Here is a 106185-nt window from a genome sequence, read left to right on the forward strand (position 1 = left end):
TGAGTGGTGTAAGCTATTGCTAATTTTGCAACTGTTAGCAAACCTTGATTACTGGGCTGATTATATGTTACTGGACTATGTTATTTGGATTATCCCTTAACTGAAAGACATTGATGACTGACTATCTAATCCTTGTATGATGTGGAAGGTTTGATGGACTCTGATAACTCTATTTCCAAGAAAGTAAAAGCCTATTTAAACTGCAGTGTCTCTGTATGCTGGTTTGTGTGTTCTCCAACACAACTCTCACAACGCTTCACTGAAGGTACTCGCTCTCCCAATGGGGAGCTTACCTAACAAGAGCCACAAAGTCCAATGGCAAAGATACAAGTCTGCAAGTTCACACAGATGAAGTTCAAAGTTCAGACACATTCCAAAGTCCGCACACAGGAGTCAAGGCAAGGTTCCAGGCCAATATGCAAAAAGAAACCTATAGTACAATTACGTGGTCCAACAAATCACAGGTCTCTTTCAATACAGCAGTGCACAATCTGGGCTCTGGTAGAGAAGGAAGTTCATCCTCATCCACCCTGACTGTAATCCTTCTCTACCCCAAACTTCTGACTGGCTGTCTGAGCTCTAAAGCTACAGCTGCATCTCTCTCCCTTCCTTTCCAGCCAGGTGTTAATTTGGTAGTTCCCCTGATTCTCCATTTAAGGTTCCTGGTCTCTCTTCTTTCTTTAGCTCATTTACTCCCAACTCAGAGATCTTGGCATCTTCCTGATGCTCCTTCACAACCCTTCTAAAGTTTCCAGAGTTGATTCCTCCTTGTGGTCCAAGCTGGAGTCCAGGGAAGCCATTCAACCTATAATTAAATCTTTTCCCCTTTTTCATTGGTTATCCATCTGAAAAAAATAACATGAGTTTCTTTGCTGAATCAGAACTATCTTCACTGTTTCTTGTGCCCCACCCTATTCTTTATTGAAAGGACTATAGTCAATTTTTGATTTGGTTAATCTTAAAGTAAATATTCTATTATTCCATAAGTACTCCACAATTTGACTGATGTGTAACTTTGGTATTAACTCATAATGTTGTCTAAAAAAAAAAAGACGCCAGTGATGATTTCATTTGAAACATCTAAAATTTGTAAACATTGATACTATCTCAGTTTAAGATACTGAGCATGGAAAAGCCATGGTGGTGCAATGGTTAGAGTGCAAGATGCAGGCTACTTCTGTTGACTACAAGGATGACTTTAATTTGGCAGTTAAAATCTCACCAGGCTCAAGGTTAACTCAGCCTTCTACCCTTCCGAGCAGGGGTTGGTTGCTGCCAGTCCGCACCAGTTCTCATGAACCGGTTGGTCACCGGATCCGGAAGCAAGCCTGCCCCGCCCTGTATACCCATCCCAGCCAGCTGGTATTTTGTCCCTTCTGTCTCCCCATTGCTCAGAGAAGCAACTTCAGATAGGTCCTTTGCTAGCAGGCAGATTCTAGGACACCTGCCACCACCAAAGGACCTTCCCAGAGTTGCTTTTCTGAACAACGGGGAGACAGAGGGAACAAAATACCATCTGTTTTCCCCGTGCTCAGAAAAGCAACTTCAGGAAGGTCCTTTGGTGGCGGCAGGTGTCCAAGAACCTGCCTGCTAGCAAAGGACTGAACCAGGCTTCCGCGCAAAGTACCACCCATCGCCCCATGCTCAGAAAGCAAGTCCGGCCCAACCTCATAAAGTGACAAGGATAGATCTGTGTTTAAAGATAGGAGTATTAATCACCACTGAGGCCTGTCGTTCAAAGAAGCGGGTGGAGGAAGCAATCACTCCTTGTTCCAGGTCAGTTTAGCTGCAGTTCAGAGGTGAGTTTCAGCCTGTTCCAACTGGTACGCTATGCCTCATTCATTCGTTCGGGCAGCAGAGAACGAAAGGAAATCCCATAGCCGAGGACAAAGGAGTCTGCAGCCTCCTTCATTCAAACGTTCAGGCAGCTGGGATGGGGGGGGGGGCTTTCTCGCACGCCTTCTTTCTCTGAAGCCATGCTGGATTCAGCAAACTGGGCAGTGCGTGCCCTTGGGCTTGTTCAGCAGCCGAAGAACAGGAGGTGAGGTTTCGGCTGCTGCACCAGCCCACGGGCACGTGCTGCCCTCTTCTCTCTTATAGCCATCTGGTTAAAAAGGAGGAGGTGTCTCCGCTGGTCCGGAGTCCATCCGGGAAGATGAGGATTGCGAGGGGGATCCCCCCCCCCGTGAATGGGCTCTGGCCAGCTGCCGGAAGACTCTCTGTCTCACTTTGGGATATCACTGGGTTAGTGAGATGGAAAGGGAAGCTGCTCATGAGCATGATCTCCTCATGGCTGATGTGTTGTGCTGCTGCAACAGTGCAACACAGTCATTTGCCCCTGAGGCTGTGCCCGGCTCTTGGGGCACCCACTTGCAAGAAAGCAGCCACCTGGCAACCCCAAAACAATAACCCACCCCAATAATAAGGCCCAAGCAATATTTTGGGGGTCAAAAGACAATAAGATCCCATTTTATTTTTTGGGAAACATAGTAGTCAGTGAGAATGAGTCAGCATAAAAATGCAGGTAGAATGTTTGGCAATGTTTCTTTTTCATTTTGTATTTATTTTGTACTTTTTTCTAAATATTACTTTGCATTCATTTTTTATCTTTCTTATTTAAAATCCCAATAAAGTTATTTTTTAAAAAAAATGGCGAAGAGCAAAGTGAGCCTCTTCCCAATTCTTTATTGCAAACCTAATTGAGGTTATCTGAGACACGCCAATCCTCTAGAACAGCTATAGCAGTTGTCAAGATAACATTTTTATCTGAGATTTTACAACTCCTATTTGAAGCCAAAGATGCTTATGATATCCTTTTTCTTCTTGGGTTAAACACTGAAATGAAAATTGTGAGATTTGTAGTGCAGGAATAGTAGATTGAGAGATGTTTAAGCGGATTGTTTGAAGAGATAGAAAGAATTACATTGATTTGCTTTGGCTTTTCAGTACACCAATGTACTGTTATAGATTTTCTCTGTATATTGGAGTAATCACATTCTCAAAATCACATCTTCAGAGGGATTTCTGTGACCTAACAAGTGGGCAATAATGTCAAAGGTAATGTTGGTTGATGTAGGTAATGTAATTCTCAAAAGTTTAAGTTTCTGTTGTTGTTTTTTTCTATGTGTAAGGTCAAGGTAAGAATAAAGAAGATTGCAACGGAAGAGAAAGAAAATAGCACTTGCTATGGGACATTAACTGCAACTCTCACAATAACCATGTACAGACTTTAGACAAACAACATTGCCTAAAATCACAAGGGAGTAGAGGATAAGGTTATCATTTGCAAAATGACTATATTCCACTTCTGTTTCTTTGGCAGTGTCACACTTGAATAAGGACATCTGGGAGAAAAAGAGTAAAAAAAAAATCTGTACTTTGAAAGATTACTCATAATTCACCTTAGGCCACCACCATCTCATTTAGCCAAGTCAAGGAAACAATTCTTTTTTATCATTTACTCTTGCAAAACCTTCTTCCCAGCCAACATTTCCCTTTAGGTCTAATCAAAGCCAGTTTTTGGGGAAACCTGATAGCTATATTTTCTTGACCATGTACTTGAAAAGATGGGATGATGGCTCAGGTCTCCTGGCATTGAAATGTATTTCCTCCTCCTCCTCCTCCTCCTCCTCCTCCTCCTCCTCCTCCTCCTCCTCCTCCTCCTCCTCCTCCACTCTCTCTCTCCCTCCCTACCTCCCTCCCTCCCTCCCTTCCTTCCTTCCTTCCTACCTACCTACCTACCAATGAGAATTTGAAATCAATCTCCCTCCAGCCCTTTAAAGTTTCAAGGACCTATTCCATCTCAAGAGCTAAAATGATACTTGGCGGATTTACTTCATTTTTACTCAGCATTGACAGCATACAGGATTTCAAAAATGTTGTTAAAATTAGAAAGTAGGTGCCTCTTTCCTCTTTGAAGAAAGTACAATGCAGCTGGAGAGAAAGGTGATAGAATGCAGCGTACATTATTCTGCTCCCTTTGCTGTCACATTTAGAGATTGATACAGAGACAGGTTTACAGCATTAGAAGGGACCTTGTAGTCCAACCCCCCCTCTCCCAAACCAAGCATACTTATAAAGCCCTTCATGGTATTGGACCTGGGTACTTGTGAGACCGCCTACTGCCAATTACCTCCAATAGACCGATTAGATCTCACAGATTAGGCCTCCTCTGAATTCCATCTACTGGCCAATGTCGACTGGCGACCACCCGGAGGAGGGCCTTCTCTGTGGCTGCTCCGGCCCTTTGGAACGAGCTCCCCGTGGAGATTCTGACCCTCACCACCCTCCAGGCCTTCCGCAAAGCCCTTAAAACCTGGCTGTTCCGACAGGCCTGGGGCTAATGAGTTTTTTGTCCCACCTCGAATGGTATGGTTGTTGAGTGTTTTAAATTGTGGTATTGTTTTGTTCGTGCTCTTTTTCTTATTTGTACCCCCCCCCCTGACTTCGTTGTGAGCCGCCCTGAGTCCCCTCCGGGGAATAGGGCGGCATAGAAATATAATAAACTCAACTCAACTCAACTCATACCCTACACTATTTTTTTTCAAGTTTTATTTCTTTTATTTATATTCCATTTCCACCGAACAGTTTAAGATCTGGGTTTTATACAATCAAAATCCACATGCTTATTATAATATTCATCACAATGGTATTAATAATATATCAGTACAATTAAAATAGTACATAGCATCTTCATCATCAAATTCTCTCCACATTAACATATGTGTGTGTGTGTGTGTGTGTGTGTGTGTATGTGTGTGTGTTTGTGTGTGTGTGTGTGTAACAAACTGCCCCCAGAGATCCGGACCCTACCCACTCTCATGGCCTTCTGAAAGGCTATTAAGACCTGTCTATTCCAGCCCCGATTAGATTGGGTGTATATTGTGGTCTTTTTTAATCTATGTTTCTGTGTTTTTAACTTTTTTATTTTTTAAATGTATTGTTGTAAGCCGCCCGGAGTCCTTCGGGATTGGGCAGCCTATAAATTAATTAAACATCAACATCAAACACACACACAAACACACATACACACACATTGTGTCACAACCCCTGGTATGCCCAAATATGGGAGGAAGCATACTGCTTCCTTTCTCTTTGCTCATCACAAGAGACCATCCAGACAGAAAGCAATTTTTTACTGTTGCCTTTGTTACATTTGTGTTGCATTTGTGCTGATAAATAAATAAAGGGAGACTAGTATAGATCTATTTCAAACTATTTAGCTCTCAGAAGCTAGCCATACTCTTACTGGGATTCGAACCTGTGCTGTATTACATATTAGGTAGTTGTATTAGCCACTAGGCCACAGGCTCTCCTCCTTTATCAGCTAAGCCAGGGAAACATACATAAATACATACATATCTCCTCCTTTCTAACTTCTGTTTCTATTGTCCAACCATTGGTAAAATACATCCCCCGTCTATTCAGTTTCTTCTATATTTTTAACAATGAGCATTAGGTTGATAGATCGAAGAGTATAATTTAAAACTAGCTAAACTTAGCTAAATTTAGTGACAATAGGTATAGTTAAATAAAAATTGATAATGATAGTACTGTATACAATGGCTAGTGCTATGATATGCTATGTGCTATGCCAGAGTTTCTGAGCCAACATTTTGGTTGCTAAGCAGGACCGTTGTTAAGTGATATTGACATTATATAACACTTTTAATTAAGCGGGTACCTTGTATAAACATAACTTTGAGTTTCAAATAATACTGATTTCGTTGTTGTCTTAGGTGACATCTGTGAAAAAAATTCAGGTGCTCAGGCATGAAAATATGCCACTCAAACACTATACTTTTCTGCTCACACTGAAAAAAAAATAGAGGGAACATTGCCCCTAGACCCCTTAAATGTGGTGTGCCACAGGGTTTGGTCTTGTCCCCCCTCCTATTTAACATCTAAATGAAGCCGCTGAGTGAGATCATTCGACAGCATGGGGTTAAATACCATCAATATGCAGATGATACGCAATTGTATCTCTCTGTACTGTGCCAGCTCAATGTAGCGGCGGATGTGATGTGCCGATGCCTGGAAGCTGTCAGGATCTGGATGGGAGTGAACAAACTTGCACTCAATCCTGACAAGACTGAGTGGCTGTGGATACTGCCCCCGAAGGACAGTCCAGATAGTCCATCCTTAATCCTGCGGGGTGAGAACTTACACCCCTCAGAGAGGGCCCGCAAATTGGGAGTCCTCCTGGATCCACAGCTGACATTGGAACACCATCTGTCGGCTGTGACCAGGGTGGCCTTTGCCCAGGTTCACCTGGTAAATCAGTTGTGGCCCTATCTGGATCGGGAGGCACTTCAAATGGTCACTCAGGCCCTTGTCACCTCAAGGCTGGACTACTGTAATGCGCTCTACATGGGGCTGCCCCTGAATAGTGTTAGGAGACTGCAACTAGTACAGAATGCAGCCACACGAGTGATACTGGGTGTACCTTGGTACACCCATGTTACACCTATCCTCCGCAAGCTGCACTGGCTCCCTATTGGTCTCCGGACGCAATTCAAGGTGCTGGTTATTACCTTTAAAGCCCTACATGGCTTACAACCAGAGTACCTGTGAGACCTCCTACTGCCACATACCTCCCAGTGGCCGGTGAAATCCCACAGGGTGGGCCTCCTTCAGATGCCGTCAGCCAGACAATGTCGGCTGGCAGCTCCCCGGAGGAAGGCCTTCTCTGTGGCTGCTCCGACCCTTTGGAATGAGTTATCCCCAGAGATCCAGACCTTGCCCACACTCATGGCCTTCCGAAAAGCTGTTAAAACCTGGCTATTCCGGCAGGCCTGGGCTGTTGACCTCACTATAAGGTCCAGCCCCGATCAGATTGAGTGCATGTGTGATGTTTTTAAATTGTTTTTCCTTTATTTTTTTCTTTATTAATTCTTTTTTCTTTTGCTTTGTAAGCCGCCAGGAGTCCTTCGGGATTGGGTGGCCTATAAATTTTATAAATAAATAAATAAATAAATAAATAAATAAATAAATAAATAAATAAATAAATAAATAAATAAATAAATAAATAAATAAATAAATAAATAAATAAATAAATAAAGTCCAAGTTTCAAGAGGCAAAATCCAAAGTATGATGATCAAAGTCTAATAGCAAAATCAATGTTTCAATTCACAGCAAAAATTACACTTGGGCAATAAAGAACTGTTCTGTTCTGTTCTGTTCTGTTCTGTTCTGTTCTATTCTATTCTATTCCATTCCATTCCATTCCATTCCATTCCATTCTTCTATATTCTATTCTATATTCTATATTCTATTCTACATTCTATATCCTATTCTACATTCTATTCTACATTCTATTCCACTCTACTCTACTCTACTCTACTCTACTCTACTCTACTCTACTCTACTCTACTCTACTCTACTCTACTCCTATTCCTATTCCTATTCCTATTCCTATTCCCATTCCATTCCATTCCATTCCATTCCATTCTTCTATATTCTATTCTACATTCTACATTCTACATTCTACATTCTACATTCTACATTCTACATTCTACATTCTACATTCTACATTCTACATTCTACATTCTACATTCTACATTCTACATTCTAGTCTAGTCTAGTCTAGTCTATTCCATTTCATTCCATTCTTCTATATTCTATTCTACATTCTACATTCTATTCTATTCCATTCCATTCCATTCCATTCTGTTGAAAATAATTAATTTGTACTCAAATTCATTTTGTTTTACTGTTGAGTGAACAAGTTGTTTAATAAGCATGTTGTAGTCATCATAATCCCCAGTTTATTATAATATATTTTCTTGAACCTATGGGATGTCACATTTTGATAGGCCTATGTCATTCAGCATCTAGGTAACCTTCAGGTTGATATCTTGCAAATTGAAGGGCATTCAGTAACTGCCTCATGGACAAAGAATGGGATAGATGTATTCCAAAAGAAGGCACCAGGTGTCAATCCACTCAAAATAATTGCACTGCATGGACTACAAATCCCTCCTAGATAAATGTGGATCAGGTTCTGATTTCTGAAGGAAACAAACACCATTTTAGAAGAAGCCACGAGGAGAAATTCCTGAGGTAGGGCCCAAGGAGCAGAGAGAGAAAACCAACAGACAGGATGTCTGCAGAGACCAGAAGAGACCGGATTACAGCCCAGCAAAGAATTTCTAAGAAGAAAAAACGGGAACAATGATGGCGTTTCATCTGTGGTGATAAGACTCCTTTAAAAAAAGTCTGTTTACAACAAAGAAAAACAACAGATGGATAAGTTGCTGTTGCAAAATTTAGCTACTGTAATAGCAGAGACAAATGGTTAATAGATACTGGGGCCAATCCAGTGGTGGGTTCCTACCAGTTCGCACAAGTTCGGTAGAACTAATTCGTCAAATCTACCGAACCTGTTAGAAGAGGTTCCACCAGAGGACCCAGAAAGCAGGTCACACCTACAGAAGAGGTTCCAAATTTTTTTGAAACCCACCACTGGGCCAATCAAACAATTGTTAATAATTCAAAACTGTTTTTTGGAATGTGTCAAGCTGGAGGAGATGCAGTAGCTTTGACAAATGGCCAGAAAGCTAAACTCATAGGAAAAGGCAATGTGCTGATTACATATCTGGAGGAAAAGTTTAGTAACATATTATGTGTGCCTGAAATGGAGCATAATTTATATTGGGGTAAAGCCAGGTTGACTGCCAATTATTTAATCAAATGGGCCCATTTTTTTTTTAAAAAAAATGGAATGAATAGCCCTCAGGAGGCTTAAAGAGTGCTCCTGGGTGGGGGCAATAACGAGCAAAAATGGTCCATTTTTTTCCAAAAAAAGGGCATTGATAACCTTTAGGAAGCTTACAGAGTGCTCCTGAGGCATGGAGAGACACAACTGAGGAAAAATCAGCCCATTTCTTTGCTCATTTCTGCCCTCTCCAGCCCCCAGATTCTGGGGCCAAAAATCTCTCTGAAAGCCTCCTACAAGATATGCATGGCCATCTTGGTGAAGGAGGCGGGGTTTTGGGTGGCAAAAATGCTGTATTCAGTGTATAAGATGCACCCAGATTTTCAGCCTTTTTTTTTTTGAGGGAAAAAGAAGTGTCTTATACTCTGAAAAATATGGTATATATTTATACACACACTCACACAAAGAGAGAGAGAGATACATAACGAACGACCCACTGAAATTATTCCAATGGTGATAATATTCTCCAGTCATCAAAACTGTAAACAAATGACATTAGAAAAAAGAAAATATAAAAAAGGACTGCCCCATGGGCACTGGGGAGTAGAAGGCAAGAACACACAAGTCTTGTGATTTCAAATGCCACAAATTAAGTTGTGTTGCTGGAACTCTACATGGCAATTGAGACCTTTTTCAGTACATACAATAATCACTACATACAATAAGAATCAGGGGTAAGAGTCAGGCTTCAGCTTTCCTCTTGACAGCAATATTGAGGCTGTTGTATGCAGAGTAACATGGGAAGCTGCTGCTGGAGGAAGGTCCACACTTTGAGAGCATTTAATGTACACAATGCTCTTCATTCTTCTATTTCCACTCTTCAGAGTGGAGTCTCTGCCGTGTCACCCAGGAGAAGCCATATCTGTTCCAAATGAATGGTACCAGCAAGGGGACTTTGTCATCGGTGGGATGGTATCCATGGCTAACTACCAATTCAACGAAGTTTCATTTGGGCAGCATCCATCTCAGGAGTATTTTGGACATCCAGAGTAAGCTATTCTTAACATTCAACCTTTGTGTTATCTCTATGTAGGAATTTGCAATGAATAAAGAGAAAAGTAGATTATTTTATTTCACAATGAGAACATTCTGTTATGTGTTTTCAGGGATATTAGCTACAGTTTGATTCAATCTGCAACAATGGAAATCACAAGTTCAGTGGAGGAGAGTTTAGAATAGAGTTGGATTGGTCATTCTCCAATTGTGCATGCATATGGGGTAAAGCATCTCTCTCGGGTTCCAGGAAAAATAATCAGGAAATATTTAATGATATTTGTAAATTTTTCCCGTTTTCAGCGTGCTAACAAAATTTTACCAACATGTCCTTTCCTTGGTCTTTGCTGTGAATGAGATCAATGAGAATCCAGAAATCTTGTCCAATGTCACTCTTGGCTTCTACATTCACGATAGCTACTACAATGCCATCATGACCTATCGGACCACGATGGATCTGCTCTTCAGATCAGACAGATTAGTCCCCAACTATAAATGTGACACCAGGAGAAATCTCATCTCTATCATAGGAGGCCTCAGCTTTGGAACTTCCTCCTATATCACAGATCTCGTGAAGTTTTACAAGATTCCACAGGTAGGATTTTTGGAAACACAGGCATTAAAATTCCCTCCTCCTTTCATTTTTTTCCAAACTGGGGCTATTAAAAAATGGTACAACCGCACAATCTGACTAAATTTGTTGGAAAATATGAAGAAAAAAGATGCTGATATATTTCCATAATATTTGTTTCTTTTAGCTCACATATGGATCATTTACTCCAGAAGATGCTTATAGCACAGAGGTTCCCTTCTATTACTCCATGGTCCCAAATGAGTCTTCACAGTACATTGGGATAATCCGACTGCTTCAACATTTTGGGTGGATTTGGGTTGGGCTCATTGCTATTGATAACCCTGAAGGAGAACATTTTCTGCAGATCATGGAGTCCCTTTTTTCCCAGCATGGTATCTGCTCTGCATATATGGAAAGAGTTCCATATTTAACATACTGGGGTAAATTTTTTGAGATGATTAATAAAGTGCAAAATATTTACAAACACATAATAGATGAGAAGATCAACACCTTTGTCACCTGTGGAGAATCTTTGACCATTGCATGGGTAACAAATTTAATTTTTTACTTTGATCCTGGACACAAGCAGAGTTCCTTGGGAAAGGTGTGGATCATGACTGCCCAGATGGATTATTTATTAACAGGAATGAATAAAAAATGGGATCGGCAGTTCTTTGATGGTTCCATTTGCTTTACAATTCACTCCAAAGAAATTCCAGGATTCAAGGAATTCTTGAAGTTCCTAAAACCTCCTTGGATTCCAGGAGATGGTTTTTTCCCACTTTTCTGGGAACAAGTCTTTGATTGTTCATTACCATCCTCTTCTTTGGCCGAAGTGGACAATCACATATGCACCGGAAAGGAGAAGCTATGGGACATTCCTGGGGCTCTTTTTGAGGTGGAGATGTCTGGGCACAGCTATAGTGTCTATAATGCTGTCTACGTATTGGCTCAAGCTTTACATGCTCTCTTCTCACTTCGATCTAATCACAGGCATTTTTTGAGGCATAAATTGTCAGAATATGAAGAATCACAGCCATGGCAGGTGATTTGTGTATTAGTAAATAGTAATTAGTAAATAGTAATTTGTATTAGTAAAATATAACTTGTACTAGTAAATAGTAAAGTACAACATTAGGGTACATGATTCAGACTGGGAAGTGGCAACTACCATACCAAAATGGGTTTGAACATTTGTCTATTAATTATATTTACTTGCCTCCCTCTATTTGCATCCCTGTAATTGTGGGAAGTGGCACAAGTAAAAGATAGCTGATATGATGGACTATGGTGAAGGGGAAATTTCAGTAGCTTGTCATTGAATCAAAGGTTTTACAGAAATCTATATAAATTGCATCTATTGCTTTACCCTGGTCTGGTTGTGTATTTTTATGGCTTTTTAGTAATTTTATATTTTACTGAAGATAACTGAGGAATGCTGGTTCCCTGAACCAATTATCCTTCAGTACTTATCATGTCCTTAGCAGCTGGATAACTGTGAAAATATTGGACAATAAAAAATGGGTGGAAACAAATTTGGAAATTGCTTCTTCAGTTTTTCATATGTCTCTTCCTAGGCAACAGGAGGGACTGGGTTCAAAAAGATATGGAAGGGCTACAATACACCTTATATTTCATTTGACTATTGTTCAAACTGAAATATCAGAACTTGATGTTCCCAGATGAAAAAGATAGCAAAGAGGTTCTCAAGAGGTTGGAGAAATGGACTTTGCATATTTGCAGAGTTTCTCCATCAAAAGAATAGTACAACTATGATGAAATTACTCATACATTTCTATTGCTTTATTGTCCTCTTTTATTATTCTGAATCATATAGCTCCACCAATTTCTCAGAGGCATGAAATTCAACAATTCCCTTGGAGAAACCCTGACTTTTTATGATCAAAAAAAGATGGAAGGTGGATTTGATATCGTAAACATAGTTGCCTTTCCCAATTCCACTTTCCAGAGACACAGGATTGGAAAAGTGGATCCTGATGCTGCAAAAGGAGAGGAATTAGTCATTAATGAAGACATGATGGTTTGGCATAGATCATTTAACCAGGTATGTTTTCAAAAGAGTTTTTATGACATTCTCTTGTGGATTCTTTTGACTTCGAAATTTAATGTTCTTCTTCCAGGAAAACGACGAGGAAGAGCCAAATGGGAAAAAAAATGACATTCAAATGGGGAAAACTAACTTCACTAAAGCCTGGCATATTATTAGAGTTCTCCCAAACAGTAAACTGAAAATGTGTCAGAAAATAAATGCATTTAAATGACTATATTTCCTTGGTTGAATGAAACTTTGATGTGATTTAAAGCAAATTTGCTACCACAAAAAGAGGGAGTCAAGCTATTCTCCAAAGTTATGAGTTATGAGTTATGAGTTATTAAAGTTTATATATAAGCACCCGAGGGCAGGACAAGAAATAATGGGTGAAAACTAATCAACGAGAGAAGCAACTTAGAACTAAGGAGAAATTTCCTGATTAATTAAAGAGTGGAACAACTTGAATCTAGATGTTTTGAATGCTCCAACACTGGAAGTTTTGCAGAAAAGATTGGATAACCATTTTTCTGAGCAGTCTAGGGTTTACTGGCTAAGCAAGGGGTTGGACTAGAAGACATCCAAGGTCCCTGCCAACTCTATTATTCCATTCCATTGCTTTCCATTCCATTCCATTCAATTCCATTCCATTCCATTCCATTCTATTCTATTCTATTCTATTCTAAACTTGATTGATTCAATCCATCACTTCATCAAATATGTGTTCAAACCTGGCATGGATTGACTCAAAATCTCTGGTCAAATGGATGGTTTGATTTAATAAAATATATGTTGAAATTCTGATATGGATTTAATTAAACAAAAACTGGAAATCCAGATCAATTGTGCTCACAAAATAAATCAGAAGGCAAATTGAAATTTATTTCATTGTTTTTGAAATAAATCATGAAATCCAATCAATTTCTTGTTTTACAGTCTTTAGATGGAACTTTTCTTTTTAATGTAACAGCATAATCTATGTTCGGTGTAACATCTGAATTTTCTTGAAAACAATAAATCTTCATCTTCCAACATTTTAATATTGATAAATAGGTGCACCCCATTTCTCTGTGTAATGAATATTGTTACCGTGGATATCAGAAAAGGAAAAAGGAAGGAAAAAAATTCTGCTGTTATGATTGTGTTCCCTGCCCAGAGGGAAAAATCTCCAAAGAGATGGGTAAGTTTACAAATCATTTGATTTTGTTGTTATACTGTCTATTTTGGGGAACCCTTTCAACTAATTAAATTGTCTGATTGTGCATGGATAAGAGTTTCCTTGGAAACTGAATGTGACAATGAAATCAAATTCATTAATACGTGAAAAATTATAGGTTCCCACAATAGAATTACACATGATGATGATTACCACTCAACAACAATCACAACAATGTTTCAATCAACCAATAAATCAATCAATGAATGAATCAATCAAATAAATAAATAAATCTTGGAACTGTTTCAGCTTTATAACCAAGCAACCATCATAATGGAGATTCATAAACATTGACAATTTAGAGAATATATGGACATGGACACACACAAACACACAAAATATTTCAGACATTTTTTTAAAAAGTATGAATAATAACAAATTGTATAAGCGATTGTACAATTTAAAAACTACATATAATACAATGACTATAGTCATTGTATTGGAGGGAGGGAGGGAAGGAGGGAAGGAGGGAGGGAGGGAAGGAGGGAGGGAGGAAGGAAGGATTTCAGAAGTGGTGTCTTGCAATTTAAATTGAAACATTTGGTATTACTATGAAAAACCTCCAGAGTGCACCAACATATTAAGGACACTCTTGAAATACCATAATGAAAACAATTTATGAAATTTGTGGAAGTGAATTAAAAAAATTAAATAAAATGGGATATATACTTTTCTTACAGAAACAGATAATATTATTTCTCATGCCTTTTTCCTTTTACATTTTTTTCTTTTCATGATGGCAGGCAAATGCAAAGTTGAAATCCTCTGTGAAACAGCAAGTTATGTGTCTGGGTCAGAGGTAGGGGGAGGAATAAAAAAGTTTGATTGCATGCAGAGCCACATTGCCTTTTCAAACAGACACACACACACACACACACACACACACACACACACACCTGGATAAAAGTATATAAGCCGAGCTTTACTGATTGCAAGTTTGAAGAGGCAACATGGCTCCACCTGCAATTAAAAGCTTGGATCAGAAGGCAGCAGGGGAATGGAGGGGGGTATGGCAGAGGAGCTGCTTTCAAGCCATTGGAAAATATATCCAATCCAAATTCTATGTTTGTGTTTGTTTGAGAGTGAGTGCGTGAGAGAGGGATCCAACTTCTCTCTGTGTGTGTGTCTGTTTGAGGGAGGAAGGAGGGGGAGGGAGAGAGTGAGGAGGGAGGGGGAGGGAGAGAGTGAGGAAGGAGGGGGAAGGAGAAGAAAAAGAATGAAGGAAAAATGAAGGAAAAAAAGAATGAAGGAGAAAAACAAATGCTGTTGCTTTAAATTGCAACTGAGCATGCCTGGCTGTGGAATTCTGGGAGTTGAAGTCCACAAGTCTAAAAAAAATTGAAACTCCTGTGTCAGTGCCTCACCAGCCATAAACCTCACCGCACATCACTGAATCTATCAATCATCTATAGTATCTATCTATCTATCTATCTATCTATCTATCTATCTATCTATCTATCTATCTATCTATCATCTATCTATCTATCTATCTATCTATCTATCTATCTATCTATCTATCTATATTATATACATTTATTGTATTCAAATATTATAAGAATTTGTTGAATACTTATGTACCATATTTTGAAATGAGGTGAATATGATTCAATATTCAATAAGTAGTGCTGATTTTGAATATGGAAATGATCACTTCAGATATTCACAAGACTTTATTGGGGCATTCTTATTATAGGAAAGCAAATAAAGATAAAATGGATTTTCATGTGGTTTGCAATTTTCCTTGTATATAATAAAATTAATATTTGACTTAATATCACAACACACAAAATATAGATAAGGACATGTTCAAATATATTTTCATACTGTAGATCCTATATTTGGTGCAAAGGCATAAACATCAGGGTGTGGATCCATTTGAAAATTAATTATCATTCTTATGAACCTGTGTTGATATTTTATTTTATTTTTAGACGCTGTTGCTTGCTTTCAATGTCCTGATGATCAATATGCAAACCAGAAGAAAGATGGATGCATCATGAAAACAATTAGCTTCTTGTCTTATGAAGAACCTTTAGGACTCATTTTAACCACTCTTGCCACTTTATTTTTCCTCACTACAATATGGGTGTTGGGAATATTTATTAAGCACAAAGACAGTCCTATTGTGAAAGCCAACAACCGAGATCTCACCTACACTCTCCTCATCTCCCTTCTGCTTTGCTTCTTCTGCTCTTTGCTCTTCATTGGACAACCTGGAAGAGTCACCTGTCTCCTCAGACAGTCTGCATTTGGACTCACCTTCTCATTGTCTATCTCTTGTGTGTTGGCCAAAACCATCCTTGTTTCTCTTGCCTTCAAGGCCACCAAGCCAGGATCTCGGTTGAGGACATGGGTGGGGAAAAGACTAGCTGTTTCTATTGTCCTTCTCTGCTCTCTATTCCAAGCAAGCATCTGTATTGTTTGGTTATCCACCTGTCCCCCATTCCCAGAATTAGATGTGCACTCAATCACTGAAAAAATGGTTCTCCAATGTAATGAGGGGTCAGTTGTTATGTTTTATTGTCTCCTGAGCTATATGGCCCTCCTTTCATTTGCCAGTTTCATTGTGGCTTTCCAGGCTCGTAAACTGCCCGACACCTTTAACGAAGCCAAGTGCATCACCTTCAGCATGTTGGCTTTCTGCAGTGTGTGGGTCTCCTTTGTGCCAACCTACCTGAGCACCAGAGGAAAAGCCATGGTGGCTGTGGAGATCTTTTCTATTTTGTGCTCTAGTGCAGTTCTTCTAGGATGTGTCTTCTTCCCCAAGTGCTATATTATTGTATTTAGGCCTGGTTTAAACAATAGGGAACAATTGATAAGAAAAAATGTTTGAATATCTTTTTCCATCAGGGGTATAGGGTCTCCTGCTTGAGCAGGGAGTTGGATGAGAAGACCTCCAAGGTCCCTTCTGACTCAATTATTCTGTGTTCAGTATTTTCTATTGACACCTCTAGTGCAAATGAAGACAAAACTTGGAATCTAGAAAAATTGAAAATGAGAATTTTGAATTCATTCACTCTATTACAGTGGTTCTCAACCTGTGGGTTAGGACCCCTTTGGGGGTCAAACAACCCATTCACAGGGGTCACCTAAGACCATTGAAAAACACATATTTTGAAAAAATATGGAAAACATAAAATAATCTTATGGTTGGGGGTCACCACAACATGAGGTACTGTATTAAAGGGTCGCGGCATTAGGAAGGTTGAGAAACTTTGCTCTATTATATCCCATTCAAGTGGATTTTTCCAATGTATTTATATTATTTTGTGATATTGAAAATGATCCAAATGTTAAGGCCGAAGAACTACTACATCCCGCAATTTCATACTGTTTATGAGTAACGAAATTAGGAGGAAAGGTTCTGGTTTTCAAATATGATTAGTTTATCATATTAAAAAATACAAAGGGAAAATCGAAACAAACAAGACGTAAACAAAACAAAACTGAAAAAGAAAGAAGTACATATATTTCATATGTGAATCAATAGTAATAAAAGCTTTACATAAACATTTTGTGGTATATTAAGAATTGCAGCTATTTGAACAAAGATTGTTTTTTTTAGCTTATCTGAAATAGAAAATTTTAAATTTAAATTCATGTCTTAATTTCCATGCAATTCATTTCATGGTGTACATTAACATAGGTTGGTGAATTTAGTACTTGAGAATATTAAAACTTTTATCATAGCAGAACACTTTAAAAAAAGGATCTCAATGGATGTTACAATTGTAAAAATTGTCCTAGGCTCTTTTAAGGGGAAAATATTTGTTCTTTCAAAGGGAAAAACCTTTGAGCTTTGGTTGTATAACTGGCGTGGATGGCCATGGATAAAGCAGATTATCTGGATCCATTTCACTTAGGAATCAGGCCCAGGTATTGGATAGAAACCACATTGGGTTCACTTTTGGGAGATCTCTGTCATTGGTGAAATGGTTTTTCTCAGGTTTCCATAATACACCTGTCAGCCTCAGCGTTCTCAGCGGCTCGGGGCTGTCATTCCATTGGTGGGGAGATTTGTGACTGGGGCATTTTATGACTTGGATTGCTGCTGTGCCACACGCATTTCCCTGCCACGTTATTAGCTTGAAGGACCTCCAGATCCTGCGGTGACTTTCATATGGAATGGCACAAGCACATGGAATGTAATGTAAACCAGCATGGTCTGTCACATCATTGGAGTATTTTGGGTTGCATTGCATGCATGTAGGAGTGGTTGGGCCACAGGAAAGCAGGGCACAGGAGGGTTTAAATGGTGGAGGAATTACAGGCTTGACTTTCATTTGCTCGTGTTTTGCACTGTGTGTTTGTTGGAAGTACCTGAAGAAGCTTATAAAGATCACATTTACCACGAACTGCCTGCTTAGTCGTCTTGTTTGTTTCCTTTGCCTGAACGGAAACTGACAACACTTATTGCAAACAGAATTCTGAGACAGGTTGATTCCTCGGAGAACAGTTTTATTGAGCCGAGGTGGCGCAGTGGTTAAATGCAGCACTGCAGGCTACTTCAGCTGACTGCAGTTCAGCAGTTCGCTGTTCAAATCTCACCGGCTCAGGGTTGACTCAGCCTTCCATCCTTCCGAGGTGGGTAAAATGAGGACCCGGATTGTTGGGGGCAATATGCTGACTCTGTAAACCGCTTAGAGAAGGCTGAAAGCCCTATGAAGCGGTATATAAGTCTAACTGCTATTGCTATTGCTATTGCTATTATTTGGAGATATCATCTTGGCACAGATTGGTGGAATTCCAACTCTGTGAATTCCCACATTTTCCACCTCATTAAAACTTGAAAGTTTCCTGTTCTCCCAAACAATAAGTCACATTGTCCAATCTGGGTGCTGGCTGGTTGCCTGGTCCTCTGGCCAACCAGCAGTTGGAATGTCTTGGCTCATAAGAAAACTATTTTGTTTTTGCTACAAAGCCCCAGTATCTCTAATAACCCCCCATGCACACAAACACACACACAAGAGCTCCAGGCTATGTTAAGCCTGAAGCCTTACGAAGAAAACTCGCTATAGAAAAAGCTACAGAAAATAAAATAGCCACAGCCAGACCAGCTTCAGGGTTGACGCTTGATGTTTTGGTGACTTTCAGTACTATGGATCATGGTGTCCAAGTGGAGCAGCTCAGAGAAATGGTGGGGGGTGACATGGTGTTGTGTAGGTTTTCCTCCTTTTTTTCAAGGTTAATTACAGCAGAGAGACCTAAAAGAGTTGAGGTCCTCTCCAAGTGGGGGGAAAAACCAAATGCACAGGTAAAGTATAGGTGGTACCTTGCTCAATAGTAGTAACTGTGAGTGGGATCTTGGAGTCCTAATGGACAACCATTTAAATAGGAACCATCAATGTACAGCAACTGCCAAAAAAAAAACCCAACACAATTCTAGGCTGCATAAACAGAGGGAAAGAATCAGGATGACATGAAGTGTTAATACCACTTTATAATGCCTTGGTAAGGCCACTCTTGGAATACGGCATTCAGTTTTGGTCACCATGGTGTAGAAAAGATGTGGAGACTCTAGAATGAGTGCAGAGAAGAGCAACAAAGGGGACTGGAGATTAAAACATATGAAGAACAGTTGCAGGAACTGGGTATGTCTAGTTTAATAGAAAGAAGGACTAGGGGAGACTTGACAGCAGTCTTCCAATATCTCAGGGGTTGCCACAAAGAAGAGCGAGTCAAACTATTTTCCAAGGCACCTGAAGGTAGAACAAGAAGCAATGGGTGGAAACTAATCAAGGAGAGAAACAACATAGAACTGAGAAGAATTGTTTAAATACATTTTTTCTCTTTTTTTGACCATGTTTTAAAGTTGAGAGGGTACATATACAGTACATAGCGCTTGGCCTTATTTTTTGGGACATCTAATTATTTTAGGGGTACAGCCAAGGTGGCGCAGTGGTTAGGGTGCAGTACTGCAGGCCACTTCAGCTGACTGTTATCTGCAGTTCAGTGGTTCTAATCTCACCGGCTCAAGGTTGACTCAGACTTCCATCCTTCCGAGGTGGGTGAAATGAGGACCCAGACTGTGGGGGCAATATGCTGACTCTGTAAACCGCTTAGAGAGGGGCTGAAAGCCCTATGAAGCGGTACATAAGTCTAACTGCTATTGCTATTGCTATTGCTGCAGGAGACGATGAGCGTGGTCACCTCATGGCTGCTGCTGTGTTGCGATATTATTGTGTAGGGCTTATTTTGGGGGAAAGTCTTATTTTAGTGCATGCGCTCAAAAGCTCAATTGGGCTTATTATCCAGGGAGGACTTATTTTCAAGGAAACAGGGTATACATATACATATACATGTATGTATATATACTATGTATATCTATCCATCTCTCTGTGTGTATGTGTGTAAAAACATATATGTGTGTGTGTGTATATGTATGCATATTAATGTACATGAACCTATACAATACATATGCACACAAACACAGAGATGTTGAGTTTAGTATCTCTTTGTGACATAGAGGGGAGGTTCAGAGGGGAACTTTAATTCATCTCATAGCTAAAATAATATTTTTATATTCATTGAAGTTTCACCGTAACAAACACTGGATATACTTAAACAAAGTGTATTTCTGGTGTAAAACGAATGATTACAAATATCGCTTCCCAGGGCATTTTGGGAATAGAATATTGTCACATTTGTAATATTTAGGCATTGTCACATTGTGACACAACTGATTAATTACATTAATCTGCAGAAGCTGATCCAAATTTATCTGGAAGAGATGTTTGCCTGAATCGTGACTGGAAAGGATCCCGATTATCTTCTTCATTCATGCTCTTCTGAACCAATTGTACAGAGAGGTGTTCTAACAGGGATGGGATTCAGCCGGTTCACATCGGTTCAGATGAACAGGTTGTTAAATTACAGCACCACCCTGCTATCAAATCCTGGGCACTATACTACACAGCAATGCAAAATGGGTAATGGAATATCTGCCACAATGGAATGAGAAAGTCAGTTTCAGTCTTTCTTCTCCCTGCTCCTCCTCCTTCCCTCATGCTGGCTGCTCCATTGCCCATTTCTCTATTGCAGTGCATCGTCCAGGATCCACTTTGGTAGCTGGGTGGTGGTGGTGGTAATTTAACAACTTGTTTTCCCAGGGTCAGATTGGCTGTCATGGGATGCTCCTCCCACATGTGCAATGGAGCTAGAGGATGGGAATGTCCCATGCCTTCCACAATAGAAAACCTGACCCTGGGTGAACCGGTTATTCAATTACTACTACTAGTCAAACAGGTATATTATTTGGAACCCTGACAACCCCCATTTCACCAATGCCAGAGATCATCCAAAAGTGCAGCCAATGTCATTTCTGCTCTCGTCTTTCTATAAATCTTGGTTGGGGGGTGGGTGGAGTGCTGGCTTTGTTTCAGTAAGTGGAGTGATTGAGTGTGTGGCTGGATCATGATTGGTAGATTGGTGATGATTGGTGCTGGCTGTGTGTCTGTTGTGGTTTTGTGTTGTAACGGCCTAGGTGGTGGGTGGAGCTTGTTTGTTGACTGGGGCTGGTTTCCAGATGTCTGGTAGGTAGGCCAATACAACTGCCTAATATGTAAAAGCAGCCCAGGTTCAAATCCCAATAAGGGTATGGCTAGCTGATGAGAGCTAAATAGCTTGAACTAAATCTATACTAGTCCCCCTTTATTTATTTATTAGCACAAATGCAACACACACACACACACACACACACACACACACACATATTTACACAAACATATATATGTACAAACGTATGTATGTATGTATGTATGCATGTATGTACATGTATGTATATACACATGTATGTATGCATATATGCATATATGTGTGTGAGGGTGTGTGTGTGTGTGTGTGTGTGTGTGTGTGTGTGTGTATATATGTATATATTTATATATGTTTTTTTTTATTTGTGCTGATAAATAAATAAAGGGAGACTAGTATAGATCTATTTCAAGCTATTTAGCTCTCATCAGCTAGCCATACCCTTACTGGGATTTGAACGTGGCATATATTACATACTAGGCAGACTTCTTAGCCATTAGGCCACAGGCTCTAATCCATTATCAGCGAAGCCAGGGTGAAAGGTATCTATTAGATTTTACAACCCCTGGTAAGCCCCAATTATGGGAGGAAGCCAACTGCCTCCATCATCTGTCAATCGGCTCGTCACAAGAGTCCATCACAACAGAAACCCAATATTTTTATTGTTGCCTTTGTTATATTTGTGTTTTTTTTATTTGTGCTGATAAATATATAACCAAAGATCTACATACTAACACCAGCGAAAACCTCAGAAAACATCTATATCTATATCATCTATATCTATATCTAGATATAAATCTATATCTAGATCTATATCTATGTGTATACATACGTATGTATGTGTGTGTGTGTGTGTGTGTGTGTGTGTGTGTGTGTGTATTATCTCATCTATGAAATGGTGATAATATTCTCCAGTCATCAAAACTATAAACAAATGAAGAAGACAGCAGAGAATAGAAAATATAGAGAAGGACTGCCCCATGGGCACTGGGGAGTAGAAAGCAAGAACACACAAGTCTTGTGATTTCAACTGCCCCAAATTAAGTTGTGTTGCTGGAACTCTACATGGCAATTGAGACCTTTTTCAGGATTATCACTATATGCAATAAGAATCAGGGCTAAGAGTCAGGCTTCAGCCTTGCTCTTGACAGCAATATTGAGGCTGTTGTATGCAGAGTAACATGGGAGGCTGCATGCTCCATACTTATAGAGCATTTAATGTGCAGAATGCTCTTCATTCTCCTATTTCCACTCTTCAGAATGGAGTCTCTGCCCTGTCACCCAGGAGAAGCCATACCTGTTCCAAATGAATGGTACCAGCAAGGGGACTTTGTCATCGGTGGGATGGTATCCATGGCTAACTATCAATTTAATGAAGTTTCATTTGAGCAGCATCCTTCTCAAGAGTATTTTGGACATCCAGAGTAAGCAATTCTTAGCATTCAACCTTTGTGTTCTCTCTATTTACAATGAATAAAGAGATTATTTTATTTCACAATGAGAACATTCTGTTATGTGGGGCAATGTGTTTTCAGGGATGTTGGCTACACTTTGATTCAATCTGCTACAATGGAAATCACAAGTTCAGTGGAGGAGAGTTTAGAATAGAGTTGGATTGGTCATTCTCCAATTGTGCATGCATATGGGGTAAAGCATCTCTCTGAAGTTCCAGGAAAAATAATCAGGAAATATTTAATGATATGTGTAAATTTATCACCTTTTCAGCGTGCTAACAAAATTTTACCAACATGTCCTTTCCTTGGTCTTTGCTGTGAAGGAGATCAATGAGAATCCAAAAATCTTGTCCAATGTCACTCTTGGCTTCTACATTCACGATAGCTACTACAATGCCATCATGACCTATCGGACCACGATGGATTTGCTCTTCAGATCAGAAAGATTAGTCCCCAATTATAAATGTGACACCAGGAGAAATCTCATCTCTATCATAGGAGGCCTCAGCTTTGGAACTTCCTCCTATATCACAGATCTCGTGAAGTTTTACAAGATTCCACAGGTAGAATTTTTGGAAACACGGGCATTAAAATTCCCTCCTCCTTTCATTTTTTTTCCTAACTGGGGCTATTAAAAACACACATATCGTACATCCACACACATATGTGCCGAGGTGGCGCAGTGGTTAAATGCAGCACTGCAGGCTACTTCAGCTGACTGCAGTTCTGCTGTTCGGCTGTTCAAATCTCATCGGCTCAGGGTTGACTCAGCCTTCCATCCTTCCGAGGTGGATAAAATGAGGACCCGGATTGTTGTTGGGGGCAATATGCTGACTCTGTAAACCGCTTAGAGAGGGCTGAAAGCCCTATGAAGCGGTATATAAGTCTAACTGCTATTTGTATCTACAATCTAACTAAATTTGTTGGAAAATATGAAGAAAAAAGATGCTGATATATTCCCATAATATGTGTTTCTTTTAGCTCACATATGGATCATTTACCCCACAAGATTCTTATAGCACAGAGATTCCCTTCTATTACTCCATGGTCCCAAATGAGTCTTCGCAGTACATTGGGATAATCCGACTTCTTCAACATTTTGGGTGGATTTGGGTCGGGCTCTTTGCTATTGATAACCCTGAAGGAGAACATTTTCTGCAGATCATGGAGTCCCTTTTTCCCCAGCATGGCATCTGCTCTGCTTATATGGAAAGAGTTCCATTATTAACCTACTGGGATAAAATTTTTGAGATGGTTAACAAAGGGCGCAATATTTACAATCACATAATTGATGAAAAGATCAACACCTTTGTCATCTTTGGAGAATCTTTGACCATTGCATGGTTAACAAATATAATTTTTTTGGTTCATCCTGGCCGTGAGCAGAGTTCCTTGGGAAAGGTGTGGATCATGACTGCCCAGATGGATTATTTATTAACAGGAATGAATAAAAAATGGGATCGGCAGTTCTTTGATGGTTCCATTTGCTTTACAATTCACTCCAAAGAAATTCCAGGATTCAAGGAATTCTTGAAGTTCCTAAAACCTCCTTGTCTTCCAGGAGATGGTTTTTTCCCACTTTTCTGGGAACAAGTCTTTGATTGTTCATTACCATCCCCTTCTTTGACCGAAGTGGACAATCACATATGCACCGGAGAGGAGAAGCTATGGGACATTCCTGGGGCTCTTTTTGAGGTGGAGATGTCTGGCCACAGCTATAGTCTCTATAATGCTGTCTACATATTGGCTCAAGCTTTACATGCTCTCTTCTCACTTCGATCTAATCACAGGCATTTTTGGAGGCATAAATCATCAGACTATCAAGATTCACAAAAATGGCAGGTGATTTGTGTATTAGTAAATAGTAATTAGTAAATAGTAATTTGTATTAGTAAATTGTATTTTGTATTAGTAAATAGTAAAGTACAACGTATGGGTATATGATTTAGACTGGGAAGTGGCAACTACCATACCAAAATGGCTTTGAACATTATTCTATTAATGATATTTACTTTCCTCCCTCTATTTGTATCCCTGTAATTGTGGGAAATGGCACAAGTAAAAGATAGCTGATATGATGGATCATGGTGAAGGGGCAATTTTCTTGGAAGAAGGGAACACATTTCAGAAACTGTTTGCATGAGAGAGAAGAGGCAGCACAGCCTCAAACTTTAGAGGAGTCAGAGGAAGAGAGTTAATGTTCTCTTTTTAATCCTGCTACTTACCCCTCTTCTTCTACCTTTTTAGTTTATTATGGCCCTGTTTCTAAAGGGTCTTCCAAAATAAATACTAAGTCATCTGTGAACACTTGTGGTTTATACTTTTCCTTTTTTACTTCCATACCCTTTATCTCTGTATCCTGTCTAATGTTTCTATTCCATACTTCCGATGTCATTATAAATAACAGGAGAGACAGGAGACATCCTTCTCCTGTATCTTTCTTAATTTTAATCTTGTCAGTTATGTCTCCATTTACTATCGCCTTTGCATTTTGTTTATAATATATTGCTTTGATCATGTTAATAAACCTCTCCCCAAAGTGCAATTGTTGTTTTTGCTTTGTAGGGCAGCAGTATTGTCAGTGGTGTTAAATAGTTTTACGTCATCAGAAAAGAGGATGCAATGGCTTATAATACGGTTGCAAAGGTCGTTTATGTAAAGCAGAAGGAGTGTGGGTCCTAAAACTCTGGCTTGACCCCACTGTTAACTGGTGCATGGTTTGATAGGGCGCTCCATATTTTAACTACTTACTGCCTGTTTGACAGGAACACATCTATCCACTTGTGCAGGGATCCGGAAATGCCATAAGAGATTAGTTTTAACAGTACCTTGTCAATGAATCAAAGTTTTTACAGAAGTCCATATAAATTGCATCTATTGCTTTACCTTGGTCTAGTTCTGTAGTTAATGGCTTTTTAGTAATTTTACCTTTTACTGAAGATAGATGAGGAATGCTGCTTAGCTGAATCAATTATCTTTCAGTACTTATCATGTCTTTAGCAGCTGGATAACTATGAAAATATTACACAATATAAAAAATGGGTGGAAACAAATTTGGAAATTGCTTCTCTAGTTTTTCATATGTCTCTTCCTAGGCAACAGGAAGGAATGGGTTCAAAAAGATATGGAAGGCTACAATATACCTTATATTTCATTTGACTATTATTCAAACTGAAATATCAGAATCTGTTTTTCCCATATGCAAAAGATAGCAAACAGGTTCTCAAGAGGTTGGAGAAATGGACTTTGCATGTTTGCAGGGTTTCTCCATCAAAAGTATAGAACAACTATGATGAAATTGCTCATACATTTATATTGCTTTATTGTCCTCTTTTATAATTCTGAATCATATAGCTCCACCAATTTCTCAGAGGCATGAAATTCAACAATTCTCTTGGAGAAACGCTGACTTTTTATGATCAAAAAAAGATGGAAGGTGGATTTGATATCGTAAACATAGTTGCCTTTCCCAATTCCACTTTCCAAAGACACAGGATTGGAAAAGTGGATCCTGATGCTCCAAAAGGAGAGGAATTAGTCATTAATGAAGACATGATTGTCTGGCATAGATCATTTAACCAGGTATGGTTTCAAAAGAGTTTTTATGATCATTCACTGGTGGATTCTTTTGGCTTGGAAATTTAATGTTCTCCTTCCAGGCAAACTCAATTTCTTGTTTTACAATCTTTGGATGTAACTTTTCTTTGCAATGTAACAGCATAATCTATGTTCAGTGTAACAACTGAATTTTCTTGAAAACAATAAATTTTCATATTCTAATATTTTAATATTGATAACTAGGTGCTTCCCATTTCTCTGTGTAATGAATATTGTTACCGTGGATATCAGAAAAGGAAGAAGGAAGGAAAAAAATTCTGCTGTTATGATTGTGTTCCCTGCCCAGAGGGAAAAATCTCCAAAGAGATGGGTAAGGTTACAAATCATTTGATTTTGTTGTTATACTGTCGATTCTGGGGAACCCTTTCAACTAATTAAATTGTCTGATTGTGCATGGATAAGAGTTTCCTTGGAAACTGAATGGGACAATGAAATCAAATTCATTAATACGTGGAAAATTATAGGTTCCCACAATAGAATTACACATGATGATGATGACCACTCAACAACAATCACAACAATGTTTCAATCAATCAATCACTCAATCAATCAAATAAATAATTCTTGGAACTGTTTCAGCTTTACAACCAAGGAACCATCATAATGGAGCTTCAGAAACATTGGCAATTTTGAGAATATATGGCATGGACACACAAAAACACAGAAAATATTTCAGAATTTTTTTAAAAAAGTATGAATAATAAAAAATTACATAAGTGATTGTACAATTTAAAAACTACATATAATACAATGACAATAATCACTGTATTGGAAAGAGGGAAGGAGGGAAGGGGAGAGGGAGGGAGGGACGTAGGAAGGAAGGAAGGAAAGATGGAAGGAAGGATTTCAAAAGTGAGGTCTTGCTATTTAAATTGAAACATTTGGTATTACTATGAAAAACCTCCAGAGTGCACCAACTAAATAAGGACACTCTTGAAATACAATAATGAAAACAATTTATGAAATTTATGGAAGTGAATATTTATTTCTTAGGAAGAGTAGACAAACTAATGAAACATATCTCTTAACAATAATGAAAATCCTGTAGACATAATGAGGAATATGAGTAAATAACTTGCTACTTTAAAACCAATTTTTTTTCATTTCCATCCAGTCACTACATATCTACCTACCTACCTATTTACCTATTTCTGCACAATTTTGTTTCACTGAAAAATCCTTTTTCATATTTTCTGCAAAGTGTGTAGCTCTCTTGGATGTGTATTATCTAAATATGTATTTTATGTGTAATACTGACTGATTCCAACACTCTCTTAATGGGGGTAAACACATGAAGTGAAATATTTAAAAAATCATAGAAAGAAAGCAAAAATTTAAAATTTAATAAATAGAAAGTGATATATACTTTTCTTACAGAAACAGATAATCCTATTTCCTTTATAGTTTTCACTTGAAATATGTAATTACTCATCTTTTTACAATTTCCTCCTTTTTTAAGTAATCTTTATTAGTTATACATTTTTAAGAGTAAAAGATACAAATACAAATACAATTTTAAACATAAAACCCCCTCCCCTCCCCCCCACGGTGACAGTCATTCACAGCCCAACTTTTTTTTCCCTCCTCATTGTTAGGTCTCTAAGCCACATCTTCTCATTACAAAATTCAGGGATCTATTACAATACCCATGTTCACTTTTAGTTCCCATTGTTAACAACTGCTATTTAACTTTCCCCGTTTTAAGTCCTTGCTGTTCTTGTCGCCCACATATACCATAAGTTCCAGCTAAGGTAATGTTCTGTTTCTCCTTTGTCCCTCAGCCAACCCGTCATTCTGTCCATTTCTGCACATTCATAGATCTTTTTAATTATAGCATCTTCCGATGGTATGGTAGTGGATTTCCAAAATTGTGCATAGGTTATTGGGGGGAAGTGCCACCTATAAACCATGTTGTATATGTTTTCTTTGAATGCTGTAGATATTGTAAGTTTAATGGTCTTACTCCATAGATCCCACCATTTGCCCATTTCAATCTCATAGCCAAAGTTTCTCTCCCATGCTATTAGAAGGCTTTTATCCATCTCTTCATTAGCATCTTGGCAGGTCAAAAATTGATAAATCTTCGATAACATTTTCTTGTCTCCGCCAAACAAAATCTTATCTAGCCCCTGAGGGTTTGGGTAGATCCCAAACCGTACCTTATCACTTTTAAACCTGTTTTTAACCTGTAAATATTCCCACCATTCCAGATTCCCTGCTGCTCTAATTCCATCTTTGTTTTCATGTTGCCATCTTCTGTCATGATGTCTTTATATGTTATGTTTCTTGTCCAATTAAATACACTGGGATGCGTTAAGGCCTCTAACGGTGCCAACCAACATGGAACCCTAAGATAGTATTTTTTCCTCATATTTTCCCAGACCCCCATCAAAATCTTCCAAATATAATGTCCCATGAAGTACCTATGGGGGGTGTCTCTTTCTTGCCAGAGGGAGGCATGCCATCCCTGAGGGAGGTCATGTCCCTCTATAGCCAATAGGCGCCTTCTACTCAACATCACCCAATCCTTCACCCATGTCATAATTGCTGCATTATAATATGCTTCCCATTTGGGTACTCCGAAGCCTCCCAGTTCTCTACGTTTTTGCAATATTTGGGCTTTAATTCGTGCTTTCTTGACTTGCCATATAAATCGAGCCACTATTGTCTCCAAAGATTTTTTTAAAAAATTGTCCAATTTAGTTGGTGCCGTTGTGAGGGCCTCCCGGTTCAGGTAGGGCCGCAACTGGCGCACCAGGCGAACCTGGGCAAATGCCCCCCTGGTCACAGCTGACAAGTGATGGTCGAAACTCAGCTGTGGGTCCAGGAGGACTCCCAAGTTGCGGACCCTGTCTGAGGGGTATAAATTTTGCCCCCCCAGCCTGATTTTGTTGTCTGCCTTGTCTGAGGTCTCTCATCTCTGCTTTGATTCTCATTTCCCCCTTTCTCATCTCCCGGGACACTATTCTTTTGCTCCTCTCCTCGGCTCTTGTTATCCAATTCTCCATCGTTATTCTGAGTTCCCCTCTTCAACTGGCTTTCCATAAAGTCTTTTGCACCTTGCAATGATTCAATCCGAAATCTCTGGCCTTGCCAGAGAAAAGATATCCCTTCTGGGAAAAGCCACCTATACATCACCTGAAGTTTCCTCAATTGTGTTGTTAGGTCATGATATTTCTGCCTCCTTTCCCTCATTCTTCTTGGTATCTGTTTTAGTACTATCACCATTTCCCCCGCATACATGGTATTCTGGTCATGTGCCTTCTGGTAAATTTCTTCTCTCAGGGATCGTTTACTAAACCTCACGTGCACTTCACGTGGCAGTTTCTGTCTCCTAGTATAGGAAGTATAGACCCTATATACGTCACCAATGTCACTCTGTATCGACAGCTTATCTTTCTGGGCGATCCCTGCTATCATCTCAACCATAATTTCCTTCAGTTTCTCCCCTCTTTCCTCTGGAATATTTTGAAATCTGAGAAAGAAGGCTGACTTTTCTAATTCCAACATAGCAATCTCATCTTCCAACCTTCTATTAATATGTAGCTGCCTCATCTCCCACCTTGCCATATTCCCTTCACTTTCCTTCATTTTTACTCCTAAATCTTGAATTTGACCCTCCTGTTTCTCCATTTTTGCCCAGATCTCCTTTTCCTGTGAATACAGCTGTTTCATTTCACCCCTCATGTCTCCCATTTCATTTTTAATGTCGGCCAGGGATTTTTCGGTGATCTCTTGATTCCTAGCCATATTATTTTGTATCGATAGCAAAGTTGTCTGTATATTTTGCAATGTGGGTGCCTTCTCTACCCCAGCCATATTGTCTAAAGTTCTGTGTATTGTTGGAGGGGTTGTAGATGGGGACGACTGAGTAGGTAATGCCGAGGTTTTCTTCCCCCCCCCCCTTTGCCCAGCTCATATCAATTAGGTTAAGAATATCCCTCTGCTTCATAAGCTATCTGCTACCAGTTTAAGCAATGTTCCATCTTATTTTGCTGCTATCTATAAGGAAAAATATATATGAATATAGTCCCATTGAGAGATTCCAATACTCTCTTAATGGGGGTAAACACATGAAGTGAAATATTTAAAAAATCATAGAAAGAAAGAAAAAAATTAAAATTTAATAGATAGAAAGTGATATATACTTTTCTTACAGAAAAGGATAATCCTATTTCCTTTGTAGTTTTCACTTGAAATATGTAATTACTCATCTTTTTACAATTTCCTCCTTGATACATTATCTTTCATTTTCACTTTGAATTTCTTGAATATTTATTTATTCAACTTTATTCATTATATTTTATTGTATTTATTTATATATATATTTTTGTTTGTGTGTTTAATGTATTTATAAAATATATAAATCTATCAATCTCTGTCTATCTATCAATCTATCTATCATCTACAGTATCTATCTATCTATCTATCTATCTATCTATCTATCTATCTATCTATCTATCTATCTATCTATCTATCCATCCATCCATCCATCTATCTTTCTATCTATCTATCTATATTATATACATTTATTGTATTCAAGGATTATAAGAATTAGTTGAATACTTATGTACCATATTTTGAAATGAGGTGAATATGATTCAATATTCAATAAGTCAACATGATTTTGAATATGGAAATGATCACTTCAGATATTCACAAGTCTTCATTGGAGCATTCCTTATTATAGGAAAGCAAATAAAGATAAAATGGATTTTCATGTGGTTTGCAATTTTCCTTGTGTATAATAAAAGTAATATTTGACTTAATATTACAACACACAAAATATAGATAGAGAGATGTTCAAATGTGTTTTCATACTGTAGATCCTATATTTGGTACAAAGGCATAAACATCAGGGTGTGGATCCATATGAAAATTATTAATTATCATTCTTATGAACCTGTGTTGATTTTTTTTTCTTTTTAGACACTGTTGCTTGCTTTCAATGTCCTGATGATCAATATGCAAACCAGAAGAAAGATGGATGCATCATGAAAACAATTAGCTTCTTGTCTTATGAAGAACCTTTAGGATTCATTTTAACCACTGTTGCCACTTTATTTTTCCTCACTACAATATGGGTGTTGGGAATATTTATTAAACACAAAGACAGTCCTATTGTGAAAGCCAACAACCGAGATCTCACCTACACTCTCCTCATCTCCCTTCTGCTTTGCTTCTTCTGCTCTTTGCTCTTCATTGGACAACCTGGAAGAGTCACCTGTCTCCTCAGACAGTCTGCATTTGGACTCACCTTCTCATTGTCCATCTCTTGTGTGTTGGCCAAAACCATCCTTGTTTCTCTTGCCTTCAAGGCAACCAAGCCAGGATCTCGGTTGAGGACATGGGTGGGGAAAAGACTAGCTGTTTCTATTGTTCTTCTCTGCTCTCTATTCCAAGCAAGCATCTGTATTGTTTGGTTATCCACCTCTCCCCCATTTCCAGAATTAGATGTGCATTCAACAATTGTAGAAATGGTTCTACAGTGTAATGAGGGGTCAGTTGTTATGTTTTATTGTGTCCTGAGCTATATGGCCCTCCTTTCATTTGCCAGCTTCATTGTGGCTTTCCAGGCTCGTAAACTGCCTGATACCTTTAACAAAGCCAAGTTCATCACCTTCAGCATGTTGGCTTTCTGCAGTGTGTGGGTCTCCTTTGTGCCAACCTACCTGAGCACCAGAGGAAAAGCCATGGTGGCTGTGGAGATCTTCTCTATCTTGTGCTCTAGTGCAGTGCTTCTAGGATGTATCTTCTTCCCCAAATGTTATATTATTGTATTTAGGCCTGGTTTAAATAACAGGGAACAATTGATAAGAAGAATTGTTTAAATACATTTTTTTTCTTTTTTTGACCATGTTTTAAAGTTGAGAGGGAAACATACAATACATAATATGTTTTAATGAAAATAAGATGGGGTCTTATTTTCTTTTGGCTCCCAAAGTAAGTGCTTGGCCTTATTTTCGTGGATGTCTAATTATTTAAGGGTACAGGAGACAGTGAGCTTGTATACATATATGGTACACAGGTACATAGGGTATACGTATATGTATACATGTATATATACATATGCATGTGTGTGTGTGTGTGTGTGTGTGGACTGTATATGTATATAAATAAATATCTGTGTTTGTATATGTATGTATGCATATTCATGTAAATTAACTTATACAGTACATATGCACACACATGGGCACACACACACATGTTGAATTTAGTATCTCTTTGTGACATTGCGGGGAAGTTCAGAGGGGAACTTTAATTCATCTCGTAGCTAAAATAATATTTTTATACTCATTGAAGTTTCAATATAACAAACACTGGACAATATACAATATAACAACAAACAATATAATGACACTTAAACAAAGTGTATTTCTGGTGTAAAATGAATGATTACAAATATCACTTCCCAGGGCATTTTGGGAATAGAACATTCTCCCATTTGTAATATTTAGGCTTTGTTACATTGTGACACAACTGATCAACTACATAAATCTGCAGAAGCTGATCCAAATTTATCTGGAAGGGAGATTTGCCTGAATACTGACTGAAAAGGATCCTGATAATCATCTTCATTCATGGTCTTTTGAACCAATTGTGCAGGGAGGTGTTTTAACAGTGATGGGATTCAGCCGGTTCACATCAGTTCAGACGAACAGGTTGCTAAATTATCACCACCACCCAGCTATCAAATCCTGGGCACTACACTACACAGCAATGGCAAAATTGGCAATGGAACATCTGGCACAAGGGAATGAGGTCACTTTCACTCTTTCTTCTCCATGTTCCTCCTCCTTCCCTCATGCTGGCTGCTCCATTTTCCCATTTCTCTATTGCAGTGCAGCATCCAGGATCCACTTTGATAGCTGGGTGCTGGTGGTGGTAGTTTAACAACTTGTTTTCCCAGGGTCAGATTGGCTGTCATGGGATGCTCCTCCCACATGTGCAGTGGAGCTAGAGGATGGAGATGTCCCATGCCTTCCACAATAGGAAACCTGACCCTGGGTGAACCGGTTGTTAAATTACTCTACTAGTCAAACAGGTGTATTATTTGGAACCCTGACAACCCTCATTTCACCAATGCTAGAGATCATCCAAAAGTGCAACCAATGTCGTTTCTGTCCCATACCTGGTCCTGAATCCTGAGTGAAATGGATCCAGATAATCTACTTTATCCACGGCCATCCGAGCCAGTTATACAACCAAAGGTTAAAGGTTTCTCCCTTTGAAAGAACAAATATTTTCTACCTAAAAGAGCCTATGACAGTTTTTACAATTGTAACATCCATTGAGATCCCCTTTTTAATCTGTTCTGCTATAATAAAACTTTTAATGTTCTCAAGTACTAAATTCATGTACCTGTGTGAATATACACCATGAAATAGCAGTTAGACTTAGCAGTTAGACTTATATACCGCTTCATAGGGCTTTCAGCCCTCTCTAAGTGGTTTACAGAGTCAGCATATCACCCCCAACAACCCAGGTCCTCATTTTACCCACCTCGGAAGGATACAAGGCTGAGTCAACCCTGAGCCGGTGAGATTTGAACCGCTGAACTGCTGAACTTGCAGTCAGCTGAAGTGGCCTGCAGCACTGCACTCTACCCACTGCGCCACCTCAGCTCAACTCAAATGAATTGCATGATACTTAAGACATGAATTTAAATTTAAATTTTTCTTTTTTCAGATAAGCTAAAAAAACTCTATGTTCGTGCAAATAGCCCCAATTCTCAATATACCATAAAATGTTTATGTAAAGCTTTTATTACTATTGATTCACATATGAAATATATGTACTTGTTTCTTTTTCAGTTTTGTTTTGTTTACGTCTTCTTTGTTTCTATTTTTCCTTTGTATTTTATAATATGATAAACTAATCACATTTGAAAACCAGAACTTTTCCTCTTAATTTCGTTACTCATAAACAGCGTGAATTTAGGCAATGTAGTAGTTCTTCAGCCTTAACATTTGGATCATTTTCAATATCACAAAATAATATAAATACATTGGAAAATAACCACTTGAATGGGATATAATAGAGCAATGGTTATCAACCTTCCTAATGCCGCTACCCTTTAATACAGTTCCTCATGTTGTGGTGACCCCCAACCATAAGATTATTTTATGTTTTCTATGTTGTTTTTTTTAAAAAAATGTGTTTTCCAATGTTCTTAGGCGACCCCTGTGAAAGGGTTGTTTGACCCCCAAAGGGGTCCCAACCCACAGGTTGAGAACCACTGTAATAGAGTGAATGAATTCAAAATTCTCAATTTCATTTTTTCTAGATTCCACGTTTTGTCTTCATTTACATTAGAGACAGTGGTGGGATTCAAATAATTTAACAACTGGTTTTCTGCCCTGATGACCAGCTGGGTAGGTGGGGATCAATGGTCATGTGACTGGGTGGGCGTGGCCAACTCAACATCACTCATGGTGATGCGCGCTTCACCTTAGCTGTTACAACGTAACAAGGGTTAACTGGCGAGGCAGTTTCTGTAAGCAGGGTAATAAAGATTAGGCTAGAAACAACACCAGAATGTTTCCTTCCTGCCTTCTTTACAGGATTAGCTCTGTAAAGTGTGGGGGGAGGACAACAAAATGACTTTTCCTCCAACAACTGGTTCTTCGAACTGCTTAGAAAGTTAAGAACCGGTTCTCCCAAAAAGGTGCGGACTGGCTGAATCCCACCACTGACTAGAGGTATCAAAAGAGAATACATTATACAGAATAATAGAGTTAGCAGGGACCTTGGAGGTCTTCTCATCCAACCCCCTGCTCAAGCAGGAGACCCTATACCCCTGATGGTGAACCTATAGCATGTGACATACAGAGCCTTTTCGGTGGACATGCACGCTGTCACCATCTACTCTTCTGGTTTCCCACATGTGTGTGCATGCCAGTCAGCTGGTCTTTGAAGCCACCAGAGTGCTGGAAAATGGCCCCAAAACAGGCTTTTGTGGCCATTTTCATGCCATTTTTCAGATCATTTTTAGCCCAAAGAACTAACTGAAAATGGCCGAAAGGCAGGCTGTTTTTCAGGCAATTTTTTGGTCTTTTTTGGTTGTATTTCAGGCCATTTCCCAGTGCTCAAGCACCCGTGAAGACCAGCTGTTCAGCATCCATGCACATGCATTCTGGTTTGGGCACTCAATGACACAAAGGATCAACATCACAGACAAGTGTCTGTCTAGTTTCTTGTCAAAACTTTCTGGTGATGAAGCATTCAGAACATCTAATGTGATGTGAAAGATGTGTTGTGGAAACAATTTCAGTCTTAGTTTGGTTTGCAAACTGCTGCAATAAGACTATGCTCATAATCTCAGAGATAAAGGAGACTTTCCTCTTATTAGAGCCAAGGTGGCGCAGTGGTTAGAGTGCAGTACTGCATGCCACTTCAGCTGACTGCTATCTGCAGTTCGGCGGTTCAGATTTCACCGGCTCAAGCTTGACTCAGCCTTCCATCCTTGCGAGGTGGGTGAAATGAAGACCCAGACTGTGGGGGCGATATGCTGACTCTGTAAACCACTTACGGAGGGCTGAAAGCCCTATGAAGCGGTATATAAGTCTAACTGCTATTGCTATTATTTTATAGATGAGGTTCCTATTCTGTAAATTTTATGTATAATAAATCTATTCCACAGTTTCCATTTGAAGTACCGGACTATTGGATTTGATGGATTCTGAGTCAATTGTATTTTGAAAGAGGTTACAGTGAACTACTAACAAAAGGAAGTGATAGAAAAAAAATGAACCCTTGTGAAGAAGGAAGGGGTGGAATGAAAGAAAAATATCTCATGAAGGAAGAAATGATTTAATGAAAAGTCCACATATATCTTAATTTCATATCTTGTCTCCCAAAGCAAATTGCTAAGATAGATGTACTAACATCCATCCACTCATTATTCAGGATTTGTAGATATTTTAGTTCTGTTTTGTTATTAAAATTTGTGTTTGCTAATAACAACTGATAACCACAGCATAATAAGTAAAAAGAACAAACTCAGGGCAAAAATGAAAAAAAAAATTCTTATCCATCTTCCTTAGTTATAAAAGAAATGCATGTAATGACCTTGTGTGATTTTCTTCACACTAGAATTCACACTCTTCTATTTTCACTTTTAAAAAAGAAAGTTACTAACAGAAAATCAGGATTGATCTTCAGCCTGTGACCATAACCTTTGTGAGTAAATTTAAATTTCTTTAAATGCAATTGAGTAATTTCAGACAATTTGGGCAGATAGTTAGAAAACTTTTATTTGTTGACTTGATAACATTTTCTTTCTGGTTTTCTTCAAACTATACTAGTACTCCCGCAATAGGTTCTGTGAGACTCCCTATTCCATCAAGATTTCAGAGTTACAGCTAAATCTGAACAGACTCCCCACCTTCAAAAAAAGAATAACTTAAAATTTAATTTTGAATATTGATGCTTCTCCTCTCAATTTTCAAACATAACCAAAAAAAAGGAAAAGGGGTATTCAAACAATTCTTCTTATCAATTGTTCCCTGTTATTTAAACCAGGCCTAAATACAATAATATAACACTTGGGGAAGAAGATACATCCTAGAAGCACTGCACTAGAGCACAAAATGGAAAAGATCTCCACAGCTACCATGGCTTTTCCTCTGGTGCTCAGGTAGGTTGGCACAAAGGAGACCCACACACTGCAGAAAGCCAACATGCTGAAGGTGATGAACTTGGCTTCGTTAAAGGTATCAGGCAGTTTACGAGCCTGGAAAGCCACAATGAAACTGGCAAATGAAAGGAGGGCCATATAGCTCAGGAGACAATAAAACATAACAACTGACCCCTCATTACATTGGAGAACCATTTTTTCAGTGATTGAGTGCACATCTAATTCTGGGAAGGGGGGAGAGGTGGATAACCAAACAATACAGATGCTTGCTTGGAATAGAGAGCAGAGAAGGACAATAGAAACAGCTAGTCTTTTCCCCACCCATGTCCTCAACCGAGATCCTGGCTTGGTGGCCTTGAAGGCAAGAGAAACAAGGATGGTTTTGGCCAACACACAAGAGATGGACAATGAGAAGGTGAGTCCAAATGCAGACTGTCTGAGGAGACAGGTGACTCTTCCAGGTTGTCCAATGAAGAGCAAAGAGCAGAAGAAGCAAAGCAGAAGGGAGATGAGGAGAGTGTAGGTGAGATCTCGGTTGTTGGCTTTCACAATAGGACTGTCTTTGTGCTTAATAAATATTCCCAATACCCATATTGTAGTGAGGAAAAATAAAGTGGCAACAGTGGTTAAAATGAGTCCTAAAGGTTCTTCATAAGACAAGAAGCTAATTGTTTTCATGATGCATCCATCTTTCTTCTGGTTTGCATATTGATCATCAGGACATTGAAAGCAAGCAATAGCATCTAAAGAGAAAAAAAATCAACACAGATTCAATAGAAGGAATGCTCCAATGAAGGTTTATGAGTATCTTAAGGGATCATTTTCAAATTTAAAACCATTTAGTCTTATTTAATATGGAATCATATTGACCTAATTTCAAAATCTGATACATAAGTATTCAACAAACTTATAACATTTGAAAACAATAAATGTATATAAGAGAGATAAATAGATATATTTATATATTTGATAAATACATTGTGTGTGTATGTGTGTATATGTGTATGTATGTATGTATGTATGTGTGTGTGTATATATATATATATATATATATATATATATATATATATATATATATATATATATATATATGTGTGTGTGTGTGTGTGTGTGTGTGTGTGTGTGTGTGTGTGTGTGTGTTTGTGTGTGTATATACATACATACATACATACATACATACATACATACACACACAAACATATAATTTATAGAACTAAATAAATACAATAAATAAAGTTGAATACAATAAATATTCAAGAAATTCAAAGTGAAAATGAAAGATCGTGTATCAAGGATGAAATTGTAAAAAGATGAGTTATTACGTATTTCAAGTAAAAACTATAATGGAAATAGGATTATCTGTTTCTGTAAGAGTATATATCCCTTTTTATTTAAAATTGGTATTTTTGCTTTCTTTCTTTCTTTTAACAATTCATTTCTTGTATTTACCCCCATAAAGAGAATATTCGAATGAATCAGCATTACATATAAAATACATATTTAGATAATACACATCCAAGAGAGCTACACACTTTGGGGAAATATGAATAAGTGTTTTTCAATGAAACAAAATTGTGCAGAAATAGGTAAATAGTTGGGTAGGTAGATAGATAGCGACTGCCTGGAAATGAAAAAGATTTAAATTTTAAAGTAGCAAGTGATTTAGTCATATTTCTCATTATGCCTACAGGATTCTCATTGTTAAGAGATATGTTTCATTAGTTTGTCCACTCTTCCTAATAAATAAATATTCACTTCCATAAATTTCGTAAATTGTTTTCATTATGGTATTTCAAGAGTGTCCTTATTTAGTTGGTGCACTGTGGAGTTTTTTGGATTCCATAGTAGTACCAAATGTTTCAGTGTAAATAACAAGATGTCACTTCTGAAATCCATCCTTCCTTCCTTCCTTCCTTCCTTCCTTCCTTCCTTCCTTCCTTCCTTCCTTCCTTCCTTCCTTTCCAGTCACTGTATTATATGTAATTTTTAAATTATAGAATCACTGTTTTGTTGTTTCTCATTTTCAATCTTAAAAAGAAATCTCTGAAATAATTATTTTTGTCTATTCATCTATACATTCTCTACATTGCCAATGTTTCTGAATCTCCACTATGATGATTGCTTGGTTATAAAGCTGAAGCCATTCCAAGATTTATTTGTTTGTTTGTTTGTTTGTTTGTTTGTTTGTTTATTTATTTATTTATTTATTTATTTATTTATTTATTTATTTATTTATTTATTTATTTATTTATTTATTTATTTATTATTTAAGACATTGTTGCGTGGTTGTCATCATCACTTATAATTCCGTTGTTGGGGCCTATAATTTTTCACGTATTGATGAATTTGATTTCATTGTCCCATTCAGCTTCCAAGGAAACTCTCATCCATACACAATCAGACAATTTAATTAGTTGAAAGGGTTCCCCAGAATAGACAGTATAACCACAAAATTAAATGATTTGTAAACTTACCCATCTCTTTGGAGATTTTTCCCTCTGGGCAGGGAACACAATCATAACAGCAGAATTTTTTCCCTTCCTTCTTCCTTTTCTGATATCCACCGTGACAATGTTCATTACACAGGGAAATGGGAAGCACCTAGTTATCAATATTAAAATATTAGAATATGAAAATTTATTGTTTTTTAAAAAATTCAGTTGTTTCATGGAAGATACAATATGCTGTTTACATTAAAAAGAAAAGTCCCATCTAAAGGTTGTAAAAGAAGAAATTGATTGGACTGATTTATAACAAAAGCAACGAAGTACAATTCAATTTGCCCTCTGATTATATTTTGTGAGCACAATTGATCTGGATTTCCAGTTTTTGTTTAATTAAATCCATATGATAATTTCAACTTATAATTTATTAATTCAAGATATCCATTTGACCAGAAGTTTGAGTCAATCCATCACGGGTTTGGGTTGGCATGGCTGGGTGGGCATGGTAGGGGAAGGATACTGTAAAATCTCCATTCCCTCCCCACTCCAGGGGAAGATTCCTGTAAAATCCCCATTTCCTCCCAATCAGCTGGGACTCTTGAGGCAGAGAATAGATGAGGCGGGGCCAGTTAGAGGTGGTATTTGCCAGTTCTCTGAACTACACAAAATTTCTACTACCAGTTCTTCAGAATTTGTCAGAACCTGCTGAATTTCACCCCTGGTTTGAACACACAGATTTGATAAAGCTTCACTCAACTAGGAAAACATAGTCCCTTAAAAGCATTTTTTCTTTCTCATTTACATGCAATATAGGAGGGAAGGCTGTTAAATATAGTGCACTGTTCTGACCCCACTCGTCCCACACCAACAAACATTCCGAGCCAGAAATAAGTTACAGCATTTAATTAACAGATAGACAGGTCCTTGGCAGCAAACTGGCACAGACGAGCTTGGGCAGCAATAAACACACTGCCAAGCTCACAGTAATGTCCTCCGACATTCAATCCTGAGTTGACTTCTGCAAAGAGGGGTGTGTGCACAAGGAGTCTTTTTATAGTCTGGAGAGGAGCCTGATGACCACCAGCTGAGTACAATCACTTCCTGTAACTGCACAATTGTTCCTTACGCCTATTAGCTCTTCGAAGCTGGGCATCCAGGAAGAACTCACTGCTGGACTCTGGCTCACTCTCCCTTGTCTCCTCCCCACTGGTCCAAGGCTCAGGCGCCTCCTGGTGGCCAACCAGCCTCTCTGCGCCCTGCTCAGAGTCAGAACCCTGTCCTGGTCCTCCACCTCTTCCAGAGCCGACTCATAGGGCCCCTTGCTGTCCAAGTCTGGTGGCAGCTCCAATGGCTCCTGCTGGGCCACAACAGTGCACAATACCAGATATTGTTATCTTTTAATAATTAAAGGGAGAAAAACATTTCTTAATCTGGTTTTTTTTCTTGGGTTGCCCAGAAGAATAAAAGTAAATACGACAATCTAATAAATCCATATGTGATGTTTCATTATTTCAATTCATCCATTTGTTCATACAGATTGAGTCAATCAAATTTAGAATAGAATAGAATAAAAGAGTTGGAAGGGACCTTGGAGGTCTTCTAATCCAACCTCCTGCTTAGGCAGGAAACCCTACACCACTTCAGACAATTGGTTATTCAACATCTTCTTAAAAACTTCCAGTGTTGGAACATTTACAACTTCTGGAAGCAAGTTGTTCCACTGATTAATTGTTCTAACTGTCATGAAATTTCTCCTTCGTTCTATGTTGCTTCTCTCCTTGATTAGTTTCCACCCATTGCTTCTTGTTCTACCCTCAGGTGCCTTGGATAACAGTTTGACTCCCTCTTCTTTGTAGCAGCAAATTTGCTTTAAATCACATCAGTTTCATTCAACCAAGGAAATACACTCATTTAAATGCATTTATTTTCTGACACATTTTCATTTTACTGTTTGGGGGAACTCTAACAATGTGCGCAATATTAGTGAAGTTAGCATTCCACATTAGAATGACATTTTTTTTTCATTTGGCTCTTCCTCATGGTTTGCCTGGAAGGAGAACATTAAATTTCCAAGCCAAAAGAATCCACAGGAGAATGGTCATAAAAATTCTTTTGAAACCATACCTGGTTAAATGATCTATGCCAAACAATCATGTCTTCATTAATGACTAATTCCTCTCCCTCTGCAGCATCAGGATCCACTTTTCCAATCCTGTTTCTCTGGAAAGTGGAATTGGGAAAGGCAACTATGTTTATGATATCAAATCCACCTTCCATCTTCTTTTGATCATAAAAAGTCAGGGTTTCTCCAAGAGAATTGTTGAATTTCATGCCTCTAAGAATTTGGTGGAGCTATATGATTCAGAATAATAAAAGAGGGAAAATAAAACAATAGAAATGTATGAGCAATTTCATGATATTTTTCCTTTCCAATCTTGTGTTTCTGGAAAGTGGAATTGGGAAGGATAATTATGTTTACAATATCAAATCCACCTTCAAGCTCCTTTTGATCATAAAATGTCAAGATGTGTCCAAGAGAATTGTTGAATTTCATGCCTCTAAGAAATAGGTGGAGCTATAAAATTGGGAATGATAAAACAGGTAAATAAAACAATAAAAATAGTTCCTATCACCCATCTCCTCCCACTTATGACCACAGGACTTTAACTTTGCTGCTTGTGTCCTTACAATTAATATTGGTAGTTTCCTGATTGCTTATATGTATCCTATGATCATCAATAAATGTTTTACCTGATGATTCTTGATGAATGTATCTAGCATTTTTATATACACTGAGAGCATATGCACCAAAGACAAATTCCTTGGGTCCAATTACATTTGGCCAGTAAAGAATTCTATGAAATGTACAAACAATTTTGTTATAGTTGCACTATACATTTGAGGGAGAAACTCTGCAAACATGCAAAGACCATATATCCAGCCTTTTGAGAACCAGTTTGTTACCTTGTGCATACTGGGATAACAAGATCAGATATTTCACATATCCCACCCACTTTTCTTTGCATAACATTTTCACAGTTATAGGGGAGCTAAGGACATAATAAGTACTGATAATTGGATAATTGGGTCAGCTAAGCAGCATTCCTCAACTATTTTCAGTAGAAATCAAAATTATTTGGAATTTGGAAACCAGGATTTGGTTGTTAGTTGACTTAAGCCTTAGTCCTTTCATCTGAAAATTTCCTGAAGATCATCAAGTCATACAACATATTACAGTGATGGAAATGAAATTATGCAATTTGTTCAAATCCATGTTGTAGTTGCTTTTCCCCGTATTTGGACTGTGTACCACAAGTTTACTAGGCTCAGGAAATAAAATGGAAAACATATCACTGTGAAGGTTAAGCCCAAAAATGACATACAAAAATTGCACCAAAAATCAAGTTTTTTATTTGTTTACACACTGTAGGCAAAATCTTCTCATATTTAATCCTTACTATTCACATCCTAATGGAAATACCCTGAGAGATTCTAGATGGTGGCTATTCTAACTCTCCTCCTCTCTCTCCTCTAACTCTTTCCTACTGTCTCCTCTTCCTCTGTCTCCTCTGAAGTTTGAGACTGTGCTGCCTCTTCTCTCCCCTGCAAACAATTTCTGAAATGTGCTCCCTTCTTCCTAGAAAATTGCCACTTCACTTTAGTCCATCATATCAGCTCACTTTTACATTTGCCATTTAGAAGAATTACAGGCATGGAAATAGAGGTTTGCAAATAAATATCATCAATAGAAAAAAAATATTCAAATACATTTTAGTTCTGTAGTTGCACTTCCCTGTCAGAACTACATAGCCCAACTTTGTACTTTGCTATTGTCTCATACAAAATGCTTGCAGCACACTAATCACCTGCCATGGCTGTGATTCTTCATATTCTGAAGATTTATGCCTCAAGAAATGCCTGTGATTAGATCGAAGTGAGAAGAGAGCATGTAAAGCTTGAGCCAATATGTAGACAGCATTATAGAGACTATAGCTGTGGCCAGACATCTCCACCTCAAAAAGAGCCCCAGGAATGTCCCATAGCTTCTCCTCTCCGGTGCATATGTGATTGTCCACTTCGGTCAAAGAAGAGGATGATAATGAACAATCAAAGATGTATTCCCAGAAAAGTGGGAAAAAACCATCTCCTGGAATCCAAGGAGGTTTTATGAACTTCAAGAATTCCTTGAACCCTGGAATTTCTTTGGAGTGAATTGTAAAGCAAATGGAACCATCAAAGAACTGCCGATCCCATTTTTTATTCATTCCTGTTAATAAATAATCCATCTGGGCAGTCATGATCCACACCTTTCCCAAGGAACTCTGCTCGAGTCCAGGATCAAGCCAAAAAATTATATTTGTTAACCATGCAATGGTCAAAGATTCTCCACAGATGACAAAGGTGTTGATCTTCTCATCGATTATTTGTTTGTAAATATTTTGCCCTTTGTTAACCATCTCAAAATATTTATCCCAGTATGTTAAATATGGAACTCTTTCCATATAAGCAGAGCAGATGCCATGCTGGGAAAAAAGGGACTCCATGATCTGCAGAAAATGTTCTCCTTCAGGGTTATCAATAGCAAAGAGCCCGACCCAAATCCACCCAAAATGTTGAAGCAGTCGGATTATCCCAATGTACTGTGAAGACTCATTTGGGACCATGGAGTAATAGAAGGGAACCTCTCTGCTATAAGCATCTTGTGGAGTAAATGAGCCATATGTGAGCTAAAAGAAACACATATTGTGGGAATGCATCAGCATCTTTTTTCTTCATATTTTCCAACAAATTTAGTCAGATTATTGAGGTGTGTGGCTGCATGATAACCATTTTTTAATACACTCAGTTTGGAAAAAAAGAAAGGAGGAGGGAATTTTAATGCCTGTGTTTCCAAAAATCCTACCTGTGGAATCTTGTAAAACTTCACGACATTTGTGATATAGGAGGAAGTTCCAAAGCTGAGGCCTCCTATGATAGAGATGAGATTTCTCCTGGTGTCACATTTATAATTGGGGACTAATCTTTCTGATCTGAAGAGCAAATCCATCGTGGTTCGATAGGTCATGATGGCATTGTAGTAGCTATCGTGAATGTAGAAACCAAGAGTGTCATTGGACAAGATTTCTGGATTCTCATTGATCTCCTTCACAGCAAAGACCAAGGAAAGGACATGTTGGTAAAATTTTGTTAGCACGCTGAAAACGGGATGAATTTACACATATCATTATATATTTCCTGATTATTTTTCCTGGAACTTCAGAGAGTTGCTTTACCCCATATGCATGCACAGTTGGAGAATGGCCAATCCAACTCTATTCTTAACTCTCCTGCTCTGAACTTGTGATTCCCATTGTTGCAGATTGAATCAAAGTGTAGCCAATATCCCTGAAAACACATTGTCCCACATAACAGAATGTTCTCATTGTGAAATAAAATAATCTCTTTGTTCATCGCAAACAGAGATAACACAAAGGTTGAATGCTAAGAATTGCTTACTCTGGATGTCCAAAATACTCCTGAGAAGGATGCTGCTCAAATGAAACTTCATTAAATTGGTAGTTAGCCATGGATACCATCCCACCGATGACAAAGTCCCCTTGCTGGTACCATTCATTTGGAACAGGTATGGCTTCTCCTGGGTGACACGGCAGAGACTCCACTCTGAAGAGTGGAAATAGGAGAATGAAGAGCATTCTGTGCATCAAATGCTCTCTAAGTATGGACCTTCCTCCAGCAGCAGCTTCCCATGTTTACTCTGCATACAACAGCCTCAATATTGCTGTCAAGAGCAAGGCTGAAGCCTGACTCTTAGCCCTGATTCTTATTGCATGTAGTGATAATCCTGAAAAAGGTCTCAATGGCCATGTAGAGTTCCAGCAACAAAACGTAATTTGGGGCAGTTGAAATCACAAGACTTGTGTGTTCTTGCCTTCTACTCCCCAGTGCCCATGGGACAGTTTTTTTTTTCTATTTTTTCTATTATCTAATGTCTTCTTCATTTGTTTACAGTTTTGATGATTGGAGAATATTATCATCATTGGAATAATTTCAGTGGGGAGTTCATTATGTTTCTCCCCCTCTCTCTCTCTTTGTGTGCGTGTATGTATGAATATGTACCATATTTTTCAAAGTATAAGACACATCTTTTTCCCTCAAAAAAGAGACTGAAAATCTGGGTACATCTTATACACTGAGTACAGCATTTCTGCCTCCCAAAACCCCACACCCCCTTCACCAAAATGGCCATGCATACCTTGTAGGAGGCTTTCAGAGAGCTTTTGGGGCATGGGGAGGGCAGAAATGAGCAAAAATGGGCTGATTTTTTATCAATTTAACACCCCCCCAAGCCCCAAGAGCACTTTTGTAAGCTTCCTAAATGTTATTCACGTTATTTTTTGGCAAAAAATCTGGCCCGTGTTTGTAAAAAATGGACCGTTTTTGCTCGTTATTGCCCCCCCCCATCCAGGAGCAATCTATAAGCCTCCTAAGGGCTATTCATGCCCTTTTTTAAAAAAATGGGCCCATTTTTGTGAAAAACGGCATTTTTGGGAGGTTTGCAGAGTGCGAAAACTTTTTTTTAACTTGCCTCTTCCAAAGGACAACTTCTTTATCTTAAAAATTGTCTTTAAAAAAGAGTATTTCTACAACTTTCTGTTGGGAACTCAAAGAATAAATGAATCTCCTACGTGTGCCTTCCATCGTTTTATGGCCTCTGAGGGCTGTTGTGCTGAAAAATATTAGAAAAATATTCCATAACAGAGACATATACAGATTTTTCTGCATCATGGATAATATCCAAAATGGCCGCAAGCTCAAAGGTGCAACAATCTGGACAACATGAAGAAAGCGAAGTCTAGAATGGAGACAACATTTAATTACTATTACATATTTCAAGATCCTCTCAGAGGAATCCTAACATTACGAAAACAAAGTATGTCTGTTTTCCTTCGGATTCCTCCAGCCCTGCATGGGGGAAGAAACCACAAATGGGGCATGAATGGAAAATAGGGATTAAACTTCCCCAAACTATTCAAATTGCATCCCCATTTCTTTATTTTTCTCTCATTCTGGCAATAAAATAATACTAATAAAAACAAGAAGTGGGGCTAGAAATTATAGTCTCCCTTTGCATCACCTATAAAAATGGCGAGTATGTCAGAAACGCAGAGATCCCATTTCACCTGCTGCTGGACATCAACCTTTTAGGTTTTAAGTGTAAGGACCAAGGAAAGAATTGCTTGAATAGCTTTGCTAGTGTTCAAGGAGCAGGATGAGATAAATTAACCCTTGTGTGTCACCCAGAGTCATTAATGTGAGATGATTTTGTATTTTTGTATTTTGTATTTTATTGGTCTTGTATGCAGCCCACTCCCGAAGGACTCCGGGCGGCTTACAATAAACAAGGGAAGGGGATAAATAGACAAGTAGACAAACAACAATTTAAAATACACAACATTCATAGTTACCGAGGGGCTGGCTATTTCAACGGCCCCCCAGCCTGCCGGAGCAGCCAGATCTTAGTGGCTTTGCGGAAGGCCGGGAGAGTAGTAAGGGTCCGGATTTCCACGGGGAGCTCATTACAAAGGGCTGGAGCTGCAACAGAGAAGGCTCTCCCCCAGGAAGTCGCCAGCCGACATTGGCTGGCAGATGGGATCTGGAGGAGGCCTAGTCTGTGCGATCTGATTGGTCTATGGGAGGTAATTGGCAGGAGGCGGTCTCTCAGGTACCCAGGTCCGATGCCATGTAGGGCTTTATAAGTAACGACTAGCACCTTGAAGCGAGTCTGGAGACTAATGGGTAGCCAGTGCAGCTCGCAGAGATAGGTGTAACATGGGTGTACCTGGGTGCACCCACGATCGCTCACGCGGCTGCGTTCTGGACTAGTTGAAGTCTTCGAACACTCTTCAAGGGCAGCCCCATGTAGAGCGCGTTACAGTAATCCAGTCTTGAGGTCCCAAGTGCGTGAGTGACTATCTGAAGGGCCTCCCGATCCAGGTAGAGTCGCAATTGGTGCACCAGGCGAACCTGGGCAAAGGCCCCCCTGGTCACAGCCGACAAATGGTGTTCTAAAGTCAGCTGCGGATCCAGGAGGATTCCCAAATTGCGAACCCTCTCTGAGGGGCGTATAATTTCATCCCCCAGCCTGAGAGATGGAATAGTTGGCCAATCTTTGGGAGGGAACATCAGTAGCCACTCGGTCTTGTCGGGATTGAGCGCAAACTTGTTCATACCAATCCAGACCCTGACAGCCTCCAGGCACTGGCACATCACTTCTACTGCTTCACTGAGTTGGCACGGGATGGACAGATACAACTGCGTATCGTCCGCATATTGGTGGTACTTAATCCCGTGCTGGCGTGTGATCTCACCCAGCAGCTTCATGTAGATGTTAAATAGGAGGGGGGACAGGACCGAGCCCTGCGGCACCCCATAATTGAGGGGCCTTGGGGTCGACCTCTGCCCTCCGACCAACACCGACTGTGACCTGTCCGAGAGGTAGGAGGAGAACCACCGGAGGACGGTGCCTCCCACTCCCACCTCTCGCAACCATCGCAGAAGGATACCATGGTCGATGGTATCAAAGGCCGCTGAGAGGTCAAGGAGCACAAGGATAGATAGGTGACCCCTATCCCTGACTCGCCAGAGATCATCGATCAGTGCGACCAAAGCAGTTTCCGTGCTGTAACCAGGCCTGAAACCCGACTGAAAGGGATCCAGATAATTGGTTTCTTCCAAGGACCGTCGGAGTTGAGAGGCCACCACTTTCTCAACAACCTTCCCTACAAAGGGCAGGTTGGAGACTGGACGATAGTTACTCAAAATGGCTGGGTCCAGAGATGGTTTCTTCAGGAGGGGGTCTCACCACCACATCCTTTAGGAGGAGTGGGAAAGTTCCCTCCTGAAGAGAGATGTTAACTATCGTCTGGATCCAGCCGTGTGTCACCTCCCTGCTGGTCGAGACCAGCCAGGAGGGGCACAGGTCCAGTATACAAGTGGAGGCACTCACCGCCTTGTCATGGCCTTGTCCACTTCATCAGGAGAGACAAGTTGAAACTCAATCCATGAAATACGCTCAAGACCTTCCCCCGGTACCTCGGCTGGCACCGTGCAATTGGAGTCCAGCTCTGTCCGAATCCGAGCGACTTTATCCATTAAATACTGAACAAATTCCTCAGCTCTACCTTGTAAAGGGTCATCCGCATCCCTCCCTTTCAAGAGGGAGCGGGTTATTCTAAACAAGGTGGCTGGGCGCGATTCAGCGGATGCAATAAGGGCGGCAAAATACGCACATTTCGCCGCCCATATTGCCATGAGATAGGCTCTGATAAAGGCTCTCATCAGTGCTCGGTCTGACTCAAATTTACTGGCCCTCCAGCGGCACTCTAGGAGTCTCTTTTGGCGCATCATCTCCCAGAGTTCCTCGGTGAACCAAGGGGCCCTCCTGGATCTGCTGCCTCGGAGAGGTCGCAAAGGCGCAATCCGGTTTAGAGCCCGCGCCACCGCTGTATTCCAGGCAGTGACTAAGGACTCCACTGGATTGTGGACGAGAGTGTCAGGTATTTCTCCAAGCGCCGTCTGAAATCCCATAGGGTCCATCAGGCACCTGGGGCGGAACCACCTAATCGGTTCCCTCTCCCTACAGTGGGGGATTGATTTCCGAAAGTCAAGCCTCAGTAGGAAGTGATCAGACCATGACAAGAGCAAGGTCTTAATGCCCTTCAACTCTAGATCACGTCTCCACTGCTCCGAGAGGAATACGAGGTCAAGCGTGTGACCCGCTGAATGAGTCGAACCCCGAAATACTTGGGTCAAGTCCATGGCTGTCATGGAAGCCATGAACTCCTGCGCCCCGTCAGAGCGTTCACCAAGTGCAGGCAGGTTGAAATCCCCCAGAACCATAAGCCTGGGGAACTCTACCGCCAACTCGGCTACTGACTCGAGGAGCGAGGGGAGGGCTGTTGCAACGCTGTTGGGAGGTAGGTACGTTAGCAACAAACCCACTCAATGAAGCGGTAGATGTGATGAGCCGGGGTCTTGAGGCCGTCATGGACTAGATGAGGATGAGGATTAACAAGCTTGTGCTCAACCCAGAAAAGACCGAGTGGCTGTTGTGTTTTCCTCCCAAAGACTTGACTAATATTCCATCACTCAGGCTGGGGGGTCAAATTTTACACCCCTCAGAGAGGGCTCGCAACTTGGGAGTCCTCCTGGATCCGCAGCTGTCATTTGACCACCACCTAACAGCTGTGACCAGGGGGGCATTCGCCCAGGTCCGCCTGGTGCGCCAGTTGCGACCCTACCTGAATCGGGAGACAACAGTCACTCGGGCCCTTGTGATCTCCAGGCTGGAATACTGCAATGTGCTCTACATGGGGCTGCCCTTGAAGAGCATCCGGCGACTTCAGCTAGTGCAGAACGCAGCCGCGCGAGTGATCGCGGGTGCACCTCGATTCACCCGCATAACACCTATCCTCCGCGAGCTGCGCTGGCTACCTGTCGATCTCCGGATGCGCTTCAAGGTGCTATTAATCACCCATAAAGCCCTACATGGCAGTGGATCTGGATATTTGAGAGACCGCCTTCTGCCAATTACATCCCTGCGACCAATAAGATCCCATAGACTAGGCCTCCTCCGTATTCCATCGGCCAGCCAGTGTCGGCTGGCAACCACAAGGAGGAGGGCCTTCTCAGCAGTAGCCCCGGCCCTTTGGAACGAGCTCCCTGTGGAGATTCGTACCCTCTCCACCGTCCAGGCCTTCCGCATAGCCTTGAAGAACTGGCTCGCCCGTCAGGCCTGGGGATAAGGATAGTTACCCCTCCCAAATGATGAATGTATGTTGCCTACCATTTTATTATATGTCTCTATCTTGATGTTTGTATCCCCCCTTCCCAGTTTTATGTGAGCCGCCCTGAGTCCCCTCAGGGAAAAGGGCGGCCTACAAATTCTAATAAAACCAAAACCAAACCAAACCACTTGACCTCCAAGGTCCAACTTCATCAACAGGGACTCACACCCGACAAGCTCCGGAGCAGGGATCCTACGAGGAGCTAAAGACCTTCAGACGATGACAGCCACTCTCCCACCCCTTTTCTGGGGTCGCGGCTGATGAAGCACCTGAAATCCTTCTGGGCACATCTCAGTGAGGGGGACTCCTCCCTCCGGGCCCAGCCAGGTTTCAGTAATACATGTCAGGTCTGCCCCCTCGTCTAAAATTAGGTCCCGGACAAGGGGAGCTTTGTGAACTACAGACCTGGAGTTTAGCAACAGCAGCCTGAGACCAGGGCCCTGGCAGTTCTCACCATCTGGCCCTGGAGTGGAACTAGCAGGGCTGGAAGGAGGGATCTCTGCGACATAATGCTCCGGCCCAACCCCACACCCGTAGACCCCATATCCCCTCCCACAGCCTCTGCTCCATCCGGCCGGCGATTTATGTCACTCATTCTGGGACGGGAGGTAGGCCTGGGCCCCCTACCACTTCTGCAATAGCACTCAGTGGAGGGGGTACCAGGCTGTACTCTCAATCCTCTCATACATACACAGCCACTCATCCATACATTCCCCACGTAAATCAATTAAAACACAAAAAATACAACAATAATGAAGTTAAAAAGTATTTAAATAATCATTTAAAATAAACAGATTTCTCGGACTGGAGCAGAAAGTCCACAATCTCCAACTGCCTGTTCAGCCCAGACTGACCTCACATTGATCTGAACTAATTCAGTTGTGTTATATGAATGGGCCTCCTCCTCCTTTTCTTATCCTGGTTTATGAGGGTTAGAAGGAGCCATTTCTCCATTCCAGAGCAAAATCGAGAGCAAGGGCATTTTTGCGTGTGCTGGGGCATGGCTGAAATGCTTGTATTGACATGCTCACATAATGTGTGTCACAGGGATGACCTGCCCATTCTCAGAGTGGCTGGCATGGCAAGTTGGGTCAACTGTAAAACCCTCATTTATCCGCAAAGAAAGAGTGGACGTTCTTCCCAATTGCTTCTTCTTACCACACCCTTTATAGTTTTTATCCATTACACACACACACACACACACACACACACACACACACACACACACACACATATGAATCACCAAAGACCAGCTTGACCCAGATTCCATACTCACAAAGCACTAGAAACTTGAAATTGATTTGGGATTTTTGTCTCTCCCTTCAATGGCTGGGGTGAGATTTTATTTCACAAATAGGAAAACGTACATATTATTAAAATTAAAATAAAGAGAAATTCCAAATTCTAAATCCTTTCAACCAGTGCAGAAAGTAATGTTAACAATATAACTATTTTAGCTATTTTCCGTAAGCTGTTTAATGACATTATTTTCGTTAATGTCCAATTTCCCTTCATCTTCTGATCTTTCTGCTCTGCGTCACCAATAGATTTTATTCAGGCTGACTTTTATAATTCTTTGCTTTTAATTGCTGTATATCTCATCGATCAAACTCTAGAGAGCTAAACAACTTTTTCTACTGAGTTTGATAATTCTTTCTTTTTTGGTGTTTACTTTTTATTTTTCTTCTGTCAAAGTCTAAGTTTTCCTTTATTTTTTTAAATATATTTTTAAATATTCCTTCGTTTCCTCTGACCCTTCCCTCCTTCTGATTGTGGGCTGCATCTCAACGGGATTTTGTAAAGGAAAGCAGATTTTGCATCCCATTTTTTTTGCCTTTAAACATTTTAATAATTATAGAATAAAAGACAAAAATACAAAAGCACATAGGAAAAAGCAGAGGGGGAGAAGGGGGAAAAGAAATGAGGGGGTGGGAGAGAAGTAAAAACTCCCTCTGTTGCAGTAAAATAAAGCATTAAAATCGAACCTAAACTTTTTACTTTTCCATAATAATGTAAAGGGTTTCCTAAAAGAAAGCAGATTTCGCATTCAAATCCTCCAGTTCTCAGGGAGGACAAAAGTCTCACCTCTCTTTCTCTCTAGTGGCTGCTCTATTCCCGCCCCCATTGTCATGACAACTCTGTAGCCATTCACACGGGGGGGGGGAGATGGTTGCTTGGGAGCTTTCCTGCCCTCAGCCTGATGGAGAAGAGGCTGAAGAAGCCAAGTGAAAGGGAGGGGGGATCAAATAAAGAGCAAAATTCAAAGCTTTTTGGGGTGGATGAAGAAGAAACCTCCCAGAATTACAGAGAGAGGGCGGCTTAAGCCCCTTCCCCAGAAAATGCTGCAATGAAGAGGGTCTCCTCAGCTGGGGGCTCTGGGGGGGTCTGAAGGGGCCACAGGGGACCACCATATTTCTCAGAGGCAAGAGGGGCTCCCCACTCAGCTGGGCAGACTCCTATCTGGCATCCCTATAAGATCCTCCTTGCCTGGCCTCTGCATGGGAAAAGGTGGCCGGGGAACATGGGATATGGGCTTCTGCATTCCCAGGCTCTGGAGATGGAAATTGGATTTTGCAGCTCAGCTTTTTCATCTGCAACATGAGGATCCTGAGATCCCCTCCCTCCCTCCCTCCCCTCCCGCATGGAGTGAAAGGCAGCCTTGATTTCTCCTTCTCTTTTCACTTGGCTTCCTCCCTTTCTCTCTCTCTCTATCTCTCTCTCTCTCCCCTTCCTTCCTTCCTTTGTCACATGGGGTGAGAGGCAGCCTTGATTTATCCATCTCTTTTCACACTATTGTCTCTCCCTTCCTCCTCTTCCTTCCTTCCTACCTACCAGTGTACCAAGTGGTGCCCATGGCCACTGCTTACCTTGAAGGTGACATCGCAGAACTCACCACTGCTGCTGAGGGAGGGCTGGCTGGGCAGCCCCCCTATTGGGTGCCCCCTCCTGGGCCATGCCCGCGCCCCTGCCTGCCCCCCCCAAAGAAACGGTGGTGGCGGTGCATTGCTGGGCGATGGGCAGGGTGGAGGAGGGTGTGGTGCTGTCACCCTTGTCCCTGGGGCTCTTCTTGCGGGACATGCTGGCTGGCACTGCTTCAGGGCACCCAGACCACCAGCTCCTCCATGCGCAGCCCAGCTCCCAGTACCACCGGCATCCCATCCAGTGCCCATCCTCAGCAGCATAGTCAGTCTTTTTTTGGGGGGGGGGAATCCCCAGAACCAGGTTGCCCAACACCCTGAGGAGGTCTGCTCTGGGCTGCAGTGGCTGCAAAGCATGGCATGAGGGGCAGAAGCCCTCAAACCCTGCAAGGAGCCTAAGCAAAGGAGGAGACGGAGAGCTGGGTGGAGGAAGGGGGAAACCCTAGTTCGAGGGCTTCTGCCCCTTCTGCACCCCGAAGAGATCTGTGTAGGGTTCTGGCAGCTGCAAAGTGCAGCACGAGGGGCAGAAGTCCTTGCGGCCCGAACCCAGTGGGGCAACCCAGCTCCAGCAGTAGCAGCGGCTTTTTTCAGCAACATGCCACCCTGATCAACCTGCCTTATGGCACCCTCTGCAGCCCGCTCTGTGTGGAGTCGAGTTGGCGGCAAGCAGCCCTCACTAGGGTTTCCCCCTTCCTCCACCCAGCTCTCCACCTCCTCCTTTGCTTAGCTCCCCGCTGGTTTTGTGGGGCTTCTGCCACATGTACCATGCTTTGCAAGCATGGTGAGGTGGGGAGAGAAAGAGAGAGAGATCGAGCAGTGACTGGGTGGGTAGGGCAAGCGAGTGGGGGTGGGCAGGAGCGTTCCCGTTCAGTGCCACCGGACCAACCTGTACTGAAAGGCACAGTAAATTTGACCATCCGGTACCGAACCAGCAGAAACACACCCCTGGGCGGGGCAGCAAGCAGACAAGCGGTGACTTGTCAGGGCCCGGGGGTGAGCAAGCAAGGGGTTGTTCCACTGGTGGAACTGGTCCTAAACAGCATGCTAGATTTGTGGAACCTATTCTAGTGAACCGGTCAGAACCGGCAGGAACCCACCCCTGCTACCTAACTACCATGGGGCGAGAGGCAGCCCTGATTTCATCATCTCTTTTCATTTTTTTTCAAACTTCTCTCTGTGCTTCTGAGTTTTTTTTTAACTTTGCAAAGTTCTGGTAACTAGTTTTTCACTAAAGTTGATTTTGTTCTTGGAAACTGGCTGCACTATTTCATCAGTCCTTTTGTGTGGTGCCTTTGAGCATTAGCTTTCAAAATGAAGTAAACTTTGGTTTCAACTCAGCAGGGAGCTATTTCAGATCTGTGACATGCTCCGGCATTAACTGGCACCTGGGATCTTGTCTTTAGTCACTATACAAACAAATATCAGATTTGTTTCTTCAACCACATGTACTGTGTATTCCCTCCGGGGCCCGTTTCAAATATGGAGACCCCAAACCTCTCAAGTCTAGATGGCCGATTTAATTCAATCTCTGCCCCTGTTGTTATGAATCACATGGGGATTATTTCCTTTTCATTTCCCTCCAGAGAATTTCCCAACAACCTTTGAGTCCAAGAACTGGTTGAATTATCCAGGGATCCCTCCTGAGAGGGAGAATTATGATAAAAGTTTCATCTCTGCTCTTTGGCTGAATCCTCCCGGGGAGACTTTGGGCAGAGAAATATGGAGTTTTGGGACAGGCAGGGTCTGTGCTCATGAATGTACGTCTCTCTCCTTTCAGATGAAGCTGAGTGTTTCTCTGTGTTGAGAAAAAGCATCTGTATCATATTCCACCTTGTGAGAATCCTTTTAATCCTTTTAATTCTTCTTTAGAAACAGGAAGGATATTGTTTAATTCACCCCATGAATTATGGACCTCCTGCTTCTGCTTCTGATGCTGCTGATGTCCCATCCAGTCTCTGGGAAGCTGAGAACGAAATGCCCGCTGAGTTCGGAGCACCAGGATGGAAAACAACCACAGAGCTTTTACAGCCCAGGAGACCATCTCATTGGTATATTCATCAGTGGAAATGAAGTGTTGGATATAAAGTTGCTTTTCAACATAGCTCCTTCTGTTCAGTTTGTTTACCATAATTCGTAAGTCATTCAGGATGATGGAGTTGCACTCCCTCCATTCTAACACTCTCCTTCTTTTCTGATTTTTATTTTTCATTTATTCCTATATTGGGGGATATGTCTAATTTCCTGAATGATTTTGATTTCCATGGTTTTTCTCTTTTGTCTGATTTTGTGAAAGAGACTCAAAAAAGGGTCTAAAAAAGCTGAAAGGGCTACAGATTATCTTCCTCTCTCAGTTCAATCCTTAATTTATCACTTGAGTAATGAATTTTATTTAAAGTAGTAGTGGTTGAACCAGTTGTAGTTGCCGTAACTCAGCCCATTTCCATATTTGTGTAACTGATTTTTGGTTTTGGATCAAGGTTGGCTTAAGGCTCAGTAGGCTTCTGGAGGATTATATATTTTAAAAACAGTATTTGTTGTTGCTGTTGATTATAATAACACCTTTTTCACAATAGGAATATTAATGGTTTTGAATATGGTTTACAATTAATTTTCGCCATTCAAATGGTCAACAAGAATTCCCAGTTCCTGCACAATCTCACAATTGGCTACAACATCCATGCCACCCATTTGAGCACCTTCCGCATTTCAAATGCCTTGCTGGATATTCTCTCCACTGGAGAAGCCAATGTCCCCAACTACAGCTGTGGAAGGAAGGAGAACCTTCTGGCTCTTCTTGATGCAGCTCAGAGGGACCTCTCCATTCAGATGTCAACATTAGGAGGCACCTACAAAGTCCCACAGGTTTGTGTGTGTTCTTCTCCATCTGGTAAAGTGAGTGGTGGGTGCTTCTCCATGGAATTCAAGAGCTGCTTTTCTCCATATTAGCAGAAATGTCAATATTTTACCCCATTATGTTCATGTTAAGATTAATCATAAAAGGCCTGAAGTGCAAGTAATACATTCCCTGGAGAAGACATTCTACCAACTATTTTTTTAAAACAAAAGTTTTTTTTTTAATTTTTAGACAAACAAAGACAAACAAAACATGAAACATAAAACTATCATCAATTACATATACATATGGCATGTCGTTTGGTTACAAGCATTTGTGCATCACCGCTTTCAATTATATATAAAGTCACAGATTGTCCATCAAGTATACATAGGTACATTGTTATCATTGTAGATCATGTGTTCAGCTACAATTGTTATTCCTTCATTTTAAACAAATATTCTAGAGATTAGATTCATATATATATACCAACATTCCATTGCATCATTATTAGTCGATTTAGTAATAATATGTCTTTATGGTATCATCTATCTCATTCTATTTTTCTTACAATATGAAAGAATTTTCCAATATTTTATACTTGTGCATCACTACTTTCAGTTGTATATAAAATCACAGATTGTCCATCAAATATACATAAATACATTATTATCATTGTACATCATATGTTCAACTACAATTATTATTCCTTCATTTTAAACAAAATATTCTAAGTATCTGATTCATATATAGAGTATACCAATATTCCATTACATCATTATAAATCTATTTAATAATAATATGTCTTTATGGTATCACCTATCTCATTCTATTATTCTTACAATGTGAAAGACATTTTTATCTAACCACTGATAGAACAAATCCCATACCTTATAAAATTGTTCATCTTCTTGTTCTCTAATTTCGAATGTCAATTTACTCATTTCAGCACATTCCATTATTTCTCGAATAACTTCCTCCTGCGTTGGTATTTTCTCATTTTTCCAACTTTTTGCCATTACAATTCTAGCTGGAGTTAAAACATTTACAATCAAATATTTCAGATCTTTATTATATGTTTCTAGTATGATTCCCAATAAAAAAAATCTCTGGTTTAAAGTCTATGTGTTTTTGTATCGTTTTCTCCAACCACGTGTGGATTTTAGTCCAGTATCTTTTAGCTTCTATGCAAGTCCACCACATATGGTAATATGAACCTGGTGTCTGATGACATTTCCAACACTTTCCTGACTTGTTCTTGAACATTTTTGCTATTCTTGTTGGGGGTAGGTGCCACCTGTAAAACATCTTATACAAATTTTCCTTGTATGCTGTAGACATTCTCATTTTATAATTTTGAGACCACAATTTCTGCCATTTCTCTAGTTCAATCCCATGTCCAAACATTTTTTCCAAAGCTATCACAGTTTCTTTAACTTGTTCTTCCTTTAACTTAATCTCTAGTAAGTGTCCATATAATTTTTAATTACTTTTTCATCAGTACTTGTCAAAAGTTTGTCTAATTCAGTCATTTTATCATATAAACCTTCCGTTTTACAGTCTATGTCATATCTAGATTGTATTTGCACATATGAAAACCAATTCATTCCTATTCCTTCCTGTTTCAACTTTTGCATAGATTTAAATTCGCTCTCTGCATTCCATATTTTGCCATATCTAACTATTTGTTCCTTTTTGAATATTATTGGATATGAAAAAGCTTCAATAGTTGATAACCAGACTGGAATTTTTAAATAATATTGCCTTTTGATCTTCTCCCAATTCAGTAACAAAGCCTCCTGTAAATAGTGTCTTCTAAAATAACACTGTGTTTTAGTTCCCTTATACCATAAAAAAGTGTGCCATCCCAACAGTAAGTCGTGTCCTTCTACAGTCAATAATCTGGAATTCCTTAATGTTATCCACTCCTTAACCCACAACAAACTTGTTGCCTGATAATATAATTCCCAGTTAGGTAAGTCCAATCCTCCTCTTATTCTAGCATCTTGTAACAATTTTAATTTTATTCGTGCTTTCCCCCCCTGACAAATAAACTTCAGCACTATTTTATTTAATTCGTCAAAATAGTCTTTCCCTAATCTAATTGGAATTGTCTGGAACAAATATAAGATTATGAGTAAGATGTTCCCAGTTTTGATTGTAGATATTCTCCCTATCATTGATAGTTGTAGGTTTTCCCATTTCATCAAGTCAGTCGCAATCTGCTGTTTAAGTTTATGATAGTTATTCTTTTTCAGTGTGCTCCATCTTGCAGTTAAGTATATCCCCAAACATTTAACCATATTTGTGACTTGAATTTCCAAGGCTTCCGCCAATTCTTCCTTTTGTCTTGATGATATATTCTTTGTCAAAATCTTCATTTTATCTTTATTTATTTTCAAACCTGCTACTTTTCCATATTCCTCTATTCTTTCTATCAATTTGAGTGCCATTTCTAATGGGTCCTCAAGGATAAAAACCAGATCACCTGCAAATGCTTGTAGTTTATATTCTTCTTTTTTGATTTTCATTCCTTTTATTTTTTTTCTTCTCTGATCTTTCTATTTAAAACTTCTAACATTAAAACAAAAAGTAGAGGTGATAGTGGGCAACCTTGTCTCGTACCTTTCTTTATTTCAGTAGAATCTGTCAGTTCTCCATTTACCATTATCTTTGCTGTTTGTTTGTAGTATATGATTTGTATGGCCTGGGTAAATTTCTTAACAAAATTCATCTGTTCCAGTTGTAAAAACATAAATCACCAATTCACATTATCAAATGCTTTCTGTGTCTCTAAAAACATCCAAGCCATTTGTTTTTCGGGGTGCGCCTCATAATACTCCAAAGTGTCCAGGATTATTCTCATATTATCTTAATTTGTCTCTTTGGTAGAAACCCATTTTGTGGATAAAACTATTTAAGTATTTTTTGAGTCTTTCTGCTAATATTGAAGCAAATATCTTATAGTCTGAGTTTAACAAGGAGATGGGTCTATAGTTCTTAATTTGTGATAGATCAGCCTCCTCTTTTGGTAGAAATGCTTCCAACCATGATTTGGGCATCCTGCTCTCTAACATCACCTTGTTCATAACTTCTAATAGTGGAAGAGACAACGATTCCTGGAGTATCTTGTAAAATTCCGCTGGCAACCTGTCCGGGCCTGGCCCCTTTCCATTGTTTTATTTTTTAAGTGCTTCAGTTAATTCCATCATGGTTATTTTGTCTTCTAGAATTGTCTCAATTTCCTCAGGTATCTGGGGGAGGTTGGCTTCTCGTAAGTATTGTTTAACTCCTCCTTCTTCTATATTCTCTTGTTCATACAGCTTACAATAATAGCCTTGTATAATTTTCTTCTTCTCTGCATTTCCATAACAAATTTGCCATTGATCAACTCTTAATTGCAATATTTTCTTTGATTCTCTCTCTTTTTTTCAATTTATACACCAACCATCTACCTGGTTTGTTTGCATTTGCGAAGTAATTCTGTTTAGCGCCTCTAATTTTTTGTGCTAGTTCCTCCTTTTCCAGCAGGTCCATTTTGTGCTTATTTATGTCCATTTTTATTTTAATGTCCTTTTTTGGGGGGGAATTCTGTAACTCTTTTTCAAGAGCTTTATAGTCATTCTCTAAATCTTTAAAAATTTGTCTTTTCTTTATATTTCTCTTTCTTGTGTAGTCTATTATCAAGCCTCTGATATAGGCCTTCATTGTATCCCAAAGGTTCTTCATCGATGTATCTTCTTTTCTGTTTTCTTTGAAAAAGAAGGCCAGTTCTTTTTCCATTTTCTGTACAAAATCCTTCTCTTTTAATATAGTGTTATTTAATGTCCATCTAGATCTTTTCCTTTGTCCTTTCCATTTAATTGTAATTGGATTGTGATCTGCCCAGGTACATTACAAGTCAATTCCATTATGGCCCATATCATGTCGGTTCTGGAATATGATAAATGCCTATTTGAATAGAAAGTATATTGTTTTTTTGTGGGATTTCTTTCTCTCCAGACATCTTTTAGATTTATTTCATCTATCATTTTAAAAAAGAATTTTGGGAGTGGTTTTCTATTTAGCTTTGTTTCTTTTTGTGTTTTATAGTCCATATTCTGATCTACAATTCCATTAAAATCTCCCACCATACAATATCAGCATAGTCCAAATCAATTATTTTCCTGTGTAGTTTTCTATAGAATTCATCTTGTTTATCATTAGGAGCATTAATTGCAATTAAAAGTATTTTCTTAGTGTTGTCCATAATTTCCACCATCAGCTTTTTCCCATCTTCATCTGCATAAATTGGTTTCGCTGGAATTGTATCATTAATGTAAAAGATCACTCCTCTTTTCTTACAGTTTGCCAATGCGGTAAATTTTTCCCAAAATTTTGGCTGCACCAATAAGTGTTCATATTGTTTTTGAATATACATTTCTTGTAGACAGATTATGTCCAATTTTAGTTTTTCTGATTTATGCCCAAATAGTATGTAATATAGCCCAGGTTATTTATTTATCAGCACAAATACAACAAAGTGTAACAAAAAGGCAACAGTAAAAATATTGGGTTTCTGCCTGGATGGTCTCTTGTGATGAGCCGAAGGACAGAGAATGGAAGTAGTGATCTTCCTCCCATATTTGGGCATACCGGGGGTTGTAAAAGAAATCTAATAGATACCTTTCACCCTGGCTTCGCTGAGAACGGATAAGAGCCTGTGGCCTAATGGCTAAGAAGTCTGCCTAGTATGTAATATAGCCCAGGTTCAAATCCCAGTAAGGGTATGGCTAGCTGATGAGAGCTAAATAGCTTGAAATAGATCTATACTAGTCTCCCTTTATTTATTTATCAGCACAAATACAACAAAATGTAACAAAAAGGCAACAGTAAAACTATTGGGTTTCTGCCTGGATGGTCTCTTGTGACGAGCTAAAGGACAGAGAATGGAAGAAGTGATCTTCCTCCCATATTTGGGCATACCAGGGATTGTAAAAGAAATCTAATAGATACCTTTCACCCTGGCTTCGCTGATAACGGATAAGAGCCTGTGGCCTAATGGCTAAGAAGTCTGCCTAGTATGTAATATAGCCCAGGTTCAAATCCCAGTATACACACACACACACACACACACACACACACACACACACACACACATATAAATAATTTTTTATTTTACATTTTCATAACATATAATCACATGTATACTATTACATAGCCAACATCGTATTGTATTATTAAATGTTTGCATCAATTCATCTTACCATCAACTCTCAAAAACAATTATTGGCTCTTCTGCTCTCCATACATCATATTTGTACTTATCCATCACTTTCTTCTCCCTCTCTCCTCCCCCTCCCTACCTCGTTTCTTCCCTCTGTTGCCCTTTTCTTCTCTACTTCCCCTTTCTCTCTCCTTCTCCTCTCTCTCCTTTCCACTCCTCCTTTCTCCCCGCCTCTTCCCCCTCCCCACCTTCTCTCCTATCCCTCTCTTCTTCCCTTACCTCTCTCCTCTACTTCACACACTTCATCTCATTTACTTGATGTATTTCAGCTTCTGAGGGAACTCCATTTTATGTTGATGGTATTCATAATTCCTTTTCAATATACATAATTAAATGTAACATATATCTTCCTCCTTTTTTAAAAAAAGAGAGAACAAAAAAGTATAAATATAATCCTTATGCTTTTAAATACACACATACACCTGCCTAATTTTGGCTGAGATGTAGACCTGGTTAAAATTCCCAGCTATTCTCATCATTATATTTATATAATTATACATCCTTACATGCCCCCACTTTGTGATTCTGTCTTTAAATCTCAATAGTTTCCCATTGTAAGTATATTTCATGTTCCCTCTCCATTTTTCCATATCTTGGTTTAGATTACCCTTAATTGTCTTTAAATAACAATCCTTACTGTTCAATGTTCATTACAAGTCCATTAATCTACTATATAGAATAACAAGCGGTACACATCTCACTTTGTTCATCCTTAAAAGTTCTATATATATCCATGTTTCATATATTTTAACCCATGCTTAATTGTCCTTCTATTGTCATATTCAATCAATTAGCAACTGAGTTTAATTATCTTGTATAAAGTGAATCACAAACCTCTGCTTTACAATCTCCCCATATCAGTTTCATATTTGTCCATATTCCATATGTTTTAACCTTTATTTAATTATCTTTCCATTATCATATTCAATCAGCAACTCCATTTTATTGTCATATTTAGGAATAAACCCCTTATCTAGCTTTATATTTTCCCATATAACAATTTCTAGTTGTCTGATTTTTTCCTAGGAAGTCTTTTGTCCCACTTCTCTATTCCTGCCTTCTCCCTTTTCTTTGTTTTGACACATCCACCCTCTTCAATTGTCCCCAAGCCATCGTTAAAAAGATCTTTTATATTTCCCTTTGTTGGGGCGTAACCTCCTAATTCAATTATCTTTATGCCACTGTCAACCTCCAAAACATCTTTTGTCTGCTTTTTATTCCTTTTTGTTGGGACAGATCCCTCCTTTACAATTTTCCCTATACCACTGCCAAGCCCAATGGAGTTTTTTGTCTGCTTTTTATTTCCCACTGTTTCTACCTCTTCATTATTTCTCCCCCCCCTTCTTCCTTCCCTTCTTATTTAAATACCTGCTTCTCTGAATTCTGAATTCTATTTAGGCTTGATTTTAATGATTTATGCATTTTTTAAATATAATTTCATGTAGTTCTTCAAATTCCCACCTTTGTATAATATCCAGTCCCAAAGTTACAATTAGTTATACAGTTCTTATTTCAGAATTCTGATCCACCTTAAATTTATCTACTTCAGCTGCTGTGGGGAAGAATGACGGGAGCCATCTTGGTCTTTTGTTCTTCCTTAATGTCAAGTTCTAAAATTGCAGTTAGTTATACCAACCTTATTTCAAGGTTGTGGTCCACCTTAATTTTAGTTAATTCAACTACTGTAAAAACAGAAGAGAAGGTGAAGCCATCTTGATCATTTGCAGACAAAAAAAGACTTTGTATTTCCCAGTTCTTGATTTTGTTATTATTTTTTCCTTGGTACTTTCCACCTTGCATTAGTTATAATTGCTCAAAATATATTAATCGGAACAAACCTGCATACAGCCAAACTCAGGTATGTTTCTCTTCCATCCTGCTTTTCCAAGTTCTGATTTATGGCAGTTGGTTAATTAAAATTTCTGACACAGGCAAGATTAGACTATCAGTTATCAGTGAGGAGATAGTGCTTTTTTCTTGATCTTTCTCCCTTGTTGCATTCCAGCTCTCATTAATTGGAGTTGCTTAAAATATGTTAGTTAAAAGACACTCGGATGAAGCAAAACTTCATGCTCCTAGACTCCTTTAAAAACACAATCTTTTCAAGTCCAAAACCAAATTTAGAGTTTGTGTTTGAGTGGGGTTTTCACTTCTCTACTTTCTCCAAATTGTTTCAAACAAATGGCTCTCTTTTGAGCTACTGATTCAACCCTCCATTTTTCCCCTTCTTTCTTTTTGCAAAAATCCTGATCTGTCCATCAACATTATTTATGCTGTCAAGGTTCTTTGCCTTTTCCAAATTCTGATTTATAATTGTGGGTTAATAGATCTTACCAGGCTTTCATCTCACCTTTACATGCTCCTGTTCAGCTGCTTTGGCCTGGAGCCAGCTTTTTGTACAGCCATGTTGCCATGCTGCCTCCCCAGCTCCAATTCAGAGGGCAAATCTCTGACCTACAAGGGACCTGTTGCACTCCCTCTGGGTCTGATGAGACACTGCCCCTTCTTCACCCCCCCTCCCAGAGGGGGGTTCTGATCCAAAAAAGGATCTCGGAGACAGTTTGTCAGACAGGGTTCATTTGAGACTCTTCACAGCTCACATCCCCCATGTGGGTCCAACTGAAGAACTTCAGGTCAACTTCCATAGTTCAATGAAACTCTGAAGATGAGGCTATTGATTATTAGCTTTTATTTCTGCAGAAAGCAAAAGACTGGATGACCTTTTGGTCTCCCACCTTAACAGAGCAGGCAGAGAGAGAAAAACAGATTCACGCCAAAAAACTTTTCCAAACATCTTATAGTTCACACAGCTTGCACAGAACATCATTGCAATAGAAACATGATTTGATATCACACAAATTTCATGATTTTTCTCAGTGCTCTGAAAGCAATAGACTTTGGAAGGGAAAAAAATATTTTTTTTGGTGTATAACTCAAAGTTTTGCTGGGGAATGCTGAACACACATTTTAAATTACAAGCAAGGCTACTTGCCAGAATCCACATTTCACTTCTCACAAGAAGTTACTTTGCTAGGCTAAGCTTGGCAATTCACCTAGAAGTTTTATCTATGTAGTTGGCACATTAGGTTACAATGGAGCTTCTCTCAACAGCAATTTAACAAAAGCTGAATTAGGTTAAACTCTGTGTATGCTCTAACCCAGTGATGGCAAACCTATTAGAGACCGAATGCCCAAACTGCAACCCCAAACCCATTTATGTATCTCAGAGTGCCAGCACAGCAATTTAACCTGAATAATGAGGTTTTCGTTTAGAAAAAACAATTCATACATGATTAACATCTTTTCTCTAGTTTTTTTTTTACAATAACAGCACTTTCAATGATACAAAGACCTTTTTATTGAAAGGTAAACATTTGCATTTGGCATGCTTTTGATTAATATGACTTTTGCTGTTGCATGCACGCTGATAATTGTTCTAACCTTGACTCAGACTTTGTAAGTTTGAGAGAAACACATGCAGCTCTCAGGTCATCTGTTAGTCCAGGGGTGTCAAACTCAAGTTCAATGAGGGTCCCATTGTGGTTGATTTTGAGGGCCATGGTGGGCATGGCCAGCTCCCACTGCTGCTGTTCTCACTCCCCTTGATTGCCCATGGTGTGTTCAGGAGGGTAAAGTATGTGGGTCAGAGGGAGGTCCACTCCCTCTCCTTATGAGACCTAGCTTTATAACCAAAGCATCCTCAATGATAGGATGGGAAACCACCACGAGATGTGAGGAGGAGAGGACAAGGGGATGGTAAAAGGCAGCAGGGCTGCTGGTAATCAAGTGCTAAGGCAGGATTTACCTCACACCCTCACTCTCTCTCTCTCATTATAATCTCCTTCCTTCCCTTCTTTTTCCTTCCTTCTTCATTCTTCCTTCCCCTCTTTCCTTCTTTTTCTTTGTCTTTCCTGTCCCTTCTTGGATGCTCCAATGCAAAAGGGGAAACATGCCTTGTGATCAAATGCCACTTTTGCTAGTAGTTTGTGGAAAAGACTGAGAAAAAAAACAGGCTCAGTTTATTCCATGCTTGCATTTCATGGGGACAGACTACAGGACAGCAAAAGTGTCAAAATGATGGCTCTGGAACTTGATCAGAGCTCCTCTGTTTTTTTTTGTTTTTTTCAAGATTAATCTTTTATTACATTTTCATTTTCCTTTATACAATCACTTAAATACTGTGCAGTTAAAAAAAGAAGAAGCAATAAACAACTCATAACACTTCTATCCTACATACACCCTTCCTTCTACCCCTCCAACTTTCATTTCTCCCTTCCAACAATCCCCTCTTCTACTTCCCCTCCCCCTCAGCCATTCCTTTCTCCCCTTCCCACCATCTCACCCTCCTTACATTCCCTTCTCACTCCCTCTTAATTCCCCCCTCTTCTTTCCCTCTACACCTCGCTTCGGTGTATTTCTAGTATTCATTGGTCTATTTGTTTTGTACTAAAACAAAAGAAAAATAAAAGGAAAAGAAAGAAGAAAAGAAAAGAAAAAGAAAAAAAAGCAACAGTATCCAAGTGCATTCATTGTTCTGAAAATTGAGTCTATATTTCCACCCTCCCCCCCACCCCCTGAACCCCCCTCCCTGACCCCCTTCCAACTTCCCAGATCCCATTCCCGGCATCGTTCTTTATCAAGCAAAGTCTGGAGTATATTGAAACCAAATAGATTAGAAGTTACAAAATAAAAAAAAATAAAAAAAAGAACAAAAAAGAGAAGAATAATAAAAAGAAAAAAAGGGGGGGAACCCCCCACAAGAAAGAGAAGTCAATAAACTCTCTAACATTAAACTCAGCTTCTCATTATTTTTAAAATCTTAAACAATGTCTTTACCTGCTTCCGCATATAAATTTTATACCTCCCATCCTGCCTTTACCCGTGTCCGCATACATATTTTATCCTCATCCATTGCTCCTCTCATATTTACTCCACCCTCGTGTAGACTCTCCAGATAATCTTTCTTAACCTTGTATTCAAATAACAATTTATACAAAAATCAGCTTACATTCTGGATCAAGGTAATCTAATTGAACTTTCACTACCCTTCCATCTACCCCACGCCACCCAACTCCATTCATCCCAAACCACAATCCAAGAAAACTATGATCTCCGCTCTCCTCGCCCCAAAGAATAGATCCTGCGCAGTTTAAATTAAGATTCAAACAAGTCTTATATAAGTCCCATACAATATATGTCCAAATTCAGCACTGCTTCTTTCAGTCTCAATATCTCTTCATCGGTATACAGCTTTGTCATTTTATACCAGACAGGAGTCCTGAAATTTTATTCAGATTAAAAATTTAAGAAGTATTTTAAAGGCATAGCTGGATCTTTATTCTTTACTCTTCTGCCCTTCCGGAAGGGGAAAGCAACACCCTCCACCTTGTAGCCACGTGTCCCGCTGCTTATCTTCTCCTTCTCCTTGTCTTTCTCCAAGTCCGGGTGAATCAGGAAGTCCCACCTTCAGAGTTTTGTAGTAAAAATCTCGGGCTTCGCAAACAGAATTGAGACGATATTTTTGGTTCTCAAATGTGACTGTGATACCAGATGGCACTTCCCATTTATATTGTATCTGAGAATCTCTGAGTTTTTCATTTAAGAAAGTGTAGTCTCTCCTTGCTCTTAATATTTGAGATGGTATTTCTTTAAAAACAATCAAGTCCTGTCCATCGATTCGCAGCCTGTTATTGTAGAACTTCTGTATTATCGCATTTCTGGATTCTCTTGTGGTGAAATATATAATTATGTCCCTCGGAAGCTGTCGTTGTTTTGCTACACGAGTTCTGGCGATAAATTTTTTGAATCTGCCAATCAAAGTTAAATCCCGGACTTCCCACCGAATGTCTGAAAGCCTCAAAAAAGGTCTGTTTCAAATTCTCCTGTTCCTTTTCACACAATCCTCTGACTCTTATTGCAAACGCAGTCTTATTGTAATTTATCATAACGAGTTGTTTTTGAGCATTTTCAACTTCCTGTTGTAACGTTTGAATTTTAGATGTCAAATTACAATTAGCTTTTTCCAAAAGTTCCAATTTGTCCTCCATTTCAGAAACATAGTCTGTCATAACAGTCATAACTCCGATCATATCTTCCCTTGTTTGAGCAATCTTGGCATCCAGTTTATCATATAAGTCCGATAAAAGTTGTTTAATTTCCTGTCTGAACTCTTTAAGGGTTTCAAAAAGAAATTCTTGCGTTAAAAGATCTCCAGTAGAGGGTGTGGGAGGCAAGGGCAGCGATTTTGTAACAATTTCTTGAGATGTATTATTAAGGAAATGCTTAGACTGCTTCGATTTGGGAGCCATTATAAAAAACGCACAAACAAACAAGCAAACAAACAAAGTCTCTGCTCCCCTCGGTTTTAAATGGGATACTATTTATAGACTTTTAACAGTTAATAAGGAGAAGTCTTCAGGAGAATAGAGCTGATTGAGTGTGTCATATATCAAACGCAGAAGCTATAAAATCGCCATCTTGTAAAAGAAAGCCTTTTACAAAATTGAAGCTGGTATTTTGAATAGTAATAAGAAAAAAATTTACAACTTCAAGTTAATATTTGGTTTTGAAGCCATTTCAAAAATTATATGCCTGCAGTTAATAAAACTCTATTGCCTGAATATGCAGCTTTAAGTAAAGAGGCTGAGTTCCCCTTTTATTTTGAAGTTTAAGGCTTGGCAAAACTTTCAGTGAGTAAACATTGTAACAAGACCGTTCAGCAGATTCATCACCATTTAACTTCCAGATAAGCAAAGTTAATGAAGGAGTAAAATTCTTGTAGAAATGAAACTAATTAAAAAGCTTCTGCTGGCCTATTGTGAAACCAAAACATATGATAAGCATTCTCTTTTGTTTTGAATTCTTGTGAGAATTAACAAAAAGTGTTCATTATTACCGGAGAAACCAGCCTGCTCGGCACCATTTTAAAAGCCTCTAAGTAAATAATTTTTCGGAGGAGAAAAAGAAAAGAAGCTAAAATGTTGATAAACAATTATTGTCCACGGAAACGGATTCAGCTCGTGATAAGATTAAATCAAACAAAACTTTGAACTGAGTGGGGGAGACCTACTTTGTCCTGCACAAGGCAGTTTGAAATTCCCAGCACGGACAGCCGTTCTGCCTTGGGCTAGCCCCCCTTTCCCTGCAAGCACAAAAGCTGCAAAAATTGAAGAGCATTTGCCAGCAAAACAATTTCTTCTTTCCTTCTTGCCTGAAGGATAAGAAAACCTGATAAGACGTCAGATGGAAGATCCTCTAAACAGGTACGTAGCCAGGAATTCGGAGGCAGCTGATTTTTTTGCTGCCACCACCAGCAGGCTCCTCCCAGGAAGTCCAGAGCTCCTCTGTTTTTTATGTGCAACAGCTTTAGCATTTAAGAACAGAGCTAAGTTAGTTGCTTTACTATGAATACATGATGATCCTTAAAAGAGCTCTTCCGTAGGGACCCTGCCATGGTCTCATTCAGACTGAAAATATAGCAAAGGAAATTATTTTCCCCACTTGCTTTGTCCTGTTTTCCCCACTGGAAATAGCTGTTTGCAACCCACAAGGAAAGGATACTTTCCTAAGAGCTCACAATTCAAGAATACCAATGTGGCCATGAGGTTTCTCAGGGTGGGGAGGGCCATAGGGGTCCTAGTGATAGAACAGACTCTCAAGGCCTCCCCAACCCACTAAGATACCTCCTGCCTCTCCCTCCCTTCCTGCAACAGGGACCCACTGACTTTGCAAACCTCTGTCTCCTCTCTTGTTTCTCTACTTTTTTGCCTTTGAAGAAGGGAGATGAGAGTTGGCTGGGAAATGCTTTTTGTGCCCAGAATGAATGCTCCTGGGTGCTATAATATTGTGCAGATTCAGGCACACATCCTCTTTTGCAGAGTTGGGGGGCCAGAAACTTTCATTCTCTGGGTGAAAAGTGGTTGCCTACTGGTTTCCTGCTCCTCCCTTCCTCCCAACTACTTTCCACTTAACTACTTCTTTGGTACTTCAGCTAGGGCACCCAATCTGATGCCAATGGTGTGGGAAACACCTGAGCAGAGAGGCAGGGTGTGTGTGTACATTCCTCCCCATTCAAGTAGGGCCTCTCATTTGCCCCCCAGCACAGTCGGGGCATGCAGAGTGCTGCCACCTAAGCACTATGATTGCCCCCTCCCCAGCTAGCTAGCCAATCAACCCCACCTGACCTGCTCCCTGCCAGCTCCTGTAAAGTCTCACCATTCTCCTCCTCCTCTTCTTCATGTTGTTGTCCTTCTCACCCAAGCAGCAGTGGGCTCCACAGAACAGGCTCTCATTTCTGCCCTGGGGCAGCGAACTCCAGTGGGATGGAAGTGAGTGAGAATGGCCTGCCCCCCCCCAGTGCTTCCTCACTCAGTTGGAGGCTTCCTTCAGCCTTCAAACAGTTGCAGGTTTTTTTCTTTGCTTCCAGGTTGGTGCAGGAGGCTTTCCAGAGCCAAAACGGGGGGGGGGGACCCTGTGCCTTCTGTGCCCCATTTTGGCCCTGGAAAGCTTCCTGTACCAACCTGGAATCAGCAAAAAAATAAAAATCCAACCTGCAACTATTTGAAAGCTTAAGAAAGCCTCCAATTAAGCGAGGAAGCACTGGCGGCGGGGGGGAAGGTTGTCAGGCCATTCACACTTACTTCCAGTTTGCTGTGCAATGTGAGCACACACCCCCACACTGCCTACTCACTTGTCCTCGCCCTCGACATAGGCCCAAAAATCAGCTGGCTGGCAAGAGGTGCGCCTGAAATGTGGATGCTAGTGGAGCTGGGCTGAGATGGATGGTGTGCCGAGAGAGGGGGCTCTGCATGCCACAGATTCCCCATCAGGGCTCTAATCCTTTCAATTGCTTTTTCAGACCAATCATCTAAGCGCTTCAGAGGCTCTTAGTGATAAAAGTCGATTCCCCTTTTTCTACCAGATGTTGCCCAAAGAAGGGATCCAGTACCCAGCAATTGTCCAGCTGCTCCTCCATTTCAGATGGATCCTGATTGGCCTCTTTGCTTCAGGCATGGAGAAGGGAGCAAATTTCATGAGGACTTTCACTCCTGTGCTTGTCAGGAATGGAATTTGTGTGGTTATATCACGACTGTTCTCAACAACTGGACATACAGAAGCCCTTAGGGATTCCCTCTCTAAGTGGAGACAAGTCAACGTCTTTGTTCACTTCATAGAACATGATTCCATTTGGGAGAGAATTCTTCCTTTCCATTTAACACTTGTGCGTCTCCCAGGACCCATTGAAGGGAAAGTCTGGATCTTCACAAGTTTTGCAGCATATCAAATAGACAAGCGCAGACTTCTCAGATACATCCATAGTATTTGGAACTTTGGTTATCTGGGAAATGGAAGGCCAAAAGATTCTGCCTTTGAACGCTTTTTATTTGTGGAAGAAAAGTTTCACGATCATTATTTCCGCTGTTCTTTTTCTAAGCATGTCTTTTCTGTCAAAGGCCGCAGAAGATGCACCCAGAAAGCGCCACTGGAGAACCAACAGAAGTGGAACAGAAGAAGGATAACAAATCACTACCAACGTTATACTCTCATAAAGGCTCTGGCCCAGGCCATAAATGCCGCCTATTCCTCCAGATCGAGGAGAAGAAGGAAGGAGGGAGAAAAGACGTTGGGGTCTCCAAGACTGCAGCCATGGCAGGTATGAGGGTCCCAATATACATCCATTAATCTGAGATCCTTTGGAGGAGGAATCCAGAGGAGAAGGAGGGGAACCATCTCAATAGATCTGGCCAATTTAATTACTCACGGAATGAAGGTTCCAAAGAGTAGATACCATGGAATTTTTATATTTAGCACTGCTAATTTGAAAATGCTGTATCCTCTCCAGCGATGCTCCGTGTGAGGGATGGAGGCCGTCTCTGCTTCCGTCTTCTCCAAAGGCTGACAGAAAATGGAGTCTGGCTTCATACCATATAGTTAGGCTTATCTGCCCCCGGCCACCATGTGGGGCTAAAGCAACAACAGCACAACAGTTACATGTTGTGGCATGACAACCTTTATAAATTAGGAGGAGACCCTGAACCCATCTAGCCCAACCCCTCCTCTCTGCAGGAATCCCAGTTCAAGCTTCTCTGACTGATGGCTACTCAGCCTTTGATAATCCATGAAGAGGAGTCTGAACATCTCTGCTTTACTGGCTCAGCTCTAAAACAGCTCATCCTTTTATGACATTTTTTTTCTCTCATTCAGCTAAAATCTCCTCTCTTGTAACTGAATTATTATTTTTTTCATGTCTGACACTCTGGAATAATAGTGAGCAGATCTTACACTCATGGGTGTAACATGAGTCAGTTATTGGAAGAAGATTGTATTTAGTGGTGGGATTCAATTTTTTTTACTACCGGTTCTGTGGGAGTGGTTTAGTGGTCTTGTGACTGGGTGGGTGTGGCTTGGTGTGTGTGTGTGTGTGTGTGTGTGTGTGTGTGTGTGTGTGTGTGACTGGGTGGGCATGGCTTGATGGTCTTGTGACTGGGTGGACATAGCTGGTTGGTCATGTGACTGAGTGGGCGTGGCTTGGTGGGCATGTGATTGGATGGATGTGGCCAACTTGACATCACTCACATCAAGGGGCACCTTGCCTGACCTCTCCTTGCCTCAAGGAGATACAATTTCTAATGTCTATTTATTTACTATTACTGGACATCCAAAATGCACAATTTAATCCTATGTATTTATACCATATGTGTACATACATATTACATAGTATAGTGTGTGTATAGGCACACAAAAAGATACAGTATCTACTATACTGTATGTATATGTACACACACAAACACACACACACAAAGCTCTTCTAAAACTATGCACATTCAACCTCACTTACTGCATTTGAAAAAACACACCCAGAGTCCACTTTCTGCCACACATTTTACTATAACTACTGCACATTAGAACATTACACAGGCCTTCAGATGCTCTTTCCTAGTTTGCACATGACTGTTAGAGCCAGGAGAGGTCATGGATTGAGTAAAATGTGGCAAAACTCATTTAACAACGCTCTTGCTTAGCAACCAAAATGTTGGGCTCAATTGTCTTAAGTCAAGGACTATCTCTGCCTGCATGGCAGCCTTGCTCTAGTAAACTCCTTCTCTTTTCTGGCAATTTTCCTCTCTGTTAGAGATATCAAAATAATCCAGAAGATATAAGGTCTCTTGCTGGAGCAGGGGGTTGGACTAGAGGGCCTCTGTGAAATGGGAAAGAAGGAAAGGAAAGGATAAAGAAGGAAAGGAAAAAGGAAAGGAAATTAGAAAGAAGGAAGGTAAAGGAAAAGAGAAAGGGAAGGAAAAAGAGAAGGAAAGGAAAGAGGGGAAAAGGTGAAGAGTAGCCACAACCCATTACTGTTCTGCTGTTGGAGCAGGCCAAGAGTAGGAGGCCACGGCAAAAGCTTCCAGGTTTCATATGAAAGATTAAAAAGAATAAAAATTATTTGAGTATCATTTTGAATGCACTTTTTATCTACTTAGTTATCATACCATCCACCCCTCAGGTTTCTAATCCCATCATGCAATTGTTTGAGCATCCTTTACTGAAATCAGGTTCTATCACCAGAGTCCCCATAGTCTATTTAAGAAGTGTGATCATATGTGAGAATGACTTTTGGGATGTGGGGAAGAGAGGCTGCCTAGGGAAGGATCAGAGAAGAGGGGAGAAACCTGCAGCTGCATAATGGGAGAGAAAGAAACTCAGAAAGGATTCTCGCTAACTTTTCAGGCTGAGAAAAGAACTGGTGGGGGATTTGTTCTTTCAGATTTTCAAAATTTTGTTAATGTCACATTACAATCAAGTAGAATTAGCACATCTGGATGTGTTTTCCATCAGGATGATCAAGGAGAAGATTAGCCTGACAACTTTCTTCTGGACAAATCCATCCTTTCTGGGGATCAACCTGTTGTTTTAGCAATAGCAATAGCAGTTAGACTTATATACAGCTTCATAGGGCTTTCAGCCCTCTCTAAGCGGTTTACAGAGTCAGCATATTGCCCCCACAGTCTGGGTCCTCATTTCACCCCCCTCGGAAGGATGGAAAGCTGAGTCAACTTTGAGCTGGTGAGATTTGAACCGCCGAACTGCAGCTAACAGTCAGCTGAAGTGGCCTGCAGTACTGCACTCTAACCACTGCGCCACCTCGGCTCTCTTCAAAGAGTTTATGAATAATATTTTTTTCTTTCATTTTATTTTTCATCTGCTCTAGAATGTTCCCTATAATTGACCAATTGTGTCGATTATATTTTTTCTATATTTTGCCACTATATGATTGACCTATTTTTCTCAAACTTCTTCATTCACTTATGAAGATAATGGCAGTGTTTGTATCCTGTTTAACCATATTTGGATATTGGACAATTGTAAAAGAAAGATTCAATGTGGGAACAAAGTTTTCTGCTTTTCAAATTTCTGGATGTTCCCATTCTAGTTTCATACCTTTCTGAGGAAGAACGAGTTTCTCAATATTTCCCCAATGAAACTCTACTTGGACCAAAATGGAGAGATAATAGCAGATGTAGACATTAACGGCTTATTGCTTGTCAAGGAGGATGTCATGGGAGGGATTCTGGCGTATTTTGTAAGACAGAGACTTTCTATCAAGCAAGATACTCTTTCACAGCTAAAGTTGCTCAATAAGGTGGGATAAATTTTGGTGTCTTTTCTCTGTTTTAAAGAGCCTGAGGTCCCATTTCAAGTGGGCAAAGCCTACAGTCTCTGGGGTGGTTGGCCTTCTATGCCAGTTGGTGTCATCTAATAGAAGTTCTTCAACAGACGGGACCTAAGTGGAGGGGCTTTGCCATGTTTTATGGAAATCTTTCAAGATCTTACTGGACAGAGGTTTCTTTCTTCATCACAGTTTTATTCTATATTTAAAAATCTAATGGAATAGCAATAGCAATAGCAATAGCAGTTAGACTTATATGGCCTTCCACAAAGCTATTAAAACCTGGCTTTTCCAGCAGGCCTGGAGCTGTTGACCTCTTGATTGAGGTCCAGCCCCCCTCTGATTGGGTGTATGTTGTGCTTCTTTTTAACTTTGTTGTGTCCTATTGTTTTTAAATTCTTTTCTAATTTTTTCATTTCTGTAAGCCGCCCGGAGTCCTTCGGGAGTGGGCGGCCTAGAAATTCAATAAATGAAATGAAATGAAATATACCGCTTCATAGGGCTTTCAGCCTTCTTTAAGCGGTTTACAGAATCAGCATATCACCCCCAACAATCCAGGTACTCATTTTACCCACCTCGGAAGGATGGAAGGCTGAGTCAACCCAGAGCCGGTGAGATTTGAACAGCCGAACTGCAGAACTGCAGTCAGCTGAAGTAGGCCGCAGTGCTGCATTTAACCACTGCGCCACCTCGGCTCATCTTAATAAAAGTTTCCTAAATATTTTACAGTAAATTTTATTAGCTTTAATATGAATATATCATTATACTTAAATCTTTTTTAAATCCAATCCTTCTAGACTTTATTAAGTAGAAAAGTACTTTATTGTAATGTTAAATTCCAAAAGCAAAAGGGAGGAACTAATTGAAGAATCTTCCAGTTGTTATACATCCTGCATCTGTTTAGAAGTAGTCAGAGATTTCATATTTACCACTGTGAAGACCAGAGGCTAGTTGTCTCCATCCATTTCTCCCTCCATTTTCCATGGACGGAGAATCCTAACATCTTTTCTTTGGCATTCTTCATTTTTCTGCTCAGTCCCTGCCTCAGTCTAAATGTGTGGAAAGTTGTCATCCTGGATTTGTCAAGAGGGCTCGAGAAGGAGAGCCAGTTTGCTGCTATGACTGTGTTCCTTGTCCGGAGGGGACCTTCTCCACTCAGGAAGGTGGGTCACACTGAGGAAAATGGGAGGCTTTGTGAAACTGGATCCATCCAGAACATTTTCATGAAAGTGCAAGTTAAAAAAAAAGATTGAAGCTCAATTGCTTCCTTGTTTATACAAAATTTACAACTGGATTCATCCAGAGCCTTTTAATTAAAGAGCAAGTTTTTTTTTTTTAAAAAAAAAATGAAGCTCTCTATTCAAAATGAAACATTTCTTAGAATATCCCCCAATTTCATAGCGATTACATGACTAGATTTTAGAAAATGCTAAGCAATGTACTTTGAAACTATTCCTGATATTCTTCATAATATCTTCATAAACAATTTAGATGAGAAAACAGAAGGAGAAACCATCAAATTTGCAGATGACACTAAACCGGCAGGCATAGCCAATGCTTCAGAAGATAGGTTTAAGATCTAGATGGATCCTGATAGATTTTTTTGCCCAATCTAACAAAATAAAATTCAATGCAGAGAAAGTAAGATTTTACCCCGAGGCAAGAAAAACCAAATGTACAAGTACAGATTAGCTGAAATCGGGCTCAATAGCAGTAACTGTGAAAGGGATCACTTAAATTGTGTGGCAGCAGCAAAAAAAGCAAATGCAGTTCTAGATTGCATTAGCAAGGACAGAATCAAAATCGCGTGCAGTATTAGTAACTGCTCCATAAAGCCTTAGTAAGACCACACTTTATATATTGCATCCAGTTTTGCTCACCATGTTATAAAAATGATGTAGAGACTCTGAAAAGAGTGCAGAGAAGAGCAACAAAGATCATTAGGGGGCTGGAGGCTAAAACATATAAAGAACAGTTGCAGGAACTGGGTGTGGATAGTATAGTGAAAAGAAGGAGTATGACATGATAGTAGTGTTGTAATATTTGAGGGGCTGCCATAAGGAGAGGTGGTTAATGTCTTCTAAGTATTCAAGGGCAAGACAAGAAGTAACTGGTGGAAGCTCATCAAAGAGAGATCCAACCTAGAAATGAAATTTCCTGACAGTGAGGACAAATAACCAGTGGAATAGAAGTTGCCTTCAGAAGTTGTGGGGGCTCCATCACTGGAGGCTTTTAAGAAGAGACTGGACAGTCATTCATCTGGAATAATACAGGGTCTCCTGCTTGGCGTAGTGGTTAAATGCAGCACTGCAGGCTACTGCTAGATCAGCAGGTCAGCGGTTCAAATCTCACCGGCTCAGGGTTGACTCAGCCTTCCATCCTTCCGAGGTGGGTAAAATGAGGACCCAGATTGTTGGGGGCAATATGCTGACTCTCTGTAAACCGCTTAGAGAGGCCTGAAAGGCCTATGAAGCGGTATATAAGTCTACTGCTATTGCTATTGAATAGGCTTGGACTAGGAGACTTTCAAGGTTCTAGCTGTGTTATTCTGTTATATCAGCTGTTGTTCCAAGAATCTTCAGTGGTACTTCAGTACTCATCATCAATTGGACCCAGGAGGTGTGATTAGTACCGAACAATTTCTTTCTCATAAGAAATAATGTAAATAAATTTAATGCATTCCCAAACCAAAGACAATACATTTTTAAGGCAATATGTTAAATGATAGAGTTGTATATTATTACTTTACATGGGAAACAAACAAAAAAAATACTTAGTTTATATTTAAAAACAACTTTACCTGTACTGATTAGAGAGAAAAAATGTACACAATGACCACAGAAGCTAAGAAAAGACTGCAAGGAGTTATGCACCGGAGAAGAGCTACCGCCTGACTAATGCATCATTTTTGTTTTGACTGGAAAGGTTAGTGAATCATAAGACAACCGACATGGACAAGTTAAACAGAATAACAGAGCTGGAAGGGACATTGAAGGTCTTCTTGTCCAACCCCCTTCTCAGGCAGAAAACCCAATGACATTTCAGACAAATGGTTGTCCAGTCTCTTTTTAAAAACTCCCAGTTGTAGCCTGCTTGTTCAGTAATGACAAGCACTGGGACAAATTTTTCTCATCAGGGGGTGTTGAGTACCAAATTTGATGACTTTCAAATCAGTAGACTACCAAGGTACAATTGTATTATGTGAAATATGAAAAGACAGAAAGTTTATTAATTTTTTTTGGTTTTCTCAGATACAGAAAAATGCACCAAGTGTCCGGATGATAAATATCCAAATGAGGACAGAGTCCAATGTATCCCCAAAGTTATAACCTTCCTGTCTTTTGAAGAATATCTGGGCATCATACTGGTCTCTTTTGCCTTACTCTTCTTCCTAATCACAGGACTTGTCTTAATCATCTTCATTAAATACCGAGAAACTCCCCTTGTCAAAGCCAACAACCGGGACCTCTCCTACATCCTCCTGGTCTCCCTCCTGCTTTGCTTCCTGTCTTCTCTTCTCTTCATTGGTCAGCCAAGAAAAGCCACCTGCCTTCTCTGACAAACGGTCTTCAGCATCATCTTCTCAGTTGCCATTTCTTCTCTCTTGGCCAAAACCACCACGGTGGTGCTGGCTTTCCTGGCCACAAAACCAGGAAACCGAGTGAAGAGATGGTTGGGGAAGAGCTTGGCCAACTCCATCATCGTTTCTTCTTCTGCTGTCCAAATTATCATCTGCTCCATCTGGCTGGGAGTTTCTCCCCCATTCCCTGACTCTGACCTCTACTCCCAGCCAGGAGAGATCATCCTGCAATGCAACGAAGGGGCTGTTGTCATGTTCTACGTCACTCTCAGCTACATGGGCTTCCTGGCTGCCATCTGCTTCACTGTGGCTTTCCTGGCCAGGAATCTGCCTGGGGCCTTCAATGAAGCCAAGCTGATCACCTTCAGCATGCTGGTCTTCTGCAGTGTCTGGGTGACTTTTGTGCCCACCTACCTGAGCACCAAAGGGAAATACATGGTGGCTGTGCAGGTCTTCTCCATCCTGGCCTCCAGTGCTGGTCTGCTGGTCTGCATCTTCATTCCCAAGTGCTACATTATCCTTCTGAGGTCAGATCTGAACATAAAGGAGCAGCTTACAGCCAGAACAAATGTAAAAACATGAGATATACGACTATTATGATATTGGAAGAATTGTTAAGATTTTTTTTTATTTCAAAGAAAATATTAATTCTTTCTACTTAGATAGAATCCAAGAAGAATATATCTATATTTATTTAATCCCCTTCCCTTTCAGCTCAATAAATCTTAATAAAGAGGACTTTGTGAAGGTAATTAAGAAGAATTTGATGTTCAGCAATAGCCAATGAACCTGACGCCTTATAAAAATAATTTGAGCAGGTTTTCCTACTGACAAGAGCTGAAAAGTGTCTCTGTGTGAGAGAAAGCTCAGAGTAGGAAAAATGGCAAGATGGAAGCTGTGGAAAAGAAGCACCAGTCATGCTGTGAGATAATCTCTGTGGGAACCCATGAAATCCCCAAATGGTTTGAAATGAAGGATTTCACCTGCTCTCTGCTGGGGAGGGAAATCTGCACAACTATTCAATGGTTCCTCCTTTTCCTCTAGAGAAAGTGTGGCTCACAACAGCTGTCTGGGATTTCTCTTTGGGGTCATTGTGTAGCTAAGTATTTTTTCTTATTTCCTTATTCAAGAAATAAAAGATCAATATCTGACTATGTCCAGACCCTTTAATTGTCCACTCTACAATTTCTATCTAAAACATTTTCTCTGCTCCTCTTCCAAGCTTGTCTTGTCTGTGAAGGGCTGGAGAAGATGCCCAGAGAAAGGGGACCTTGAGACTCTCCCCAGGAGGAGGTTGGAGGGATCCTGTCTAAAGGCAGCCGCATCATTGACCAGGTCACAAACCTTCAATGTTGCATAATATTCATCCAGGTCTAAGAAGGGGGAGAATAAGACGGGGGGGGGGCTTCTAGGTTTCTATGAAGAGGCACCCATGGAAGCTCTTCTGCTCTCTAACCACAGAAATTGCTGATGAATTGGGAATCATTTTTTTATGTTTTTGAATGGCTATTAATTGTGAATGGAATCCCTTTGCAAATTCCATTTTAAGTAGACAAAAAAAGCTGTGATGGATCAGACCGAGGTCAGTCTAAGATTCACAATGAGCACACAAATACCTCTGGTTCTCCCACAAGCAGAAGGAAGAGACTTTGCCCAACACGCAAGGGGTGTTTCCCCAGAACTGATCTTTTCTCCATCACATCAGACAGTGTTGGACACTCAGCCATCCCTCCATCTGGGAATCCCCAATTCTGGTATCAGAACATCTGGGGTATCAGAATTGGGGATTCCCAGATGGAGGGATGGCTGAGTGTCCAACACTGTCTGATGTGATGGAAGAAAGTTCAATTGTGGGGAAACACCCCTTGCGTGTTGGGTAAAGCAATAAGTCATCAATATGAGAACATACATATGAGAAAATGTTTCCAAGTTTCACCCCCCCCCCCAGTTATAAAGTCCTAAGGCAGGACCAGAACTCGAGAGTCTCCAGGCAATTAGCCCAAACCCCCCCAGGAGGTTTTCATGCCTAAGGGAGGATTAGAACTCAGAGCCAGCTAGTTTTCACACCTAAAATAGGACCAGAATTCAAAGTCCCCTGATGGTTGGCTCCAAATCCCCCATTTGATTTTTGTTGGAAGGTGGGATTAAAACTCCAGTGATTGGCACAAAGTCTATCTTTACTTTTTACTTTTTTTACTTTGCTTGTTATTTATAGGCTGCCCTTTTCCCTGAGGGGACTCAGGGCGGCTAACAACTTGTATGGGAGGGGGAAGACATACAATAACATAAAAACACAATGTATAATTAAAATCAAGCAACATTCATACAACATTCGGGTGGGGGCGGATTATGGTCTTTACCCCCAGGCCTGGTGGGATAGCCAGATCTTGAGGGCTGTGCGGAAGGTCTGAAGGGTGGTGAGGGTACGAATCTCCATGGGGAGATCGTTCCAGAGGGTCGGAGCTGCTACTGAAAAGGCTCTCCTCCGCGTAGTTGCCAGCCGGCACTGGCTGGCAGATGGCACTCGGAGGAGGTCTAATCTGTGAGATCTTATGGGTCGAGAGGAGGTGATTGGCAGGAGGCGGTCTCCCAAGTACGCAGATCCACTACCATGAAGGGCTTTGTAGGTAGTAAGAAGCACCTTGAAGCGCACATGGAGATCAACAGGTAGCCAGTGCAGCTCGCGGAGGATAGGTGTTATGTGGGTGAACCGAGGTGCACCCACAATCACTCGCGCGGCCGCATTCTGGACTAGCTGAAGCCGCCGGATGCTCTTCAAGGGCAGCTTCAACTCTATCTGGTGACTTTGATTCCCCTTATTATCACCAGGAAACTAAGATCATGGCATCCGGCCCTCTCAATTCCTGGCCAACAGATGGGGAAGAAATGGAGGTAGTGACAGATTTTATTTTTTGGGGCTCCAAGATCACTGCAGATGAAGACTGCAGCCAAGAAATTAAAAGAGGCTTGCTCCTGGGGAGGAAAGCTATGGCAAATCTAGACAGGATACTAAAAAGCAGAGACATCACCCTGCCAACAAAAGTGCATCTAGTCAAGGCTATAGTTTTCCCAGTTGCAATGGATGGCTGAGAAGTTTGGACCATAAGAAAGGCTGAGAGCCAAAGAATGGAGGCCTTTGAACTCTGGTGCTGGAAAAGACTCCTGTGAGTCCCTCGGCCTGCAAGGTGATCCAACCGGTCAGTCCTGGAGGAGATCAACCCTGGCTGCTCTTTAGAAGGCCAGATCCTGAAGGGGAAACTTAAATGCTTTGGCCACCTAATGAGAAGAAAGGACTCCCTGGAGAAGAGTCTCATGCTGGGAACGATGGAGGGCAAAAGAAGAAGGGGACAGCAGAGAATGAGGTAACGTGGTCCATGGGGTCGCGATGGATCCGAGAGGACTTTGCAACTAACAACAATTGTCACCAGGCACAACTTCTCACTTCCCACAGACGAAATCTGCTTTCTGCTGCTGCCCCCTTGCTCCCCTCTCGCCTCGCCCAGAGCGCCATCCCCGTCAGGCCAGCTCTGGCCTCCCGACCGCAGCCTTGCCTTCCTCCCCTGGGGCTGGTTGTGCGAGCGATGAGCGGAGTGGGTGGGCGCCCAGTTGGGCTTCCTCCCAGCTTTGCTGCAGAGATGGAGGGGGGCTTCCTGCGCCCCTTCCCTCGTGGGCCACCTCGTGGGTCCTTTGAGGAGAGGGGCAGATGAGCCACAGAGGGCAAGCGTCCCGTCCCTCCAGATCTTAAAGCGCGAGGGGCATCCCTGGTTGTCAGGCAGGCAGCCCACGCGGGACTTTTAGGGGTCTACCGGGGGGGGCAATCTTTATTCGGTACCTCCCCGCAGAAGTCTGCAAGGCGGGCAGGTGAGGCAGGCGGGCACCGGCAGAGGAGGGCAGCAAGGAAGCCGTTCTTGGGAGGAGCAGCGCGGATCGCCTATTGCCGGGCTCTCGAGATGGATTTCTCTCCCTTTGGGATTGCAGTCTTTGGGCTGGGGAGAAACGGCCAGAGGAAGGAGAGGCCAAGAGCATCGGCAGCAACAGCACAAAGTTGGGAGCTCTTGAAAGTGGGGGGGGGGTCGGGAGAGAAGCGGAGGTTCTCTTGGGGGGGAGTAAAGGTGTCAATGTTCCTCTTTTTTTACCTGTGTCCAGTTAGCTTACAAGAGCTCCGGCCTCACCTGGAGCCTTTCATCAGCTGCAGATTTGAGGTGTCTCTATTCTTTCCCCCTCCCATCTGAAAGGGCGCAACGACTGTCTATAGGGGCAAGGGGAGAGGGAAGCAGGGAGGGGCAGGGGAGGTGGTGTTTGTGTGTGATCCCATCCAAGGACAGAATCCAGCTGATCCCAATGAATGGGGGATTTGCACTGACTCTGAGTCCTCTGAATGGAAAGGGAAAGAGTGAAATGGAAATGGAGGCAGGAAAGGAAGGAGGAAGCAGGAGAGGGTTGGGAAAAAGAAAGGAAACAAGAGAAAGGGGGGAAGGGAAAGGGAAAAGGGGATGCGAATAATCCCTTCACCTTCCCTTCAGTTTCAATTAATTTGTAACGACAAATAACCAAATACGTGTCGGCCTGACCTACTCAAAACCTCAGAGATCAGACCAGTGAGGACGCTACTTCTTCAGAAGGGACCCCGAGTCTTCTGGGCATCCCTTGGTCTCTTCCCACCCCACCCCACCTCTTTCCCTTTACCTTCCCTGATCAGCTGCCAAGTGCCTGGAGCCTATTTGTGACCTCCTCTTATTACTCAGCTCTTACACAGCAGGAAAAAACCCCCACCCAACCAGTCTTGTCCAAATAACCAACCCCAAATCCCCGGGAACCTCAATCAATCCCCAGGAAGACAGAGATCCCAGCCACAGTTGGAGAGAAACGGATCCAGCGGGATACCAGCTATTTTGAGACGTTTGGCAGAGGAAGGAAGAGGCTCCTGTGACAGTAGAGCTTCGGCTAATGGGGAGGAAGAGTGCCCCCTGTGGGAAGGGCTAGAATAGCAGGGGGAGGCACAGAGGCCTAGGAGCTGTGGAAGTGAAGGCAAAGGAGGAGCTGGGATTTTGAGAAGGATGGGGGCCAATCTCCCGCAGCGCTCACCCTGGTCACCCATCAAGGTGACCCTCGCCATCCCTGTTTAGAACCGGAGGCGCTCCAGGCACGCTGCCAGCCAAGCCCTTGAAGCCGCTCGAGGAGAATCGCGATTCTTTGGCCCCTGGAACTCGCTTCTCTCGCGGCTCCTCTGCTGCCTTTCTCGGGTGCTTTGCCCATTCCTCTCCCGTTATTCTCACTTTCCCTCTTGTTTTCTCCCTGGCTTTAAGCCCCACCCCTCCTTCGCCCACACACAACACGCACCCACAAAAACAACACCCCACAATCAATCTCCCACCCAGAAGTCAAGACCCCCCACTCGCACGCAAAATACTCTTCCCTAGCAACAAACACTGTGGGCGCCCACCACACCCACCTTGCAACTCCCAAAGCCCCAAAGGCCACCCTACAGCTGTGCTTCCCTGCTCTCTCCTCGCCTTGCCCAAACAGACAGGAGTGGCACCCCTCCCCCCTCTCTCTCGCACCCGGGGCAGCCAAGACCAGCAACACATTGCCGCCACCGCCTCCCTCGAAGTCCTTGCCCCGCGCTGCCCCAAACCTCCACCGATCATTGGGGATGGGACCTGAGCACAAAGCCTTCACCTGCATCGCTCCTTTGACCTCCCACCTGCCGAGGACACGCTGCGCTCTCCCGCCAATCAACTCCCCCAACCCCGCATTTCTCAATTGCCCACAATTAGCGTCTCTAGAAAAATCCGCGTTCTTTTAATAACCTCCTCAAACCTCAATCGCCTCCGAACAAGGCCCAGATCTCTCAGTAGCCGCGCTCCCTCTGGTCTTGGAGAGACAGGCAGGGACCCTCAGAGTGAGGGGGGCTACCGCAAGACTCCTGGCCCCCTACTGTTCCTGGCCTTCAAAGGGATGTGGAGCTGCTTCCTCTCCCCCCAGACCCTCGCAGCCTCTGGGCACTGGAAGATCGTCTGGATGGCCTTGCTTGACTGACCAGTCCTGCCAAATGCCCTCGCCTGACGGTTCCCTCAAGTGCCAGTAGGAATGGGAAAAAAAGCAGAAAAGAGAGAGAGCCTGCTGGGCCAGGCAATTCTATTCACGTGTTGACAGAGCGTGTGGATGCTGGGAAGGTCTGGATGGGGAGAAATGTCTCCAGTTCAGCCAGAACAAAAGGGAGGCTTTGCCCCCCCCCTGGACTGCTGCCCTCTTTTAAATCTACCCCAAGGCAGAGGAAACTTCACCTCCTCCGGGTGTTGCCCTTTGTAGTTTGGGGAGTGAAGACGGGCTGAGCTTTCTCCATCCTCCCCTGCAACTTCCCAACACAGAGAAGGGGGGGGAGGAGAGAGCTGGGAGTTAAGGGGCTTCAGCACAGCCATCGACAAAGAAAGAGGCAGAAAGTGGGCTTTTCAGTCCTGGAGGGGCACATTGCCCTTTGGCAGCCCCTCCACGGGCTTCTCAGCAGGTAGCCAAGCGGAAGCACAGCCTCCATAGGGCTGCCGGGTGGGACCAGGGAAGCAACTGGCGGGGCGGGGGAGGAAAAAGCCAGGACATCCTTTAAGCTTGCGTAGAGTGAGAGGGGGGCTGGACTGAGAGAGCTCTGTGCCTTTTCCTTTCCTCCCCCTGCAGACACCCAGAGGTCCCGCCTAGGCTCCAGAGCCTCCCGCCTGCCCACTGGGGACTTCTGCCACTCTCAGATCTGTGGAGACCACTTGCCTGCCACAGATCCTCCGGCTGCTCTCCTTGGCGAGGGTGCCCACAACCTCTGCAGATGAAGCCCGGGGGGGGGGAGAAGTTTGGAAGTCCCTGCCCTCCATCCCCACAGGTGGCTGGAAGAAAGCCCGTCCAGGCACCCACTTGCCCCACCCCTCTCTCGCCCGCTGTGCTCAGCCAGCCCGAGGGCGGGAGGGAGGACGGGAAGGTAGGAGGGGGCTCCCGACCTGGGTGCAAGGAAGCGGAGGAGGCGAGGGGGCTGTGGGGAGGCGCAGCTGCCAAAGGAGCCGTTTGTGTGGGGAAGGGGCAGTTGCCCCTGGAGGGGAAGGTATCAAAGTCGGGCGAGAGGCTTTATGCCAATCGGGAGAGTTTTAATCTAAGGTGACCAGACGTCCCAATTTCAGTGGGACGGCCACGCTTTATAACAATTTTTCCCGTGTCCTGGGCCGTTTTAAAAAAGTCCCGATTTTCTGGCTTCATGTTGAAAGACCAGTGGATTTGCTTAAGAAATCCTAACCGGAGCAAGACAAAAGACACCCTGTCTAATCCCTCTCTCTGTCTCAGTACTTTCATTGAAGATATAATTAAAACTTTAAAGCAAGAAAACGGACCCCCCCCGCGCCCCTTTTACCTCATTCTATAAGAAAAAAAGGACCAAGTACCATAGAGCTCCAGGAAATGCTTGGCTAGAGGGGCCGCCAGTGTTATTTCCTGGAATTTCCGGAGGGGAGGGGCACGGAGGTTGGAGGTCGGCTCGTGTGGAAGAAAAAACGGTGGCAAAAGTTTCTTTGAAAAATATTTCCCTGACTAATTTTACCATTTTAATTTGATCAGTTCTTTGTATTAACATCTACATCATTCTGGATTGACTTGTGCCTGCAGGTAAGTGAGCTGGGTTTTTTTTCTTTTATTTTTTTAATGTATTTTAAAATAATATGTTATTTATTGTGCATAGGATTTTTTAAAATAGCTTTATTCTGTGTGGATTCTTTTTAAAAATTGTCTTAGAATATTTAAAAAAGATTCTATCCAAAATACAAAATACCAGCTGCAGTTATTCACTTAAGAACTGTGGCAAGAAAGGTGGTATAGTGACCAAAGTTACAATGGCATTGAAAAAAGTGACTGATGACCATTTTTCACATTTAGCGACCATTTTCACACTTAGCAACCATTGCAGCATCCTCATGGTCATGCGATCAAAATTTTGATATTTGGCAACAGATTCGTATTTATGATGGTTTCAGTGTCCTGGGGTCATTTTAATTGCCTTTTGACAAAGGCAATTTGGGAAACCACTTATGTTACTAACTTATCAGCTGCAGTTATTCACTTAAGAACTGTGGCCAGAAAGGTGGTATAGTGACCAAAGTTACAATGGTATTGAAAAAAGTGACTGATTACCATTTTTCACACTTAGCGACCATTTTCACACTTAGCGATCGTTGCAGCATCCTCATGGTCATGTGACCAAAATGTTGATGTTTGGCAAGAGTTACAATTCATATTTGTAAATTGTAGTTATGCTGAAATAAAAAAAATTTACAATACTATTTTTGTGTTATATGAAAATTTTTGTTGCTTCGTATAAATTTTTTAATCAAGCTGCCCCCCGCTGCCGCCCTGGTCAAAGGTGTCCCTCTTTACCAATCTGAAAATCTGGTCACCTTATTTTAATCTCCCCTTCAAAATAAAAGGTTTGAGCCAGTGGCCAGGAGACTGGGAGTTCTAGTCCTGTTTTAGGGACGAAAGCCAATTCATCCACTGTCCAGGAGGCTCTGAGTTCCAGTTCCACCTCTGCACTGATTGTCGGGGGATGTAAAACCTGGAAAAATACAGATTAATGTGGGATACCAGAATTAGGCATTACTGGAATGTGAGATGGCTGAGTGTCCATTACTGTGTGATACGATGGAGGAAAGTGATTTTGTGGGAAAAACACACCTGTTCCATGTTGGGCAAAGCCATCAGTCTCTGCTTTCTACTTGTGGGCAACCAGAGGCCTCTGTGTGGTCCCTGTGAATCTTAGACTGACCTTGGTCTGATCCATCAGAGCTTTTTTAATCAGGCTTAAAATGCAATTTGCAAAAGAGATCAATTCATAATTAGAAGCCATTCTGAAATATGAAAAAAAAATGATGACCAATTGATCAGCAACATGAACTATATGGTTGGAAAGCAGATGATCTTCCATGGGTTCATGTCCCAAGAAGTTCCCATGCTTATTCACTTCCTTCTTGGACCTGGATGAACGCCTGGGTAAATAAGCATTGGACACTCCGGATATTTGGTATACGATGTGGCTGCTTTTAAACAGGATCCGTTCAACCTCGGCCTGGGGAGAGTCTCAAGGTCCCCTTTCTCTGGACATCACCCAACCCTTTACAGCCAAGCCATGCTTGGAAGAGAAGCAGGGAAATTCTTTAGGTAGAGTGGGAAATTAAAGGGCCTGAATCATGTTAGATATTGCAATTTTAATTCTCTGAATAAAGAAAGAAAAACATGGACTAGAAAGTTCTTAGAAGTAGATCCCTAAGTAAGAACAACTCCAAAGAAAAATCTCAGATAGCTGTTGTGGTCAACACTTTCTGTAAAATGGTCTTATCAGGAAATCAAGAAAGAACCATGTAATAATGATAAAGAATTGCCTCCCAAGCCAAGAGCAATCAAATAATGAATTTCCCATCCTTCTGGCATTCCAAAGTTCTCATGGGTGATTATCATATGACAGGGTTAAAACTTGGTTTCCACAGCTTCCACCTTACCTCTTTAGGTAAGGAATTTAGAATTTCAATGGGAATAATTGCTCAAATGATTACTTACAATGTGTCTGTTCATTGGCAGTTGCTGAACTGCAAATTCCTTTGAATGACTTTCACAGATTTTAATTTAGGAAATTTTATTGAGCTAAGGCAGAAAGGAGTTACAAGAAACATATACATATACTTTTCTTTATTCCTGCATACTATCTAAATAGAAAGAATTAGTATCTTCTTTCAAATAAAAGAAACTTTTAACAATTCTTCCAATATCGAATAGAGTTGTATATCAGGTTTTTATATTTGCTCTGCCTGTAAGCTGCTCCTTTGTGTTCAGGTCTGGCCTCAGAAGAATAATGTGGCACTTGGGGATGAAGATGCAGCCCAGCAGACCAGCACTGGAGGCCAGGATGGAGAAGACCTGCACAGCCACCATGTATTTTCCTTTGGTGCTTAGGTAGGTGGGCACAAATGTCACCCAGACACTGCAGAAGACCAGCATGCTGAAGGTGATCAGCTTGGCTTCGTTGAAGGCCCCAGGCAGATTCCTGGCCAGGAAAGCCACTGTGAAGCAGATGGCAGCCAGAAAGCCCATGTAGCTGAGGGTGATGTAGAACATGACAACAGTCCCTTCGTTGCATTGCAGGATGATCTCTCCAAGCTGGGAGTGGAGATCAGAGTCAGGGAAGGGGGGAGAAACTACCAGCCAGATGGAGCAGATAACAATTTGGACTGCAGAAGAAAACAGGATGATGGAGTTGGCCAAGGTCTTCCCCAACCATCTCTTCACCCGATTTCCTGGTTTTGTGGCCAGGAAAGCCAGCACCACCGTGATGGTTTTGGCCAAGAGAGAAGAAACAGCAACTGAGAAGATGATGCTGAAAACCGTTTGTCGGAGAAGGCAGGTGGCTTTCCTTGGTTGACCAATGAAGAGAGAAGAAGACAAGAAGCAAAGCAGGAGGGAGACCAGGAGGATGTAGGAGAGGCCCCGGTTGTTGGCTTTGACAATGGGAGTTTCTTTGTAATTAATGAAGATGATTAAAACAAGGCCTGTAGTTAGGAACAAAAGTAGAGCAAACGAGACTAGGATGATTCCCAGATGTTCTTCATAAGACAGAAAAGTTACTATTTTGGGGATACATTGGACTCGGTTCTCATTTGGATATTTATCATCTGGACACTTGGTGCATTTTTCAGTATCTGAGAAAGCAAAAAAAAACAAACCTGTATTTCTTTAAGATTCTGTATTTTTACAGTTCTACAAATACATTGTAGGAAGTTAGCACCCACTCCTCTCCTAGAAAAATGAAATATCCTGGGAAATATTGAAAAGGCAGAATATTATATTTCCCTGGATAAGAAATGGAGAAAAGTTTTTAGGCAGGAAAGAGACTCGCTCTTAACAGCTCCCATCTTTGTCAATGGGCCATTAAAAATCTTCAGGTAGTCTACTATACATAAGAAAGATAGGATTAGCCTTCGACAGAAACTCGCCACATGGCATCTGGGAACTGAACCAAGCTGGGGACTCAAAAGACACACATTCCACAAAGTTAGGTAAGACTCCTCCCCCACCACTGGGAGTCTGACAACCAATCAGAATATATTTCTTACACGGGACCAGGAAAACAGAGAGGTGAGGCCAAACAGAGAGTATTAAAAAACCAGCCTTTTTTCCCTCTTTTCTCTTCTTCACCCAACATCTTGAAGCACATGATCATCTTTTTCCACAGGACCTCAAGCCATGTTTCCTTAAAGATTAAACCATCTTTCCAAGCAGCCGCAATGTTTCCAGTGTCTTTTTCCCCACTTGGATCTGAACCCAGAAGGACATTTCTCCCAACACTTTCTTGGGACAACAGCTGATAAAAAGGATATTTTCTAAGATGCTTAAGAATTCCATGGAAAAAAAAATTGAAAACATGTTCTAAAAACTATACAGATCACCAGTTTCCTAAACAATTTAAAAATGATCTAGTCAAAAAGAAAAGGCAACCAAAAGAGCAATATGCAAACAAAAGCAAATAAAATACCCCCAGGAGCAAAACAAATTAAAGTTTAATTTGTGTGCACTGTTAAATTGGCCATACCCACCTAGTCACATGACCTAGTCAGGCCCACCCAGTCACATGACTACCTAGCCACTCCCACCCAGCCGGTCCCTCCCCCCAACAGTCTGAAGGACCAAGAATTGGCTCCCTGTTTAAAAAGTTTGAGGACCCCTGACTTCAAGAATTTCTTGTGTAATATTGAGAACCTTCATAGAAACCTACATTATTATAAGTAAATAATGAATCAAATAAACTTTCTAGCCATCCTGATTCCTTTCAGATGACGGTTCTCAATATACTGGACCTAGAGGGAACTGTTAGGAATATAATCTAACGGTTGGGTTGGCAATATATAAATCATGTAACATTGTATCCCTGTTTCTTTAAATCATACTGTAAAATGTGATTGGTTGCTGTTTTCCTCAATTGGGCATAAGAGGGAGCCAGAATGACTGTTAGCTCTTTGTTTGTTAGATGCTGGGCTGATCTGATCTGAGTGGTTTTAGAAGCTGGCTGTTAGAAAGTGCCGTGAGCTATTGTAAGTTTTGCAACTGCTAGCAAACTTTGAGTACCAGACTGTTTGTATGATTATGGACTATGTTATTTGGATTATCCCTTAACTGAAAGACATTGATGACTGACTGTCTTATCCATGTATGACTTGGACTGTTTGATGTACTCTGATACCTCTATTTCCATGAAAGTAAAAGCCTATTTAAACTGCAGTGTCTCTGTATGCTGGTTTGCGTGTTCTCCAACACAACTCTCACAACACTTCTCTGAACGCACTCGCTCTCCCAACGAGGAGCATACCTAACAGGAACCTATCCCGAGAAATTGCATGGGTTGGTATAGAAAGGAAGTCCTGCAAATAACCTGAAATGCCTAAAGGGGACAGATGGGTGGAATGAGGAGCACCCATCACTGTCCACACCATCCCCATCCATCACGAATCAGCTGCTTTCCTCTCACTGCATCTGACAAGATCTTTCATGTGGCTGAGAGGGAATTTCTGAAGTGGCATCTAAGAAGATTCGGTCCCCACATTTTCTGTCCATTGGATGATCAATTGAAATCCCCACATAGAGGGTTTCCTGGTGTGAAATTAAATATGTCTAAATGTAGTTCCATGTAGATCAGTTTTGTACAGATTGTTACTAACATTATTTCTCCATTTTCCCATGCTTTTGTTAGTTCTGTTTCATTTGAATCACAGTTGTTTATTAGGGGATTCCCCCCCCCCCAATTTTGAGCCACAACTGGATTTCTTTTAGATTGGGGCTGTAGTTGTATTACACTATTCAACAATAACAAAAACTCAGAAAGCCCATACATTAGAATAGATTGCTTGCTACAACTTTTTATGCATCAATTTTGGAGGATGACATAATGTAAATCTGCTTCGGATAAGGAAAAGAAATGGACAATTTCTGAAATTTCAAAGGGCTGAGATGTAAAGATGGAAGGACACAGCCAGACTAACAAGCGGAGTAATTATTTTCTCTGGCAATGTTAAAGCTTGCCCAATTTCCCTTTCTTTCTCTTCCTAGCCTCTTTTTCAAGATCTTTCGGTTATTCTTCTGGTTAAATAAAAAATCGTGACATTTTGAAAATAAACAAGAAAACAGATAAACATCACATTGTCTCTCATCATGTACTGTCTATCAAAATGCTCTGGATAGACAAATTTTATAAAATGCTTCATGCTAAGTTAGTACATTGGGACTATATATCCTGCATATTATTGGGTGATTGGAATGGTGTTTTGGATACTAAGAAAGACAAAAAGGCTCTCCGCCAAAATATCCAAAAGCGAGCGAAATTACCAAAGTCCTTTTTGATATGATAGAGGATTTTGAATTGAGAGATATCTGGCAAGAAAAGAATGCAGAAGAATATGACTTTACCTTTTTTTTCTGATAGACATCAATCCTTTTCTAGGATTGACTTTATACTAAAAACCAATGATTTCTTTCTAGGGTAAAGAAGACGAAGATATGTTCCAAAGCCTTTTCAGATCATAACCCGGTATGGATGGAGTTGGGAGTTGGGATTTGAGCAAGAAGGACTTGGAGACTGAACGAAAATTTATTTAGATATGAGAAATGAATATGATTAATCAATATAGCCAAATGTCAGGATTTAAAATAAACTTAGGGAAAACAAAGATATTAGTTACAAATATGAACACTAAACAAAGGGATGAACTAGAAGGAATGACATGATGTGAAATAGTTAAAAAAGTTAAATATTTAGGAGTTTATATTTCAACCTCAAATGGGAAGTTATACAAGTACAATTATGAATCACTATGGCATAGTATACAGACAGAGATGAAAAAATGGGAGAAACTACAGTTATCTTTGCTGGGAAGAATAGCAGCAGTGAAAATGAATATTTTACCTAAATTTTTATTTCTTTTTCAAATGTTACCAATACTCAAAAAAGATGTGAGCTTGCTAGAATGGCAGAAGGGCATTAATAAATTTGTATGGGCAAGGAAGAAGCCGAGAGTAAAACTAAAAATAATGCAAGATGTGTGTGAAAGAGGAGGCTTGAAATTACCCAATTTAAAACTATACTATGAAGCAGTACTTTTATCTGTAATTAGTGACTGGATTAATTTAACAGATGATAGAATACTTAATATTGAAGGGCACGATTTGGTATATGGTTGGCATACTTATCTGCTATATAACAAAAAGGTGGACACGAATTTCAAAAGTCATATTTTAAGAAATGCTCTACTGCAGGTCTGGAAAAAATATCAATGCAAACTAAATGATAAGATACCCATGTGGGCTATTCCCAGACACGCAATAGAAAATATGAACATAGTACAAAAACAGGACTATTTACAGACAGCTTCTTACCTTAGAAAGAGGTGTACTACAATTAAAACCCTTGGATGTACTAAAAGAGGAAAAGATAATTCAAACATGGTTTCAGTACAGGGAGTTACAGGCCAGATGGAAAATAGATAAAAAAATTGGCTTTATGCAAGTCGAGGATAATTTACTTAAACAAATTAGAGATCAAAGTCCAATGCATATAAAGAGATTATATAATGTATTAATAGAAATGGACTTGGAAACAGAATTAGTTAAAGACTGTATGATAAAATGGGCTCAAAATGTTGAAGAACCAATAATGTTGGATACAAGGGAAAAGATTTGGGTGAGAAATATAAAATTTACACAAGCCCAAAACTTGAGAGAAAACTTTTGTAAGATGCTTTATAGATGGCACTTAGATCCTAAAAAATTGGCTTCTATGTATCCCAATTTACAACCTAAATGCTGAAGATGTGATTGTGTGGACGCTACATATTTTCACATATGGTGGACTTGCAAAAAGGTTAAAGCGTTTGGGATAAAAATATGGTGGATTATGCAAATTGTTCTTAAAAAAAGGATAAAGTTTACCCCTCAGTTATTTTTCTTAGGTATAATTACTGATTGTACAGTTGTAGAGACTAATCTGATTTTGCACTTAATAACTGCAGCTAGATTGTTGGTGGCGCAATACTGGAAGAAGGAAGATTTGACTACTATTCAAGAATGGACACTGAAAGTAACAAACCTAGCCGAGATGGCCAAAATATCTGCATATCTTAAGGACCATTCAAACTGGAGTGGAAAAGATGGATTGACTATACTCAAAACAAATATGGGACTAAGAAATTCCAGATAGCTTATGATTAGAGACCAGGAATTATAAATTGTCTAGAGCTAGTCCAGCAAGGAGGAGCTAGAGCTCAATTGAAAGACGTTATTAACTATCTTTTTTGGTTTTTCTTTTTTAACTGTACCTTAGATTGTTTTGTTAAAGATTTATACCCTGTATTGGTTCTGGGAAGTCGGGGGGAGGGGGATGGTTGGTGGGGTTTGGGGGGGAGGGGGGGAAACAAAAATTTGTAAAAGTTTGTCTTTTTAAAAATGCTCATCAAAATGCTCTGGATAAATCTATTTCCACAAGGCCTTCCTCTCCTCAAGAGTCACCCACCTTCCTGAGTGGAGAAGGTCCCCTCTGGACAAGGAACACAGTCATAGCAGCAAACTGGTTCTCCGTCTCGAGCCCTCTTGACAAATCCAGGATGACAATTTTCTGCACATCTGGACTCAGGCAGGGACTGAGCAGAAAAAGAAGAAATGCCAAAGAAAATGTGTTAGGACCAGGGCCAGATTTAGATGAAAAGAGGCCCTAGGCTATTCCACTTATGAGGCCCTTTCACCTCCCATTTTTTAGTTTGTAAATTACATGAGAGACAATAAAATACATCATTACTGTGATATATATCAATATATATCAATATATATATCTGGCCTCCCAACGGAGGGCGGCTCTGCTCTGTGGCAAAGGTAGCGAGGCCAGCCGCCTCCCCTGCTGCACTCAGCTGCCCGGCTCAGCCCCCTCGCCCTCACCTGCCTGGCTGCTGGTGGGCTCCATGTCGATGGGGTGGCTACTGGGAGCGGCCACGCCTCTCGCCCGACTGCCGGTGCCGGGAATGTGGGCGGGCTCCCCAACTGCCGCGGTGCTGGAACTATCTTAACCAGTACATTTTTATGTTTGTTTATTAGTCATATGCGTAGAATTTCTCCTTATTTTCGGTTCAGTGTTTTAGTGTTCACTGTTTTTAGAATAGTGTAATTTTAATTTTGCTAACAATTTGAATGTAGGCCCCTCTTGATCTTGAGGCCCTAGGATGAAGCCTCGTTAGCCTATAGGAAAATCCGGCCCTGGTTAGGACTCTCCATCCATGGAAAATGGAGCGAAAAATGGACATTAAATTCTAGGATTCACTTAGGTAAATATGAAATCTTTGACTAGTCCCAAATGGTTGTATGAGATACAACTACCAGCTGAGTCTTCATTTAGTTCCTGCCTTTTGCTTCTAGCATACCACATTGCAAAAAAGGACTTTTCTACTTAATAAAGACTGGAAGGATGGAACTGAAAAAATATTTAAGCATTAAATGACAACAAATCAGTTCCTCCTCATGACCCTATTAACATATATTAAATTCAATGTTTAATATCAATAGATGATCATACTTTAAAATCAAGGGCATATGAAGAATGGAGGAATGCATGGTTATAAAAATCATGCTAATTTTTATATTTATTAAATTTTTACTGTATCAGATTTATCAATATAAACTGTGAGGAAAAAAGAAACCTTTGACTTGTAGGATCTGCAAAGACATTTTTTGGGGGAGTACATAAAACAGTAAAAACCCGCCGAGTAAAGTAATCCAGAAGAGTCTCCCAGCTGAGATGGAAGGGAGAAATTTCTTTCAAATTGTGACCGTCAGCTTTGAAGGAGATGTTCTTTGTTTGTATGTTTATTTGGTGAATTTTGCCATGCTGCTAAAAAAAAAAAAAAAGAATAAAAAGGACTCTTCAGTCTCTAGAATTCCGGTGAGATGAGATGGAGGTGATGTCGTGAGAAGGGCTCTCTCTTGTGGCAGTACATAAACATGGAGGATGAGCCCTGGATCAGTAAGGGATCATATTTCTAAAGCCCATCCAGTTTTCTAAGAAAAGCTCCTTTCTATTCAAGCACCTGCACTTAGGTGACCCCAAATGGCATGGAAAGAAATTTATCCAAATGTATTTTTAGTTAAATCTGGAGCCCCCTTTTCACCCAGGGAGATTAAAAGGAGCTAACAATCAAGAAAAACAATGACATTCAAGAGATTTTCTTAATAGCCAAAACCCAAAATCTAAGCAGCATTTCTTTCAAATTGCCCCTCAGTACTTTTGGTATCAGGATGGGCTTTTCTTTGGATCAAAGAAATATTTCAGGGCTTCAGTTTTCTGTGTCAGGGGATTATGCAATATGAGATATTATACAAACAGTACACTATTGGAAGCAGACTGGAGTCATTCTGGACAGGGAGACAAGCAGCATATGAATTTAGAGGAGTGAATTCTAATTCCAAAGCTTATTTCCCACTGGGACTCACGGGACCTCCAGCCAGTCTTGAATCAACTCCATTGGATCCAGTCCATACCTGAACTCCAGCATTGCTCAACAGAATTGCCGCCTTCTTCCCTTCTATTGGAGGACAAGGAAGATGTGAGCCTGAGGATATTAGCACCATAATTTCTGGCACTTGACGGGCGTCTGTAACCAGGTTTATGGAGATGATAAATAACAGAAGGGGCACAAAAAAGCCACCATCTATGTTGCGAAGAATTGTCATCCCAGATTCCAGGTTGCTTGAATCAGCTTAGACATTGTTTCATATTATAGCATCTGAAGTTAGCTTTTTTCATTAACACCGAAGCCTCCCAGCCAGTCTAAGAAAACTACCATACCCCACATTCAATCCTCAGTAAAGGTCCTCCACCACGGTGGTTAGATTTAGCCCACTTGAAATGGTTCCTAAGGTTTTGGAAAACAGAAGAAAAAAACCAATATTTCACCCACCTTTAGCCATGAAAGAGAATCTTGGTTGATAATAAGTCTCCCTCTTTCAAAACTCCCTGTGGGCTGATCCTGCATGAGATTCAACTTGGGGAGAACCAGCGAAGTCTTGATGTTTAGGTCTGCGGCTACATCTCCATTTTGGTCCAAGTACAGTTTCAAGGTGGAAAGATTACAAAAGTCATTCTTTGCCAGAAAGGAGTGAAACTAAAATGGAAAATCCAGAAAAGTTAAAAGCAGAATTTTTGGTTTCTTATCTAATGAGCCTTCTTTTCACATTTGAATCTTTCTTCTATAATTATCTGACTTGCAAGTATTTTTCATTGGGGGAACCAGAGTTACCACTATCTTCAAAAGTGAAACACAAAGATTCAGCAAAATTTGTCAATCATATATTGATAAAACAAAATTAACAACATTTCTCAAATACAGAACAGTCCAGAGCAGTCACAAGGGATGCTGTCGATCAGAAAGGTCAGCAGTTCAATGGTATGACTCCCTAGCGCCACGTAATGGAGTGGGTTCCCATTTCTTGTCCCAGCTTCTGCCAGCCTAGCACTTTGAAAGCATGTAAAAAAGCAAGTAGAAAAATAGGGACCGCCTTTGGTGGGAAGGTGATAGTGCTCCATGCCCCTTTGGCGTTTAGTCATGCTGGCCACGTGACTACAGAGATTTCTTTAGACAGTGCTGACTCTTCGGCTTTGAAACAGAGATGAACACCACCCCCTAGATCCAGGAATGACTAGCATAGATGTGCCAGGGAAACCTTTACCTTTGCCAGTCACAACACAAACCAAGAAAGAAATTATTCACAAATGCCTTAAAAATAAAAAGTTGCTAGTGGGGAGGGGTAGAGAGACCAAGCATCAGAGGTGGATGGATGATCTGCACTGCCAGATACAGCCAACACCCAGCCAGCACCAGGTGGGGCATTTGGGAATGGCCACAGAGAAGTGGAAGTGGCTGAAAGAAGAGAGGGGAAGAGGCAGCATGAGACAGAAGAGGATAAAAGAAGACCTCCAACGTCCCTTCCAATTCAGTTATTCTGTAAGATTGACTTGTTCATTTACCCGAAGGAGTCCAAGAGCATCTTTCCCAAGTAACATAATCTCTCGGTTGGAGAATTAAGTCCTCTCCATCCTGTCAGTACTTCTTACCTGCCATGGCTGCAGCCCTGGAGCCTCCAACCTCTTTTTGACCTCCTTGCTTCTCCTCCTCAATCTGGAGGAATATGCAGCGTTCAAGACATGGGCCAGAGTGTTAATGAAACTATACATATAGGGGTAATTTGTGAACCATTTCCTGCTCTGTTTCCACTGGGTCTCCAGTGGGGCTTTCTGGGTGCATCTTCTCCTGCCTTTGACAGAATAGACATGCTTTGAAAGAGAACAGTGAAAATAATGATCTTCAACCTGGGGTTCCAAAAATAATTTGGGTTCAAAGGGATAATATTTTTGTCTATATTTCTCCTGAAAAGCAAAAGCCCAAATACTATGGATGTGTTTGAGAAGTTTGTGCCTTCTAATTGCAAATTGGCCCAAGATTGTCAAGATCCAGACTTTCCCTTCAGTGGATCCTGGCAAACGTCTGAGTGCTAAATGGAAAGGAAGGATTCTCTCCCAAATGGAATTATATTCTATGAAATGAACAAAGACATTGACTTGTTTCCACTTAGAGAGGGCATCCCTGAGGGCTGCTGCATGTGCAGTTGTTGAGAATTGTTGTGATATAACAGCACAAATTCCATTCCTGACAAGCATAGGAATTAAAGTCTTCATGAACTTGTCTCCCACCTCTGTGTCTGAAGCAAAGAGGCCAATAAGGGTCCATCTGAAGTGGAGGAGCAGTTGGACAATTCCTAGGTACTGGATCCCTTCTTTGGGGAGCATCAGATGGAAAAAGGGGAATTGACTTTTATCAGTCAGAGTTTCTGAAACAGGTTCAACACTGATCTGAAAAAGCAACAGAGGAGGTTGTGTTATAGTTGGGATCAGATCAAGTCCCAAATATTAGTTTTTAATAACTCCTTATTAATACTTCCACATTAGAATAGTGTCAGCGTTCCAAGTAGGAATTGTGGAATTCTGGGAGTTGAAGTCCACAAGTCTAAAAAGCTGCCTCACCAGCCATAAAACTCACCGCATGAGATTCTCCTACTACTTATGATTATAACTATGCTGCTTGTATCTTTATGATTTATATTGTTTTATTTCATTTCTTAGTATGATTTGATTGCTTATTAATAACATATAACTATCACTAAGGTGATTCCCTCCATAATGTTTTTCTGTCTCATGCCAAATGCTGCACTAACATCTGTAAAGCCAGCAAACCTTGGCTTATCCAATTGACATATTTTGTGATTAGATTTTCAAGGTGAATTTATTGTCAATATAGATTATCAGTAATGCATTGCTTCTTATTCAAATTTATATGAACTTTAACTCTATCTAAAACCTTCTTGTTCCTCTAAAGAATGCACGTCTCTTCTTTCTGCTGTCCAGTTTATCTAAGAGGAACATGGCATATATTTTAGCCACAATATTAGACTAACTGACCTGTAATTGCTAGACTCCTCTTTCTTCCATTTTATCTAGAGAGACACTCCTATTGCCAACTTCTGTCCAAATGGATATGAAAGGTATATGTGAAATGAACATGCCAATAAAGACCCGCATAACTAGGAGTATTTTTCTGAATATCCACTGGAAAGTCCTTTCTGGGAACCTAATTGATCTTCAGGCCATTTAGGATGAATTTAAACATGAACAGAGTAGATTAAAAAAAAGTGGACATTTTTTCTAATATAAAGAAGAGGAGCTCTTGAATTCCACTGAGATGATATGATTAGATCTTTCACTCACCCATCACCACCCCAATCAGATAAAGAAAAAAAAAAACCTGTGGGACTTTGTAGATGCCTCCTAATGTTGACATTTGGATAGAGATGTCCTTGGCAGCTGCATCAATAAGAGCCAATAGATTGTCCTTCCTTCCACAGCTGTAATTGGGGACATTGGCTTCTCCAGTGGAGAGAATGTTCAGCAAGGCATCTGAAGTACGTAAAGTGCTCAAATAGTTGTCATGGATGTTGTAGCCAAGTGTGAGATTGTGCAGGAACTGGGAATTATTGTTGATAAGTTGCATGGCAAAAATGAAGCGTAAGGTTTCTGAATAACCAAAAGAAAGTTTACTGCAAAAAAAATATGTTCATGTTATCATTAACAGCAACAACAAATTCTTTTTTAAAAAAACTCAATTCTCTTTGTTTCCATAAGCCTACTGAGTCTTAAGCCAACATTGATCCAAGAGCAAAGAACAGTTAGGTCAGTTTGCAGAGGAAAAGGAAAATAATCTCAACAGCCTTCAGGTTTCCCCAGCCCCATTTTCTGATTTAAATTTAAAAGAGGCAAGCAACAGAAATCAAAATCTTTCAGGAAATTAAACAGGTCCTGTAATATAGAAGTAAATGAAATAAGAAGGAAAGGAGAGTGTTAGGACTACAAATGCTGGGAATGCAGCTCCATCACCCTGAATGACTTACAAATGAGACTGAATAGAAGGAGCCCTGGTGAAAGGGAATGTTTTGTGTGATATTTCTGTTATAGTGATGACCATACTAATGAGATGGTCTCCTGGTCTGTAATAGCTCCATGTTCTGTTTCCATCCTGAGGCTCCAAACTCAGCGGGCATTTCCTTCTAAGCTTCCCATAGATTGGATGAGACACCAGCAGCATCAGAAGCAGAAGCAGGAGGTCCATCATTCATGGAGCTTTATTAATCCTCTTCCTGCTTCCTACACAACAACAGGAGCAGTTGGAAAACCTCAAAGACTCTCAGAAGTGCCCGTGGATTCCTGATATAGACAGAGAGCCCCCCAGTTTCATCTGGAAAGGAGAGAGAGGTGCAATCAAGAGCAGAGCCCCTACCTTGATCCAAGGAATTTATCCTTTGCTGATACAAGATTCTTTGCTTATGGCTTCAATCTGATGTTTACATCAAACTCAAAAACAGGAGAATCATGGGTCTCAAAGGCCCAGACGGTGATATTTACAGTGAGAAGGAACTTCTCCTCTTGGGATCCTAAACCTTTTCTGGGCTCCATGTGCAGAGGAGAAGCTGGAGAATTGTGAAAAATTACAGATGTAGCCTTGGGGACACTGCTCCGTTGTGGTTGTGCCCTTCCTGTCAGGACACATCCAGAAAGTGATGCTGGAGAAGACAGTTCAGGGAATTGACCTCTGCTGTCCTTCAACATGGTCTCTTGTCTCCAGAGATTGCTGGGGAAGGTCACCCAGAGCTTTGGAGTTTGGTTGCACTTTAACTTAAATGCCATTGAACTCTAGTGTTGCTTGTCTTCTAATGACAAGGAGGCCATCGATACCCTTGAACTCTGCCCAATGTTAAGGCCCTGTTTGGAATTTTGTTTTATATCATAATTTCATATAATAATCTTAAACTGCAGCTCATTTTAAAATTGCTTGTGCCTGAAGTGAAATTTCATTTGTTTTCTAGCAAAATTCATTTTTTGGTAAGAGCTCATTAAGAAGCCAGAAAGGGACAACTTGTGGAGTATATTGTTGGGTAAATAGGGAGAACATTATAGACTGGATGGAAGCTTTCATTTTTTTTCCTTGTCATTTCTGTGTTGTCTTTCCATGTTCATATAATACACTAAGATTCTTTGTATTTGGATCTTTTTTAGTTTTTATATAAAGAATGGACTATAAGGTCTACAACTGAGATCTATCTATCTTCCTTCCTTCCTTCCTTCCTTCCTTCCATCCATCCATCCATCCATCCATCCATCCATCCATCCATCCATCCATCCATCCAGTCATTGCATTTATAGGCCACTCATCTTATCATGGGTAGCTCTACAAAGATGGTGGAGATGCGCACAGTGTGGTAGATGATGCAACCTGATTTCTAGCAACATGATTTTTGGAGATCTGGAGGGGCTTCCTCTGTTGTGGGGATGTATTTGGGGAGGGGAGGACCTTGCCTTTGACCTTCCCATCTCTGAGGCTGAGACTTTCTATACCAAAAACCTCCAAGGGGTTTGAAGGTCCTTTTGAAAACTCCTTTGTTTCTGGTTTATTTGGATCCATTGTTCAGGGATTGTGTCTCTTCGCTGGGGGTGAGAGACATTAATATGGACTTCTTGGCCTAGAAGGGGGAACTGGGGGGGGGTGAGTGAAGGGGGGAATTGAAGGGACAGGCAGGTCCATCCTGACAGTGAGGAACAGAGCATGGCCCATATCCCAGGTCCACCGCTTGGAAGTTCTCCCACTCAACGTCCCTCAGATTCCGCTCTCAGTGCCTGGAGACCAGATCCTGGGTGTCTCCGGGTTAAAGCTGTGGCTTCTCAATGCTTGGTTGATGTGGGATTTGACTCTGTTCTCCTCCAGGGGGTTCATAGCCGTGTCTTACCAAAACCGGCTTCTGCCCAGAGGGGAGGAAGCCCCTTCTTGGCCAGGAATGAGCCCACCCCAATGTCTGAATTTGTCCCAGGGGAGACCCCAGAGGAGAGGAGGAGGGGAGGCTGGTCCTTGCAAGCAGAAAAGTGACCCCAATACAGATAGTCCTCAACTTATGACCACAATTGAACCCAATATTTCTGTTAAATGAGACATTTGTTAAGTGAGTTTTGCCCCATTTTGTGACTTTTCTTGCTATGGTCGTTAAGTTAATCACTGCAGTTCTTAAATTAATAACCCAGTTGTTAAGTGAATCTGGCTTCCCCATTGACTTTGCTTGTCAGATGGTCGCAAAAGGGGATCATGTAACTTTGGGACACAACCATAAACATGAATCAGTGGCTAAACTTCTGAATTCTAACCACGTGACCCTGGGAAGGCTGCAAAGGCTTCAGGCTGTAACTCTGAAAAACGGTCATGTTACATTTTTCAGTGCTGTTGTAACTTTGAATGGTCACTAAGCGAACTGTCGTATGTCAAGGACTGCCTGTGTATCCTATTGTTCAGCTACTCTCCGATGAATTGCTCCACTTCGGAGTTCCCACAATCCACTGACTCCTCAGCCAACAGGTTTAACCTCAGCAAGCAAACCATAGTTAAAAGTGGCACATGTGAATGCGACCATTGGTGAATGACTGGATTAAGTGGGTTGTGTGGCTCTCACCAGAGTCAGGTGGGTGTGGTGGTTGTGAAATCCCAGGGGACCCTGAGTTCTAGTCCTGCTCTGGGAACTAAGCCAGCTAGGAGACTCTCAGAGCCCTGGGAAAGAGACAATGGCAACCTCTTCTGAACAGACTTGCCGAGATCTCTGGGTCAGCTTCACCTGGGGGCTTTCTGATCACTTTCACACCCAGATGGCCTCCCTGCACCTGGCTTCTTCCTTGCCGGTCAAGCGGCCTCCAATGGGCTGAATTTGGAGAGAGTTTTGCAGGTGGTTGTGCTGTGAGGAGGGGGCACCCAGGGGTCCTGCAGGACCAGAGGGGTCTGCAGAAGATCCTCCCCCTCCCTAGTGAGGGCAAGGAGGGAGTGGGTCTGGGGAGAGGGAGGCAGGGGAAGCCACCCACCCATCCCATCTGCTCTGGGCAGCTTAGGGGCTGTCGGAAAGCTTGCATAACAATAGCAATAGCAGTTAGACTTATATACCGCTTCATAGGGCTTTCAGCCCTCTCTAAGCGGTTTAGAGAATCAGCATATTGCTTCCACAGTCTGGGTCCTCATTTCACCCACCTTGGAAGGATGGAAGGCTGAGTCAACCTTGAGCCGGTGAGATTAGAACCACTAAACTGCAGATAACAGTCAGCTGAAGTGGCCTGCAGTACTGCACCCTAACCACTGCACCACCTCGGCTCTGAGGGAGGGACCCTCCTTCGGATTGGATGGGAGGGAGAGGAGCTCTGACATCACAGGTGGGGGCAGGTGGGGCTCCCAGGTGAGCCCTGGGCACCTTCAGGCCAGGTGGGGCAGGTGGGGTCCAGGGGTGGAAATGAAGTCAGCCTGGGCCTCTGCTGCCAATTTCTGCCTGGGGAAGCCAGGTGCTTCTTCCTCCTGATCTGCCCCATAGAGAGATATCCCTCTGCCCTTGCAGGGCAGGTGAGGGGCTCTGCCCCATGTCAATGACAGAGGGTGGGAAATAGGGTGGGGGAGCCCCAGGCTGCCTCTGTGGCCAAGACCCCAGTCCGTAGCTGGCTTGCTTGGGACCCAGAGGGTGGGTGCTGCTGTTCCCCCATGGGTGGGGGGTTGTGTGAAGCCCACCAACTCCTTGTCTGGTCAGAATGAAGGACTGAAGCAGGAAGAGAGTTTCTTTGCTCCAACCTCCAGGAGGGCCGGTTTTCCCTGCATGGATCAGGCTGGACCCCACTCTGGCCTCTCCTTCTCCCCCAGAGCTCTGGGTCCATCCCAGAATATTCCCCCCACACACACATGAGCTCCTTAAAGTGGCTTTTTTTTAAAAAAAAATCTTTATTGGTTATACATTTTTTAAAGAATAAGACATACAAATACAAATACAACTTTAAACATACAACCCCCCCTCCCCCGCGGTGGCAGTCATTCACAGCCCAATTTTTTTTCCTTCCTCATTGTTTAGTCTCTAAGCAGCATCTTCTCGTTACAAAGTTGTTTGTTTGTTGTTTGTTTATTATATTTATATGCCACCCTTTTCCCCCGAAGGGGACTCGGGGCGGCTCACAACTCAAACCAGGGAAGGGGGATACAGACAAAGATTAAAAACAACGCATAATAATGCATCATTTAAAACACGACAGTCATACCATTCGAGACGGGGGCAACAGCTCTTTAGCCCCAGGCCTGTCGGAGCAGCCAGGTTTTAAGGGCTATGCGGAAGGCCTGGAGGGTGGTGAGGGTTCGAATCTCCACGGGAAGTTCGTTCCAGAGGGTCGGAGCAGCCACAGAGAAGGCTCTCCTCCGGGTAGTCGCCAGTCGACACTGGCCTGCGGATGGAATTCCGAGGAGGCCTAATCTGTGGGATCTAATCGGTCTAGTGGAGGTAATTGGCAGCAGGCGCTCTCTCAAGTACCCAGGTCCAATGCCATGAAGGGCTTTATAAGTGACGACTAGCGCCTTGAAGCGTATCCGGAGACCAATAGGCAGCCAATGCAGCTCGCGGACGATAGGTGTTACGTGGGTGAACCGAGGTGCACCCACGATTGCTCGCGCGGCTGCATTCTGGACAAGCTGGAGTCTCTGAATGCTCTTCAAGGGCTGCCCCATGTAGAGCACGTTGCAGTAGTCCAGTCTAGAGGTCACAAGGGCGCAAGTGACTGTTGTGAGGGCCTTCCGGTGCACCAGGCGAACCTGGGCAAATGCCCCTCTGGTCACAGCCGACAAGTGGTGTTCAAAAGTCAGCTGTGGGTCCAGGAAGACTCCCAAATTGCGAACCCTGTCTGAGGGGCGTACTGTTTGACCCCCCCAGCCTGAGAGATGGAACACTTGGCCAATTAGTAGGAGGGAAACATACCAGCCACTCGGTCTTATCTGGATTGAGTACAAGCTTGTTAACCCCCATCCAGTCTCTAACAGCCTTGAGGCACTGGCACATCACGTCAACCGCTTCACTGAGTTGGCACGGGGCGGACAGATACAGCTGCGTATCGTCCGCATACTGATGGTATTTTATCCTGTGCCGTCGAATGATCTCACCCAGCGGCTTCATGTAGATATTAAACAGGAGGGGGGACAGGACCGAACCCTGCGGCACCCCATAATTCAGGGGCCTAGGGGTCGATCTCTGCCCTCCGACCAACACCGACTGCGACCTGTCCGAGAGGTAAGAGGAGAACCACCGTAAGACAGTGCCTCCCACCCCCACTTCTCACAGTCGTCGCAGAAGGATACCATGGTCGATGGTATCGAAAGTCACTGAGAGGTCAAGGAGCACTAGGACGGAGGCATAACCTCCATCCCTGGCTCTCCAGAGATCATCGATCAATGCAACCAAAGCAGTTTCCGTGCTGTAGCCAGGCCTGAATCCCGACTGGAAGGGATCTAGATAATCGGTTTCCTCCAAGGACCGCCGGAGCTGAAAGGCTACCACCTTCTCAACAACCTTCCCCACAAAGGGGAGGTTGGAGACTGGACGATAGTTCAGGGATCTGTTACAATACCCGTGTTCACTTTTAGTTCCCATTGTTAACAACTGCTATTTAACTTTCCCCCTTTTAAGTCCCTGCTGTTCTCCTTGTCGCCCATATATACCATAGGTTCCAGCTAAGATAATGTTCCGTTTCTCCTTTGTCCCTCAGCCAACCCGTCATTCTGTCCATTTCTGCACATTCATAGATCTTTTTAATTATGGCATCTTCCAATGGTATGGTAGTAGATTTCCAAAATTGCACATAGGTTATTCTTGTGGCCACAATTATATGTCGGCTAAAATGCCATATAGATTTACTCATGTTTTCTGGTTTTATGCTTAGTAAAAAATTCTTGGGTTTCCATTCCATGCTTGCCCCGGTAACCTCTTTTAGCCAGTTTTGAATCCTTCTCCAGTATTTCGTGGCCTCAGTACAAGACCACCAAATATGGTAGAATGTACCATCCCTTCTTCCACATTTCCAACACAGTGGAGATAACCCAGGAAAGATTTTGGCTAACCTCATTGGGGGAGGGGAATGCCATCTATAAACCATCTTGTATATGTTTTCTTTAAACGCTGTAGATATTGTAAGTTTAATAGTCTTACTCCATAGATCCCACCATTTGCCCATTTCAATCTCATAGCCAAGGTTTTCTCCCAAGTTATTAGAAGGCTTTAATCCATCTCTTCTTTAACATCTTGACAGGTCAAAAATTGATAAATCTTCGATAACATTTTCTTATCTCTGCCAAACAAAATCTTATCTAGCCCCTGAGGGTTTGGGTAGATCCCAAACTGTACCTTATCAATTTTAAACCTATTTCTAATCTGTAAATATTACCACCATTCCAGATTCCTGCCCTGCTGCTCCAATTCCATCTTTGTTTTCATGTTGCCATTTTCTGTCATAATGTCTTTATATATTATGTTTCTTGTCCAATTAAACACACTGGGATGCATTAAGGCCTCCAAAGGGGCCAACCAACATGGAACCCTAAGATAGTATTTTTCCTCATCTTTTCCCACAGAAAAGAAAGAAAATATATCACTATCTTAAACAGTTCAGGAATGATATAATTTGTTTGCAAGAAACTCACATTAGATCAACCGATCAAAAATAGCTGATTAATACAAGATTTGGACAACATTTTATAGCTTCTGCTACAGAGAAGAAAAATGGTATAGTTATATACTTAAGGAAGGATATGAAAGCTGAATTAATTGAAGCAGATCCCCACGGAAGATATATTGCAATAGACTTGGTATTAGAAGGGAAAAGGACATTGCTACTGGGAATATATGCTCCCAATCAACAACAAGATGGATTTTATAGAAAGCTTCATGCCAAATTAGTACAGTGGGATTATAGGTCCTGCATACTTTTGGGTGACTGGAACGGTGTTATGGACACTAAGAAAGATAAGAAGGCTTCTTGGCCAAATACTCAACTGTGAGTGAAACTACCTAAGTCCTTTTTCGATATGATGGATGATTTTGAACTGAGAGATATTTGGAGAGAAAGAAATGCAGAAGAATATGATTTTACCTTCTTTTTGATAGACATCAATCCTTTTCCAGAATTGATTTCATACTAACTACCAATGATTTGCATTCTAGGGTGAAGAAGACAAAGATATGTGCCAGAGTTTTATCAGATCATAATCCAGTTTGAATGGAGTTGGGAGGGGTGATGCAAGCAAGAAGGTCTTGGAGATTGAATGAAAATTTATTTAGATATGAGAAATATACTAATAAATGTAAAAATTG

The 106185-nt window shown here is 41.1% G+C and overlaps 2 protein-coding genes and 1 pseudogene across 2 annotated transcripts; 1 reads left to right on the plus strand and 2 right to left on the minus strand.

The window, feature by feature from the left end:
- Positions 1-43062: 43062 nt before the first annotated feature.
- LOC148046749 (vomeronasal type-2 receptor 26-like) lies at positions 43063-52963 on the minus strand. Its single transcript, XM_087714924.1, has 4 exons — positions 52950-52963; positions 44732-44896; positions 44139-44430; positions 43063-43962 (listed from the first exon to the last, which is right to left on the minus strand). The coding sequence occupies exons 1-4, from the start codon at positions 52961-52963 to the stop codon at positions 43063-43065; spliced, it is 1371 nt and encodes a 456-aa protein (XP_087571050.1).
- Positions 52964-54906: 1943 nt separating this feature from the next.
- LOC148046750 (vomeronasal type-2 receptor 26-like) lies at positions 54907-77925 on the plus strand (annotated as a pseudogene).
- Positions 77926-86981: 9056 nt separating this feature from the next.
- On the minus strand, positions 86982-99601 carry LOC148046751 (vomeronasal type-2 receptor 26-like). The gene is made up of 4 exons (XM_087714925.1): positions 99341-99601; positions 95346-95549; positions 92915-93041; positions 86982-88058 (listed from the first exon to the last, which is right to left on the minus strand). Exons 1-4 carry the CDS (start codon positions 99599-99601, stop codon positions 87148-87150), a joined length of 1503 nt encoding a protein of 500 aa, XP_087571051.1. The 3' UTR covers positions 86982-87147.
- Positions 99602-106185: the final 6584 nt, after the last annotated feature.

Source organism: Thamnophis sirtalis, unplaced genomic scaffold, assembly GCF_051295495.1.
Source record: "Thamnophis sirtalis isolate CommonGarterSnake01/CBP01778 unplaced genomic scaffold, rThaSir2_p1.2 scaffold_4, whole genome shotgun sequence".
Taxonomy (NCBI): Eukaryota; Metazoa; Chordata; class Lepidosauria; order Squamata; family Natricidae; genus Thamnophis; species Thamnophis sirtalis.

Excerpts from the sequence above, each read along its gene's own strand:
- LOC148046749 (XM_087714924.1), bottom strand. Across the intron at positions 44,431-44,731 it reads GAGTATTTTGGACATCCAGA|CGTGCTAACAAAATTTTACC; the intron begins GTAAGCAATTCT and ends TCCCGTTTTCAG. Across the intron at positions 43,963-44,138 it reads AGTTTTACAAGATTCCACAG|CTCACATATGGCTCATTTAC; the intron begins GTAGGATTTTTG and ends TGTTTCTTTTAG.
- LOC148046751 (XM_087714925.1), bottom strand. The coding sequence starts at position 99,601 with ATGTTGAAGGACAGCAGAGGTCAATTCCCTGAACTGTCTTCTCCAGCA. Across the intron at positions 95,550-99,340 it reads CTCCTGTTTTTGAGTTTGAT|TTTCACTCCTTTCTGGCAAA; the intron begins GTAAACATCAGA and ends TTTCCATTTTAG. Across the intron at positions 88,059-92,914 it reads GACCTTCTCCACTCAGGAAG|ATACTGAAAAATGCACCAAG; the intron begins GTGGGTGACTCT and ends TTGCTTTCTCAG.